Below are 144,179 nucleotides of genomic sequence, written 5' to 3' on the forward strand. Positions count from 1 at the left end.
TGTGTGTGTGTGTGCACTTTGTATGTGCCTTTTGTGTTACATGCACACTTCATGTAAGGGGAGAGCAGTGCAACAAAAACAACCTAATAAAACTAGGGCTGTTAATAGTTTTAGCATAAATTGGAAAGGAGAATAAAACAGTGAATGACAGTTGTCGGGGATGAGGAATTGAGCATGTTGAGGCCCCCAGAGAGACTTTGAATAACGCTCAGCCATTCTGGCACAGGCATTCAGGTGGCCCATAATCTGCACTGTTTTAATGAAGAGAATATGCTGATAAAATAAAACAACTTTTTGTGCATGTTCGTGTGTGAGAGAGAAAGAGAGAGAGAGTTCATTAACAGAAACAGACTCCACAGAGCCCCAGGACAAGCAACACAATTTGACCCAACCAAATCATGAGAAAACAAAAAGATAATTATATGACACAGTGGAAAGAATGAACAAAAAAACTGAGCAAACTAGAATGCTGTTTGGTTCTAAACAGAGAGTACACAGTGGCAGAAAAACTGACCAATGTGACTGACCCAAAATTAAGGAAAGCTTTGTACCGACTCAGTGAACATAGCCTTGCTATTGAGAAAGGCCGCCGTAGGCAGATATTGACTGTATTAACATTTTACTGGCAGGGACAAATAATGAATTCAGTTCAAGGATTTTGGTGGGAATTCATAGAATGCAGTCATATATACATTTTCTAACGGTATCAGATATTTTTTTAGATGTTGTGTAAAATGAATAATAATGTGCCGTATTTGCATAAATACACTGGGAGAATTTGCATATACAAACACATTAACATAAATAGTGGTCCGGGGCTGGAACCACCAAAAAGTGGCACTGTCTAGGCCTACCTGCACTCACCTGCCTGTCTAGACTGCCTCATTAAAGGTGAACTGCACTCACTGATTCCGCATGAATCAGAGGGGTGCGGGGGGCTGCCAAAATTGACATCCACATCTTCGGCGCCGGGGAACAGTGTGTGAACTGCCTTTGCTCAGGGGCAGAACAACAGATTTTTACCTTGTCAGCTCAGGGATTCCATCCAGCAACCTTTCGGTTATTGGCCCAACGCTCTAAAGCCCAGTCTTCAGTCAGCTCAGCTGTCAACACAATATTCTACAACTGGCTAGTTTTGTCTCGTCTCCCCTTCTGTCTGCTGTTCGAGCTTTAGATTTCAAATCCCAGAACTAGTATCCCTACAGGTGTAGGCTACATGTGGACATTGCACAAACATGGCCAGCTTGAATGTAGATAAGTTTATCAACAACAAAATTGATGGGAGTGTTTGTGTTTCAAAGACAAATTATTTTTTAAAGTAGGCTATCATATTGATTTGCTTATGAAGACAGAAGCCTAAACTTGAACTAGCAAATGAAAATAAGTTGTGTGTAGAGTACAACCACAGATAGAACTAGGACATAAAGATATGTGGTACAATTTCAGCTGTCCCAGAACTAACACGTCATTCTGTTCTATTTCTATGGTCTATTCTAAGGATTTGTCTGTCTAACCACACTGACATGTACAGCTCTCTGTCTTCAAGTCTCCAGTGGGTGGATAAGTCCCTTCCATCTATGTCATATATTACAGGTTATGGACAGGTGCAGTCAGGTGACAGGGGGGGTGAAGTGCATGGCACTCCATCCTGGATATGACAGAGTTTACCTCAACCCATGGGCCCGGCAGGCAGAGATCAATAAATACAGGCAGTTGTAAGATGCAGGAAGATGGCACTCTTCTCATACCACTCTGTAGCTACTGACCAAGAGGAAGCTTTGAATCGGTCAGTAGCCTACAGAGTAATATCAGAAGAGAGCAATTGCTGAACTTATGTACATACAGTGCCTTGCGAAAGTATTCGGCCCCCTTGAACTTTGCGACCTTTTGCCACATTTCAGGCTTCAAACATAAAGATATAAAACTGTATTTTTTTGTGAAGAATCAACAACAAGTGGGACACAATCATGAAGTGGAACGACATTTATTGGATATTTCAAACTTTTTTAACAAATCAAAAACTGAAAAATTGGGCGTGCAAAATTATTATATGGGGCCGTGCATTATCATGCTGAAATGGCGGCGGATGAATGACTGACAATGGATCTCGTCACGGTATCTCTGTGCATTGAAATTGCCATCGATAAAATGCAATTGTGTTTGTTGTTCGTAGCTTAGCCTGGTTCACCAACTACCTCTCAGATAGAGTTCAGTGTGTCAAATCGGAGGGAGTGTTGTCCGGACCTCTGGTAGTCTCTATGGGGGTGCAACAGGGATCAATTCTCAGCCGACTCTTTTCTCTGTATACATCAATGATGTCGCTCTTGCTGCTGGTGATTCTCTGAAACACCTCTACGCAGACGACACCATTCTGTATACTTCTGGCCCTTCTTTGGACATGAATATTCTCATATTCTCAAAAATGTTGTCAACTAACCTCCAGACTTCCAGCTTCAATGTCATACAACTCTCCTTCTGTGGCCTCCAACTGCTCTTAAATGCAAGTAAAACTAAATGCATGCTCTTCAACCAATCGCTGCTGGCATATACCCGCCCGTCCAGCATCACTACTCTGGACGGTTCTGATTTAGAATATGTGGACAACTACAAATACCTACGTGTCTGGTTAGACTGTAAACTCTCCTTCCAGACTCACATTAAGCATCTCCAATCCAAAATTAAATCTAGAATCGGCTTCCTATTTCTCAACAAAGCATCCTTCACTCATGCTGACAAACATACCCTCGTAAAACTGAATATCCTACCAATCCTTGACTTCGGCGATGTCATTTACAAAATAGCCTACAACACTCTACTCAGCAAATTGGATGCAGTATATCACAGTGCCATCTGTTTTGTCATCAAAGCCTCATATACTACCCACCACTGCGACCTGTATGCTCTCATTGGCTGCCCCTCACTACATATTCATAGCCAAACCCACTGGCTCAAAGTCATCTATAAGTCTTTGTTAGGCAAAGCCCCGCCTTATCTCAGCTCACTGGTCACGATAGCAGCACCCACCCATAGCACGCGCTCCAGCAGGTATATTTCACTGGTCACCCACAAAGCCAATTAATCTTTGGCTGCCTTTCCTTCCAGTTCTCTGCTGCCAATGACTGGAACAAATTGCAAAAATCACTGAAGATGGAAACTCATATCTCCCTCACTAACTTTAAGCATTAGCTGTCAGAGCAGCTTACAGATCATTAATGTCAATTTCCCACCCAACTACCTCATCCCCATATTGTTATTTTTTTGTTCTTGCTCCTTTGCACCCAAGTAACTCTACTTGCACATTCATCTCCTGCACATCTATCACTCCAGTGTTTAATTGCTAAATTGTAGTTATTTCGCCACTATGGCCTATTTATTGCCTTACCTCCCTAATCTTACCTCATTTGCACACACTGTATATATACTTTTCTATTGTGTTATTGACTGTACGTTTGTTTATCCCATGTGTAACTCTGTGTTGTTGTTTGTGTCGCACTGCTTTGCTTTATCTTGGCCGCAGTTGTAAATGAGAACTTGTTCTCAACTGGCCTACCTGGTTAAATAAAGGCGGAAAAAACCATACCTTAAACCATAACCCCACCGCCACCATGGGGCACTCTGTTCACAACGTTGACATCAGCAAACCACTCACCCACACGATGCAATACAAGCCATGCATGCCCAGTAGAGTTGAAACCAGGATTCATATATGAAGAGCACACTTCCACAGCCAGTGGCCATCGAAGCTGAGCATTTGCACACTCAAGTCGGTTACAACCCCAAACTGCAGTCAGGTCAAGACCCTGGTGAGGACGACAAGCATGCAGATGAGCTTCCTTGAGACGGTTTCTGACAGTTTGTGCAGAAATTCTTGGGTTGTACAAACCCATAGTTTCATCAGCTGTCCGGGTGGCTGGTTTCAGATGATTCCGCAGGTGAAGAAGCCGCAGGTGAATGGGCTGGCATTGTTACACGTGGTCTGCGGTTGGGAGGCCGGTTGGACGTACTGCCATATTCTCTAAAAAAAAATGTTTTAATCTTTTATTTATTTAACTAGGCAAGTCAGTTAAGAACAAATTCTTATTTTCAATGACGGCCTAGGAACAGTGGGTTAAATGCCTTGTTCAGGGGCAGAATGACAGATTTGTACCTTGTCAGCTCGGGGATTTGATCTTGCAACCTTTCAGTTACTAGTCCAAAGCTCTAATCACTAGTCTACGCTGCCGCCCCCAAATGACATTGAAGGCGGTTTATGGTAAAGAAATGAACATTACATTCTCTGGAAACACCTCTGGTGGACATTTCTGCAGTCAGCATGCCAACCGCACGCTTCCTCAAAACTGGTATTGTGTGACAAAACTACTAATTTTAGAGCGTTTGATAGTTCCTTACAAATATTTCCATGGTCATAACGTCAATGGGAAAAAACAACAGGCACAAGCAAAAGTATGAAAGAGTTGTATGAGTGAAATGAAAGCAATCAATTCAGTGATATTTAAGTGACAAGTGGATTTTGCACCCCTTATACACAGGAAATATAGATGGCTGAAAAAGACAGATCCTCAGTTAGGTGGGGCACCCACATTGCTACTAATGGTAATTGAGAAAGGCAGATAGGGTGTGTATAAAGAGGCAGAGAGTAAGGTGTGTAATATCCATTTCTAATTCTGATTAGTTTGTAGTGAAACTGCTTACTGGCAGTGGAGAGACAGTCAAAAGCACAGCAAGGTTTGGATCAATAGGCCAAATAAATGCTTACAGTGGCACTACTCTGAGTTAAATTCTTAGAGGACAGACGGAACTTTGAATGCCCTCACTCACACACTCCTGCAGACACGCACAGGCACGCACACACACACACACACACACGCACACGCACACGCACACGCACACACACACACACACACACAATAGATAAAGGGAAAGGGGGATACCTAGTCAGTAGTACAACTGAATACATTCAACTGAAATGTGTCTTCTGTATTTAACCCAACCCCTCTGAATCAGATAAGACATGAGTGCGAAGCCTGAAAGGAGCTGACGGGTAAAATAGGACACATGACATGTGCTCTCACACATGACATGTGCTCTCACACATGACATGTGCTCTCACACATGACATGTGCTCTCACACATGACATGTGCTCTCACACATGACATGTGCTCTCACACATGACATGTGCTCTCACACATGACATGTGCTCTCACACATGACATGTGCTCTCACACATTCATACCAAACACACACACACGGTTATCTGAGGATTAAACAAAAGTATCATAGTTACATATATCACATGACAGAGGATGGTCAAAAGCAATGGAAGCAAAAAATACATGCCAGTAAATGTTCATTGCCATGGCAATAGTCCTTGGGGTACTTGGATAGGAAAGTTGGCAGGAGAAGGAGTGAGTGGAGGAGAGAAGGAGGGAGGGAGAAAGAGTGACTTCTTGGCATGCGCTCTCCTCCTGTTGGCTTGTTCCTACCACTCTAGCGCTCTGCCAACCACAGACCCTGCGGCTTTAAGCAGACAAGGTCACTCAAGAGGAAAAATGAACAGCTTCAGAATGTGCCTCTGCTTCATGCTGATAGGTGTTAGGGTGCAGTACTGGCACATGGAGACAGGGGGAGCCACCTCTGTCTAATACAGTGCTAATTTTGGCAGCTATTTTAGATGTAGTCTTTATGATTAAAATACTTTTTAGTGTTAGCCTCATTTTAGTAATTTCATCCTTCTTAGTTTTAGTTGCAATTAGTAGACTAAAACTCTGCACAATTTTATTCTAGATTTAGTCACAGTTGATTAGTCACATGTAGTCAGTGCATTGTTTTCCATTAAATAATTCATATTTACCTTTAACTTCGATCATGTGCACATTAATATAGCCATGTCCAATTAGGCCCACTATCTCCTCATATACAGGTAACTAACAAAGTAAAGGAAACACTTGTGTAAATGACAGATATAAAGTATATTGAAAGTAGGTGCTTCCACACAGGTATGGTTCCTGAGTTAATTAAGCAATTAAAATCCCATCATGCTTATGGTCATGTATACAAATGCCCAGTTTCATATTATTTTGTCTACCATGGCTAGAAGAAGAGATCATATCCTGGTTACGCATTTGGACTAACAGCAGACATATCCATGAACGTGTCCTGTCTTGTTACCTGAAGGTATAAAGAAGAGATCTCAGTGACTTGAAAAAGAGGGGTCACAAAGGAGCATAGGGGGTTTAAAGTCTGTCTGTCTCTGTCTGTGTGTGTGTGTGTGTGTGTGTGTCATTAGATCTCATCCCAAATGAACACCTATGGGAGATTCTGGAGGGGTGCCGAAGACAGTTTTCCACCACCATCAACAAAACACCAAATGATGGAATTTCTCATGGAAGGTTGATGTCGCATCCCTCCAATAAAGTTCCAGACACTTTTAGAATCTATGCCAAGACGCATTGAAACTGTTCTGGTGGCTTGTGGTGGCCCAACGCCTTATTAAGACACTTTATGTTGATGTTTCCTTTATTTTGGCAGTTACCTGTAGCTGGCACATTGCTATTATGGTAGATTTGAACCAAAAACACCCAGAACAAAAATAATTTTTGTATGGGTTGATACATTTTTCAAATCAAGTCTGACATTTTAAAGTTGAAATGACAAACTTTAGAAGCATTTGTAAACCTCAAATACAATGCAAGCTTTAATTTCCTGCGGCGAAGGAACATTTCTCTTGCAAAGGGGTGGTCAAATTAAGATCCTGTATACTGTAGGTCTAACAACCAATTATATGTATTGACAACAACAAACAGCCCAGCAAACTGGGAACATTCCCAGAACATTAGCTAACGTTCCCATTAAGTTCTAGGTAGGGTTTGAGCTAACATAAGGACGAAAACATCCCACAAACTTTAAAATAATGTTTTTGATCACCAAATATTATTTTCAAGAAAATGTTAGAAATTAAATATAATTGGAACGTTCTTTTAACATTCACTAAAATGTTCACAACATCAGTAAAAACTACTACAGAACATCCCATTAAGGTTATCATTATGTTGCCAGGGAATGTAATAACAGTGCTCTGATAATGGTCTTAGAACATACTGGCAACAAAATGTGGGAGCAATAGAAGTGGTTCTGAGGAAACATTACAGGAGCGTTCTGGATGTGTTATCCATAACAACAAGCAGGGGATATTCCTACAATAATCTCATAAAATTATAGTGTGACATTATGACATGATGGCTATAATAAAGTTCACGGAACATTCAATACTTCAGCAATAAAATGTTGGAGATTCCTGGAACATTCAGTTAATCTTGATGGAGATATTACCACTAACACCTATAACAACAAACATTTGTGCTAGACCTTTATAAGGTACATGGAGATTCTAGGATTTGCGTGCACACACACAGCATACAGTATTGGCAGGTTTTAATTGATAAATCAGAGCCATGTTATATTTGGCAACTCGTGAGCGAGCTCTTACAACCCTCCTGGAAAACACCCTCTATTCACCATTTGGTAACACTTTACTTGACACTCAGCGCCATAACACATTAAGACACGGTCATAACCATGTCATAACATCTCACATAACTTGTCATAACCTGTTATAATATGGTCATAACACTGTCATGACACATTTAGACCTGTTGGAACATATATTGCGTTATTTTATGGCTATAATGGAAGTAGTGATGAAAACATTGCTGCAATGTTCTGCTAATATTGATGTGAAATGTAACATTAATATATCAAGTTGACAAACTTCGAATGGCATTTACATTTTCTTACAACATATTTTCTTAGATTAATGTCCAAACATATAGTTTTTTAAAAGAATGACAATGAAGTACATAGATTTTAACCTGCGATTTGCCATCGTCGAGCCTTGTAGGTTATTTAGTCTGCTGCACCACCAGGATCATAATGTTTCTAGTGGATTTCCCTTTGCACTGAAATGGCTATATGTCTTAGTACATACAGTGCGTTGGGAACGTATTCAGACCCCTTGAGTTTTTCCCAAAAATGTTCACATTACAGCCTTATTCTAAAATTGATTCAATTGTTTTTCCCCTAATCAATCTACTGTATACGCAATACCCCATAATGACAAAGCAAAAGCAGGTTTTTAGAAATAGTTGGTAATTTATGAGAAATTCCCCCCTGGAAATATCACATTTATATACATTTGAAGTCGGAAGTTTACATACACTTAGGTTGGAGTCATTAAAACTAGTTTTTTAACCACTCCACAAATTTCTTGTTAACAAACTATAGTTTTGGCAAGTCGGTTAGGACATCTACTTTGTGCATGACACAAGTAATTTTTCCAACAATAGTTTACAGATTTTTTTCACTTATAATTCCCTGAATCACAATTCCAGTGGGTCAGAGGTTTACATACAGTACGTTGACTGTGCCTTTAAACAGCTTGGAAAATTCCAGAAAATTATGTCATGGCTTTAGAAGCTTCTGACAGGCTAATTGACATGATTTGAGTCAAATGGTGGTGTACCTGTGGATGTATTTCAAGGCCTACCTTCAAACTCAGTGCCTCTTTGCTTGACATCATGGGAAAATCAAAAGAAATCAGCCAAGTCTGGTTCATCCTTGGGAGCAATTTACAAATGCCTGAAGGTACCACGTTCATCTGAACAAACAATAGTACACAAGTATAAACACCATGGGACCATACAGCCGTCATACCGCTCAGGAAGGAGATGTGCTCAGTCTCCTAGAGATGAACGTACTTTGGTGCGAAAAGTGCAAATCATTCCCAGAACAACAGCAAAGGACCTTGTGAAGATGCTGGAGGAAACAGGGACAAAAGTATCTATATCCACAGTAAAACAAGTCCTATATTGACATTACCTGAAAGGCTGCTCAGCAAGGAAGAAGCCACTGCTCCAAAACGGCCATAAAAAAGCCAGAATATGTTTTGCAACTGCACATGGGGACAAAGATCATACTTTTTGGAGAAATGTCCTCTGGTCTGATGAAACAAAAATAGAACTCTTTGGCCATAATGACCATTGTTATGTTTGGAGGAAAAAGGGGGAGGCTTGCTAGCTGAAGAACACCATCCCAACCGTGAAGCACGTGGGTGGCAGCATCATGTTGTGGGGTTGCTTTGCTGCAGGAGGGACTGGTGCACTCCACAAAATAGATGGCATCATGAGGTAGGAAAGTGATGTAGCTATATTAAAGCAACATCTCAAGACATCAGTCAGGAAGTTAAAGCTTGATCGCAAATGGGCCTTCCAAATGGACAATGACCCCAAGCATACTTCCAAAGTTGTGGCAAAATGGCTTAAGGACAACAAAGTCAAGGTATTGGAGTGGCCATCACAAAGCCCTGACCTAAATCCTATCGAAAATTTGTGGGCAGAACTGAAAAAGCGTGTGCGAGCAAGGAGGCCTAGAAAACCTGACTCAATTACGCCAGCTCTGTCAGGAGGAATGGGCCAAAATTCACCCAACTTATTGTGGGAAGCTTGTGGAAAGCTACCCGAAACATTTGACCCAAGTTAAACAATTTAAAGGCAATGCTACCAAATACTAATTGAGTGTATGAAAAATTCTGACCCACTGCGAATGTGATGAAAGAAATGAAAGCTGGAAAAAAAATAATTCTCTCTACTATTATTCTGACATTTCACACTCTTAAAATAAGTGATCCTAACTGACCTAAAACAGGGAATTTTTACGAGGATTAAATGTCAGGAAATGCGAAAAACTGAGTTTAAATATATTTGGCTAAGGTGTATGTAAACTTCCGACTTCAACTGAAAGTATTCAGACCCTTTCTTTACTCAGTACTTTGTTGAAGCACCTTTGGCAATGATTACAGCCTCGAGTTTTCTTGGGTATGGCGCTACAAGCGTGGCACACCTATATTTGGTACCTCTGAGGACAGCCCTCTGTCCTCAGAGGTACCACAGCCCCCAAGCCCCCCTCTCCTCAGAAGTACCACAGCCCCCCAGCCCCTCTCCTCTGAGGTACAACAGTCCCCCAGCCCCCTTCTCCTCAGAGTACCACAGCTCCCCTCTCCTCAGAGGTACCACAGCCTAAGAGCCCCTCTCTCCTCAGAGGTACCACAGCCCCCCAGCCCCCCTCTCCTCAGAAGTACAACATCCTCCCAGCCCCGTCCTTAGAGGTACCACAGCCCCCCTCTCCTCAGAGGTACCACAATCCCCCAGCCCCTCTTTCCTCAGAGGTACCACAACCTCCCAGCACCCCTCTCCTCACAGGTACCCCATCCCCCCAGCCCCTCTCTCATCAGAAGTACCACATCCCCCCTCTCCTCAGAGGTAACACAGCCCACCAGCCCCCCTCTCCTCAAAGGTACCACAGCCCCCAGCCACCGTCTCATCTATCAGAGATACCACAGCCACCCTCTCATTTCTCAGAGGTACCACAGCCTCCCTCTCCTCTCTAAGTTGGTACCACAGAGGAAAGCAGGAAAGAAGCCCCCCAGGCAGAGGCTCATGGGAAGGGTAACCCCCTCTCCTTCCTTGATCAGGCAGGGTGAGAAGATGTAACTGTATGTACCACCAGCTGCTAAAATCTGTATCATTCAATGACAGATGCTGTTGATCAGATATAAGGAGAGGAAAATATTTACTCTACACAGCAAATTGGCAAGTGTTACCTAGTGTTCATTTTTCAGTGAAACATTTCTAGTAAAAGAACCCCAGTGTTGGTGTTAATTACCAGTGTTGAGTATGAGAGTAAAACATTTCCATCAAAACCACACTCATCATTATCAGATTTCCCAGCATGCCCTACTGCATTTTTGGGGGGCAATGTTTTAAATATCTATGTTTTTGCATGTACATTGATGAATTAATCTTATGCTAGACAAAGATTTGGGAACATAGATTTTCCCAAACTAATCCAATCAGTCCTAACTCTGGCTGGATTCAAATACAAATGACACATCACTTTGCAAGCCAGCATAATGTTATTTGCAGAGCCGGCCTGATGTACTCGCAGTGCCTGATGTGAGTGACCTGTAAACCAGGAGTTTAGGGTAAAACTTGTCCACCAAAGTAAGGCCTTGATATACAGTATGTAATGTATTGTCAACTAAGGAACTCACTTTTTGACGGCCACAGGACTTTAAAAGGAACACATTTAACAACCATGTCACTGTCACTAACAAATAAAGTTATGGGTGGTAACGCTACAATTCACTTGAAAAGGCAAGGCACCCTGGGAAATAAGCAAATTAGGCTTTACACCAGACAGTGTTAAAACATCAAAAAATGAGTTACTGTAACACTATATGTGTTAATTTCTTAAAGAAAGATGAACAGTATCAGCACTAAGCAAAGCGATAATTGTACACTGACATTTGTGAACCCATATAGACAGTGGAATAGTGTTAAACTTAACACTCTTAGTGTTGATTCAACACTGGAGAATTTGCTGTGTACCATAGACAACGCACACACACACACACCCACCCTGAGTAACAGTAATAGACAGAGGAAATAAGCAGATTGAGGGCCAGGCTGGGTGCAGAGAAGTGTGATGAATGCTAAAACACATCCAGATCTTAAGCCCCCCCCCCACACACAACTGTAATAGACATGATTAAACCTGTAATAACCATGTAATAACATTTATTTAAAAACTATGCAAATCTGTGACCAACTGTGTAGGGCTTGTCCTGAAGTGTTTCCCCAGGGGAAATCAGAGGAGAGAGAGAGAGAGAGAGAGAGAGAGAAAAAAAAAACAGGGGAGGATGAGTCACACACAACTGTCAGAACACCCTTCGAACATTCAACGCACAACACGCAGTAAAGACGTGTGAAGGAGGGAAGTGTGAACAGATCGTAGCATCAGCCTCAACATGGTCATCATCAATAACCTCATCTTCTCTATGCTCAAGGTGGTGCCATCAATAATTCATCCTTACTCAGGTACAGGAACTGCACATGACATAGCTCAAATTAAGGCCAGGAATCTTTCCTGACCATGTGACCTGACCAGGAAAAACTCTTGTCTTCTCAGAACATTATCATATTTCCCAGTGTGCTGACCCAGGGCCAAAACAAACTACCACTTCAAAAAGTCTCTTTCATTAAAAAACATTGTACAAATACTTTTCTTTATATATTTAATAAAACAATGATTCATGTTGTCAAGCCAACATGAGTGTGTTCCTTTGCAATTTCAACATTAAACTTGATGAAAAAAAAACTAACTTTAGTTTTTTCTTTGAAAACAACAAATGAAAAGTGCAATACAAATATACATTTTAAAATAGCACCTTACCTCTGTCAGGTAAAAACATGCAGAGTTTAACATGAATCATTAGGACACACAAAACTATTTTTCCCAGGTAATACAAATATACATTTATATGTACATCACATTGGCAAAATATTATAACATACTGTATAACGTATTGTGCGTGCCTCTTCATACATACAGAACAGCTCTGTTCTTTAGTGGACAGATTTGGAACTCATGAGCTGTACATCCACCAAAGGCAGATCCTGCTTTCTGTGGTAAGGTTGTGTCAATGTTTGGACAACATTGTCTTCCAGTAATACAGTACTGCTGTAATCGCTAGATGTAATTCTGAGAGGGATTAAAACGTTTGGCTGCAGTTAATGTAATATAAATGTACTTGAAATAAATAAGCAAATCAACAATGTGACCTGTGGCAATGAGACAAGATCCATCAAAGCTTTATATATATATTCAAAACCTTGCCAATGTTTATAGTTTTAAATATTAAACAACCATTTGTTGACATTCTTTAGGGTGGAGAGATGGTCATGACATGCCGTTCCTTCTTCAAAGGAATAGCACCTGCAACAAAAGAAAATGTGCCGTTTTTAATAATATATTTGCTTGTGTGTACGTGTGTATGTGCAGCATGAATGTATCTGTATTCAGGATAATGTACAGGTAACTGCCTAAATATAGGAAACACTTGAGTAAATGAGGAATACAAAGTATATGGAAAGCAGGCACGTCCACACAGGTGTGGTCCTTGAGTTAATTAAGCAATCAACATCCCATCATGCTTAGGGTCATGTATAAAAATGGCCAGTTTAAGCATAGGGGAGTGTATCTGTGGGTGTGCGCGCGCGTGTGTGTGTGTCTGTGTGTCACCAGTTCTCAACCCAATTGAACACTTATGGGAGATTCTGTAGAGATTCGTGGTGGCCCAACAACCTATTAAGACACTGCGTTGGTGTTTCCTTTATTTTGCCAGTTAATTGTATGCACGTGTGTGTGTGTGTGTACCTGTGTCCTCCCCGAGGCAGCGCTCCTCACAGGTCTCCTGCTGGAGGAACCGGTTGGCATTGCCCTCACAGCCGCTGTAGATGAAGGGTCGGCAGGCCTGGACCTGGCTGTTAAAGTACCAGCGCAGAGTAAATCTCCCACAGTTGCCCTCCTCCAGGGGCAACACACAAGGATCCACTGGAGCTGGAATATATCACACACACAATGAGGCAGATGGAGAGAGAGAGAGAGAGGGAGAGAGAGAGAGAGAGGCAGAGAGAGAGGCAGAGAGAGAGACAGAGAGAGAGAGGCAGAGAGAGAGGCAGAGAGAGAGACAGAGAGAGAGAGGCAGAGAGAGGGGCAGAGAGAGGGGCAGAGAGAGAGGCAGAGAGAGAGAGAGGCAGATGGAGAGAGAGAGAGAGAGAGAGGCAGATGGAGAGAGAGAGAGAGAGAGAGGCAGAGAGAGAGGCAGAGAGAGAGAGGCAGAGAGAGAGAGGCAGAGAGAGAGAGAGAAAGAGGGAGAGAGAGAAAGAGAGAGAGAGAGGCAGAGAGAGAGAGAGAGAGAAAGAGGGAGAGAGAGAGAAAGAGGGAGAGAGAGAGAGAGAGAGACAAGCGAGAGAAAAATCAAGCTTCAAAAGCTATAGAAAGCTACAGGTGAATGTTAGATGAATGTGATATTAGTATTAATGTTACTGTACAGTTGCTTAACATTCCATCATTATCATGAAATAAGTGATCATACAATTTAAGAGTTTATTTCCAAAATGCTATATCCACAAATGTTTCACATTTATGTTTTTTTATCAGAAATGAATGCTTATGGGTACCTTTATGTGTTCGTAAAATACTACTGTCCTCAGATTTTGAATTCATTTTTTTCTCATGTGTATTGCAATAGATTTAGTTGCAAAACACTATATATCCAATGTTTAGCTTGAATAGAATGCTTGTTTCCCGCATAACAAGGTTATTATATTTTTGCGTTTTTTCAAATTTTGTTTAGTTTCAGTTAGTTTTCAGACCTGATATGCTAGTTTTTATTTAGTTTTGATTGTATAGTTGATTGTATTCCATTTTTATATTATTTAGTTTCAGTTTTAGTGACTAAAAGCATGAGTAGGAGGCTAGGGGGGGCCGTAGTACACAGGGGATGGGTCAGGTCATAGGTTTAAAAGTCCTGAACAGTCATTCTGATAAGTACTTTTTCGCTCATGGCTAACTACCTAGAAGTTTGAAAAGACAGGCTCAGTGGGCGGTGTGCTTAGATTCATGAGCTCACCTTGACTGACAGTTCTTTGAAACGCTTATGTCACGCAAATTGGATGTCAAATCATCTCAAGCAAATTTGGTGACACACAAAGCAACTCAAACAACATTCAAATTGCATCAATGATGTAATTTCTTTTTATACATTTTCCGCTTGGCATGTCTCTTGTGATGCAGTTCACAGCGGAACTGACGGATGTGTTGACATGACAACTCCGTCAGAGTTTTGAATGACCCTCCTCCCCTTTTGTTCCATGCTGGCTGGAGATCTAGCTAGCCTGTAACTAGCTAACACCAAACACAGATGAAAGGGAAACATATCAGTACCTTTGCCATATATGAATAGATGAATAGGGTAAACAGATAGTAAAAATATTCAGTTTGTGTGTCTGTCCTATATCTGAGAGATATAAGAAAGACTAATATTTTTTTTTATACCCATATTTAACACCTTTTTTTGGCACTAAACTACTTCCATATACTGTACTTCCATAAAATATTTGAACTTGTACCGGGCTACCGTCACACGAGTCTTATGGGTGTTATAGTGCAAAACAATGTACATGTTCATGAGAGTGTTCACATTAGTTTTGATGCCAAACCGCTCAGACACTACAGTCGTTTTTCTGAGAAGAATTTCTGGATGTCTCCTGGTCTGACAAACATCGCTGTAGCTCGGTCACCTTCTACCGCAGACGCAGAAGGCTGACATTGGTGGATGCAGTGGATTGAGACGCAGCCCATACAAAATAAACTGCTCTCTCTTTGGTGTTTTGATTTGTTATCGACAGCAATGAAAGAAAAACTAATATTCTCAATTGGTTATTTGGGATATTTTTTCTGCGAGTGTGTATGTGTGTGTTTGCGTGTTCTTCAGAACATCAATAACCATCATGCTGGAGAGGCCCATAACATACAAAGATGCCTGGTGGAGTAAGCCCTTGAAACACCCCAGTAGTGGAGAGGAGGAAGTGGGCGGGTTTACCTTCCCCTTTGACCTCTCTCCTGGGCCTCTTTGTTTTCAGAGGGTCAACAGTGACTCTCTCACCTGCCGACACGTAATCATACAACCAACATCAACATTTATCAACAGACATACTGTAATAAGCACCCTAACAACACAAAACAGAAACACTTCAGACACATTAACACAAACAAATACAATCCTAACTTGAGAAACATGCACATAATTGAACAATTCATGTAAATCCCCAATTGTTGGAAATGAGAGATTTGCAGACACCCAGGAACCTGCATGTTGACGGCAAGAGTGTGCAGGGGAAACAGGGTTGGTCTTAGTGTGGGACTGGGTTTAGTACTTGAAGGTTAGTTAAGTGGAGGGTTGGGCTGGGTATGTGAGAGGGATACAAGGTTGAGTTTGTGTGTCAGACTGACCTCAGTGTGTGAGGTTGGATCCAAGGTTAAGGGTGTGCGTGTGTGACGTACCATGGCTCTGATTGGCAGTGGGAGTCAGGTGGATGCTCTGCTCCATGGCCATGGGGTCGTCGTAACTCTCTATAGAGTAGAAGTGTTCGTAGTCGGGGTCGTTGGTGTTCACCACTACACGCAGCTCACGACCTACAACATATCACAGGGCAGGGGCCGCCACATCGGTCACAAACCTAACCCCAGACCCCTGACCACCGCAACTCCTACAGCACAACGCTGGACTTTCACCAAGGGCTCAGTCCACCAAGGAACGGCGATGGCCTTTATTCAGCTGGAATACCCTCACTTACAAACCCCCTAACTTTAAAAATCAGACAAAACACAGAGTTAAAAAGTGTGCAAAACTGTCATAGACAGACATATTATTCCTAATGTTCAGAGACTATTGATGGGAAAACAGTGTTCACAGCATCCCCCTGGGCTGTTTGTTAAGACAGACCAACAGATACATAGAGACAGACGGACAGACCAACAGACACAGACAGACATACAAACAAACAGGCAGACAGACAAGAGGAGTGATGAGGGATAGAAGGACAGTTGGACGGATGGATGGACACACTCACCGTCCTTGCCCTGCTTGCCCTTCCGGGCCAGCTGTTGCTCTGGAGCAGGACGTACCCTGGGGCTGGGCAGGGTTTCTGTCACAACAATACCTGAGAGCCGGGCCGGAACAGGAGACAGGGGGGGGAGGAAGAGGGTCCAGGAACATAAAAACAACAGGACATCCAGGTTGGTCAGTAAAACACAAACATAACAACCAGACACCACCGAAACCCACAGGCAGCCACACACTAACATATAAACACATGAGAACATACACTACAGCCAGTGCTTGAAGTGGACTGAAATAGGTACCGGTACTCATTTTGGGTGCCGGTACTATTTATATTTAGTTGCCGATACTCATCATATTTTACAGCCAATATTCTGTACAGGTCAGTTCTGTACTGGCCAACTTCAAGCACTGAGTAGAACACCTACATGGACCACACCACATGACAACAGAACCAAGACTACATATAGTACGAACACATGTCAGAACCAAAAACACATTGAGTACATACAACTAATAATAAAGCTAATCTAATTGAATAGTTCATGTCAAAGCGAACTACTGCTACTGCACTTAAACCACCTAGTCCACGTGTCAGACTGAGCCCACTCACCTCCACAAGCTGAAAGACAAAGAGAGAAGGGAAGAGAAAATAGAATGTTACTCTCTCTTTCAGTCAACAGCACTGAGAGGTTCTAGATGGACAGAGGATCTGCATAACACTCTGTTAGCACCATTACTTGTTTCACTTGATGATGATGATGAACTGAAGTTCAACTGAGAACACAAGCATGTTAGATTGGGACATTGTGTTTTTGGCAGGTGACTTTAAGACTTACCACAGTGTTGGCTCATCTCTGTGCGGACGTATGCACGAATCTCATCCTCCTGCCACAGAGAGCCAGAGGGGAAGAGGAGGAGAGTAAGGGACAGGCAGAGAGACATGACTACATTATAATGTGTGTGTGTGTTTGTGCATGTGTGTGTGTGGTTGTGTGTGCGTGTGCATGTGTGTGTGGGCAGGTTGGTGGTAGAACCTGCAGATTTGGGCCCTGAGGCCAAGGTGAAGCACTGACCGTCAAGCCTGGCTCTCCTCTGTCTCCCTTGGCTCCATCTAGACCCAACTCCCCCTGCAGCAGAGACATGTATTAGAACACACAGCACACAACTGACATAAAGACACTGTTCTCAGAGCAGTTGGGCAAACTAATAGCTATACAACCCCAAGGTCAGATGTACTACACACTGGGTACCTATCTGGCTCAAACGACCAGAAATAAGCACTGGAAATCAACAACAGCTGTTTTCTTCAGGGGTTAAATTTATAATTTCTTTACAAAACCTTTTCACAAAAACTTGTATTTGACCCTTTTCTACATTTTATGTTGAAGTCCCCAAATGTTCCATATAGTGCATAATGTTTAGTGATAGGCCCCCAGTGTCAGAGCTGTGTCTGTGCTGTGGCCAGTTTGAGGGAGTTATTGGGGGACAGTTGCAGTCTGATACTCTATGAGCAGAAATACCACACAGTAAAGTGGTGACACTCACCTGCCCGCCTCTTTCTCCTGGTATACCTGGGATACCACGTGGACCAATCTTGGCAGGACCAATAGGCCCCCTCTCCCCCTGACAACAACAACAATCACGTTGACCATGTTAAATTTACAACATCATAACTAGGTGGCATCAACAAACAAAGCAAGTGAGTACCTTCTGTCCTTGGAGCCCTTCTGGGCCCTTAGCTCCAGCGGGCCCCTGAGGCCCTGTCAGTCCAGAGGCCCCGTCCACTCCTGTGGGGCCCGGAGGGCCAGGGATACCCGAAGGGCCCTGTAGAGAGGAAGAGGGAGAGGAAGGGAGCCACAGTCAGATACCATTTACAACCAGTTGTTTTCATCAGACTTTATATACAGCAGGGGAGAGTGGGGTAAGTTGAGAATAGTTTTTATATTCAGCATCACTCCGTCAAGGATAATATAGTATTCTTTCTAACAAAGATATCCACATATATTTCAAGATGTTGTGTATCCCTGGAAATAATCAGAATTAATGTAAACATTACAGTTTTGAAAACATTGCTTGCACTTGGCACAACTTATTTCGAGTAAGGTTTTAGTTGATCCGCGGAACAGTTAAGCAGCCCACACATTTCTGTACTAAAATAAATATGACTACTACCTTTTAAAACCATGCCTGTCTTTATTTCCCAAACACAATTGAAAACAATCACAATCGCTTTTTTGTCTTTTAATCATTTTAAGCATCTTTTAACAACAGGCTTAACACCTAAGAAACACTTTGTACTTTTTAAAACATTTTTAACATAGGCCAGGCCCTGTTGTTACCTCATATCCCAGTGATAATGCCTTGCATTACACCTATGAAGAAAATGCCTCAATTTGCATAACTTGCCCCAAGGCAAACATTTTTACGATATTCGCCCACACAACCACAAATATACACTTTCATGCTAGGTTTAGAACCTCATATAGAAGCTTATAGAGACCCTAACTGATGTATTGAACAATCTTAAAATATTTACTTTGGTTTAGATGCAAGCATCATGAAACCTCTAACACAATGAATTCATTTGACTTGGTCAAATCTGTTTACCACTTTTCCCATGTGGTTTATTCCTTCACAGACCCCATGAAATTATGACCTCTTCCTAAATATTTGGTCAAATGAATCATTTTGTGTATGGTTTCCTAGAAACAAGGGTGGATCAACTTACCCCATTGGCTCAACTTACCCAACTCTCCCCTACATCTACAGTCAGTGGTCAGCTTGCGGGTTTGGCTGTGGTCACATTCAGAGTATTTGTGCCGATCTGCACTTCATGAGTGGATTCAATTGTGGTTAAAGACTCACCCTTTCGCCCTTCTCTCCCTGCGTTCCTTTGGGTCCTAGTACTCCATCAATGCCTCGGTCACCCTACAAACACACAGAGATTAAGTAACACAACAACACACAGTTCTCTTGATACACACACGATTAAGTACACACGCACACACAGACACCATACAAAGACAAATACCTTGGGGCCGATCAGTCCCTCCTTGCCAGGGGTTCCAATGGCCCCTGGAGGCCCCAAGTCTCCCTGAAACACACAGGTACAACACCTGGTAACATGTCTACCCTTTGATGATAAGGCTGAAAATACAGTTGTAATACCAAATTCCATTTATCAGACTCAATGGTGTACTGTTTAGAGCCCTTTAAACATTATGTTATAGTGTACTTCATGGGATAATTCTTACCTGTTCACCTTTCCTTCCAGGCAACCCTGACCTCCCATGGATCCCTGAATCTCCCTGAACACACACAGAGCCAGGTCATTAGAAAGACACAGCATGGTGCATCCCCTACTGTTAATCTTATAAAATGTCCTCATTAACAACTAAAGTGAGAGAGGTCATAGTTACAGTGGTTATGAAAGACTTTCATTATAAAACATACCATGCAAATACAATAATGGCTCCTCTGGATAAATAAAGTTGATTCAATTTAACGTCCTGTCACACATTTCTTCCCCTCTAACCTCCTCATCCCTCCTCTTTCTCTCCCACTGTACCTTTTCTCCTTTCGGTCCGTCTGATCCACAAGCCCCCTTTGATCCTCGGTCGCCCTGGAAACGATCAGTTAGTTAGTTAGTCAGAGAGCAAGATGAGGGACCCTGTCAGTCAAAGTGGCACAAACTGCTCCAAACTGCCAATTCAGAATGAAAGAAAACTTATAGATAGATTTTACAATCTTTTCAGCTGCCAAGAAAACCCAGCCTAATGCACACAACCCCTCATTCACCAAGTGACTCATCAATAACAACTTTCAATCAGATGGTTGCCAATAACAACAAGCTGGTCAGAACCGGTCTGTGTTGGGTGGGGGTCAACATGGGCTTGTCACAGTGACCAGCAGAACTGAGTTGGACCATGTTTGATCATGAACAGACCACTGGTTCAGTCTTAAAAGACTTAAAGCAGTCCATCCAGGATTTCACATAAATTTTTTTGTGATATTTGCAGGAAAAAAATATAACAATGTTATGATTTTGACAAATGTATTGCAAAAATGAGCTGACGAGGGAAATAGTTTGTTGATGTGTGGCTTGATTGAACCATATCATGCAGTAAATGTGTGTGATTGGTTGAAAACACAAGCCCTGTTTTTGTACTGTGGTGATGGGTCATTTTTTTGCAAAAATATTGCAATGATTTGACTGCTTTATGCACAAATAGTGCAATGACCGGTCATATCCGCAAGCCTTCGCATAATATGCAGGATATTGTTGATTTAGCAAAAAAAATTGTGATCGCTGAATCCTGGATGGATTAAAGGATGAGTAACTGGGTGAATTGTGGAGAATAATAGCAAGTGACAGATAAGAGGAAATTGAGGGGGTTTGATAGCATGGTGAGACTGAGTGGGCTGGCAGATATTGTGCTGTCTGGATTAGTCATTTCTAAACCCAGATTATCATGCTGTGATTATATTGCTGTTAGTGTGGCAAGGTCATGTGAAGAAAACACAGAACACATCTCAAAGTTTTCCTCAGACACACTTTGCCTTTAGGACAGTGATTCACACAGTAGGAAGGTTAGAGGGTTCTGCAATAAGTCTGTCAGAATACCACAGAAACACACAAATTATATTTCCAACAGTCATTAAAGGTATTTATAGAATATATGAGGATGAAAATCAATTTACAGCTGAATTTCAACTAATCCTCTACAACATGACGTCAATTTGGAACCATTGAAGCGTTATGGCCCGGTGGCATCATCTGTGAGGCTGGCAGTCGCTTAGAGGACATCTCAAGGTTGGCACTAAACTTCTTCAAGTGGGGATGCACTCAAAGACAGTTGAAATATGATGACAGGCTGTACACACACACACACACACACACAAACACACGCATGCACACGCACCAACACAAGCACCAGACACATACACACACAGATACATTGTGCTGCACACACACACAAACACACGTGCGTACAAACCTTAATTCCACGCATTCCAGTTATTCCAACGTCTCCCTTATCCCCTCTAAAGCCTGGCATTCCATCCTTTCCTGGTGTACCCTGGGAGAACACACAATCAACCAGAGGCTTTAATCCACCAACAGGAGAGTAAATGGGGAGTTAGTCATTGGGCCAGGAGTTTTTCCTGACCATGTGACCAGACCAGGAAGAACTTTGGATCCTAGTTATAGGCTATAATAGAGTTTTTCTGTTCATGTGGTCAGGAAAAAATACACATTGTTTTCATAACTGAAGGTGAAATGGGAGACTCACTGATTCTCCAGGTACACCAGGCTGTCCCGCCTCTCCCTTCAGACACAAAGACAAACCCATTAAATCGCTGCATTTTTAATGGGTCACCTACAGTATCCAGTCTGAGAAATACATGGCTCATTTTCACAGGGTACACTGTTGTGTGATGATATATTCTCATACGATGGGTGGGAAAACTGTGTGCAAAGTAATCCATAATACACAGAGGACATTATGACATTGATGAATATTGATTGACTATTGATGCTATTGGTTCTGACATAGATGACACAGCAGTTTTGATGAAAGCATTGACACAGATCAGGTCATGAAGTCACCTTCTGTCCTCCTGGACCTCTGGCTCCCTGGAACCCTGTAGAGCCCCTGTCTCCTGGCTCACCCCTCAGACCCTGTGGAGACACACATATGCACGCACACACACAGTTATACACCTGTTATTAATAGCCTGCTCCCAGATCTGTTTATGCTCTTGAAAACTCCAATGGTGTCATTGTCAAGGCCAACCTCACCTGCTCCCCAGCTGGGCCGTCATTGCCTTTCAAGCCTTTCTCCCCCTGCACTCCTTTGGGCCCTCGGTCACCCTGATAAAGAAGAGAACAACAGTTGTAAATGACCATTCTGCACACGCACACACACAGACGCACAGACACACACACATACACAGACGCACACACACACACAGACGCACAGACACAGACGCACACACACACACACGCAGACGCACAGAGAGATTAGTAGTGTCATAGTCAATACTTGGTGCTCTGCAGTATTTTTGTGATCAATTGGTTATTAGATTAGTCAATAATAAGTGTTGTGGGGTATATCGAGTCATTCACCGTCTCTCCTTTATTTCCTTTCTCTCCTGTAGGTCCTCCCACCAGGAGAGTATCACCCTGAAAGGGGACAACATCACTGTTAGGCAGAGCAGTATATGTCGTTTTTTGTAATTATTTTCACAGCTTTTTGATTTGAATGGTTTTTTTTCTCATTGTCTCTCCTTAGCTCTTTTTCTGCGCTTCTCCACATTATTCTACCACGCACGCGCACACAAACAATATTACACATCACACATTAAAATTCATACCTTTTCTCCTTTGCCACCTTGCAGCCCCAATTCACCCTGAAATATATTGAGAGTAGGACTCACTAGTCAGGCATGTCAATTTGATTCACTATTTTACATGAGCAGAATGCTCAGTGGGCAGAGAGATAGAGAGAGAGCATGATGCAAAATACAATAATCTAATAATAATATTCACCTTATCTCCCCTGCCTCCTTTGCCACCTGGAGAGCCCTGGTGAACACACACAGACACACGCGAGCGCAACACACACACACCACACACACAGAGGAATACATTTATCAAGTACAGAACACACACACCACACACACAGAGGAATAACTTTATCAAGTACAGAACACACACACCACACACACACAGAGGAATACATTTATCAAGTACAGAACACACACAGAAATCCCAACATTTGTACTCCAACATGCACATCCTCACCAGCAATCATCACCATTATGGTTGTAATCATCCAGAACTGCAATAAACAGCGCTCTATATCCACACTGACTAGCACTCTCCTGTATGAGGAAGGACTGTACTCTAATAGAAGAGTTGCTGTCTGTTTCTCACCTGAGTTTTAAATGGCACTCTACAATATCCAACCCCCTTTCTAGAGGTTACCAGGCAACTAATGTGAGAGAGGCTGAGTATGTTCTAGATGAGAGCTAGAACATACTCAGCATCTGCCTTTTAGCAGATGCTTTTATACAAAGTGACTTACAATCATACATTTATAAATTTTTTCGTATGGGTGGTCCCGGGAATCGTACACGCTGGCGTTAGCGCCTTGCTCTACCAACTGAGGACCAGGTTTAGTTGTCTCAGCCTAGAACAAAAGCCTTACTCTCAGTAGAACTAATGTACCGGAAGTGAAGAGGGTCAGAGCCTGGCTGGCAGCTTTTAAAAGAGCTATGTAGTACAAGGTCAATATCATTAAATGAAAGTGGAGGATAAAACATATCGTAAGGACAGATGAACTGCATTACTAGTGATATGTTCAGAGAAACAGGATATACCTATGTTCTATGTTTGGAGCGGTAATGGGCATGACAACAATGGATTGCATTGATTCCTACAATCAAGATATACTAGGGATGGAGAGTGAAACGATTGAACTGTATACGCATGATGCTGACGATGATGTTGACGTCTTTTGCTTTCATTAGTTTTCCTTTCGTTTGAGTTATTTGTGCACTGCTTAAGCCACATCGTTTTTACAGTTCTTTTGAGCTCTATCTATGTCCACTTCAGCCTTCGCACATTCTTTCTCTCATTTTCACTCTCTCTATTAAGTCGGATCAATATCGAGGAATGGGCCAATGACCTCTAATAATAAACAAACACAAACAAATAAACACCATGTAGGCGGTAGAATCAAAATTGGTCAGGATGAATTGACATTTGTGACCCGATTCAGGAAACTAGGTGTATGTCGTAAGTCACGACTTCACAGGAGAGCCGTTTGAAAGTAAAAATATTTCTTTATCAAAATGCGTTTTTTGCCAGAAATGCCTTCTCGATCATGTGAACGTTCCTGTGCCTTAATAACAAACTTGTATGCCATCTGTAAATATGAATAAAATTGTTCAATTACGAGCCTTGTTGGTTAAGAAAAAGTGAGCAAACCTTCCCACTAGCCATAATTAGCTGAGAAAATGAGCGGGCTGGACATACCGAGAGAGGAGTTCGGATTGGTCTGCCATATAGAAGGCTTCTGTCTATTTGAGCCGGCCAGTCTGTGTTGGTGATCCTGTCGAACACAGCTTTTTTTTTTTTATGTATCGTGTAGTGGAGCTGCATAGCTAAGTGTTGCTTTCCACTCTCTGGAGGATCAAGTTTTGAAATCAGAGGAATTAGAGTATGATAGGAAGGATATAGGAGGAGATGGAGAAAACACCTGTATCCGGATTACATCTTCAAACTATGTGGCATGGCATCCATGACAGGGAGACGCATCCATCATGCATGATTATGTATACAGGTAAGATAATCTAGAGTTAGCTAGCTACATTTTCATATATTACACATTTCTAATTTTGACAGAAAGTGGTTTCATTTCAAGTGTACTGTTAGCTAGCTAACATTAGCTGGTTGGCTCCCTAGCTGACGTTATTATTCATATCCCAGAGCTGTTTGCTTTGCTAGTTAAAGCCTAATGTTAGCTAGTGACATTGAACCTGGTTGGTTAGCTCCCAGGATATTCATTGTATTCATTTACACATTGTTTCCCTAGCTAGGTTCATTGTTTACCTAGCTAGCTAAATGTCTTAAGCTAAAGTGTACATCACACATTGAATATGGCCGGTGTCAGTAAACATCTGCAAAGAAGCGTAATGAAATTGTTGCCAGCAGATCTGGTTAGGCTGTTTTCATGTTATCTATAGGTAAACAAATCATCGGCCAGAGCACCAAGTGCTCTGATCGCTCTGAGGGCGAAACAAGATGGGTGGGGCTAAAGCTTAAGTTGGTGGTTGAAGATATCCCTCTAGTGGTGTGGGGGCTGTGCTTTGGCAAAGTGGGTGGGGTTATATCCTTCCTGTTTGGCCCTGTCCGGGGGTGTCCTCGGATGGGGCCACAGTGTCTCCTGACCCCTCCTGTCTCAGCCTCCAGTATTTATGCTGCAGTAGTTTATGTGTCGGGGGGCTGGGGTCAGTTTGTTATATCTGGAGTACTTCTCCTGTCCTATTCGGTGTCCTGTGTGAATCTAAGTGTGCGTTCTCTAATTCTCTCCTTCTCTCTTTCTTTCTCTCTCTCGGAGGACCTGAGCCCTAGGACCATGCCCCAGGACTACCTGACATGATGACTCCTTGCTGTCCCCAGTCCACCTGGCCATGCTGCTGTTCCAGTTTCAACTGACCTGAGCCCTAGGACCATGCCCCAGGACTACCTGACATGATGACTCCTTGCTGTCCCCAGTCTACCTGGCCATGCTGCTGCTCCAGTTTCAACTTCCACCTGACTGTGCTGCTGCTCTAGTTTCAACTGTTCTGCCTTATTATTATTCGACCATGCTGGTCATTTATGAACATTGAACATCTTGACCATGTTCTGTTATAATCTCCACCCGGCACAGCCAGAAGAGGACTGGCCACCCCACATAGCCTGGTTCCTCTCTAGGTTTCTTCCTAGGTATTGGCCTTTCTAGGGAGTTTTTCCTAGCCACCGTGCTTCTCCACCTGCATTGCTTGCTGTTTGGGGTTTTAGGCTGGGTTTCTGTACAACACTTTGAGATATCAGCTGATGTACGAAGGGCTATATAAATAAATTTGATTTGATTTGATTTGAATGTGTGTAGACAAAGAAGAGCTCTTCACTAGATACCAACACATTCAAAGGCCAATTTCTCAAAAGTGAGTTTACAAGCTGATCAACTTTCATAGCAGAATTACTTTCCCAGTAAAAAGACAGTGATGTTAACAGTAGGTAAGAGATTTACCGCTAGTCCTCTCTCCCCGTTCTGACCACCACGACCCTCCTCCCCCTGCAAACATAAGACACATAGATCTGTAAATCCCCCCAACACACACACAAATCTTCAATACAACATGTAACTGTCAAAATTATATACAATTGAAATTCAAACTCAAATGGTGATGTGATTTTACCCTGGGTCCTGGGTCTCCTCTCTCGCCTCTCAATCCAGGTACTCCCGCTCCAATCGCTCCCTAAAGAGGGGGATTTATGAGCATCAACATGATATTTGATAATATATTATACAGTATAGAAGACGTGTTTATCTCGTTGTTAACTCACCTTATCCCCTTTGCCTCCAGCAGTGCCTGGTGAACCCTGGTAAGGAAAAAAAACGGTATACTGATCATGAACACTTACATCACAAAAACGCAAACACACATAGTCTTTCCCACTGGGCAAAGACGTCAGTTCAATGTCTAGCTTTGATTTACATTTGGTTGAGTTGTCAACTAACGTGAATTCAACAAAACATTTCACTATGTCATTGGATTTAGTTTAAAAGTTGAGTGAAACAAATATGAAATGCTGTTACATGACTTTTTGCAAATCCAATTAGTTTCCCACATTGTTTCAAAGTCATCGCATTGATTTCTTCAGTGGAAATGACGTGGAAACAATGAAGATTTAACCAGTTTCTGCCTAGTGGGTTCTCTCTCTCTATCCCTCCCTCTCTCTCTCTCTCTCTCTCTCTCTCTCTCTCTCTCTCTCACACACACACTCAATTAAGTCATCATGATGCAATCCAAAGTCCACTCACAGCTAAGCCAGTGGGTCCGGGTGGCCCAGGAGCTCCAGGAGTCCCTGTCTGACCAGTAAAGCCTTGGATACCCTGGAGATGAGACATCATAAACATTCCTCACAGGGCAGGCCTAAGAACACACCAGTCACCCATGTAATAACTATAGTATAGTGGCGATATAGGCCCTCTCACCCTGGGTCCTAGAGGTCCTGGGGGTCCTGGAGTTCCGTTCTCTCCTCTCAGGCCGGCCAGACCAGGGGTCCCTGCTACGCCCTGGGCTCCTGGAGGGCCTGCTGGGCCCGGGAGACCTGTGTCCCCCTAAAACACAAACATACAGGGGTTCACATTCACTGTGGCAATGGTGTAGTTATGGAGATGTTTAGCTCAGGGAAGATGAGATTGAGAAGTCTGCATATGTTAATATGAACATAGCTACATCATTTATGTGATTTACATGTTTATGAGAACATTTAGATGTATTGTCACGTTCAAGATACTAACATTTAACCCTTGAGGTCCCAGCTGACCAGGAGGCCCTGCCAGTCCGATGCCTCTCTCTCCCTGCAACACATTTCCGGTCAGTACTGTCACATGGTTAGCAGCCAGGGAAACACAGACACAGGGAGTCATCTGGTGATGTGTATTACCCTGTCTCCTTTAGGCCCTGCTGGTCCTCTGCCCCCCTGAGAGAGAGACAGTGGATGGAGAAGTTATTAAGAGGGACATCTGTTAGATATGTGAAATATTTGATGTTACAAAATGTCAAAAGGTGACTCACATCTTCTCCAGGCTCCCCATTTTCACCAGCAGCTCCCTATTTCAACGAGACAGACACACACACAATAACTTCCCTAATCACTGTGTCTGTTGAGTAACATTGTGTGTTAAGTGACTTTACTCACCCGGTCCCCTTTGATGCCTGCAGGACCCTTGTCTCCCCTCTCACCCTAAAGGACAACCATTTTCGAAAAATTGCATTTTAAAAATGTATAATTAAGCCATCACTAAACATGTTCTTGTTATAATAATCTGTATAGTATAATGTGTGTAGTAAATGCCTGAATAATAGCTGAAATATGTTGATAATTGGTTCAACCAATGAGACTCACCCGTAGCCCTGGCAGCCCGCTCTCTCCCACTGTCCCAGGTAAGGTCACACCAGGAGGTCCCTGAACCAATTTCAACCAATACACTTCAAATACAAACTCTGTTCCATCCTATTCTATTGCACCTAGTTCCTCACCTTAGTATTGCCATTCTGCTTTATTCTCTTATTATCAAAGGGATAACGCAAGATTTTGGCAATTAAACCCCATGTTCCAGTAGACTTCACATCATTGCGCTAACATTAGTTAGCAATGGCTTGCGAAACTACCTTCAACTTCCTTCAAATTGCATGCAGGGACATAAAATTAGTATCCATGAGTTCATCTGACTCTGGCATTATGGCACTATTCCTTTAAAGCAGGAGTGGGCACACTTTTTGGTTTGAGTGCCACACCGGGATTTCGAAATTCAAAGGATGGCCACACAGATTTCAAATGAAATTCTATTTGTCACATGCGCCGAATACAATAGGTGTAGACCTTACAGTGAAATGCTTACAAGCCCTTAACCAACAATGCAGTTTTAATAAATAAATAAGTGTTAAGAAAGTATTTACTAAATAAACTGAAGTTAAACGATAAATAAAATAAATAAATAATTAAAAGAGCAGCAATAAAATAACAGTAACGAGGATATATACACAGGGTGTACCGGTACAGAGTCAATATGCAGAGACATGGGGGCGGCAGGGTAGCCTAGTGATTAGAGCGTGTGACTAGTAACCGGAAGGTTGTGAGTTTAAACCCCCGAGCTGACATGGTACAATTCTGTCGTTCTGCCCCTGAACAGGCAGAACGACAATGTTCAATGTTCCTAGGCCGTCATTGAAAATAAGAATTTGTTCTTAACTGACTTGCCTGGTTAAATAAAGGTAAAATAAAAAATTCAATAGGTTAGTCGAGGTAATATGTACAAGTAGGTAGAGGTAAAGTGACTATGCACAGATAATAAACAGAGAGTAGCAGCAGCTTAAAAATGGGGTGGTCAATGCAAATAGTCTGGGTAGCCATTTGGTTACCTGTTCAGGAGTCTAGTCTAGTAGTCTAGTAGTACCTTGCGGTCGGAGGCCGAGCAATTTCCGTACCAGTGATGCAACCAGTCACTTCTCGATGTTGCAGCTGTAGAACCTTTTGAGGATCTGAGGACCCATGCCAAATCTTTTTAGTTTCCTGAGGGGGAATAGGCTTTGTCGTGCCCTCTTCACGACTGTCTTGGTGTGTTAGGACCATTCTAGTTTGTTGTTGATGTGGACACCAAGGAACTTGAAGCTCTCAACCTGCTTCACTACAGCCCCTTCGATGAGAATGAGGGCGTGCTCGGTCCTCCTTTTCCTGTAGTCCACAATAATCTCCTTAGTCTTGGTTACGTTGAGGGATAGGTTGTTATTCTGGAACCACCCGGCCAGGTCTCTGACCTTCTCCCTATAGGCTGTCTCGTCGTTGTCTGTGATCAGGCCTACCACTGTTGTGTCGTCAACAAACCTAATGTTGGTGTTGGAGTCGTGCTTGGCCATGCCGTCATGGGTGAACAGGGAGTACAAAAGGGGACTGAGCACGCACCCCTGAGGGGCTCCAGTATTGAGGATCAGCATGGCAGATGTGTTGCTACCTACCCTCACCACCTGGGGGCAGCCCATCAGGAAGTCTAAGATCCAGTTGCAGAGGGAGGTGTTTAGTCCCAGGATCCTTAGCTTAGTGATGCGCTTTGATGGTACTATGGTGTTGAACGCTGAGCTGTAGTCAATGAATAGCATTCTCACGTAGGTGTTCCTTTTGTCTAGGCGGGAAAGGGCAGTGTGGAGCGCAATAGAGATTGCATCATCTGTGGATCTGTTTGGGCGGTATGCAAATTGGAATGGGTCTCGGGTTTCTGGGATAATGGTGCTGATGTGAGCCATTACCAGCCTTTCAAAGCACTTCATGGCTACGGACGTATCTGTAGTCATTTAGGCAAGTTGCCTTTGTGTTCTTGGGCACAGGGACTATGGTGGTCTGCTTGAAACATGTTGGCATTACAGACTCAATCAGGGACATGTTGAAAATGTCAGTGAAGACACCTGCCAGTTGGTCAGCACATGCCCGGAGCCCACGTCCTGGTAATCCGTCTGGCTCCACAGCCTTGTGAATGTTGACCTGTTTAAAGATCTTACTCACGTCAACTACGGAGAGCGTGATCACACAGATGATGCTCTCATGCATGCCTCAGTGTTGCTTGCCTCGAAGTGAGCATAGAAGTGATTTAACTCGTCTGGTATGCTTGTGTCACTGGGCAGCTCGCGGCTGTGCCTCCCTTTGTAGTCGGTAATAGTTTGCAAGCCCTGCCACATAGAGTCCCGTTAGAGTCCCGCACCTTGAAAGCGGCAGCTCTACCCTTTAGCTCTACCCTTTAGCTCAGTGCGAATGTTGCCTGTAAACCATGGCTTCTGGTTGGGGTATGTACGTACAGTCACTGTGGGGACGACGTCCTCGATGCACTTTACTGATAAAGCCAGTGACTGATGTGGTGTACTCCTGAATGCCATCGGAGGAATCCCGGAACATGTTCCAGTCTCTGATAGCAAAACAGTCCTGTGGTTCAGCATCTGCTTCACCTGACCACTTTTTTTATAGACCGAGTCACTGGTGCTTCCTGCTTTAATTTTTGCTTGTAAGCAGGAATCAGGCAGATAGAATTGTGGCTAGATTTACCAAATGGAGGGTGAGGGAGAGCTTTGTACGCATCTCTGTGTATGGAGTACAGGTGATCTAGAATTGTTTTCCCTCTGGTTTCACATTTAACATGTTGATTGAAATTAGGTAGAACTAATTTCAGTTTCCCTGCATTAAAGTCTCCGGGCACTAGGAGCACCGCCTCTGGGCGGTCATACAGCTGACTGAGTGCGGTCTTAGTGCCAGCATCCGTCTGTGGTGGTAAATAAGCTGCCACAAAAAGTATAGCTGAAGGCAAATAGTGTGGTCTGCATTTTATCACAAGATACTCTACCTCAGACGAGCAAAATCTAGAGACTTCCTTAGATTTCGTGCACCCAACTGTTGTTTACAAATGTGCACAGACCACTCCCCCTCGTCTTACCGGAGTGTGCTGTTCTATCTTGCCGGTGCAGCGTATATATAGCTGAATATCCATGTCATCATTCAGCCACGATTCCATGAAACATAAGATTTTACTGTTTTTGATGTCCCGTTGGTAGGATATTTGTGATCATACCTCGTCTAATTTATTGTCCAATGATTGCAGGTTGGTAAGTAATATTGACGGTAACGGCAGCTTTCCCACTCTCCTTCTGCGGATCCTCACGAGGCATCCCGCTCTGTGTCCTCTGTACCTGCGTCTCTTCCTCTTGCAAATAACTGGGATGTTGGCCTTGTCGGGGGTTCTTCCAGCGCCATTTTCTCAGAAATGTTTACAATACATCTGTTTGTTGGCCTATGATGCAGTTTAATTCAGTATTGTGATTCACTGATTCCGAGTTATATCTATTGTGTCTCCATACACCAGTTAGACATGGTCAGGTTAGTCACGATGACTGGATGTTACCACGACTGGAAGAGTAAACAATCACTCACCTGTGCTCCTTTCATACCAGGGGGTCCTGCTACAGCCTGTGATGGGGATATGTAGGGAGAACATGACGTGAAGCTCACATATCTGGATTAGGTTGTTTGCAAATGCACTGAAGATGGACAGCAATAGTAAACGATTGAGGAAACTCCTACCCACTATGTTATGCAAAGTATCACTTTTTTATTGTGCTACTGCTTTGGCCTTTTGACCTTCATTAGAGCATCAGACCATGAATGGGAGTTTTAATTTGGTTTTCACACAAACTAGAGAAAGAGTTTAACAGATGTGCCGTCTATAAGTACAGTACATCTCGTCCCTTCAAAAGCTCTTATTTCTCAAGAACCGTAGTACATCCTGCTAAAGCTTCCGGGGGAATGATGTGAATGTATGTGTGTGTATATATGTGTATGTGTGTCTATATGTGTGCATCCGTGCTCATATGCTTGAGCATTGGCGTGTCCTTGTTTGTGTATTTGTACATGTGCCTCTGCCCTCCTATTCATGCCAATGATTTCCTCGTCTTTGAAATGGAGAGACGTTGGATAAAGAGGATGTGAGTCATGGCCATTTACAGTAAATACAAGAGGGAATCATGTGCAGATAGAGCTTTTGATTAAAGCACTCAAGAGTCCAAAACATGTTCTACAATATTGGACTGTTGGCTTTCATAGTTTTCGATATCGCAGAGCAGCTCAAGCTATTTCTCCAACTGTCACCACAATCAAATGAATAGGCACTGAGTACAAGGAGCCACGTTGGTTAGAAATTTAGGGGAGGTGCTAGGTCAGGCATAGAAATATGTGTTATAGATTTGTCACTCTCATTGAAAGCAAGTTTAAGAAGCGGTAGATCTGTTCCATGTGCTCTATGTCTATTCTTCCCGTTCTTCAGTTTAGTTTCTGCGCCTTTTACTTTCAGCTTCAAACAACTGAAAATATAATATTTTGGGTTATGGAAAATATATTTCACAGCCGTTTAGATGGTACAATGATTCTCTATACTATACTTGTATGTTTGGCCACATAAACTGACATTACGTGAATTTTAGCAACCGGGAAGTGGCGGAGCAATTTCTACATTGTGAGGTTGAATTGAGTACAGCTCAATTCAACCTCACGTCACTTCCCTGATCCCCTCTCACCCCGCTGACTCACCTTTCCTGGGGGGCCACTGTCCCCCTGCTCCCCCTTCAACCCCGCGGACCCCATTGGTCCAGCGATACCCTGTAATAAAGATCCAACACAGCACTCTAAAAAAACTTTTCAAAGACAAATCCACACTAAACCTGATGCCATCCTAACACATCCTAGACACACAGTAGGATGTAGCGAGACAGATACCATACACAGTACACACCTGTTTCCCTGGCAACCCTGGTGTTCCCTCTTTTCCAGGTATCCCGTCTCTTCCTGGGACCCCTGGCTTGCCCCCCTCCCCCTGTGGAGAGACACACTTAATGTCACCACCAGAACTGATGTTTGTGTGAATGGCTTGCTGTGTGTTAACCATGGCGATGATAGAGGTGTGTGTTTGTTGGCTCTACAGTACAGTATGTGAGTCCCATGGAGCTGCTGTACTCACTGTCTGCCCTGGTAGACCCGGAGGCCCAGATGGACCCTGGAAAGAGACGGTATCATTACAATACATTAAACAACATTAAACACACATTATTGTGTCAATTGCATTTTTAATTACAGTAAGCTTAAAGGTAAAGGTGTGAGCATACGAGGAATCCCCAGTCCAATGGGAATGTACTACAACACCAGTTTAGCCAGTAAAACTATACAGTATGAGAGTTGGTTTATAGATGATTGATGCTGTGCCCTACCACAGCTCCAGGAGGCCCTGCAGGTCCACGCACTCCCATGTTGCCTTCGGGACCAGGAAGTCCCTGTGGAACAGGAGGGTCAATTCAAATAGATTATTATGAAGCTCTGTGACTTTCACTGTGAAAAGTGGGTGAGTAGTTCTAAAAACACTGAGGCAATAAACATCTTATAGGAAAACATATAAGGCCAGTTTCTCAGACACAGATTAAGCCTAGTCCTGGACTAAAAAGCTCTCTCAATGGACAATCTATATTGATAACACTTTCTAGACTTGGACTAGCCTAAATCTCTGCCTGTGCCACGGATCCCTCGGAACTGTCATTATGCACACCTGGTCCCTATTCCCTGATGAGTAATTGTGTAAGTGTGCCCTTGGTTCACCATTGTCTTGTCAATTATTGTTCCGATGTCCGTTGGTCGTGTGAGTACCTGTGCTATGTTGTTTTGGCTTTCGTACCACGTGTATTGTGCAGATGATTACGGGTCTCGTCCCGTGTGATAATCATTGTGCGCTTGTGTTATTTATTCAAGGTACTCCTCGCTCTTTTGTTTGGGTTTCAACCTTGTGTTTTGTATAGTGTTTGTTTGGTCTTCGTCCCCTTGCCTTTACACGGCATGCTGTGATTTGGGTAAATAAAAACCCCTATTAGACATTCCTGCGCCTGTCTCCCGACCATTTATGCCATCATGACAACCTGGGAAACTGGCCCATAATATACAACACAATATTTATCATATAAAGTTCTCACCTGAACGCCAACCCCAGGCACTCCTTGATTACCCTGTCATAGATCAAAACACATTCTCAGAACAACAAATACAACACTTAAATGGATCATTCCAGTGCTGTAATACTAAGCTACTGTAGGCCAAAAAATATCAACACTACTAAATGCATCAGCAATACTCCCACAGAGCTAGAACTAAGAATGAATGATACTGTAGGTCTATGACGGAAGAAGTTCTCACCTTTACACCTGACGGACCTGGAGGTCCATTGGTACCGATCGGACCCTACAATTACAAAAGAGATAGCATCAGTATAAGTGCAGCTCTGTGTGTGTGTGTGCACACGCGCATGTCGGATATTAAAATATCATACTTACAGTTGGCCCTCTAATTCCAGGTTCTCCAGGGTTTCCCTGCAAACAAGAGATAAGATCATGCTGGATTAACATGCCCAAGACATAACACACACAGAGAACACATGCATGATACGACACACAAACACATACACAGCAAATTCTCCAGTGATAAATCAACACTGAAAGTGTTAAATTAACACACGGCTTAGTGTAAAGCCTTAAAGTGCCTTGCCTTTCTGGTGAATTGTAGAGTTATCACTCATGACTGCATTTGTTAGTGACAGAGACATGGTTGTTGCAGAATTATTATTTTGTCCTGTTGCCTTCACCAAGTGAGATCCTAAGCAAATATGTCATCATTAAAATTAAATTACTCAACAGAATAGTGCTCAATAAGGCCTTATTTTGAGGGCTTTGTTTACCCTAATATAGTGGCCTGAAACCCATGGTTTTCAGGCATGCAAGTCACATTATGCTGGCTTGCAAAGTGAAGTGTAATTCCTATTGGAATCCAGCCAGAGTGGGGATATCCAACAATTTGAATTTGTATTCACCCCGCCCTAACCTGCATTCAGAAAGAATGCCTGTTGGGAAGTCTAACATATTGGACTACCTAAACCATCTAAACTGGAAAAACCATTTCAGTAACGGGTGCAATAAGTCCAAGTAACAGATTGGATTACTTTAGATTTGTTTATATTTCAGTAGCATAAGATTAATTAATTGATGCAAAAACATAGATATTGAAACAAACCATTCTTAAAAGCAACCTGCAATAGAGCTTGCTAGGAAATATGATAATGATGGGTGTGGTTTATTTTACACCAATGAGTGTTAATTTACCAATTGAGTCAACACTAGAAATGTTACACTGAAAAATCAACACTAGGTAACACTGGCCAATTTGCTGTGCATACACACAGCATACTGTACATACTTACATACATGTAGGCTTTGTACAGACATACTTGCCTAGTTAAATAAAGGTTAAAAATAAAAAATAAATAAGAAAAGACATACATTTCATACGTGAACATCAAAGAAAAAGTGTTCACACACAAACAAATACACAACTGCATACACACACAATATACAAAGACACACGCATGGTATACAATGTACAAACAGTGCTTTGGGAGGACTGAGAAGCAGACAACAGAGCATGTGAAGCCACAAGCACAGAAAGCTAGCACACAATGCACAGAGAGCTATGACACTAAGCAAATGCATCTGTTACAATTCTGACAGGGCAGGTAATCCATCTCAGTATTCACAACCCTATTGTGTCCAATTGATCTTGGTTAGTGTATGTGACATATGTGTTACAAATGTGTGGTGTTTAATACATAAAACATTCCAGCCATCAGTGATACTCTGGGAACAGGTGGTCCAGATTAATATTTCATGAGTTTCCTATCAAAGCCAAACTCTAGTCTCAGACCCCTGGGAGATGGGCCCTAATTCAAATGAAAGAAAATTAAAGTGGAGACATGAATGCAGAGGATGGCGCGGTGGAAGACTCTGTGACTGTGTGTGCATGTTGATACTGATGATACTAGCGTCCCCTGACAATATTCCCCTCTCTCCAAACCCCTCTTCTGCAGTGTGGTGGAAACTGATACCGTCACAGCATCCTTGGGTCGTGCTTGTACCGCTCCACCTGACTCATGTACCCCCCCAGCCCCCATTTCCCTGTTCACAAGCATGCCAGCCAGCAGCACAGAACCTACCGGTCTGCCCAGCACTCCAGGGAACCCAGGCAGGCCCTAGAGTCAGAGAGGGAGGAGAGGAAGGAGAGGGGGAGAAGAAGAAGGGAAAGAGTAGGATAGTAGGACACAAGGGTAATTGGAAGTGTTGAAAAGAGAGGGAGGGACAGAAAGGGTGTAAAATATATCAAAATTAGACAGATTGATGGGGGGAGGTAAGAAGAAAGAGGGAGGAGTTGTTAGAAGCAGAGTTGCAAAAGGTTACAGTCTAAAGGTTCTACGTAGCCTCAGCCCAAAGGAAAACAGATACATCAGCGGCCTAGCACTGGCAGCCAATCCACAGGCTTTCCTACGCAGGGCCAGCCCTAAAGGAGGCTGTATGGCTGGGTTACTGTTACTCACTGAGCGGCCTTGAGGACCAGCTGGCCCTTGTGGACCCTGCTTCGAAACATTGTGGGATGAAACAAGAAGCGTGAGTTATCTTATCATCTCTCCACCTCCACACCTTCAAATCTATTTATCTTTCTCCTTCTACCCATCTCTATCCTCCTCATGTTATGACTACTAGGGCTCTGAGTTCTTACAGACCAGGAGAAACTCTGGGCCCTAGTTAGTCATGGTTGATCACACAACATCAACATCAATGCTTCAGTTACTCACCTACTGTATGGTTGGACATGTTATGATCACTGGAACTCAAACACAACATTATCTGCTTAACTATATACTGTAGTGCAGCCATTCTACTGAAGACCTGAAAACTGTGTAACTCCAGTTTGTCCTTTGATGTCTGGGATCTGTCTCCTGGAAGCTGTCTCTTTGAAAACAGATGAGTGCACAGTATGCATAATGCATCCATGCAGTCACATCTAAATGGCATAATATATCAACAAAGAAGCACCACAGTATATCACTGTATAATTGTATGGTTATTGATATCAATCAAAATAAAAGCCTGACAGACCGACTTTATCTGAAAATGTATTAGGTAGCCTAGCTACAGTAACCTTATCATATGATTACAATATTATCACCATTTTAATCTTTCCTTCAACCCCACCCCTCCTCCTCTCACCGGCTTCCCATCCTGTCCCGGTTTGCCAGGTTCTCCTGCTGTCCCCTGAAATGATCAAAACACAACCTGGTTACTACTAGCTACCACAACAACACTGTCTTCACAACCTCCTCCGCACCATAATCACACAATGATGAGGGTAATACAACCTGGTATCAGTTAGTGCCAACTGTTAACCCATATGGTTAGAGCCAGTCACATCTCACAGCGTAGCACGGAGGTGTCAAAGTCCTTTTCACCAAGGGGTGCACAATGAATGCATGTTTGACACCTTAGTTGTAGATGAGGGATAGCCACTTATTGTAAAGCACACAGTCACCTGAAAACCATCGCGTCCCTGTTCTCCAGATGGACCCCGATCACCTTTATCTCCACGGAGCCCTGCAATACCCTGTAACACACACACACACACACACACACACACACACACACACACACACACACACACACACACACACACACACACACAGCTTATTAAACACAGGGACTCACATCAGGCTGCATGATGAAGTACTGCAATATTAAGAGTGAGGTGTTCTGACCCTGTCGCCTTTGGATCCCTGTGGCCCTGAGGCACCAGGCTCTCCCTTTGGCCCTGTGACCCCAGGGAGGCCCCTTGCTCCGGGGAGTCCAGATTCACCCGCTACTGCAGCAGCACCCTTAAACACACACACACACACACACACACACACCAATAAACACACTGCACCCAGTAACCTCTGGGTGAACTATGATATGTTTACTGTAATGACGACTTATTAGAAAAGTAGTCTGTATGGGTCACCTTTGGTCCAGGAGGGCCCACTGAGCCACCTAGCCCGTTTTTCCCCTGGAGATGAGAACAATCATGTTCTGGTCAACATCCATACAGTATATACAGTATATTAAATGATGATTATTGTGGTGATGAATATACTCACAGCCTCTCCTTTGTCACCCTTCTCTCCTCTCTCCCCCTGGAAGTCAAAGTGGCATCACATGACACATCTCTAATCCACATGATCTTCCTCTCTTTTTTATTTTTTATTTCCTCCTTTCATATTCCTCTCCCTCTCTCTCTCCTTAAACCACTCCTTCCTCCTCCTCACCTTATCTCCAGGTCGTCCAGCCTCTCCCAGTTCTCCGGCTCTCCCTGGTACTCCAGGTATTCCAGGTTTTCCTGGCTCTCCAGCCTGTCCCGTGGGTCCTACTGGGCCCTTCTCTCCAATGGCCCTCCCTGTGGGTCCTGTGGCCCCTACAGGCCCCCGTTCCCCCTGCTCTCCCTTCACACCCCTCTCCCCAGACAGCCCGCGGGCACCCTGACATGGAAATGAGTAAAGACATTACTTACACATACTGTCCTAGAAATCATTGTTTTCAAAATCCATGCAGTCATACAGAGAATCACTTTTAGAGTAAGCGGAGAGTTATGCATTACATAATCGGTCAAATAAACACACTAACACCATGTTTTAGTTCACTCTAATACAACATTTGCGTGGGGTCTTGATATAGTCTCTTTGTTCCCCACACTGCCCCCAAATTGGAGACCGCTCACTCACATCTATCCCTGCTGGTCCTCTCTGCCCGGCCTCTCCCTTGTCTCCTCTCTGGCCCTTCTCAGCCTTCTCCAGCACACTCTTGCCTGGCACATTCCTGTTATCCACAAGCACCTTCAGGTCCTGCATCTACAGACAGGACAGTACAGGGACAGAAAGGTCGTATTCATCAGGCACCAAACTAAAGGAAGCAAACTGAAACAGGAGGGGCCTACTTGGACTTTGTATCAAGTTGAAGTAAAGGTTTCAACACTTTGATACAGTGTGTCCTAATGAATAGAACCCAGGCTTGGTAAACGGGAAGGAGACTCATATTCAGCACAGCTATGCCTTAATGTCACATCGTTGCAAACATTTAATATCCACTTACCTCAATGCCAAGGTTAGAGAGGGCCTTCTGCACATCCTGATGGGAGAGAGGCACAAACAGTGTCAAGGAGGAGTGAATACAGTACATGGTCATGCCTTTATCAGTCACATGCTGGGGTTATTCTCCTTTCTTGAATGCGTATTTTCTTACCACTGCTGTTCCAGGCCTGCCCGGTTGCCCGTCCTCTCCTGGGTCACCCTGTCAATAACATCTCACATCAGTAATACTAAAGATGCACTAACACATACACCCATACACACACTCAGGAAACAGCATGTGTGCACATTCATATTTCAGACACACACACACACTTACCCTTTCACCTTTACTGCCCACTGCTCCTCTCTCCCCCTGAAATACAAGAGTGAATGGGTCAGAGATCAGACCGAAGGACAGATGGATGGAGAGAGCTAGAGCAGACTGACTGACCATAGAAATAAATAATAGTAAATGATCTCTATGGAAATGCCTTACTCTAGCTCCTGCGGTCCCTGGGATTCCAGGCACACCCTGAGAGACAGAGAGAGATGGGCATCAGAAACAGAGTGCATTAGAAATGTACTTAAGACAAGCACACAGTACTGCTACATCAGGCTATGCTATACTGCTATACTGCACGGCTCATATCCAACATAGTAACTTACTGGGCTTCCTGGAGGCCCCTGAGGGCCAGGGATAGATGGTGTTGGAGCTCCCTTCGCATAGACCACCTGAGAGAGAAGAGAGGGGAGAGAGATAAATGTATAATCAGAGCACCAAGTGACACATACACACATTCTAGGAAGCAGAGGCATATGACTGTTCTGTACCTGTCCTGGAGGTCCGATGGTGCCAGGGACCCCTTGGGGCCCAGATAGACCAGTTGGCCCTGCAGGCCCGCCAAGGCCCCGGTCCCCCTTCAGCCCATCACGGCCCTGAAACACACACACACACACACACACACTTGACAACTTCAGACCAGCACGGACACTCTATTCTATTCCTAAGGGGTCTGGCCTGAACTAGAAAGGAGGCAGATGTCCTAGATCATTTCTATGAATTTGGACATGAAACCAAAGCCTTGACATTCTATGCCCGTGCGGATCCCCTCTCAGAAGGGGCTGGCCCTCAAAGGCAGAGCTTGATCATTACCCACCGTTGCATTTATACAGCTGCTGCTTAGAGCGCTATTGATTCCACCGTGAAGGTAGGGTGTGATAGAAATATCAATGTCACAGGAGAGTACGCTTAATAAAAACACACTAGGAGGAGGATTGATGGCGAGAAAGAAACGGAACAGGGATAATCGAGAGATGCTCAGGAGCCGAGGAGAGCAGGATCGATGAAGACGGAGGCAAAGAGGGAGCGAGAGGAAGAGAGAGACAGCAGGGAAGGAAAGAAAGGACATTGTACAAACATAGAAAGAGAGCGAGAGGGGAGAGATAAAGATACAGGGTAACAAGTTACTAACGTCTCTTCCAGAAACCCCAGCCTCTCCTTTGTCACCCTGTGAGGTAGAGAAACATAATTTTCATTACACAACTAAAGACAACAGTGACACTGCAAAGACACTCACATTAACTCCAAATGATCATAAACAGCACAGCAATGGGAGGAAACCGTGATGTTTACAGGTCAGTGGACCATAGACCATGAATAAAGTTATGTGAATGTTGCCGTAACCAACACGGACCTTTCTGCCATCTTCCCCTGGTACGCCATCCTCACCCTGCGAAAAACAACACAATAACAAACTTACAACACTGAAATGCGCATTTATAAAAGCTCACTGTGCTGTTGTATCAAGCAAAGCCTCTCAGTTAGATAGATAATGTTTTGCAGAGGCTTTAGTTGATCATCCTATTTCCTCCTCACTTAACATTACAACAGATGGGTAGCTCCCCAAATGGCTCCTTAACCCTACATAATGCATTCATTTTGACCAGAGCCCTATATTCATGGTCAAAAGTAGTGCACTATATAGGGAATAGGGTGCCATTTGGAATGAACCCACAGTCAGCACAGCCACTCAGGTAGAATAAAAGCATCAGAGTCACATTTGATCAGTGCACTTTAACCTGAGGATGTGACAAACATGTTTAATGGTAATTACACAGACAGAGACACATAGGACTAACTGGTGACTATAAAACTCATAATGAATAGCACTGAATCGCATGCAATTGTTTTCATTCAGTTTGTTATTAATCAGAGGTTTGATGTAGTTTGGTAATGCCCTGCAGGATGTCAGGTCGGACTGATCCCTCACCATTTTCCCAGCAGCACCTGGTTTTCCATCTTCTCCTGCTTTGCCCTGAAACACAACAATTAGGCTTATGAGACATCAATGAGACACGTGCTTTGGAAAGTGGAGCTTTGTGTGTGTGTGTGTGTATGTGTGTGTGTGTGTGTGTGTGTGGGTGCATCGTGCATGTATGTGTTTTTGTTTGTGTGGTTGACAGTGTTGGCAAACTCACAGGTGTGCCTGGATTTCCAGCGGGCCCAATAGGTCCTGGGAGGCCCTGTACACCTCTTAGTCCTGGCAGCCCCTGGTGTGACAGACAGACAGATTGGAGGGGTGAGGGCTGAAACCACACAGCAACACAGTGCCCTCTAGTGTTCAAACACAGTAAGTGACGACTAGAATAAAAAATAAATATTTTGGACAAACCCACATCACGACAAGAGAGACAACACAACATAAAGAGAGACCTAAGACAACAACACATGACAAAAACACAGTAGCAACACAACATAGCAGCAGAACATGTTAGCAGCTCAAAACATGGTACAAACATTATTGGGCACAAACAATATCACAAAGGGAAAGAAGTCTGAGACAACAATACAACACGTGAAGCAGCCACAACTGTCAGTAAGTGTCCATGATTGAGTCTTTGAATGAAGAGATGGAGATAAATAAGCATCAACCAGTGGGTCTTGCGACGGGTATACAGAGATGACCAGTTAACAGAGGAGTATAGAGTGCAATGATGTGACCTATATGGAGCATTGGTGGCAAATCTGATGGCCCAATGGTAAAGAACATCTAGCCGCTCAAGAGCACCCTTACCTGCTGATCTTTAAATTATGTCTCTGTAATCTAGCATGGGTAGGATGGTCCTCTGAATCAGGGTTAGTTTGGCAGCTGGGGTGAAAGACGACCAATTACGATAGAGGAAACCAAGTCTAGATTTAACGTTAGCCTGCAGCTGTGATATGTGCTGAGACAAAGAGTGTACCGTCTAGCCATACTCCCAAGTACTTGTATGAAGTGACTACCTCAAGCTCTAAACCTTCAGAGGTAGTAATCACACTGGTGGGGAGGGGCATTATTCTTACCAAACCACATGACCTTTGTTTTGGAGGTGTTCAGAAAAAGGTTAAGGGCAGAGAAAGCTTGTTGGGCACTAACAAAGCTTTGTTGGAGAGCATTTAAGAACACAATCTGTGAAGGGGCCAGCTGAGTATAAGAATGAATATAAATGGATGAGAGAGCTTCCTACTGCCTGAGCTATGTTGTTGATGTAAATTGAGAAGAGCGTATAGCCTAGGATCGAGTCTTGGGGTACTCCCTTGGTGACATACTCCTTAGCCGGCCCACAAGAATGGAATGGTCTACTGTATCAAAGGCTTTGGCCAAGTCAATAAAAACATTAAAAACATTGTGAACATTAATTAGAATCAAGGACAATTGGTGACATCATTTAGGACCTTTAAGGTTCCAGTGAACCAGATGTTTTTTAGGGGTTATTTAACACCTCAGAGTCAGTAACTGCCTGCAGGGAGAAACTTTGTAGTGGGACAGGGGAAAAAGAGTGAGGAGCATTAGGGATAGTTCCGTATTAGAAGGGGTGGGAGATGAGGAAATGTTAGACGGGCAATGAGGCATGGCTGAGTCAAATAGGAATCCAGACATAATGAAGTGGCGATTAAAGAGCTCAGCCATGTGCTCCTTGTCAGTAACAACCACATCATCAACATTAAGGGACATGGGCAGATGTGAGGAGGAGGGTTAATTCTCCAGGTCTTTAACTGTTTTCCAGAACTTCTTGGGGTTAGGCCCACAGAGAGAGAACTGCTCCTTAAAGTAACTAACTTTGGCCTTCTGGATAGCCTGAGTGCATTTATTTGTCATTTGCCTGAACAAGAGCCAGTCTGCCAAATGAAATTCTTGAGGTGGAGTTACTCTGCCAGATCACGGTCGAACCTGAGCCTGAACCTGTTTTTAATTATAATTTTCTTTATGGGGCATGTTTGTTAACAATACCACTGAAAATACCAAAAAAGAAAGACCAAGCCTCTTCGACAGAGGTGATTCTATACCAATTTACAGAGGTCATGAAGGCTTGCTCTTTAAAGTTTTTTTTAGCAAGCGTCAATGACAAGTCAGGACAGGTTGTTTCATTGAGCAGCCATTACGAACACAGGCTGTAAAACAGTGATCACTGAGGTCAATACAGAAAACACCAGACTGATACCTATCAGGATTATTTGTGAGGATAACACCAAGGAGAGTAGCTATTTCTAGGTGTTTGGAGTCATACCTTGTGGGATTGGTAATAATCCAAGAAAGATTTAGGGAGTCCCATTGCTTTAGGACTTGGCCAGGTGCTTTAAGCATATCCCAGTTTAGGTCACCTAGCAGGACACATTCAGACTTAGTGTAAGGGGCCAGGAGAGATCTTAGGGCAGGTAGGGTACAGGCCGGTGCTGATGGTTAATGCTTAAAAACAGCAAATCAAATTGATTGTAGACAGACTTGGTGGAGACAACCGAACACTGAAGGTGATCCTTGGTAAAGATTGCCACTCCACCTCCTTTGAAGATCTGTCTTGTCAAAAAAGGATATAACCAGAAAAGTTAACATCAGTGTTGAAAACACTCTTTCTTAACCACGTTTCAGTAATGACCAACACATCTGGACTGGAGCTGTGAACCCACACTTTAAATTGATCCATTTTAGGTAATAAGCTTGAAGTGTCAATTTGCAGAAAACCCAGACTTTTACGAGAGCAGAAATCAGTGAAACAGATATCAGAGAACAAGTCTGAATTGGGGCTAGCAACAGTAGATGGGCTAGGGTGTATATGCACATTTCCAGATATCATCAGCAGTAAAACAATCAGGGCATGGCAGAGGACTGGGAGAACTCTGCAGTGTTGATTGTTTATGACATTTGGATGTGCATCAGATGGCAACAAGATAATATTGTACAGCAATTTCATCAGATAACATGAATACAAAGCCGGCGAGAGGTAGTTAGAATACGATGGGAGGCCAAGATTCTGTGTAACCAATAGAGTCAGAGTCCAGAGCTTGGGAACAAACATAGTCTGTCACACCATTGGATGAATAAGCAAGTTCATAGTCAATAAAGCACTGTTGATTGTAGCCTATAGAATGTTGTCTCACTCCTTTTTAATGGCTGTTCGAAGTTGCTAGTTATTGGCGGGAACTGGAACATGCTGTCGTACACGTCGATCCAGAGCATCCCAAACATGTGCAGCCATGGAAGAACTGGGATATTTTCAGTTTCCAGGAATCGTGTACAGATCCTTGCGCCATGGGGGTGTGCATTATCATGCTGAAACATGAGGTGATGGCAGCGGATGAATGGCCCGACAATGGGCCTCAGGATCTTGTCAAGGAGCATTCAAATTGCCATCGATAAAATGCAATTGTGTTCGTTGTCTGTAGTTTATGCCTGCCCATACCATAACCTCACCACCACGGGGCACTCTGTTCACAACACTGACATCAGCAAACAGCTCACCCACACAACGCCATACACGCTGTCTGCTATCTGCTCGGTACAGTTGAAAGCGGGATTCATCCATTCCTACAGGGTGCCAGTGGCCATCGAAGGTGAGCATTGGCCCACTGAAGTCGGGTTACGATGCCGAACTGCAGTCAGGTCAAGACCCTGGTGAGGACGATGGTGAGTTTCCCTGAAATGGTTTCTGACAGTCTGTGCAGAAATTATTTGTTTGTGCAAACTCACAGTTTCATCTGCTGTCTGGGTGGCTGGTCTCAGACGGTCCTGCAGGTGAAGAAGCCGGATGTGGAGGTCCTGGGCTGGCATGGTTACACATAGTCTGCGGTTGTGAGGCCGGTTGGATGTACTGCCAAATTCTCAAAAATGATGTTGGAGGCGGCTTATGGTAGAGAAATTAACATCAACTTATCTGGCAACAGCTCTGGTGGACATTCCAGAGGTCAGCAGACACAATTCTTCAAAACTTGAGACATCAGTAGCATTGTGTTGTGTGACAAAACTGCACATTTTAGGGTGGCCTTTTATTGTCTCCAGCACAAGGTGCACCTGTGCAATGATCATGCTGTTTAATCAGCTTCTTGATATGCCACACCAGTCAGGTAGATGGATTACTTTGGCAATGGAGAAATGCTCACTAACAGGGATGTAAACAAATTTGTGCACAACATTTAAGAGAAATACGCTTTTTGAGCTTATAGAACATTTCTGGGTTCTTTTATTTCAGCTCATGAAACATGGGACCAACACTTTACATGTTGCATTTATATTTTTGTTCCACGTACATTGACATTTTAGTAATTTGGCAGATGCGATACTATCCTGAAGCTGAAAGCAAGAGGCAAAGCAAGAGGGTCGCCCAAAATCTGTCCGCGCAGATTAAGTAGATTTGTTCTGCTTAACGCTATAAGCAAGTGAGGTGTTTTTGTCTGGAGGGCAATGTGAAAGTGACTAATTTGTTTAAGATGAAAGTGAATTGCTATTTTGATAGCTGAGGATTATTTGATTTCATAATGCTTTGGTTGTTACGAGTGTATTGATAAGTTTTCTACAAAAGATCATCAGAATGTTCCCACCTGATCTCGCCTCCTCCCACCTGCCTTTCACCTTTGCAGACATGTATTTCCATTGTTAAAGCGGCCAGTGGACCATCAATATAATAGATCATCTTTGCATGAAGTCCTTTCTCATTTCTTAATGGGACCTCTCCAAGGTTCAGATAAGACAAATGGTAACAGCTCCACTCACTGACTTTAACAGATGAATGAATGTACCAGAGAGCCACACAAGCCAGCAGAAGCGCAGCCCTCTGGGACTGGGGTTGTGCACCCCGAGTCTAGGGGTTGATTCTGGCCTGGAGAACAGTGGTACTCACATCTCTTCCTGGATCCCCTAGTTTCCCTGGGTCTCCCTGTAACACCAAGGGAAAATAATTGAGAGACAACTAAAGACAGTAATGTTTATGTCATGTTCACAGTACCCTGAGAATCTACAGCTGTTGTAATGTCTGTATGACAGAGACAGAGGTACTGACCCTCAGGCCGGCCGCTCCTGGTGCCCCTGGTTTGCCATCCAGACCGTTGCGTCCATCCAGCCCAGACGCACCTCTCTCTCCCTACAGAGAGGAGCACACATGATGCATAGAGTATGATCAGATTAAGGGCTGCACAGTGGTTGTATTGGACCTGGGGACATTTTGCACAAGAGGATAAAACTCTACTACTACTGTGGAAAGGCAATTCAGTGCTCCAGCGTCGTTACTCAGAGTTAGTTCAATGTTTGAAAATTACTACGGTGAGGTATTTTTTAGGATGCAGAGCATGTGTGTATACAGTAATAAGTTGCATGTCTCAGGCTATGGTGATGTTGTGAGCAGGCCCCACTGAGCTTCATCCCACTGGGAATCTGCAGACTGGTAAACAGGATCCGGTGGAATGAAGGACAGCGCAACCTGCCAATCACCAGCCAGTTTGGAGAACCATATCCTATCAGGATTTGTCAATTAGAAAATCTGCCTGTGTGAGAATGTGAGAAGTCACTGTAGCATGTGTTGTTCAGACCTTCTCTCCTGGGCCTCCTCTCTCTCCTGTGTCACCCTGGAGAAGAAAAAAAAGAGCCATGAGTGAAATAGAGAGAGGGGAGGAGAGTGGCATAGAGTGATTAGACAGACAGACAAACATAGGAGATAGACATACAGGCAGACAGAAAGACAGACACACTTGACAGAAAAACAGACAGACACACATGACAGACAGACAGTGACTTACTCTCGACCCTGGAGGTCCACGCTGTCCCTCGAGACCCTACACAGACAAACAGAGCAGGTGAGACAGAGAGAAGACACAGGGTAAGAATTACACACACTACAGCACACAGACAGGCAGACAGACAGCCATCACAGGTCAGTATACTCAGTAACCGCCGAAGCTTAGGTTTCTCAAGAAACTAGATTTGGAAGGATAGCCCCGTAAGACTCTGCTTAAAGTTTAGAGGTAGTTTAGAGGCAGTGACCCATCAAGGGTACTTGATGGTACTCCATTGAAAACGTGTCATCCTACAAATACCTAGGTATATGGTTGGATGACAAGGTTTCTTTAAACCCAATTAGAAATTGGGTTTTTATTTTTCGTAATAAGGCTTGCTTCCCCCTTATAGCTAGAAAGGAGCCGAGTGGCGCAGCGGTCTAAGGCACTGTATCTCAGCGCTACAGACCCTGGTTTGATTCAAGGCTGTACCACAACCGACCGTGGTTGGGAGTCCCATAGGGCGGCGTAAAATTGGCCCAGCGTCGTCCGGGTTTGGCCGTCATTGTAAATAATAATTTGTTCTTATCTGACTTACCTAGTTAAATAAAAGGTGAAAATAAATTTAAAAAGCTTGTTCAGGCCACTTTTCTCTCTGTAATTGACTATGGTGACTTGTTGTATATGCATGCAGCCTCAACAGTCTTACAGAGACTGGACTCTTTATCATGCATCCTTGCTCTTTACTACAAATGCCAAGTCACTCACCCACCATTGCACCTTTTACCAAATGGTGAGTTGGACCTCACGTTATATGGCAGTAAGCTAAATTTGTATGTGTTCATCTACAGAATGTGTTCATCTACAAAGCCCTTTTGAGTAAACTTCCTCTTCACCTCTGTAGTCTGGTCACCATACCCGGTCTGCTAGGTGGTTGCTACTTAAAGTCCTCAGGACATTTACAGTATTAGGCAAGACTGGCTTCTCGTCTTGTGCATGGAATAGTCTACAATCTATGCTTCATCTAGATACGTTAGCGCCACTGAATTCATTTAAAATGTTGATGAGAGACTGTTACAGAGGAGTTTTTTTTAGGCTGGATCATGTTGTTGTATGTTTTAATTCTGTAATGTATTGATTGTTGCTGCCTTCTTGACCAGGTCTCCCTTGAAAAAGAGACTCTGGGTCTCAATGGGCTTTTCCTGGTTAAATAAAGGTTAGATAAGAGACAGAGACAGCAGTCTTACTCACCCGGAGCCCCGCAGCCCCTGAGGACCCTGCCTCGCCCTTCTGACCTTTGCCCCCATGCTCTCCCGGGTCACCAGCATCTCCCTAGACACAGGAAGTGACGTCAGACACTGGGAGGTTAGGTGTACTGAGAGAGAGAGCTGTGCTGTATACATACAAAGATGTGTTCGTACAATGTTAGAAGTAAGTAAGGGACATCTACATACCTTTTCTCCTCTTTCTCCTTTAAGCTTTTGCTCTGTATCGCCCTGTAGAAGTTAGAGACAGAGAGATGTAGGTAGCTATGTGGTTCTGATTGCTCACTCAGTTAGTACGGTGCTTGTAATACTATTTCTTTGGTATGATTCTCACAAGGGCCATATTTGTTGACTGAAAGTCACATTTAGCCTCTGCTAAATGAACATATTGTTAAAGAGTTATAATCTTATCAGGACTCACCACCTTCCCTGGAGGTCCTGGGCGGCCTTGAGCTCCCTATTGTGTCATAAACAACATACAGTTTTGTTACTTTGAGCAGATTGGAACTAATCTATCAGATTAGATAACAAACAGCATAACCTCTGACCTCAACTCCTTTCTCTCCTCTTGGTCCGATAGGTCCTGGGCTGCCCTGTGGATGACAAACCATACACATCACACCACACACACACAAACTGTCACTACAGACAGACACCAACTGCTACTGTATTACTCACAGTAACCAACACAAATACTGACACATATAGAGTATCAGATGAATCTGGCAGAAGAGTGTCACATTAATTATTGACTGATTCAGGGGTGTACAGAAGTGTCACGTCACAAACATGTGTCTCACATGTCTTCCATGCTCTCAATAACTATTACACAGAAGACACAGACAGTATATCAGCTCAATCTGTCAGAGGAGTGTCATATTGTCACATAAACATGTGTCTCACATTACGTCCATGCTCTCCAGGGTCTCCCAGGTCTCCCTTCTCTCCTGCTCGTCCAGGCTGACCCGCAAGGCCCTGAGGACGGGGGATAAAACCCACACAGATTATGCTTAGTTACCATGGTAGTCCTAAAAACATCTTAGAAAATAAAGGAAAAGCTGCACACTGATGGCTCAGATGCAAAACTGCATTTAATCAACGACAGCTAAGCGGTCTTCATCAGGGTTTCATCTGTCCTGACAACATCCACTTCATATCATGTTGGTCATGGTTCATCAAATCAAATTTTATTGGCCACATACACATGTTTAGCAGATGTTATTGTGAGTGTGGCGAAATGCTTGTGCTTCTTGTTCCGACAGTGCAACAATATCTAACAAGTAATATCTAACAATTTCACAACAAATACCTAATACACACAAATCTAAGTAAAGGAATGGAATAAGAATTTATAAATATATGGATAAGCAATTTCACTGAGTGATCACTAATGTTGGTCATGATCAATCACCATATACAGTACAGCATGACGATTCTGAAAAGAGGGCATAAAGAGAGTTTTTTAAATGTTTTATAGTGCCCCCTCTCATTGAAGCCATGGAAATTCAAGGCCGACTGCGGTACTGCTGGCATTGTAAGCAGAAAACAGGATCCCCCATTATAGTGAATGGAAAAATGGCAATCTTCATGGTCAATCTTTGTGTAAATCTACACTGAACAAAAATATAAACCAACATGTAAAGTGTTGGTCCCATGTTTCATGAGCTGAAATAAAATATCACAGACATTTTTCATACGCACAAAAAGCTAATTTCTCTCAAATGTTAATGAGCATTTCTTCTTTGCCAAGATAACCCATCCACCTGTCATGTCAAGAAGCTGATTAAACAGCATGATCATTACACAGGTTCACCTTGTGCTGGGGACAATAAAAGGCCACTCTTAAAAGTGCAGTTTAGTCACACAACACAATGCCACAGATGTCTCAAGTTTTAAGAGAGAGTGCAATTGGCATGCTGACTGCAGGAATGTCCACCAGAGCTGTTGCCAGAGAATTGAATGTTAATTTCTCTACCATAAGCCAACTCCAACGTCATTTTAGAGAATTTGGCAGTATGTCCAAATGGCCTCAACCGGAGACCACGTGTATGGCATTGTGTGGGCGAGCGGTTTGCTGATGTCAACATTGTGAACAGAGTGCCCCATGGTGGTGGCGAGGTTATGGTATGGGCAGGCATAAACTACGGACAATGAACACAATTGCATTTCATCAATGGCAATTTGAATGCATAGAGATACCATGACGAGATCCTTTTAAATGGTATCTATGACCAAAAAATCATATCTGTATTCCCAGTCATGTGAAATCCATAGATTAGGGCCAAATTAATTTATTCAATTGACTGATTTCCTTATATGAACTGTAACTCAGTAAAATCTTTGAAATTGTTACATGTTGCATTTATATATTTTTTGAAAATTATGCATGGTACAAAAAATGATATGTCCTTGAACCAAATCTTTTAAAATCACACACAGAAAAAGATAAGGATAATTTAGTTGCCAATGGCATCCTGCAGTACACAGGTCGGCCTTCAACAATGAGAGGCGGCAGCACTGAGCTGGCCTGCAACGTCCATTCCAGGAGTAGCTCAAACGGTGCATGTTATGTCTCCTTAACCGACTTAATTTGGCTTCAATATGCTATTGGAATGAATGGTGTCATGTGATCAATGGCTTTGTTCATTCATTTACACCATGTATGTGACACAGACATGTGACTACTCACCCTTAGTCCTCTCTCCCCTGCTTTCCCTGGGAGTCCAGACTCCCCCTGGTGGAGAGAGCGAGAACAGACAGAAAATTAGAGAGACCGATGGAGGAGAGGAAGATGGGAAGGAGGAAGTGAGGAGACATAGAAACAGATACATGCTATACTATTGTCTGATATTGTCTCTAGACTCCACCAATCCCCTGTCAGATGAGCAGAGGGTCTGAGGCGTGACTGAATCATGTGACAATAATACACATCTCTCACTCACCAATATTAATAAAGAGAATGGGTGCCAGAGAGAGAGAAGTGGCATTCAAACATGGAACACTTTGAATGGAACTGATAGAACCAGATAAGGCAATAAGGGAGTGACAGAGAGAGACAGAGAGATAGAGACAGAAACAGATCGCAAGAGCGAGCGAGCGAGCGAATTTTGGAACTTTTATGAGTAAAATGTTTACAGTAAATGTATTAATTGTTTATTTCACATTTGTTTATTACCTATTTCACTTTAAAAAATCCAATGCCAATAAAGACCTTAAATTGAATTGAATTGAAAGAGAGAGAGAGAGAAAAAGAGATATCATGGTTTGTCACAGGACAAATGATATATAGAGAGCTGGAAGGAGAGAATGTTTCTTACGGGAGTGCCTTCGTCACCCTTGTCTCCTTTGGCTCCCTGCAAAACACAGTGATCCATAATTTAGTCCCATCATAGGGGGAGAACACCACACTGACACAGTCAAAATACATCAAACTTTTAAAACTGAACCCCACAACATCACATAGGGCAAAGGTAACTATTCAGACCCCTTCCCCTTTTCCACATTTTGTTGCGTTACATCCGTATTATAAAATTGATTAAATACAATTTTTACTCATCAATCTACACACAATACCCCATAATGACAACGTGAAAACAAGTTTAGAACACTCCTTAGCACATTACAAAAAAAAAAAAAACTGAAATAATTTATTTACATAAGTATTCAGACCCTTTGATATGACACTCGAAATTGAGCTCAGGCGCATCCTGTTTTCAATTGATCATCCTTGATATGTTTCTCCAACTTGATTTGAGTCCAGCTGTGGTAAATTCAATTTATTGGACATGATTTGGAAAGGCACATACCTGTCTATATAAGGTCCTACAGTTGACAATGCATGTCAGAGCAAAAACCAAGTCATGAGGTTGAAGGAATTGTCCGTAGAGCTCCAAGACAGGATTGTGACGAGACACAGATCTGGCGAAGGGTACCAAAAAATGTCTGCAACCTTGAAGGTCCCCAAGAACACAGTCATTCTTAAACGGAAGAAGTTTTGAACCACCAAGACTCTTCCTGGAGCTGGCCACCCGGCTAAACTGAGCAATTGGGAGAGCAGGGCCTTGGTCAGGGAGGTGATCAAGAACCTGATGGTCACTCTGACAGAGCTCCTGAGTTCCTCTGTGGAGATGGGATAACCTCCCAGAAGGACAACCATCTCTGCAGCACTCCACCAATCAGGCCTTTATGGTAGAGTGATCTAGAAGAGCTCCCTTCGGTCTCAACGTAGACTTTGATCTGAAGCCATTCTTGTGATTATTGCGACTTTGCCATTGTAATTGTTTGTAAGCTTGTGTAGTCAAATTAATTGATGAGCGTATGCTATCCATTTGTTGTTTGTATGCTGTCCTTTGTATGCCATTTTAATATTTGATAATTAACCAATGATATTAGGCCACTCTTGGCCATGATTACAGACACCTGTGTCTTTTGCCACTACATAAACGAGTCATCCCGCAGTGTTTGTGATTATACCCTGATGAAGACAGCTTGGCTGTCGAAACGTTGGTAATTAAATGATTGCATCTGAGCTCCAAGAGTGTGCGGCTCTCTTTTATCTTTATGGTAAAGTGGCCAGACAGAAGCCACCCCTCAGTAAAAGGCACATGACAGCTTGGAGTTTGCCAAAAGGGACCTGAAGGACTCTTAGACCATGAGAAACAAGATTCTCTGGTCTGATGAAACCAAGATTGAACTAATCGGCCTGAATGCCAAGCGTCACATCTGGATGAAACCTGGCACCATCTCTAAGGTGAAGCATGGTGGTGGCAGCATCATGCTGTGGGGATGTTTTTCAGCGGTAGGGACTGGGAGACTAGTCTGGATAGAGGGAAAGATGAACTGAGCAAATCCTTGATGAAGAGCGCTCAGGACCTCAGACTGAGAAAAAAAGGTTCACCTACCAACAGGACAACGACCCTAAACACACAGCCAAGACAACGCAGGAGTGGCTTTGGGACAAGTAATGGAATGTCCTTGAGTGGCCCAGCCAGAGCCCAGACTTGAACCCGATTGAACATCTCTGGAGAGACCTAAAAATAGCTGTCCAGCGACGCTCCCCATCCAACCTGACAGAGCTTGAGAGGATCTGCAGAGAAGAATGGGAGAAACTCCCCAAATACAGGTGTGCCAAGCTTGTAGTGTCATACCCAAGAAGACTAGAGGCTGTAATCGCTGCCAAAGGTGCTTCAACAAAGTACTGAGTTAAGGGTCTGAATACTTAGGTAAATGTGATATTTCCGTTTTTTATTTGTCATAGATTTGCACACATTTCTAAGAAACAGTTTTTGCTTTGACATTATGGGGTATTGTGTGTAGATCGATGAGGGGAAAAAAGATTTAATACAATACTTTAGAATAAGGTTGTAACGTAACAAAATGTGGGGGAAAAGTCAAGGGGGTTTGAATAATTCCCGAATGCCCTGTATACAGAAAAGAGATTGCGGTAGACATGAAATAGACTTAGTAGTAGTAGTATTGTTTAGTTATTATTCCAAAGAGTAGTTGTAGTAATAGTCATTAGTGGTGATGTACCTCTAGTGTCATCAGGGTATGAGGGGGAGAGAGATAGAAAGAAAGCCTTATATGACTGGTTAGGTTATCGTTATATCATAACAACACTTACACAACAAAGAGGTCCGATTTAGACACACTGTATTAGTACAGTTATTAGTTGCACTGGAATGGCAGTATGACATTCATTCCCTTTGTGGTACAGTCTTGAATAACATTCTAATAGTTTAATTGTCACCAACCCATTCCTAGTCAATCACCAAACATTTCTGTGAAAAACCCAATGATAAAGCCTTGCGTTCCTATTTTTTTTATTTGTATCACGCTGTTGGTGGTAGATGCACTTGATTCAGCAGCCCTAGCATCAGGAAGGCAAATGTTCCCATTTTGAACCATTTCATGTAGAACTTTGCCTACCTTGTCAGGCCCAGAGGGAAATTCAAGTGCACTTATAGGCCTACCACTGGCCAATCAGATAGCTCAGATCACTGTGTCTGTACAGTTTCCTCGCACTATAGACTGTAAAAAGAAGCCTCGAACAGATTTGAAAACTTTTAAAACCATGACTAGAGAGAGACTCAATGAATACAGCAAAGAGCTGCTGAGTTTATGAGTAAGTTTATGTTTCATTTTTTATTCAGCACTGCCAACACTTTGTTCGAAGCAAAAAAAATGTTGCCTGCATTACAGTTGGCTATATCGGTCCATTAATACAGGACTAGTAAAGGCCCAGTGCACCACTTTGTTTGCCCGCACTACAGTCAGCTATATCGGTCCGTTAATACAGGACTAGTAAAGGCCCAGTGCACTACTTTTGTAAGAATAAAAAAATATATATACAAAAATGTACATTCTTACTTTTCACTAAAGCACCTTATACCACCCACCACTGCGACTTGTATGCTCTAGTCGGCTGGCCCTCGCTACATATTCGTCGCCAGACCCACTGGCTCCAGGTCATCTACAAGTCCATGCTAGGTAAAGCTCCGCCTTATCTCAGCTCACTGGTCACGATGGCAACACCCATCCGTAGCACGCGCTCCAGCAGGTGTATCTCACTGATCATCCCTAAAGCCAACACCTCATTTGGCCGCCTTTCGTTCCAGTACTCTGCTGCCTGTGACTGGAACGAATTGCAAAAATCGCTGAAGTTGGAGACTTTTATCTCCCTCACCAACTTCAAACATCAGCTATCTGAGCAGCTAACCGATCGCTGCAGCTGTACATAGTCTATTGGTAAATAGCCCACCCTTTTTCACCTACCTTATCCCCATACTGTTTTTATTTATTTACTTTTCTGCTCTTTTGCACACCAATATCTCTACCTGTACATGACCATCTGATCATTCATCACTCCAGTGTTAATCTGCAAAATTGTAATTATTTGCCTACCTCCTCATGCCTTTTGCACACATTGTATATAGACTCCCCCTTTGTTTTCTACTGTGTTATTGACTTGTTAATTGTTTACTCCATGTGTAACTCTTTGTTGTCTGCTCACACTGCTATGCTTTATCTTGGCCAGGTCGCAGTTGCAAATGAGAACTTGTTCTCAACTAGCCTACCTGGTTAAATAAAGGTGAAATAAATAAATAAATAAAAAATTTAAAAAAGGGCCTGCTGCAGCAACCTCAGCATCCCTACTTCCTGTGGCTATGTTTAAGTTGTTATTATTGGCAGCTTGCGTCTTTTTTTATATCAAGGAATATTTCACTTTCTCTGGCCATAGGAGTAACAACATGAATTGGTGCATGAAGCAGAAATAATGCAGTGTGACTTAAGTTTTGCCATGAGCTAAAAGTCTGTCCCTTTTCTCATGGAGGAAGGGAGAGAGCCGGGATGGTGAGTCGGGTGAGAGGCAGCCTCACCGCTGTTCCCTCCCTCCCCTCAGACTGACCATCAGATGCAGGGCATCAGTCCAGCAAAAAAGCTATTTATTATGCTCACTCAGCTGTGCCTCACAAGTAATACAACAAACAATCTATTACCAGTGTGATCATATACCTACAATTTTGAAATATAATGTCAAAATGGTCTGAGAAGAACAACATTGGCAGTGCAATTCAAGCGTAGCCAAAATGCAGTAATAATATACAGTCGTGGCCAAAAGTTTTGAGAAAGGGACAAATATTAATTTTCACAAAGTTTTCTGCTTCAGTGTCTTTAGATATTTTTGTCAGATGTTACTATGGAATACTGAAGTATAATTACAATAATTACAATTTATGAATTTGATGCAAAGAGTCAATATTTGCAGTGTTGACACTTCTTTTTCAAGACCTCTGCAATCCGCCCTGGCATGCTGTCAATTAACTTCTGGGCCACATCCTGACTGATGGCAGCCCATTCTTGCATAATCAATGCTTGCAGTTTGTTAGAATTTGTGGATTTTTGTTTGTCTACCCTCCTCTTGAGGATTGACCAAAAATTCTCAATGGGATTAAAGTTCTTGGGAGTTTCCTGGCCATGGACCCAAAATATCAATGTTTTGTTCCCCGAGCCACTTAGTTATCACTTTTGCCTTATGGCAAGGTGCTCCATCATGCTCGAAAAGGCATTGTTCGTCACCAAACTGTTCCTGGATGGTTGGGAGAAGTCAGCTGGTCCTTTTGTGGCAGGGCTGAAATGCAGTGCAAATGTTTTTTTGCAATTCAGTTCATTTGCATGGCAACGAGGGACTTTGAAATTAATTGCAATTCATCTGATCACTCTTCATACCATTCTGGAGTAAATGCAAATTGCCATCATACAAACTGAGGCAGCAGACTTTGTGAAAATTTATATTTGTGTCATTCTCAAAACTTTTGGCCACGACTGTATTGGTTCTGTAGCCTACTGCACGAACCTCATCACTGCAGAACTGTTTTTAATTGGTTAATGTTGCATAGGCTTACATTTTTGAAGTCATGTTTTTAAAGAAATCTGAGCGGTAGATCTCGGGTTGCATTTCGGCTCACAAAGTGATTCTGGCTCAGAAAAGGTTGGTGACTACTGCTCTAGGTTGATTGAACTGGAGAAATAAAAGTGTAGATGTAAAAAGGTAATGGGCCCAGTAGTGAAGAAGCAGAGTTTGAGAAAATACAATAGGTATAACATAATAGTAGTATAGTTATAACAGAGTAGTAGTATTAGAGTGATAACAGGGCGTTAGCGCAGTAAGTGACTACTATTGAAACAGGGATGATTTGCATTGGGTGCGTGATAGTATAACATGCAGGGGTTTGGCAGAGGTGAAAAGCTCCAGGGTCGAATGGCTAGTGTCTCAGACCTCTTTCCCTGGGATGCCATTCTTTCCTGCGGGTCCGGCTCGTCCTGTCTCCCCTCTCTCTCCTGGTTCACCTGAATCTCCCTACAAAACCAATAAGAACACATCAGCTGGACACGACACAGTAATTTTACTATAAGAAAGCTAAGAATTACTTACAAGAATGTACAAGTTACTTTATGAGAAAGCAACACTGATGCAACAGAAATACTAAATAGAAGTTCAAATAAAAAAAGACAAAAGCCAGTCAAGACAAGTGTCTCACCTTGATCCCCAGTCTTCCAGCTAAGCCAGAGAGTCCCTAAAGGGGAAAGAACATGTTTAGGTGTTTACAGACTGTCAGTCTGAGTATGTAGGACATGACCTACATGCTGAGCACCTTTCAGCAGCTACACAGGGAAGCTCAATGAATGATACATATGTTTTACAATATACCTTTGGGGGCTTTCTGCAGAGACAGTACCAGTCAAAAGTTGGGACACACCTACTCATTCAAGGGTTTTTCTTTATTTGGACTATTTTCTATATTGTAGAATAACCGTGAAGACATCAAAACTATGTTAAACAAATCAGAAAGACAGATTTTTACCTCGGGGATTCGATCTAGCAAACTTTCGGTTACTAGACCAACACTCTAACCACTAGGCTACCTACCACCCCTTCATAAGGTAGTCACCGAGAATGCATTTAAATTAACAGGTGTGCCTTGTTAAAAATGTATTTGTGGAATTTCTTTCTTTCTTAATGATTTTAAGCCAATCAGTTGTGTTGTGACAAGGTGTCACGACTCCGACCGAAGGACACTCCCCTTCCCGTTCGGGTGGCGCTCGGCGGTCGTCGTCGCCGGCCTACTAGCTGCTACTGATTATTTCCTCCCCCTCCTTATGTGTTGATTGTGTGCACCTGTTTTGAGTTAGGTAGTAAGGCTTTATTAGTCAGCCGGCCCGCAGGGTTCCTTGTGCGGGATTAATTATTGTGATCATCTGTTTGGTGTACTTGTGTGCACGTCTATGGGTTTTGTGTTTTCCCATTTTGTGGGTTTTCCCTGGACAGTTTAAGTCCCCCTGTTTGGGGCATTTGTTTGTTCAGTACGCCCTGTGTTTTTGTGAGGGTTGGCCTATGTTCAGCGTTTTCTCAGTGCATTAAAATAGCACTCCCCTGAACTCTCTGCTTCCTGCGCCTGACTCCTCACCCACTACACTCAGACCGTTACACAAGGTAGGGGTGGTATACAGAAGATAGCCCTATTTGGTAAAAGACCAAGTCCATATTATGACAAGAACAGCTCAAATAAGCAAAGAGAAACGGCAGTCCATTATTACTTCAAGACATGAAGGTCAGTCAATCCAGAAAATGTAAAGAACTTTTAAAGTTTCTACAAGTGCAGTAAAAACGCAGTATCAAGCGCTATGATGAAACTGGCATTCAGGAGGACTGCCACAGGAAAGGAAGACCTAGAGTTACCTCTGCTGCAAAGGATATGTTCATTAGAGTTACCAGCCTCAGAAATTGCAGCCCAAAAAAATGCTTCACAGAGTTCAAGTAACAGACACATCTCAACATCAACTGTTCAGAGGAGACTGCATGAATCAGGCATTCATGGTCAAATTGCTGAAAAGAAACCACTACTAAAGGACACCAATAAGAATACAAGACTTGCTTGGGCCAAGAAACACGAGCAATGGACATTAGACTGGTGGAAATCTGTCCTTTGGTCTGAGTCCAAATCTGAGATTTTTGGTTACAACCGCCATGTCTTTGTGAGACACAGAGTAGGTGAACGGATGATCTTCACATGTGTGGTTCCCACCGTGAAGCATGGAGGAGGAGGTGTGATGGTGTGTGGGTGCTTTGCTGGTGACACTGTCAGTGATTTATTTAGAATTCAAGGCACACTTAACCAGCATGGCTACCACAGCATTCTGCAGCGATGCACCATCCCATCTGGTTGCGCTTAGTGGGACTATCATTTGTTTTTTAACAGGACAATGACGCAATACACCTCCAGGCTGTGTAAGGGCTATTTGACCAAGGACAGTGATGAAGTGCTGCATCAGATGACCTGGCATCCACAATCATCTGACCTCAACCCAATTGAGATAGTTTGGGTTGAGCTGGACCACAGAGTGACAGAAAAGCAGCCAACAAGTGTTCAGCATATGTGGGAACTCCTTCAAGAATGTTGGAAACGCATTCCAGGTGAAGCTGGTTGAGAATGCCAAGAGTGTGCAAAGCTTTCATCAAGACAACGGGTGGCTACTTTGAAGAATCTCAAATATAAAATATATTTGATTTTGTTTAACACGTTTTTGGTTACTACATGATTCCATATCTTATTTCATAGTTTTGATGTCTTCAATATTATTCTACAATATAGAAAACAATAAAGAAAAAAATGTATATCAAGGAGATTTGTAGCTTAGATAAAGAAAGCTTCCTCTGAACTCACCCGATCCCCCTGCTCCCCTTTAGATCCAGCCTGGCCAGGAGAGCCAGTACCTGGGGAACCCTGGAAGAATGAAAGAGGAGAGAAATTAGAGAATGAGAGACAGTGAGTAACAGAAAGACAGATGAACAGCATAAAACACTGATACCAGCTTGCATAGAGAACATAATTAAATCCCCTGTACACACACACATGCCGAGCACAAACACACACCACCGAAGGGCATGGAGTGCCTGTTTCATGCAGCGCACCATCATGTAACCTGTGGGTACCAACTCACTTTTTCACCTTTCTGGGCTGGATCGCCCTTCTGGCCCCTGGGCCCCTCTGGACCTGGCAGACCCGGCTCACCCTGAGGAAAGAGAGGAGAGGGGGAAGAGAGAATGAGTCTATGGAGAAAGTGTTGTAACTGTGTCCAGTACATCAACATATCAACCATTAATATGGAGATGGGAAGTATGAGGAAGTAAAAGTGAGAAACTTGCCTGTTCACCTTTCTTCCCACCTAATCCTGGCCCCTGGATGTGTAGAAATATACAAAAGGAGGAAATATCATTACATTGACCAATACTGATCTCTGCATTTACTGTAGAGAAGTACTTCCATAAAAATCCATAAAAATAAAACATATCGGTCCATCTAATTATGAGGCATCAAAATAAACCATGTATGAGGTGACTCACACTCCGGCCAGGTTCTCCTTTAGCGCCCTCACTGCCCTGGAGACAGACAGGTTAGGGTGTTTTTATCTGATGTTCATCTATGTTTATTTGATGTCATTGTTCTGATTACATTACATAGTTCACTCATTTTAATTTTGTGGAGATTCAATTTAAATGATCAGAGTCAGTCAGACTGTATTAGCCTCACCTTCTCTCCTGGTAATCCACTGGTGCCAGGGAAACCCTGTGAGCAAGTCAACACACACTTACTCACACACTCACGCATTGTAATAAAATATCACAAATATCTAAAGACTCTGCATGCATCATCAAATCCTATAACTGAACAACATCAATCAATAGTGGTGGGTCACGATGTGAAGATGACTCAAATCATGTAGAGGTACAGTAAGACATGGTTACTCACCCTCAGGCCTGGAGCCCCTGTAGAGCCTGGCTGTCCACTCTCCCCCTGAAACACACAGCGCCACACTGTGGTCAGAACAACACACTGCATGACAACCCTCAGCAGGCATTTCCGATACCTGTGACCTTCATGCTAATACAAATGGATTCGGTTCAGTGTAGGAGTAAAAGTGAGCGAGCAAGGATAAGGATAAATACTAGTGAACACATGAAAACGGAAAACAAATGTGAAACTCCTATACTGTAGCTGTACAATATCTAGCGTCATGGTCATGAACAAGGTCACAGTGAAAAGAGGCATAACCAAATGCATGGTACTGTACTCACCCTCTCCGCTGCCAAGCCAGCAAGTCCTCTCTCCCCCTGGAAAGGCAACACAGTCAGTTACAACCCACAGCAGACAAAACAGTTTAACAGCCACAGTCTAACTGGGTTAGAGGGGCTGTATCCATACTCACCCTGTCACCTTGTGATCCAGGCTCACCTGGCTGGCCCCGGTCCCCCTGAGAAGATAGAGAGAGCAGGGTCATCCATCCACCCAAACCCACCCAACCACCCAAATATACATTATATCATACATTCCCAAACATGGAGATTTGATTCAATGTTTTGCATTGTCTAACCTTGAGTCCAATGCTCCCAGCAGGCCCACGGGGACCCTAAAACACACAAACGTGTTGGAATATGTTGTACAGGACTTGAGTATGTCCTTCATTTTACAGTAAAAAGATATCTATGTACACATGTATGTACTGTACAAAAGTATGTGGACACCCTTTCAAATTAGTGGATTTGGCTATTTCAGTCACACCCGTTGCTGACAAGTGTATAAAATCGAGCACACAGCCATATGATCTCCATAGACAAGCAGTGGCAGTAGAATGGCCTTACTGAAGAAATAGCTCAGTGACTCTCAACGTGGCACCGTCATAGCATGCCACCTTTCCAACAAGTCAATTAGTCAAATGTCTGCCCTGCTAGAGCTGCCCCAGTCAACTGTAAGTGCTGTTATTGTGAAGTGGAAACGTCTAGAAGCAACAACGTCTCAGCCGCGAAGTGGTAGGACACACAAGCTCACAGAACGGGACCGGCGAGTGCTGAAGCACGTAGAGCGTAAAAATCGTCTGTCATTGGTTGCAACCCTCACTACCGAGTTCCAAACTGCCTCTGGAAGCAACATCAGCACAATAAATGTTCGTCGGGAGCTTCATGAAATGTGTTCCCATGGCCGAGCAGCTGCACACAAGCCTAAGATCACCATGTGAAATGCAAAGGGTCGGCTGGAGTGGCTCACTGCCATTGGACTCTGGAGCACTTAAAAAGCGTTCTCTGGAGTGATGAATCACACTTCACCATCTGGCAGTCCGTTTGGGGTTTGGCGGATGCCAGGAGAACGCTACCTGCATAGTGCCAACTGTACAGTTTGGTGGAGTCGGAATAATGGTCTGGCGCTGTTTTTCAGGGTTTGGGCAAGGCCCCTTAGCTCCAGTGAAGAGAAATCTTTACGCTACAGCATACAGTGACATTCTAGTTGAGTCTGTGCTTCCAACATTGTGGCAACAGTTTGGGAAAGGACCTTTCCGGTAACAAAATGTGGAAAAAGTCAAGGGGTCTGAATACTTCCCGAATGCACTGTATGTAAATGTGTATCCTACCCGATCACCAGGCTCTCCTGCCTTCCCAGCCAGTCCTGGCAACCCCTCTGCACTCTCCCCCTGAAACATAAAAAACACTCAGTATACACGCATATACTGTACACACACAGGCGCACACACACAGGCACACACAGTACCAACCTTGTCTCCTTTGGCTCCTTGTTGTCCTGTAGATCCTCTGAGACCCTGAGCTCCTGGGTTTCCATTAGACCCCTGAACACAACAAGATATGGTAAATAAGTCAGTTATGGTAACACATCAAACCATAGATGTGTACAGTATAATTATCACCCCAGAGATCTGCAGGATACAAATGTAGGCACATATACAAAAAGACACACGCCGAGCTTACCGGTGATCCCTTCTCCCCCTTCACAGCCAAGCCACTGCCCACTCCTGGAGGTCCCTGTCAGCAGGACAAACAGACACACAGACAGAGAGAGACAGATAACAGAGAGGTCACAATCATTATGCCCCATCATTCCTCCAGAGATGTATGCAATGAATCTACAAGACAAGCTAGGGATAGCCCTGTACGACTCACCCTCTCTCCGGTGCTGCCCTTGTCTCCCTGAAAGGAGAGAGGGAGAGGAAGAGAGCGAGAGAGAGAGAGAGAGGGATAGAGAGAGAGAAAGAGCGAGAGAGAGATAGAAATTATTAGTGATTGAGCTTTGTAGTTTCGCAGACTCTACATCCCAGTATAGGAATACATTTGAATTCTAGACACGCACACGTGCGCCAACACACACCCACAGAAACACGCACACAATGCCAGTCTACTGCACTATGACAAAACATCAAGGCCTCTCTAAGTCTAAAGATGCTGGTTGTCAAGGAAACTGATGGAAGGGCATGATCAGGTGGAAGATGAAAACATAAAGAGGATGGTGACAGATATACTCAAAGGCAGAGAATGAAAATAACCTAGAAATCTAAAATGTATTCCCACATTATCATATCACAACCATACTGTTGGGGGGTTACTCTTAGGGTGAAGATATATTTTGTAAAAGATATATGAACATCCCTCACAGCACTTTCAAGTTAGAACCATCTGAGAACTTTTGAAAAGGGGGCATGTTTTTGGGAGAAACTTGAATTGAACTTGAACTGATAAGGTGCCTGTTAGTGGTGCGCAGGTCAGATGTTTGTTCACCGCCCACCCGCCCGCAATTGCTAATACCATATCAGCAACCGCCCGACTATATGTGATCAAGTGAAATCTGAGGCCCTATAATTAGATACATGTAGCTTCTCTTCTGTCATTACGTTGCCCTAGAAGACTAAATAAACCCTTGCCCAACAGAATAATTTAATAGATCGATAGAATAAATGCTTCAATCTAGTTGACATCGGTACAATTTTCTCTGTCATCTTTAGCAGAAAAAAAGATGTTTAGGAACTTGGGAGAAAATACAATAAAGCAACCAAAAAAAACCTGAAAGGTTTCCTACGCAAAATGTCCAATTACATCAGTTTGACCAGTTGTAAGGGAAAAGAAAGCTGTGAAAACGACCCAACATGTTTCTGATAAGATTTCAGTTTGGCATACTTTATGTGGTTGAAATACTATCAGCTTTTATGATAAAGACAGCACCTCTACAGATGCTATCTAACTGAGCATTGCATGTTCTCGAGATGCAGAAGAAAAAATATATATATTTCTCCACTCCTGTTCCCAAGTACAAAACACAATATTTAATGACCCTAAACCCATCCGCCTTGCAGATATAACTGCGGGCACTGCGGGTTATGAGTCAACCCCCGCATCACTAGTGCCTGTGAAACGAGGAACAACTCTTTCACCTCAATGTGGCCATGTCAAATCAAATCAAATGTTATTTGTCACATGCTTTGTAAACAACAGGTGTACACTAACAGTGCAATGCTTAATTATGCCTCCTTATCCAACAATGTTAAAGATAAAGAATAAAATAAAAATGTGACATGAGGAATAAATAGATGGATTAGCTGACAACATCAGGGAACCGATGCAAGCGCTTTAATGGGGCAGAAGTCTGTACGTGTTGTGATTCTGGATGTCCAGCTAGCAACCGACAATGACAAGAAACTGCCATGTGGGGAATCGTAAGTGACTCGTTCCATCTAGTTTCATTTTGATCTTGATACCATGTCTTGTTTTGAGGTGGTTTGACTGATTTCATGTCAATGTTATGGCAAAAATTCACGAGTGAGCTAACCAACAACTGTAGTGATGTATTTGAGGGACAACAAGTGCTTATTGTGCAAATGTATTTATGTTTTCAATAAACATTGTATACAAAATATAGTTTACATGTTGTCAACCATCTAAGCCAGGGGTAGGCAACCCTGGTCCTGGAGTGCTGCAGGTACTTCATGTTTTTGATTTAACTGACCTAGAAGACCAGGTGTGTTGAATTTAGGCAATCACTGAACTGATAAATTAGCTCAGTTGTTCATGTGTGGTGCATAGTTGGAACAACATCCTACAGTACCAGAGGCACTCCAGAAACAGGGTTGCCTACCCCTTGACCCAGTTTGTTTTGCCCCATAGTTGCACAAACGTCAGTTTTGTTGCTGAACAACCAACCCATCTATACACAATAACATGCCTATATACAGGGAGTACCTGTCAATGTGCATGGTGCGTGGTAACTACATACATATTTTTAGTTTTTAACTAGGTAAGTCAGTTAAGAACAAATTCTTATTTACAACAATAGCCTAGGAACAGTGGGTTGACTGCCTTGTTCAGGGGCAGAACAACAGATTTTTACCTTGTCAGCTCAGAGATTCGATCTAGCAACCTTCCAGTTACTAGTCCAACGCGCTAACCACTTGGCTACCTACCACCCCACATATAGGTAGGGTTAAAGTGACTAGGCAAGAGGATAGATAATAAAGAGTAGCAGCAGCGTATGTGGTGAGTGTGAAAGTGTGTGTGTGTATGAGTGTTTGGCATCAGTATGCATGTGTGCACATGTTATGTGTGTGTGAGCGTATGTAGTGTGTGTGTGTTGGGCTGTCAGTGTAAACATGTGTGAGTGTGTGGGTAGAGTCCAGTGTGTGTCAGTGTCAGTGCAAGAGAGCAAAAAAGGGTCCATACAGGTAGTCTGGGTATTTAGCTATTTAGCGGTCTTGTTCAGCAGCCTTAATATGGCTTGGGGGTAACCACTGTTCAGGGTCCTGTTGATTCCAGACTTGGTGCACTGGTACCGCTTGCCGTGCGGTACCAGTAGAGAAATGTTTTTGGGCCTTCCACCACCTGGTATAGACGTCCTGGATGGCAGGGAGCTCGGACCCAGTGATGTACTGAGCCATACTCACCACCCTCTGTAGCGCCTTGCGGTTGGGTGCTTTGCAGATGACTTACTAAGCAGTGATGCAGCCAGTCAAGATGCTCTCAATGGTGCAGCTGTAGAACTTTTTGAGGATCTGACAGCCCATGCCAAATCTTTTCAGCCTCCTGAAGGGGAAGAGGTGCTGTCGTGCCCTCTTCACAATTGTGTGGGTGTGTGTGGACAATGTTAATTCCTTAGTGATGTGAACACTGAGGAACCTGAAGCTCTCGACCTGCTCCACTACAGCAGCCCCATTGATGTGGATGGGGGCATGCTCGCTCCTCCATTTCCTGTAGTCCACGAAAGGCCCTTACAGGTTACAGGCTGCTGGTACCCCTCTGCTGGTACTCATCTCTTTCTCCCCCCCATGTGTTCTGTTACTAGTTACTGTGTCAAGGGCCAGACCTGACCAGGGTAACTGACCTTAATGGAGAGGCCGGGGGTGCCTGGTATCCCTGGGCGACCATCCTGTCCAGGGGTCCCTGCAGGTCCCACAAAGCCCTTGGCCCCGTCATTCCCTGGACGCCCTAGGGTACCCTAGGTAACAGAGAGAACGTCATTCATCGTCATTCAGAATTAATTAAACTGAAGAGAATATGACTTACCATCACACGTGTCTGACTGTGTGTGTGTGTGTGTGTCTCTCACTTGTATTCCTGGGATCCCTGGTTCCCCTTTCCTCCCGGGCAGACCTCCTCCTGAAACAGCTGACCCTGGCTCACCCTGGAACAACACCAGAGAAACAGCTTTGTGAACAACCAACACACACACAGCAGATGGGATTACCTACAATAGTTCACAGAGGATAAAGAGATGTGCTGTACTCACCCTGTCGCCCCTGTCACCCTTTGTCCCTGGTGTTCCTGTAACCCCAGGATCACCCTGCCACAGAGAAAACATCAAACTTCATAATACAACAACACACACGTAAAGACAAGATACAGTATAAACAGATCCCATTGGCGTTGCTGAGGAACACTCACAGGATCTCCTCTGACACCCGGTAGCCCCTGTGAACCCTGAAAAAGACAAAAGAGCAAAATATAAATAGCAAAACATAAAACAATATTTTGTTAAACCACATCTTCAGCAGGTTGGACCAATTCAGTGGCAATGTGGTTAGAGTGCCACCCTGAGATTGAAAGTTTGGGGGTTTGATAACTCCAAAAATGGGACCAGATGCCTCTCTGCTTGGCACTCAGCATTAAGGAGATGGATTGGGGCTAAGGCCCTGCGACAGCCTAGTGTCCTCTCCAGGGGATATACCTGTAAATCAAGCTGCCTGCCCCTATGGGCCACTCAGAAAAGGCTTACATACTTACAGCAGGTTGACCATCAACTACTTACAGTATAAGAGCATCAGGATAAAAGACCTATGTTATTGGCAAGTTGATTTACACATTGTGATTGCCCCTGGCAGTAACTGTGGCCCCTGACTACTCACCGGCACACCTCCAGGGCCTGGGGTCCCTGGTCGCCCTGGCAACCCTGGATTCCCATCCAGACCAGGAAAACCCTGGAGAATAAACAACAGTAAATACAGCAGTACAGATCTAGGATCTTAATTTGAGCCAGTTTGCTACAGCGGGAAAATGATCCCACAGCAGGAAAATAATCCTACAGGAAATGTGGATTATAATGAACATACATGTTTGAAGAGGTTGATACATTTTTAGTTGGGGTAAATCAAATCTGACATTTTAAAGTGGAAATTACAAACTTTAGAAGCCTTTTTAAACCTCGGATACACTGCAAGTTTGCGTATCCTCAGCAACATTCTTAGCAATAAGAGTGATCAAATTAAGATCCTACATCTGTTCACTACATCACTACAGCAGTACACTACAACAGTACAAGTGTTGAGTATAAGTGTTAATGTGTACTCACCCTCTCCCCCTTCTCCCCTCTGACCCCCACTGAGGGGTCCTCACTTCGGCCAGGCTGACCCTGTCGCCCCTCAGGCCCTCTGGGGCCCTCCCTGCCAGGCAAACCATCACGACCCTGGAAATCACACACACACACACACACACACACACACACACACACACAATCTCAGTGGGTGATACGTGAATGCTAATGTTTGAGCTATCAGTATTAGATCAGTAATCAGTGGTGAAAGACTCACAGGCTCTCCTTTGCGTCCGTCAGCACCGTCTCTTCCACTCTCTCCCTGTAACAGAGTAACTGATCAGGACATCTGACACAACTACTGACCATAGAGCTTCCAAGACAACATACAGTAACAGAAAATTGTATTAAAACAATTCAATTGTTACCTTTCCTCCTCGCTCCCCCCGGTCACCCTATAGAGTAAAATGGACAGATATGAGAGATAGCAGGGCAAAGAGGGATGAAAAAGAGAGCACACAGAAGTTGAAAGGTGTGGTGAGAGTGTAATGATGGCTATGTGTGTGTGTGGATGGATGAGGTAAAGTACAGTAACTCACCCGAGGACACTGTACGGTACACTGCTCTGTCACTGGCCCCTGATATAGAAAACAGTAACATACACACTGAGACACAGAGCACTCCACCATATTGTTGTCACTGAGTCCCTGGAAATGATTCACTGACTGACCGGGAGAGGTTACATTGACAGCAAAATCATGGGATCTACAGCATTGTCTGACTTCTAATCTCTCTCTCTCACCTCCCCTCCCCACCAACTTTTCCCCTCTTATCTCACCACTCCCTCTGGTATCCTGGCGACGCCACACAGCAGGTCAGCCAGGTCGGTGTGCAGGGTGCCCAGCTGGGTGGCATCACGGGCATATAGAAGGTTCTGGGTGCTGCCATCTGTCACTGCCTGGCGCAGCTCCTCAGAGTCCGCCCTACCTATACCCACCGCCAGCACCGTCACTCCTGATACACACACACACACACAAAATATTGGGCATGTTTCTATTTATTGTTCAAAATGTTAGTTTTAAAACAGTGTGTGACAAGGGACTGTAGGTTAAAATTGACTGTAGAAAATTCCATTAGTAGAGATGTGCAGTTGCTGTATATGTGCTTGTGTGTTTAACGCTCTCAACACAGTCTGTGTGAGGCTACCTGAGGCTTTGACAACACTGGCTGGGACAGTGATGTTGTCGGAGGATTTTTCATCTGCAATGATCACCACAGCACCAGGGACTCTGGGTCTACGACCAGCTGTGGGGCTGAGAAGGAACTGTCTGGTGAACGTCATTGCCTGGCCTGCAGGGGGAGATATACATTTAAATATCACCATAGAGATGTATAGAGATCTCAACTTTGTATCTGTGCCATTATGGTATCTGTGACAGCATTGGAATCGCCACTGAGGTTATCTCTATTTTAAAGTAGTACGTTTACTTCTTCTTTTGATGTTTGAAAAAAGTGTATTGCTAATATTGGTGTTTTACTGCCACCTGCAGTGCTGGAGTCTTGAACCAAATGTTATGTGTCATTCATTTAGTGGCCACTAGATGGCAGTGATATAGCTTAAAACCATTTACAAACTAGGCAAACCAATTTGAAGAAGGCAATGCTCTGAGCATTGGCTGATCGCTCCCAACCTATAGAAATCCCCACCAAGTGAACACTAAAATGGCAGAAGCCCTCAATGGCAATGTCCATGCAAAAACAGGTTATTTGAAGTAAGGATCTCTATACCTCTCAATGTTACATATACACATGCACAGGCATCCACACTCACACACAAACTCACACACGCACACAAGTATGTACAAAACACACACACCTATAGCATTCCCTGGGCCATCCTCAAAAGGCGTGGACAGGATCTCCTGTAGCAGCGTCTCACTGTTGCTATGGCGATTTAGCAGGAACCAGACCTTGGGTCGGGCGCTGTACACTACAATCCCCAGCTGGAGGATACAGAAAGAACATGCCACAGAATCACACAGAAGAAAACTAGCAGCCAACACACACATATCACAGACGTCTGTATGTGTACAGTACCTGTGAGTCCCGTTCTCCAATGGTGGTGAGGGAGCCAGCAGCGCTGGTCAGGAGGGAGAGCAGAGAATCAGCCAGGCTGGCCCGGTCCCTGGAAGCTGGAACCAGGAATACCACGTCGAGACGACCACCCACACACACTGAGGACAGAGACACAGTGAGAGAGGAGGGGTTGGAACATAATGGGCCGGTATGAGGACTAAGGAGAAGGGATGGAATGGAGTGACTGGTTAAAAAGGAGTGATATCAGTCTTACCAGTGCGTTCGTCCACTGAGATCTCAGGGCCCACCTCCCTCTGGAAGTTGGGCTGCAGGGTGAAGCGGTATCTCAGGCCCAGACGTAGCCCTGTCACCCTGTAGGAGCTGGATGACCCAGGCAGCGTGGTGGATTGACCCGGACCAGTATCTGGTTAGAGACCAAACACACACAGGCACCCACACAGACAAGTACGTACAAGTACATACACACACAATCACACACAAACAACGATTAGCGATCAACCTTTCATTGTGGAACATAGTCAATAAACTACCAAATGTGACCCCATTATGCAGTGTTTTTGTCTCACCTCTCTCCTCTTTCCAGCGCAGGATATATCCTGTGGCACCAGTCAGTGGAACCCAGCCTAACAACACAGAATTCTGGGTAACCTCTGCCACACGCAGACCTGTTACAGGCTGTAGGGGAGCTAAAGGGAGGAGAGGAGGAGTGAGTGATCAGTTAAGAGAGAGACAACCGTATGTGAGTGACTTCAGTAATCGTGTGATAGAGAACATTAAGTGGTAGTGACTATACAACAGTTAGAACCTATAGCCATAACCACAAAAACCTTGGGCTTTTATAAGGTTTGATCTTAGTCTAGTCACATGGCCAGGAAAACTCCAGTCCATAACTATAGTGAATGAAAGGAGAGGAGATGGTGTGGGCAGAGAAGTGTACCTGTGGAGGCTGTGATAGTGACAGCTTGACTCTCTCTGTCCCTGAAGATGGCAGCCAGCCTCATTGTGTAGCTCACACCAGGCCGCAGACCATCCAGGTCAAACGAGGTCGCATCTCGACCTATCAGACGGCTCGATTCAGCCTCACCTGAATGGAACCAGTAGAGAATATTAGAAAACGTAAATAAATATTAAATTGCAAACATTTGTTTGGATGAGCATTTTATGTACGTGTATGTGTATGTGTGTGTGTGTGTGTGTGTGTTTACCCAGGGCTGATCTCCAGTAGATGCGGTACCCTGTGACCCCAGCCATTCCTCTCCAGACCAGACGCAGCACCCTTGGGGTAGCCTCCAGCACCCTGACCCCCTCCACACGGTCCACAGCAACAGGTTCCCCAGCTACACACACACACACACACACACACACACACACACACACACACACACACACACACACACACACACACACACACACACACACACACACACACACACAGAATACAGTACAGAGCAGTACGCTTTCCAGTGAATTCAGGAAGTACACTGACATTCCAATTATCTTCAGTGCTTTTCAATGAGGACCATTTGGAATAGGAATTTAGTTTACTTTCTGATTTGACTGTAATTTACCCCAACCTTGCTACATAGTAATTCTGTAAAGTTGTATCTTCCAATGTTTTCTTATCCATTCTAATCAAACAGAGGTACAATGTAACTGCACAGTCTCTTTTCTTTAAGACTGTAGTGTAACTCACGTGTCGTGACTCTGACAGAGACTGGGGATCCCTCTCTGTTCTGAACCAGGGCCATGACCTGCACCTCATACTGAGCCCCTGGGTCCAGCTGCTCCAGGTCCACCGCTGTGAGGTCACCACCTACCAGCTGGCTCCTCTCCTGCCCACCTATACCAAGACAGAAGGCGTGGTAGTGAGTGGTCTGGCACAAAATGGCTGCCATGTTTTATTAATACACAGCAAATTCTCCACTGTTAAATCAACAGTGACAGTGTGACATTTAACACTGGTCCAGTGTCTATACGGAGTGTTAAATTAACAAACGGCTTAGGTTCAAGCCTTATTTACATATTTCCCAGAGTGCCTTGCCTTTCGAGTGAAGTGTAAAATTAATACCTACGACTGTATTTGTTAGTGACAAAGACATATATCCATCCATTTTCAGGCAATCCTAGTGAGATCCTAAGTGAATATGTTGTCATTATTTAACTCAATACAAAGCGTATGTCATAAAGCCTTAGACTCTTATGGGTTAACTAGAACAACCTTTCAGTAACGGATGCAACGTCTAAGTAACAGAAAAATGTATACTATTTATATTTGAGTAACACAAGGTGAATTAGTCAATCAATGCACATACAAAAACAGAAATTGAAAACAGCAATTCTAAAAATCCACCTGCATTAGAGGATGCTGGTAAATATGATAATGATGGGTGTGGTTTTGGTTTAACACTGGTTATTAACACCAACAGTGGGGTTATTTTACAACAATGAGTGTTAATTTAACATCTGAATCAACACTAGAAGTGTTACACAGAAAACTCAACACGAGGTAACACTGGCCAATTTTCTGTTCGTGAGTATATATATATATATTTATGTTATGTGTGGCTGGTGTGAATAGAGGTAATTCCTATATTATAATGAGCTATGTATAGTACAATATTTAATAATGAAACATCATGGCAATATCATTCACATTTCAAAGGAGTAAAGCTAATCGAATCTCTCACCGTCAATTCGCTTCCAAGCCACACGATAGGCTGTCGCTCCCTGCACGCCCACCCATGTTACTCTGACGACCTCACCGCGGGACTCTTGGGCTTTGAGTGAAGTCACTGTTCCCACCACCAACTGGTCTGACTCTTGAGGACAGAGAAGTGGAAGAGATCAGTCACCAATTTACAAGCACTGTTCTATAGGATAGCACTCATTTAATTAATTCAATCCATTTTTAAATGTACTAAGTGAGGGCTAAGTGAAGCTGTTACCATATTGTTGACAGTTAACCAACTCATTCAAATCTACTATGGGTTATCAAGAAGAGAAGGGGTTAGGGGTCAATTTGGTAATGGAGTGATAGAGTACCTGTTCTGGTGTTCAGGGAGGTGGGGTATCCTTCCCGAGACCCAATCAGTGAGGATACTGAGACCCGGTAGGAGGAGTCTTCCTGAAGGCTGTCGATGGTGAAGGAAGTGACATCAGCGGCCACCGTGCGGGAGGACTCCACTCCTGTAGACAGATGGGGTCAGGCCATAAAGAATGATAGAGAAAGCATCCTTCAGCAAAAAAAGAAATCTCCTCTCACTGTCAACTGCGTTTATTTTCAGCAAACTTGACATGTGTAAATATTTGTATGAACATAACAACATTCAATAACTGAGACAAACTGAACAAGTTCCACAGACATGTGACTAACAGAAATGGAATAATGTGTCCCTGAAAAAAGGGGGGTGGGGGGGTCAAAAGTAACAGTCAGTATCTGGTGTGGCCACTAGCTGCATTAAGTACTGCAGTGCATCTCCTCCTCATGGACTGCACCAGATTTGCCAGTTCTTCCTGTGAGATGTAACCCCATTCTTCTACCAAGGCACCTGCAAGTTCCCAGACATTTCTAAGGAGAATGGCCCTAGCCCTCACCCTCCAATCCAACAGGTCCCAGACGTGCTCAATGGGATTGAGATCCGGGCTCTTCGTTGGCCATGGCAGAACACTGACATTCCTGTCTTCCAGGAAATCACGCACAGAACGAGCAGTATGGCTGGTGGCATTGTCATGCTGGAGGGTCATGTCAGGATGAGCCTGCAGGAAGGGTACCACATGCGGGAGGAGGATGTCTTTCCTGTAACGCACAGCATTGAGATTGCCTGCAATGACAACAAGCTCGGTCCGATGATACTGTGACACACCGCCCCAGACCATGACGGACCCTCTACCTCCAAATCGATCTCGCTCCAGAGTATAGGCCTCGGTGTAACGCTCATTCCTTCGACGATAAACGCAAATCCGACCATCAAACCTGGTGAGACAAAACCGTGACTCGTCAGTGAAGAGCACTTTTTGCCAGTCCTGTCAGGTCCAGCGACGGTGGGTTTGTGCCCATAGGCGACATTGTTGCTGGTGATGTCTGGTGAGGACCTGCCTTACAACAGGCCTACAAGCCCTCAGTCCAGCCTCTCTCAGCCTATTGCGGACAGTCTGAGAACTGATGGAGGAATTGTGCGTTCCTGGTGTAACTCGAGCAGTTGTTGTTGCCATCCTGTACCTGTCCCGGAGGTGTGATGTTCGGATGTACCGATCCTGTGCAGGTGTTGTTACACATGGTCTGCCACTGCGAGGACGATCAGCTGTCCATCCTGTCTCCCTGTAGCGCTGTCTTAGGCATCTCACAGTACGGACATTGCAATTTATTGCTCTGGCCACATCTGCAGTCCTCATGCCTCCTTGCAGCATGCCTAAGGCACGTTCACGCAGATGAGCAGGGACCCTGGGAATCTTTCTTTTGGTGTTTTTCAGAGTCAGTAGAAAGGCCTCTTTAGTGTCCTAAGTTTTCATAACTGTGACCTTAATTGCCTACCGTCTGTAATCTGTTAGTGTCTTAATGACCGTTCCACAGGTGCATGTTCATTAATTGTTTATGGTTCATTGAACAAGCATGGGAAACAGTATTTAAACCCTTTACAATGAAGATTTGGATTTTTACGAATTATCTTTAAAAGACAGGGTCCTGAAAAAGGGACGTTTCTTTTTTTGCTGAGTTTAGTTCCAATTATGCGGTCTGGGAGCGCACAGGTAGCGCCATTGAGGCAATCTCCATTTTGAAGTAGTAAATGTTTTTTTTTACAATTGGCTGATCACTCCTGATGACCTGCTTGAATATGACTCCAACAGGGATATCAGCCAATAAAGTTGTAAGCCACACACAGTTGACTACATTAAAATGGTGTAAGCCCTCAATGGCTCTGGCCATGCTAAAACAGCCTTTTGGCCACTAGAGGCCTCTATCATTCTCTATGGGTCAGGCAACGAGGTGAACGCTACTGGGGATTGCTATTACTGTATTACTAGACTAGAGTAACTACTAGTCAATCCCAATACAATGTGTTCTTTGAGCCTTAATGCGCTTTGAGACCTAAGGTAAGGATCCTTAGAAATGTAATTTATACGTCAGATAACACCTATCTCACTTATCCTATTCACGCCTACCATTTCCACTGCGCCAGGTAATCTTGTAGCCAGTTGCCCTGGAGACTGGTGACCATGTGATGCGTATCCTCTGAGAGGTGACATCAATGATACGCAGGCCGCTAACCGTGCTTGAGCCGTTGTTGCCATTGGTCCTGGCCGAGAGGGTGACCACCTCTCCGATACGTTGACCAATCACAGCCGCCACGCCCAGGACCACAGCTGTGTCTGGCTGCAGCCCCTCCACTGTGTAGGACGAGGCCTCTGGCCCCAGAACACGGGACTGCTCCGCATCTAGGAGAGATACACAATGTTAAAGACACACACTGGGACACTGCTCTATATAAAAGAGAAGGTGAGAGAAAGTAACACATACATAGAAAATAGGGACTGCTGCTATAATTATGTTATCACAACATTGTATTTCTGAGGACTAGTTTATCACAAAATCATTCCAAGCATAATTCAGCTGACACTTACTGTTGCCTTGTCTCCAAGTGACCCTGTACCCTGTTGCCCCGGAAACCCCTGTCCAGGCGATTCGGAGTCGCCGACCATTGGTGTTTGTCACACGCAGGTTTGTCACTCTCTCCAATGCTTGTTCTGAAATCACACATCAATAAGAACATTGCGGTTCAGTGCACCACCAAACTATTTCCCATGCTCAATATCAAACTTACATTTCCCATTCCAAAAATTTTGCCATTTCGTGCCTACTAAACACAGCCCTCTTCTTTTATCTCTGTCTGTGCTTGCTACAGCTCACCTCCCCTCAGTATCACTATTCACCACCTATTCACATTGACAATCAGCTGGCAGCCATTCATCACACAGCCACAGCAAAGCACTGTTTACCAAACTGGCAAACACCCTACAGCCCTGAGCCAAGATCTGCATGCATTCAATCCATCCACATCCTCTCTCTCACAGGCTGGAGCATGCACTAGCATACAATCAGTGTGTGTGTGTGTGTGTGTGTGTGTGTCTCACCTGATTTGATGTAGACAGTGACTGGGTCCCCCTCGCTGTCTCCCACCACAGCTGTCACGCTGACCCCATAAGACACGCCCTCTGTCAGACCCCTAAGGTCAAGGGTCGTCTGGCTTCCAGGGATACTGCGGGTTTCCTCTGTTTGCGCTGTAAGTACAGTGTTAAAACATATGTGAGATCCGTCTAAAGTAGTGCACTATATAGGGAGAGAATAGAGCGTCATTTGAGATGTGCCCTTACCTTCAGTGTTGACCATGAGGATACGGTACTGCGTTGCCCCGGCTACCCCTGTCCATCCCAGTCGCACAGTGCTGCCCAGGTACTCTACCACTCGCAGGTTGGACACCCTCCCCACCGGCTGTTCCACTGTACACATGGGGGGGGGGAGTCAGTAAAATGGTAAAACAAATAACATACAAATAATAAGTGAAATATAGAAGTAAATATAAAATACAAAGGGGCTAAAACAAAGCGGGTCGCGCCTGCCCTTATCTCTGACCTGTGGGAGAGGTGGAGACGGGGGTGGCCTCTTCTCGTCCCTCATACAGGGTGAACAAGGTGATGACATACTCAGTGCTGGGCTGCAGCCCTGACAGATCATAAATAGTGGTGTTCCTGGAGAATGACTGACTCTGCATTCTGCCACCTGAGGAGAGAGAGACTACAGTAAGGCAGTTTGACGTTGACAGTCAGTCAGCGAGGGTACATCTATGTTTGTGTGCGTGGATCGGTGTACTCAATGTTGAGGGGTTCGAAAGTACATGAAACTTTCGCTTGTATGTGTGAGTGTACGTGTGTGTGTGTCCTTACGTGTGTATGCAAGCATGAGTGTGTGTGTGTGTGTGTCTGACCTTCCCCCTGCCTCCACTCCAGGCGGTATCCCCTGGCAGACTGGATTAAGTTCCAGGTGAGGCGGATGGAGGAGGGCCCGGTGGTGGCTGCCCTCAGCACCTGCTGCTCCAGACGCTCTGCATGGGGGTAACAGAGACACAACCCAACCATGGGTCTTATCAACTGATATATCATGGTATGCCAGAACCTCTTAAAAACCCATTCAGGGTGATGGGGTCAAATTGGGGTCATGATAGGGGCTGCACCAAATGTTTGATGTATTATAATAATTGACTATGCTTATGTTGTATTAATAGAAGGGAGGGGGGCTATGGGACCCCTCCTCCTCCCCATTTATAGGGTCCTAGACTACTGATTAACAATATACAGTATATATTAATTTTAAGTTTTTTAAATTGTTCCACAGTCTTTACTAAGTCTCTGCATATTATAAAGAAATGGTCTGAGAAATGTGTTAATTATTGCATGGGGTCTGTGAGAAAGCACTTCAAAGATAAACATAGAGCCCTGCAGGGGAGTAAAATAGATCAGAGGCTAGTCAGACATACTTCTATAAATCAACTTGGGGGAGTGGACATTTACTGCTGATGCTTTAGAAAACACTGGAACTATTGTTTCTCTCTTGTAGGTTTATATAGCTGTGTATGCATGGGCTTGGTCGGATGAGTAGCAGGTAATGACGTATGCAGTAACATCACTAGGGCTGGACTTCGGGCTTAATAAAATAACTTGGGACTTTTCCTATGGGACAGAACTCAGGAGAGACATCAGTTGTATGTGTGATGTTTGATCTTTGACTTCTGTCTACAGCTGTATTTTGATTAAAATTGTTATGATTTATAAGTGCACATTTTGAGTGTTCCTTATTTGATAAGTAAATAAAACAGAGCACAGAAAAACGGAACCAAAAAGGGGATATTTAAGCAATAAGGCACAAGGGGGTGTGGTATATGGCCAATATACCACAGCTAAGGGCTGTTCTTACCGCAAACGCCCAAGGTGCCTTGCTATTATAAACTGGTTACCAACGTATTTAGAAAAGTAAAATGAAATGTTTCGTAATACCCGTGCTATAGCTGATATACCACGGCTTTCAGCCAATCAGCATTCAGGGCTCGAACCACCCAGTTTATAATCAGCTATTAGAGGGGATTTCAATTCATAATGCATCTTAGTTGGACTGCCGGTACACTTATTTAGAACAACTCTTAGCTACACAAACATTGTGTGTTTCCCCTTCCATTTGAGATCAAAGATCCCAGAGAGGAGCATTAGGAGGCATTCTGTATTAAATAACTACAGTACGCTACCCCCTCCCTGATTATAATCCAGACCAATAAACATGATGATGACTCAGCTTTAACTCAAACAAATCCCTGTTAAGTGAAGACATCCCTCAAAAATGTGTCATACACAGGAAGTTGTATGTGTGTGTGTTTGTGTGTGTTTTCTGCACAGTATGCATGTGTGCAACAGATTTAACTTCCAAAAAAGGATCAACTGTAAATATTTAGTAAGCAGAATAATATAATTATCTCTCTTCCTCTATTTCCTCTATTTTCTACTGCCTCTATTATCCTCCTTTACACTATGGTCTGTTGGACGCAGCAGAAATAGTCTTTCATAAAGGCATTCTTTCATTGGCTAAGATGAACCACAAGTGGAAGTTACTGGGACAAAGACAGAGGAAAATAGAGTGAGAGGAAAATAGAACGAGAGGAAAATAGAACGAGAGGAAAATAGAATGAGAGCGAGAGAGGAGAGGGAAATCTGTTTGTGTTTCAGTGATCTCTCCAAATTTGCTTAACTTTGTAAAGTGCTTAGGAAGTTACTGAATTGTGTGTGTGTGTGTTGTGTATGCGTGTTGTGTGTGTGTGTATGCGTGTCTGCCATGCATACATGGGTGTGTGTGTAGCTCTATACCTATCTTGAACCTGGTGGTAGCACCAGGACCCTCTGTGTTGCCTTCGTAGAGAGCGATGACAGTGACAATGTACTCAGTGTCTGGCTGCAGGTTCAACAGGGTGTGAGTCTCACTGTCACCAGCCACCTCCACAGATTCCACATCACGACCTGGGAGAGACACAGAGGCAGGGGGAGAGGAGAGAGGGATGGGGGGAGAGGAGACAGGAGAGATGGGTGGGGGAAGAGGAGAGGAGGGTGGGGTGGGGGGAAAGGAGAGGAGAGAGGGGTGGGGGGAAGGAGAGAGGGGTGGGGGGAAGGGGAGTGGGGAGAGGAGAGGCGGTGGGGTGAGAGGAGAGATGGGTGGGTGGGTGGGGAGAGGAGAGGAGAGGAGAGAGGGGGGAGAGAGGAGAGAGGGGTGGGGAGAATAAGAGAGGGGAGAGGAGAGGGAGTGGGGGAGGGAGAGAGAGGAGAGACGGGGGAGAGGAGAGAGGGGTGTGGGGAGAGGAGAGAGGGCAGAGAGGAGAGATGGGGAGAGAGGAGAGATGGGGGAGAGGAGAGAGGGGGAGATGAGAGATGGGTGGGGGAGAGGAGAGCAGAGGAGAGAAGATAGAGGAAGGTATGGAGGGGTGAAAGAAAAGGACAGTTGTTGTGCACATATAAATTGTGTCACTGACTGCTCACTATTCAAAGTATAAACAGCCTTGCTGATTCTCTCATAAATTCCATTCTGTGTCACTATACATTTCTGAAGAACAACCTCTCTGTGTAAATATACATGTTAATAAGGTAAGTCTATATTGATTGGTGCATGGGTATACTGGCACATAATCTGCTGTCAAATGTCACTGTCTCTCTCCTTACCGGTGAATGGTCCCCAGACCAGTCTGTAGGCCCTGGCTCCACCCACTCCTCTCCACAACACCCGGACACTACGCTCTGACACAGTATCCACTGACAGCTGCTGGGCCGCTTCTAGACGCACTGCAAGACAGACATAACACGCACACACAAACACACACAAAAATAGTTGTAAACACAGTGCACATACTGAAATAGGGCACAGAAGAACAATATATGAGAGCTTCAGACTTTTTATGTTTACTGCAGCGCAAATAGTCACCACCAGCTGGAAGTATGACTTTCTAACAATTTGAAAGAATAGTGTCAGAGAAAGACGTGCAATGCTCCCTATCTGGCGATGACAACCATTCTGATCACTGTTACCTTTCCACCTATGGTTCAAATAAAGTCATGAGACCATGAGGCCAATCGGTATAGTTTACATGGCATGAAATCCATCCATCCAAAAACAGTTCCAAATGATTTCCTCTTAATGTAGCCTTCACATGACTGCCACAAGGCACTGTGCTTGCTGTGAACTTCTGTAGAACTTCTGTTCTCCTCTTCCATTCACAAACAAAGGCTCATAAAAATGGCTCAAACTGTGTTTGACCAGATACAATGCTATTTCACAGGAAACAAATTGACAACAGAATTTCAGCATGCTTATAGGGAAGGACACTCAACAAGCACAGCACACAGCACACACAAATGACTGATGATTGGCTGAGAGAAATTGATCATAAAATGATTGTGGGGACTGTCTTGTTAGACAGTGCAGCTTTTGACATTATCTGCTGCTGGAAAAACATATGTGTTATGGCTTTACACCCCCTGCTATTATGTGGATAAAGAGTTACCTGTCTAACAGAACACAGAGGGTGTTCTTTAATGGAAACCTCTCAAATATAATCCAGTTAGAATCTGTTGTAGCTGTTTAGGCCACTTGTTTTTTTCAATGTTTACTAATGACATGACACTGACTTTAAATAAAGCTAGTGTGTCTAAGTATGCGGATGACTCAACACTATACACATCAGCTACCACAGCGACTGAAATGACTGCAACACTCAACAAAGAGCTGCTGTTAGTTTCAGAGTGGGTGGCAAGGAATAAGTTAGCCCTATATATTTCTAAAACTAAAAGCATTGTACTTGGAACAAAACACTCACTAAACCCTAAACCTCAACTAAATCTATAATGTGGAAACTGAGAAAGTTGAGATGACTAAACTGCTTGGAGTAACCATAGATTGTAAACTGTCATGGTCAAAAATGATTGATACAACAGTAGCTAAGATGGGGAGAAGTCTGTTTATAATAAAGCGATGCTCTGCCTTCTTAACAACACTATCAGCAAGGCAAGTCCTACAGGCCCTAGTTTTGTCGCACCTTGACCACTGTTCAGTTGTGTCGTCAGGTGCCACAAAAAGGACTTAGGAAAATTGCAATTGGCTCAGAACAGGGCAGCACGGCTGGCCCTTGGATGTACACAGAGAGCTAATATTAATAATATGCATGTCAATCTCTCCTGGCTCACAGTGGAGGAGAGACTGACTTCATCACTACTTTTATTTATGAGAGGTATTGACATGTTGAATGCACTGAGCTGTCTGTCTAAACTACTGGCACACGGCTCGGACACCCATGCATACCCCACAAGACATGCCACAAGAGGTCTCTTCACAGTCCCCAAGTCCAGAACAGACTATGGGAGGTGCACAGTACTACATAGAGCCATGACTACATGGAACGTTATTCCACATCAAGTAACTGACGCGAGCCGTAAAATTATATTTACAAAATAAGATTAAAAAAACACCTTATGGAACAGCGGGGACTGTGAAGCAACACAAACATTGGCACAGACACACACACACACGATAACATACGCACTATACATACACATGGATTTAGTACTATAGATATGTGGTAGTGGTGGAGTAGGGGCCTGAGGGCACACAGTGTGTTGTGAAATCTGTGAATGTATTGTAATGTTTTAAAAATGGTATAAACTGCCTTAATTTTGCTGGACCCCAGAAAGAGTAGGGATCCATAACAATGGGGATCCATAACAAATACAAATACACCAATGTGAAGTTCATGTTAAACAGAAGATGATATGATGCATCATGTAGTACTGACTGAGGGTAATGGGAAAGAGGGTGTGGTGTACTTACATGTCCGTGAGTTGAGGGTGGCGGGGGAGGCAGAGTTTCGGGGGAACAGCGGGTAGAGGGTGAGGACGTACTCTGTGTCGGGCAGTAGCCTCTCCAGGGTGAAAGAAGTAGAGTCTGCAGCCAGAGACTGCTCCAATAGCTTGGCCTTAGGCTGACCTGTCAATCAATCACAGCCAGCCATTCACAAGGGTTAGAGCATGCAACAGGCAAGTAAATACACAGCTGACTATACACATATTTAAATGCACATGCTTGTACTTGTAGTGTATGTGTATAATATGAGGAAGATCGAGAGCAGTCTGGAGAACTGTTTGTGTGTGTGTGTGTGTGTGTGTGTGTGTGTGTGTGTGTGTGTGTGTGTGTGTGTGTGTGTGTGTGTGTGTGTGTGTGTGTGTGTGTGTGTGTGTGTGTATGTGTGAGTGTGTGCCTGGCTGCCTGTCTGTCTAACCTGCAGTCTGAGGCAACCCCAGCCCCACCCAGCTCCACATGCACTTTCAGGCTGTTGCCAAGGCAATGCGCCAGCCTGAGAGGAATGTGTTGCCTGTCGAAATGGGCACAGATCTTCATCCTACCACAGACAAGGCATACATGGGGTGTGTGTGTGTGTGTGTGTGTGTGTGTGTGTGTGTGTGTGTGTGTGTGTGTGTGTGTGTGTGTGTGTGTGTGTGTGTGTGTGTGTGTGTGTGTGTGTGTGTGTGTGTGTGTGTGTGTTGTGCAGAGATTGGCAGTATTTCTGTTAGTGAGAGGAAAATACATATTTCAATTACCTTTGAGTATTTTGTCATATGTATGTCATTGGCCTAAACTACAATCCATATATTTTGTAACAAGATACTTTCAAGACCTATAATTTATATTTTTGAAATACAAAATACTTATTCTAAATCATTTTTTATAACAGTGACCCCCTTTCACCCTGCATTAGTATCAGAAGTCTGATGACACTATGGTGTGATAAATTACCAAAATGTAAATATGAACACTTCCAAAGCATGCTTGGTCATTTAGCAGACACTCTTATCCAGAGCGACTTACAGTCAGTGCATACTGCATTCAACTAAAGTAGATAAGCAACCACATATCACAGTCATAGCAAGTGGAATGTGTTTTGTTACCATTACTGAGAATGTTGTTTAAGTCCTTGCAAATGTATTTTGTATTTAGAAAATACAAAATACCTGTATTTTAGTTTGATACATTGGTCTTTAGAGTATCTTGTATTTGTAACAAGACATAACAAAATGTATCTTTTGCCCATCTCTGTGGGTGTGGGTGTACTGGGCGCATGAATTAGGGCCTGCAGTTGCTTGCTCCTACTCAAAGAATGGCTCCCCCATGTGAAAACTAGGTGAATTACAACAGTACTAGGCTGCATTCAAAACAAATCTCCCGCCTTATTGCATCCCATTTCCCCGTAACGGTGAGTTTTGATGGGGTTAAGAATTAACATAAAATCAGGAGAAAGGACCAGACTTGAATGCAACAATTTGACTAGTTGCCCTCAACGCAGCTACTTACTAACAAACACCAACTGCTACTAACTGCCAATCAGCTTCCACGCCTGTTGCAACGTTTTAACTAGTTGACGGGACCGCAGCTCCTCAACATCATCAGCTGCAACTCATTGCTAATCAGCCTCCACACCTGTCCTCACTCTCCGTAATCACCACTGCCACCCTACTTAAACCTCACCAAACTAAGATTCCTCCTCTGTATTGTGCAGTGCATGTCGCTTTCTACGTCACTGTGTGGTACTAGCCGTCGCTTAGGTTCTTCCTGGGGGGGGGGGGTTGCCATCACCACAACAGCCTAACTACCATGGCGTGATGATGTCTACCAGCCTTAGGCTTCATCCAGCCCATTCTCATCCCCTCCTGAATCCTTCTTGCATCCATTCAAATTTTTCCATAAATATTCTAAACCCATTTCAATGTCTGCTCCTTTAACTCGTAAAACCAGAGTCGGTGCCTCCTCTTGACAACGCTTTGCTTGAAATGTTCATAAACTAGTGAAGAGCTCAACTTTTTCTGGCGCCAGCATGGTTCTCGCCACTCACAATCCCCCAAACATTTCTCTGCATGCCCTTGTTGAAAATGAATGAGGGCAGAAATTCTCCTGCTGAATTCCTTGTTGGTAAATACCCTACGTAACATGGTGGAGACTCGCGCTTGAGCCGTTTAACACACCGGCTTCAAACGGCTATAAAAACTGTAAAAACATGTATTTTATATTGAAAATATATTTCACAGCGATTTAGATGGTACAAAGGAATGATTTCCTTCACTATTCAGTGATTGTTTTCTGAAATTGAGCGAACAGTAGAATTTTCGCAACCAGGAAATGACAGAGCGATGTTTACACTGTAATTTAGTGGAAACGGGCAGTCACAAATTCGAAACAGATTTCTCTTTTTGACAACAGAAGCCCTTTGTTGTAAAATAGAAATTCTGCATTTTAGAATGCGATTTTGCAAATGTCCAAATATTTTTTTGGGGGGGGAAATATTATGAAACACTATCATTCCACTATTACTGCAGATATATTATGGAAATTGTGTGTAGCACCCTTAAAGAATACACACTGACCTAATTTAAAACAAACACACAAGAGTGCCAATCTGTCCTCCTAAACGTTCTCCATGTGAGACTGGTACTCCTGCCACACCCTGACTCAGGGATGGAGCTGCCACGCTGAGTTATGTTGTGTGCGTATGGTGGTAGTTCCTCTGGGGCACGTCACACCACGCACCTCAACACACCCCATAAATAGATCTATCTGACATAACACACCCTTTCCCTGTATAGAATTGCAGCCACATTCAATCCCTACTACACACCTGAAGTTTCCCTATGTCTCTCCTGCATAGTTTTTAACGTCTCTGTAAAAGTGTATGTGATATTTGTGGTAATGATTGGGTAATACAACTCTTCGTTGCCAGGCAGGGAGCGACAGAGGGCGGTATAAGGTGAGACGTCGTACCCCACCATAGTACTGCATACTACCCTGCTGTCCTTAAAACTACACACAGATTTACACTTCTCAACTTGCCACATGTAGGTTTTTATCCCCATCCCTCCCTCTCTCCCCCCTTTCTGTGTCTGTTACACTCTCACCTGCAAAGAAAAGATGTAAGGAGTTTAGTGTTTTGTAACATGAAAGCATGTATTTCTCCTTCATCTGTGAACAATCAATCAAATGTATGTTATAAAGCCATGTTACCATCAGCAGTTGTCACAAAGAATGAGAGTATGCTTGACTGAGCAGTAGTCGGAGTATAGGTGTGTGAGTGTGAGGATGAGCATGAGTGTGTGTGTTTGTACATGCGTGCACGTGTCTCACCTCGAGGACCATAGGTGAGTCGGTAGCCCTGGAACTGTGAGGTGGGAGCGTCCCAGGTCAGCGAGAGGGAGAAGAAACCAGCCTGGACCAGACGAAGACCGGACACCCCCGGTAGGGAGTCTGAGAAACAAGGGGTGGAGAGGGAGGGATGAGAGGCAGATGAGACATACTTGTGTTCTACGAGGATGGTTTGGCTTCACATTGGAGAGTGACACATTGAGGAGAAACGGGAGAGAACTTGTTAGTGCCTAAAGAAAGAGATGTGGAGAGAGGAGATGATATGACATTTCATTGAGAGGTAAGAAAGACTGTGTTGGTATGGTATCCAGAACTCATCTAAAATATACATAGGTTGAAAGTAAAGATAAAGCTCCATTCATAAAGTGGTCTTGCTTCTTCCTGTCATCCCCATATCCTCCACTTCCACACCCGTCTGTCAAACGGAATTGAAATGCATTGACATTTTACTCTCTCCTTCTCTCCTCCAGGCTTCCACCCCCCCTTCCCCTCTGCATCTTTCCGTGTGTACTCACTGATTTGTGCATTGGTTTCTAATTATCTCAGCTTCTCCCCTCCCCTCCCCTCCCCCCTCCCTCCCTCTGCTGCCTCTGTCCCACCCTCTCTGTGAACTCACTGGTTCTTGTCTTGGCGGACACAGGCTCTCCCACACTGTTGGGATACTGGGCAATGACCGTCACCAGGTAGTCTGTCCCTGACTTCAGCTCTCTAGCCACGAAGCTCCTCTGACTTGCAGACACCGTCTCCTGCAGGGGGGAGAAGGAGGGCTTAGAACATGAGACAGAGGTGCTCTGTTCTGCTCCCCTGAGGGGCTGCAGCGTCATCTGAATTGAAGAGACTGGTTTCTACCTGAAAAACTAGGCGTGTGTGCACTTTCTAGCCAAACAGGATCACAAAGAAAAGAAAAGCAGCAGGATTTCAGAACTTGAGGATTGCACTTGTGCACCCCTGACATATACATATATGTAAGCTGACATACAAAGCTACTGCTGTAAATGGGTCTTCAATGTAATAACATAGCAACAGGTTTTGTCAAAGCCTTTGACTGGGGTAAATGTTTCCTTTAATCTATGTCATTCCTCATTATGGTCATGAGTAAGGTTTCAAAGGGAGGGTATACTACTGGAACCATTCTAAGTTTACCAGTAAACTACCAGAATTTTGGTAACTTTAAAGGATTTTATGTATTTATCACAAGACATCTAGTGGCCCTTTTGGGTGCTTCAGATTATCAAAAGTGTAATTACCTCTGGCTCTCTGTGTGGCCTCATCACATCAAATATATAAAATATTAAAATAAGATGATTTAAAAAAGAAAAGAATGACAAAGCTGTAAAACATTATACTAAATATAAACCATCAACTTAGTGAATACCATTGGTGTTCAATCTGAGGGATTCAGTATGAAATCTATTTATTTATTATACTACTGTATGTCAATATCTCTTTGTTGTTGTAAATGTTTTGGCACCAAACTTGTGGCAGTTGTGAAAAAAGTCAAAGTTGGAAGAGTTGCAGAGTTAATTACAAATAATGCAATTGTTGATTAGATGCTTTTTTTATTAATTAGGCAATTTTCTCATGAGCCATATGGTCTATCCACTAGAAACTCATGAACCATATGGTCTATCCTCTAGAAACTCATGAACCATATGGTCTATCCTCTAGAATATCATGAACCATATGGTCTATCCACTAGAAACTAATTGACCATATGGTCTATCCACTAGAAACTCATGAACCATATGGTCTATCCTCTAGAAACTCATGAACCATAGGGTCTATCCACTAGAAACTCATGAACCATATGGTCTATCCTCTAGAAACTCATGAACCATATGGTCTATCCACTAGAAACTCATGAACCATATGGTCTATCCACTAGAAACTCATGAACCATATGGTCTATCCTCTAGAAACTCATGAACCATAGGGTCTATCCACTAGAAACTCATGAACCATATGGTCTATCCTCTAGAAACTCATGAACCATATGGTCTATCCACTAGAAACTCATGAACCATATGGTCTATCCACTAGAAACTCATGAACCATATGGTCTATCCTCTAGAAACTCATGAACCATATGGTCTATCCTCTGGAAACTCATGAACCATATGGGCTATCCTCTAGAAACTCATGAACCATATGGTCTATCCTCTAGAAACTCATGAACCATATGGTCTATCCACTAGAAACTCATTGACCATATGGTCTATCCTCTAGAAACTCATGAACCATATGGTCTATCCTCTAGAAACTCATGAACCATATGGGCTATCCTCTAGAAACTCGTGAACCATATGGTCTATCCACTAGAAACTCATGAACCATATGGTCTATCCTCTAGAAACTCATGAACCATATGGTCTATCCTCTAGAATATCATGAACCATATGGTCTATCCACTAGAAACTCATGAGCCATATGGTCTATCCACTAGAAACTCATGAACCATATGGTCTATCCTCTAGAAACTCATGAACCATAGGGTCTATCCACTAGAAACTCATGAACCATATGGTCTATCCTCTAGAAACTCATGAACCATATGGTCTATCCACTAGAAACTCATGAACCATATGGTCTATCCACTAGAAACTCATGAACCATATGGTCTATCCTCTAGAAACTCATGAACCATAGGGTCTATCCACTAGAAACTCATGAACCATATGGTCTATCCTCTAGAAACTCATGAACCATATGGTCTATCCACTAGAAACTCATGAACCATATGGTCTATCCACTAGAAACTCATGAACCATATGGTCTATCCTCTAGAAACTCATGAACCATATGGTCTATCCTCTGGAAACTCATGAACCATATGGGCTATCCTCTAGAAACTCATGAACCATATGGTCTATCCTCTAGAAACTCATGAACCATATGGTCTATCCACTAGAAACTCATTGACCATATGGTCTATCCTCTAGAAACTCATGAACCATATGGTCTATCCTCTAGAAACTCATGAACCATATGGGCTATCCTCTAGAAACTCGTGAACCATATGGTCTATCCACTAGAAACTCACGAACCATATGGTCTATCCACTAGAAACTCATGAACCATATGGTCTGTCCACTAGAAACTCATGGACCATATGGTCTGTCCACTAGAAACTCATGAGCCATATGGTCTATCCACTAGAAACTCATGAACCATATGGTCTATCCTCTAGAAACTCATGAACCATATGGTCTATCCTCTAGAATATCATGAACCATATGGTCTATCCACTAGAAACTAATTGACCATATGGTCTATCCACTAGAAACTCATTGACCATATGGTCTATCCACTAGAAACTCATTGACCATATGGTCTATCCACTAGAAACTCATTGACCATATGTTATATCCACTAGAAACTCATTGACCATATGGTCTATCCACTAGAAACTCATTGACCATATGGTCTATCCTCTAGAAACTCATGAACCATATGGGCTATCCTCTAGAAACCCATGAACCATATGGTCTATCCTCTAGAAACTCATGAACCATATGGTCTATCCACTAGAAACTCATGAACCATATGGTCTATCCACTAGAAACTCATTGACCATATGGTCTATCCACTAGAAACTCATTGACCATATGGTCTATCCACTAGAAACTCACTGACCATATGGTCTATCCACTAGAAACTCATGAACCATATGGTCTATCCTCTAGAAACTCATGAACCATATGGTCTATCCACTAGAAACTCATGAACCATATGGTCTATCCTCTAGAAACTCATGAACCATATGGTCTATCCACTAGAAACTCATGAACCATATGGTCTATCCACTAGAAACTCATGAACCATATGGTCTATCCTCTAGAAACTCATGAACCATATGGTGTATCCACTAGAAACTCATGAACCATATAGTCTATCCACTAGAAACTCATGAACCATATGGAAACAGATACAGTATAACAAATGAATGCTATATATGAATTTTAAAAAAGGTAATTATTGTATAAATGACCAACATTACCAGAGATTACCTGTTAATTACCAGAATTACAGAGGATTCTGGTAACTTTGGTAAATTACCAGTAGCTTTGCAACCCTAGTCATGATTGCCAAAACACACAACAAGTCACAGAGGTGGAATTTCACTCTTTTCCTGCCAATGTTTAATCTGCACAGACACAGAAATTCAATTAAACTCCAGATCCACCCATTGAAACATGTTCCTACTCAACCCAATCCCTCTCTCTCTGCCTGTCTGCCATGTAATCAGGCTCCCTGGCTGCACCCACTCCCAGAACTGCAATGAGCCATTAGAATCTGGGTCACATCTACAGTATGAGCTGCTGCCCATCCCCTGAGTCAGGAATGAACACCACACCCCCCACCACCCAACCAGCAATGCCCACCTGACGCAGCTCCGCTGTGATTGGCTGGCCAAGGCCAGAGAGGGGCGTGTACTGCACCACATAGCCAGTCACAGGCCCCCCTGCGGGAGTCCACCGGAACCTGAGCGAATCAGAGGTCTGGCTTGAGAACTGGAGGTTAGAGGGACCGGAGAAGGCATCTGCAAAAAAAAAGAGAGAAAGAGAGAGGTAGAGTGGAGGAGAGGTAAGACAATGAAAGGGAGATAAATATAGAGAGGGGATGTTTATAGTGTAATAGACTGTAATGTATTGTACTGAGCTGTGTGTGTTTACCATCGCTAGCGTACACTCCACCAGAGCTGGAACAAACACGCGGGCCCACCAGGGAGAGCAGTGTGTTAAGCAACTTAAAGTCCCCCACAAAGAATGTGTAGTCTCTCTGAGGAGGAGTGGCTATCAGAGCCAACTCAGTCTGGTCTGCACTCTTTATACCTGACAGAGACAAAAACAACCAGTTAAATACTGTACACACCCAAACTATCAAGATATACAGCCTGAGGCTTGTGGTCGGGTTTAATGAGTCAATTTGGCATTTGGCAGACGGTGTCGGAACATCAGGTCTTGGACCAACAGGTTCTACCTCCAGGCCATAAGACTGCGGAACAGTTAAACCTAGCTATATACCTGCACAGACCTTCTATTCGCCTACTTCTAGTGCTTTTCTATATTTCTTGTTAATATTTTGATTTTGTCATCTGACTTTGATATTTTCATATTGATATTTCTACTAGACTGTTGAGGAGCGCCTGCTAGTAAGCATTTCACTGTACTGTTTACGCCTGCTGTATCCTGTGCATGTGACAAATAAACTTTGATTTGAATGTCTTCCCAAACCTACCCACTGCAAACATCTCCACTCCCAGACTCCGTAGCTTCTGAGCTGGGTCACTTACACTGTCTTGAGACTTCCCATCTGTGATCAGTATACAGACCTGCATATATATGAGAGAGAGAGAGAGAGAGAGAGAGAGAGAGAGAGAGAGAGAGAGAGAGAGAGAGAGAGAGAGAGAGAGAGAGAGAGAGAGAGAGAGAGAGAGAGAGAGAGAGAGAGAGAGAGAGAGAGAGAGAGAGAGAGAGAGAGAGAGAGAGAGAGAGAGAGAGAGAGAGAGAGAGAGAGAGAGAGAGAGAGAGAGAGAGAGAGAGAGAGAGAGAGAGAGAGAGAGAGAAATTTGTCATGGTCTGTCACAGGACAAAATATAGTCTGTCTTTCAGCACACTCTATCCCCCCTCAAACCTTTGAGACGTTCCGGATGGAAGTGGGGTTGAAGAAGTTGTCAGCGACAAATTTGAGGCCAGCACCGGTGCGAGTGTTGCCTCCCTTATAGTTGAGGTTCTCCACAGCGCTGACCAGCTCTGTGCCATTCAGGTATGTGGTGAAGGTGAACTCCACTCTGAACGGGACAAAACACACAACAATAAACAACTTAATTACCTGGGAAAAACCATACACTATTATTATGGCAGTAAGAAAGAAAGAGAGGAAGAGACAAGAATGGAGAGTCAAGTGTTATAGATAGATATTGTCACTAGAAACAAACATAACAGACAAAACTCTCAGTGTCTGACCTTGAGGTGTCGCTGTACTGCACAGCGCCGAAGCGGATCCCTGATTGGCCCACGGAGCTGGTGAAGGGCTTGACGATACCGGCCATGAAGCCCTTGACCTGCAGGAAGTTGGCCCTGCCGATACTGGACGAGCCATCTATCAGGAACACTATGTCTGCTGGTCCAACATTATTACACCTGCCTGAGGAGAGGTGCATTAGTGAGTCTCTGTATCTTAGCTCTGAGAGTCGTGGGCTAGAGTAGGCTAGTATGCTGATGCAAGTAGAGAGAATTAGTGCAGAGGCATAGTATGACAGAATAGATAGCTGTTTTACTGTAGGCAGAGGGGTCAATTTACCTTGGGCTTCAGCCTGGTGCACTGAGGACAGCAGGAACGCCAGGGGGAAAACCCAGCACCACATCTTCATAACCTGCACACAGGCGCACACAACCGTTACAAAATACACATTCACATGCACATCTACACTGTAGACACACATCTACACTGAGTTGTAAAATATACACATAAACACAGCCTGAGTGTGGTCTGCCTCACAGCTGTCCCACAGTGTATCCTCAATAAGTCAGTGAGGCCTCTCTGAGGGTCACAGAGTTGAGGGACACATCACTCTACAGTCTGCCTTGCATCCCCCTCACTTCCCTACAAGGACCTCACCATGTCACAGGTCAATGGAGCTAACTAACTAACACTCTCGGTAAAGAAAGACTACTCACATTGAACACCAATATCACAACAACAAAAAACTCCTGGCCTTAGTCAGGGGGAAAAGGATACAAGTTATTATTTATTTTGGAAGTTTTTGGGAAAAGGAGAGAAGTTAACCAAGCTATTAAGCACAGGCCTCAGACTATTAGCTAGTGATCACTGTTCAGAGCCATCTCTTATTTATCATGCAATACCTTGCCTCATGCAATACCTTGCCTCATCCAATGGTTTAGGATCTGGCAATAGGGTCTGTTTCTTTCCGCGACATGGCTGTTCAAAAACAGGCAAGGTGATGCACAACAGAAGTAGGGGTGGGCATTTGAAATGATTTCACTATTCAAATAATATAATGATTAGTCTAAAAATAAATAACTACAATTCCCTACTCTATTGCCCAATCAGAATAATGCAAAATGCCACAACAGGGTGCTATTCCAGTAGTATTTGGCTAACAGTAGCTTAGGCCAACATCAACAGATATTCAGTCTGATATTCACCATCATAGAACTAATTCAGTTTTTTTTTTAAATTGTTTTCTGTTGAGTGTTTAGCATTGATTTGTGTCAGGTCTTCTGGACCCTCTGTTGGTGTGCGCCTATAGGTTAATTCCTATTTGAAGAGGTGAAAATAGCATACCGCTGTTAGGTCTGACCGGAGGGCTAAATGCTCTATGATAGTAAAATGCCTTTTCATGTAAAACCCATCCCATAACCCATGATAGAAAATGAGCTTCAACATTAAAACAATCAGTTATCAACATCCTCAGAACTGTAGGTTACACTTACAGTGCACAATGGACGGTCAAAGACATGTGACATCTGAAGCAGAGTAGCTTAATGTGCCGTATAAACACTACATTCTAAAGTTTGCTGTTTTATTCAATTAAGCATTTAAAATGTCATGGTATATCGTTCTGTGTAACAATATAACATGGACAATTTCATTTAAACAAAGCTTTTTCGTTATTAAAAATGTGCCTTAAAAAATATATCCACAAATGGATAGCCTACTCTCATAAGTGTTTAAACACTAACGTCTGTTCGGAAATCCGGATTTTCGATTAACCATGACCATCCCCAGAGATCTACCATAGTGACATCTGCTGGTCAATAAATAGCAACGTGTGAATACAAGACGGAAGCTATTTATTTGTTGATTAAAACTCCATGGAGCAGCGGTAAGCCATTATCTGAAGTAGCCTAGAATCAGTTGGAATACCAGGTTCGCATCTTACATCATGCATCCCTTTTTCGCCTTCTAGTTTAATATTTTTCAAAAAACAGAATCTATAGCATTATTTAGGATGCTTATTAAGACAGAAGCTTATACTATACTAAATAAAACAAATGATTTGAACAACAGTGCAGAAAGTGTGGTTTCACATTAAAAAAAATCTAAATAGTGTGTATTTTTAATGGGATTCACCCTCACGTCCCTGAATATTCCATAGTTCCCTACTCTGCTAAACTACCGGTCAGGTGAAACAGTTTGTACAAAATCCTAACTAGATTTGTAAGTACAGTGTCCAGTAGGGGTCGGTGTTTGAAAGCAGCTTGGAATCGAAAGAAAGCACCGGAACCACGGCAAAATCATTGGGATCTCGCATTTTCCAACACACGGTTTGAAAAAGCATGTGATCAAACTAAGCTTCGGAAGTCATTACTTCTGATAAAGTGATACACACATCGGCACACTGCTTCGAAGATAGTTGCTTAGCGATTTCGAGACATGCCTCGGAGCTCCGGTATCAAATGTAACATCACTAGAATCCAGCCAGAGTGAGGATATCCAACATGTTTTGTTATTTTTTATATAACCCACAAACTGCATTCAGAATGACTGCCAGACTGGGACAACTACGAAATGAAACGACCTAAACTGGAACAACCATTTCAGTAACAGGTGCAAAAGTCCAAGTAACAGATTGGATTAGTTTAGAAAGATGTATGTTATTAATATTTGAATAGCATGAGATTAATTGTAAAAATCAATAGATTAGGCTAGGAAATATGACAATGATGGGCGTGGTTTTGGTTTAACACTGGTAATTAACACCAGCACTGGGGTTATTTTACACCAACAAATGTTAATTTAACACTCACATAGTTAATTTAACCCCTGAATCTACACTAGAAATGTTACACTGAAAACTCAACACTAGGTAATACTGGCCAATTTGCAGTGCAGATTTTGGCGAGAGTGAAACCTCTCACTTCGCAATCCTTCAACAGAAGAACGACTACAGATAACAACCAGACGCTACTTTGGTACAAGTCGTACCAACAGGGACCACTTCAAACCTGCCATGGGTTAAGAGAGGAAAAAAGCCATGTTCTGTTCTGATACCATAACAAACGTAGACCTTCATAATCATAACTACTGTAGGCTATACAGATTCCAAACCTTTGAATAAAATACAGTTGAAGTCGGAAGTTTACATACACTTAGGTTGGAGTCAATAAAACTCGTTTTTCAACCACTCCACAAATCTCTTGTTAACAAACAATAGTTATGGCAAGTCGGTTAGGAGATCTACTTTGTGCATGACACAAGTAATTTTCCTACAATTGTTTATAGAGAGATTATTTCACTTATTATTCACTGTATCACAATTCCAGTGGGTCAGAAGTTTACATACAGTAAGTTGACTGTGCCTTTAAACAGCATGGAAAATTCCAGAACATGATGTCATGGCTTTAGAAGCTTCTGATAGGCTAATTGACATCATTTGAGTCATTTGGAGGTGTACCTGTGGATGTATTTCAAGGCCTACCTTCAAACTCAGTGTCTCTTTGCTTGACATCATGGGAAAATCAAAAGAAATCAGCCAAAACCTCAGGAAAAAAATTGGAGACCTCCACAAGTCTGGTTCATCCTTGGGAGAAATTTCCAAATGCCTGAAGGTACATTAATCTGTTCAAACAATAGTATGCAAGTATAAACACCATGGGACCACGCAGCCATCATACCGCTCAGGAAGGAGAAGCGTTCTGTCTTCTAGAGATGAACGTACTTTGGTGCGAAAAGTGCAAATCAATTCCAGAACAACAGCAAAGGACCTTGTGAAGATGCTGAAGGAAACAGGTTCAAAAGTATCTGTATCCACAGTAAAAACGAGTCCTATATCGACATAACCCGAAAGGCCGCTCAGCAAGGAAGAAGCCACTGCTCCAAAACCGCCATAAAAAAAGTCAGACTACGGTTTGCAACTGCACATGGGGACAAAGATCGTACTTTTTGGAGAAATGTCCTCTGGTCTGATGAAACAAAAATAGAAATGTTTGGCCATAATGACCATTGTTATGTTTGGAGGGAAAAGAGGCTTGCAAGCTGAAGAACACCATCCCAACCGTGAAGCACAGGGGTGGCAGCATCATGTTGTGGGTGTGCTTTGCTGCAGGAGGGACTGGTGCACTTCACAAAATACATACCATCATGAGAAAGGAAAAGTACGTGGATATATTGAAGCAACATCTCAAGACATCAGTCAGGAAGTTAAAGCTTGGTCGCAAATGGGTCTTCCAAATGGACAATGACCCCAAGCATACTTCCAAAGCTGTGGCAGAATGGCTTAAGGACAACAAAGTCAAGGTCTTGGAGTGGCCATCACAAAGCCCTGACCTCAATCCTATAGACAATTTGTGGGCAGAATTGAAAAAGCGTGTGCGAGCAAGGAGGCCTACAAACCTGACTCAGTTACACCAGCTCTGTCAGGAGGAATGGGCCAAAATTCACCCAATTTATTGTGGGAAGCTTGTGGAAGGCTAACCGAAACGTTTGACCCAAGTTAAACAATTTAAAGGCAATGCTACCAAATACGAATTAAGTGTATGTAAACTTCTGACCCACTGGGAATGTGATGAATGAAATAAAAGCTGAAATAAATCATTCTCTCTACTATTATTCTGACATTTCACATTCTTAAAATAAAGTGGTGATCCTAACTGACCTATGACAGGGATTTTTTTAAACTGAGTTTAAATGTATTTGGCTAAGGTGTACGTAAAATTCCGACTTCAACTGTATGTTTATATGTAGGTATGACAGAGTAACAGAGGCAGAGAGGACGGAGTATATGTATTGGTCTGTAAAGTGAATCAAAATCCCAGCATCTGTAAGCATTTACAGTAGCATAGCATGTCACACTAATGAACTAACCCTAGCCCATAGAGCAGACAATGTCAAGCTGTTCTCACACATGAAAGAGGTCATGTTGGGACTCACCAATTAACACGCAAATAAACTGCCAGACTCACTAACAACTACATTAGACTGGAGACCTTTAGAAGCTGACACTGCATTACTTTGTGTAGTCTACAATATGTCCATAAAGACACACACACACGCATGCACATACACAACACACATACACACATGCACGCACACATACATATTGGGTACACACACACATATACAGCCCGCGGCTTGTGGTTGGGATGAATGAGTCAATGTCCGACTCATGCTATCAGTCACTAAACAGAGACAAGCACACCTGCCTTCAGCAAGGGTCGAATCTATTTAGAGTTGCGATTTGAGTATCTAACACAAAGCTCACTCTGTTTGTGAAGGGGTAAATGTTTGTCCTGGTACTGGTATGCAGAACTCGTGCTGAACTTCTTGTATCTCAACAATCGACAGCAGGACAAATTTAGAAACATACACAATCTTAGATCCTTTAGGTGACTAAGTCGCTTTGGATAAAAGCATCTGCTAAATGGCACATATTATATTATTATTATTATTATTATTGCTACGTGTCAGTGCACAGTTCATTAAAAAGTCCATAATATATTTATTTTTCATAGGATAGGGGAGCAGATTAAAAAAACAACCCTTTTAGATAATTATCTGAAGGCAGAAACTCATGAGTCTGAAATGTTTGTTCCCCTTGAATAATTTAAAAACCACATAACCGCCATTTCCTGAACTTTTCTCGTAAGCAACCGACATACATATTTAATTCCAAATGTAGTGTCCCTTTCCCCTCTAAAACCCTAGACAAATCGAGATCCTCTATATAGGTTCCTCACCTATAAAATGGAATTACTCACAATTGCACAATAACAGAAACCAAATCCACCCTCTTACATTTCATGTTATTTTTAACATTTTATGTGGAATCCATAAAGTTACAGTTCATTTATGGTCAAATTAAATCAAATCAAATTGTATTTGTCACATGCGCCAAATACAACAGGTGTAGACCTTACAGTGAAATGCTTACTTACAAGCCCTTAATTAACCAACAATGCTTTAAGAAGTTAAGAAGAAAAAAAGTATTAAGTAAAAAATAGATAAGTAAAAAATAGAAAATAAAAAGTTACAAAAAATTAAACAGCAGCAGTAAAATAACAATAGCGAGGCTATATACAGGGGGTACCGGTACAGAGTCAATGTGCAGGGAGCACCGGTTAGTCGAGGTAATTGAGGTAATATATACATGAAGGTAGAGTTAAGGAAACCAGATTGTGAGAACACAGTCTGACTTTTTAAGATCTTAAATTTACAACTGAAACACTATATGTCGATGACAGTTAGATATAAAAACAACACCAGTTGAAAACTATATGATCAGTTGTAGCATGGTAAACATTCCCGTGGTCTCTCTTGTCTTCTCTCTCCCCTCTTCGTTTTTTAAACGTTTTTTATTTTACCTTTATTTAACCAGGTAGGCAAGGTGAGAACAAGTTCTCATTTACAATTGCGACCTGGCCAAGATAAAGCAAAGCAGTTCGACACATACAACAACAGAGTTACACATGGAGTAAAACAAACACACAGTCAATAAATAATACAGTAGAAAAATAAGTCTATATACAATGTGAGAAAATTAGGTGAGATAAGGGAGGTAAAGGCAAAAAAGGCCATGGTGGCGAAGTAAATACAATATAACAAGTAAAAAGATAATAATAATAAAAATGTATATGCCAGCTTCTCTCTTCCTTTGGCTCTCCATCCTTTCTGACTCTCTCGCTCACATTTTTTTTACCTTCTGAGACAGCACCTGTCCTTCTGGTATTCATCAATGTAACATAGCTATTAAAAGCTTTTTACCACCATCATTTATTACCACATGGTGTGATCCAAGGACACCCCCAAAAGAGTCCATACTTATGCTACGTTCACGATGAAGTGGAAAGGTGGTATTTACCACATACGACTGGGAAAAATCCACTTGAACGCCCTTCCAACTTGTAACTACTAGTGGGAAAATCATCAATCATCCCTGAACTCCGACTTCTCCCACAACTGACCTCTGACGTCACCTACTAAAGAAATGACCTCGATAACAGCATTTTCTGCAGTTAAATGTAACAAAACATTATTTATAAAAAGCTATCAATTAATATGTGTGGCGGCTTAGGAAAACGCTAAACTTTTAATTCTTTATATCTCTGAAAACTACCAACTGTCCCAAATCCAGATTTTTTTTAAATCACTGAGATAGCTTTATCAGAACCCGAGTTATGAGCTTGTAAAGTTGACTTCAGCCAAAATGTTTAAACTGAGAAAATGGCAATGAAAGATTCCTTTAAGTTTATTTCTAATTCCATTGAGACAAATGAGAGAAAAACACCAACACTCAGCATGCTTGTTTCAAAAGAGATTGTCACTATACTTATTATTTTTAAAACAGCAACTGCTGGTATTATTTGCATTAAATAATCAAATTGTTATACGTATGAGATGATCAACGAAGGGGCTATGAGTTAATGAAAAATGAAAAATAATGAACGACATGGAAGGTGTTTCCAAGACACCCTAGTGGAGTGGAACTGACCTTCAATGGAGTTACATTATTTTCCAGAGAATGCATAGAGCCCTGAGTTGATTATCCCTTTTATACTGTACCATGGCTATAATTTAACACATTTGCCACTAGAAATGGTTATTTGACAGTAGAACTGTATTCAACAATCACCAATAAATTAGCTAGCAAATTAGTAGTTGCCTTGATAACCAAACAAACAGACTTGCTACAGTAGTTTAGCTAACCAAACCATCAGTCCTAGCTTGCTATTATGAAAATCGAATTCAACAATGCCAATAATGTTTTTAATACAACTTTTCATTCAAAAGCAGCTCAAACAGAACATGTCAGAACCGTCAACAACAAATTCTTAAAAAGAAAAACAGTAGAGAAAGACCTGTTTGATTTGGCTATATACAACACTGGAAGGCATGAAAGATGGCAAAAATAATGATCATTTAAATTCAGCTTGCAGGAATGGATACTGGAACGAGTTGCCCATGTTTCTCCTGGTCATGGAGACAATCTCATCTGCTGAGAGATTAGATTCATTTGTCATTTAGGAAAAGTAAAAACAATACAAATACTCACAATAAATATAACTGTGGAGAGGCAAGGAAAATAGTATAGTAATAGTGAGAAAAAGCCAATAAAGTGACTGAGTAGTTTTGTGTGTTGACTGATACCTGGTTTTGTTGAAGGCCCGGATGACAATGTGAAAGGATTTATTTCATATTGATAATAATGAATTTGACTCTCTATGACAAACATACAAACAAAGAGATCTCTAAAACATTCAGACAAAAACTACCAGGTCATAATTCTTACCTTAGCTGAATGCTCAATGGTGACAGCCACCTCAGATCCAGCTCTGGCCACCAGAACCATGAGCCGGTCCATTCCCTTCACCATCTTACCCTGGGGGGGGGGGACATGTTTCAGTGCTTTATCAGTCTTATTTATTTGGGTCCACAATAAAGTAAATTGTCATGGAGACAACTGTTTTAAAACAAAGTGGCTCTATTCCTGTTCAAACCTTTGTGTGTCTCTAATCTGTATCTCGCTTTCAATGAATTAACATGAACTTGTTAGCTAGCTAACTTGTTGTGTGGGATATAGGGATGAAAAATACCATGGCACTGAAAATAGTGAGTAAAACGTTTAGGCTAATGTTAGCTATACCAGCATGTCTTCAAACCTGTCTTCAGTGGTATTCACTCCAACAACATTGGCCATAGCTTACCTTAAACAAATACAAAGTAGATGCAGGTAGTGAAGGCCTGATAGTTTATAAAGTCTAGGTAATGCATTGTGTACTTACAGTAACTAACTAGCTAGCTAATTAACTAGCGTAACATACCTTGCTCGTCAGTGAAGATGCTTTCTCATCTCTCCACTCATGATGAGGTGACAGACGATTGTAAAATAATCCTTGATTACCGGTAATTCAGCGCATACTGGCAGCTTTGCTCAAAGTAATGACAACTAACTATGTAAATCAAACAACAAGCAATGTCGCTATTTTTCGGAAAAGTCAGCTGTCAGCTGATTACAACTAGAAAATGGGAAGATGGCGTACGTGTGCTACGATGACAGGAACCCAATCCCAATTACACCCCTTCTTACCTGGGCACTCATTCACACCCCCTCAAATATTAAAAGCAGTGGATTGTTGTACCTGTGTTGGTAGATAATTCATCTACACCTATCCAATGCTTTTACATCTTGAGGGGAGTAAAGGTGATTGACCAGGGCTAGCAAGAAATTGAATACGGCTCAAAATGACAGAAAAATGATAGCAAGATTACAACAAGTTTTAGGATACTGCAATACTGTTAATATATTTGGATCACTTTTCATGTCATTTTGGCCAGCTAATAGGCCTACCCACTGATCAAGCAACACCGGAAGAAAGTGCGGACCTCTTTTATGAACATTTGGCTTTTGCTCCAGGTCTACGGCTACTTGTAGACAAAATGAAAATCTGACCCACTTGTATTGATAACTACATTGATTGTAAATTACAACTTTATACTACTACATTACTAACTAGCTAGCTAATTATTCTGTGTCTAAATCAGCTGATTCCATTCATCTGTAGCATGTTAGGCTATCTTGAATGGACCAAGTCAGCTGTGACACTCTGGGAAGTTTGAGATGTAAAAAAAACTTGGAAATTAACCATTTTCCTTAAGTAATCATACAATATTGTTATATTACAATAAAGTAAAGGATTTAAAGTATCCAAAACAACCAAAATCGCAAATTCCACAGAAACGGAATTTCATTGCGTTTGGCTTTTTCCCCAGCAAAAACTCAATGCGACATCTGACGGGTTCTTGTAGGAACTGTAGGAACTATGTAGGAACTATAATTTATTTACAAGCATGATAGCTGTACTTTTAGTTTATGTTTGATGCAGATTGTTGGCCATTAGCTAACCTGCATTTCTAAATGAGTTCAAAGCACGTGAATGCATCCAACTGGTATTTATGACTTCACAACTGGTAATTACCACCTTCCCACATGGTTATGAACGCAGCATTAGCACATTCCGGGAGCAGCTTTCACACCTGTGTATGACCACACCCACTGTAACCCACCTGGGGTATGAAGCATAGCACTGAGGTCATAAGGTCATCCCTTTGGTAACAATGACACTGCTGCCCTGGGGTGACCTAATAGACCACTGACTGATTGAGCTGTGTTCCTTACATAGTCATTGATGGAGAGGCGGGGTGTGTGTGTGTGTGTGTGTGTGTGTGTGTGTGTGTGTGTGTGTGTGTGTGTGTGTGTGTGTGTGTGTGTGTGTGTGTGTGTGAGAGAGAGAGGGGCAGGGGAAAGAGAATGAGAGGGTCTGAGTGAGAGATAGAAGGAAATGAACAAGAAAGGGAAAGAGTAGCTAAGGGCAAAAGGAAGAGATGGAAGGAAAGTACTTTCTCCCAAGAGAGCAGCTGTGAAATCGCAGTGTTACAGTTGGTGAGAGATGCCATTCGCCTGGAGTGACAGAGAGGACTGTTGTGTAACAGCAAGGTTCCCTTGGCGTGACATCAACAAAGGGACAGAGGGGGACAGAGGGGAGGGGGACAGGGGGGGAAAATGTCGTAGTCAATTATCACACTATTTTACTCACCGGTGAGATGTCGTGTAGGCCTAAGTGTTCTGTACAGTCTACTGTACACTGGGTAACACAGCATTTGTCCGATTTTATAATGGGAGTCACGTTAAAAAGGAACTCTACTGTATAGTCCTACAGTACATGCCTGAAGTCAAGAAAAGGACAGACAACCCAGTCAGTGACCTCCATGGTAATGCCCCATTAAAGTGCATATGGGAACTCTGAAATGTCCGACTTGCTAACTGGTTGTAGTTAAACACGTGCCGCGTTCAACGAATTACCAAGTCGGAAATGTATGAGTTTCCTAGTTCCGACTATCAGGGAACGCACTACAGCATCAAGCTCGGTCATGTCCACGGTCTCTTATCAGCCAAACTAAACAAAGAGACTCCATTTTGATCAATTGTCTTTGAGAAGTCCATAACCCTGTTTGCACAAGCTCCCAACATGCCCCTGGGGATTACAAGATGTAGCAGATGAAATGTCAGGGACATCATGAACTTGTCTCCAAACATGAAGACTTTTCACTGTAAGAAATGTTTAGGTTTCTTTAAGCTCTGCAAGTTTCCCTGCCTCTGGTGCATCTTCACCTGGCTCGCTGTGAGAACATCTATAAGAAAGTCATGAGTCACTTTCGCCACATAGACACAGAGAAAGGAGAGAGAAGCCGAGGCAAACATACAAAGAGACTCTTTCCTGTCTAGATTATAGCCTTTGTCCTGTTCATTTTCCATGAGACATTAATGACCACTTAAGAGTCAGCTATCTAACACTAAACCCACACAAGAGTCAGATCATTTCCATACTACCATGTCTAGACCTCCCCAACCTTTATAAATACCTTACACTACCTCAGGTTTACTTCATTTCTATTCTGAAACTCTCTGAAGACAATAGAGAATCAGCTCCCTGACAACATCAATATGGACTAACACAGCAAACAGACAGTAACCAACAGCAGTCTTCCCTTCCACAGATGACACACTTGGTAACTGTCCAGGTCTCTACACAACACAGCCCAGGAAAGTGGCACGCCATGAGCAGCAAACAAACCATGGATCAGGAGTAGCAGAATGAATGGATGAAAAAGAAGGATAGAGGGGTGAAAGTGAAGTCTGAGAGGAAGGGAGAGACAGGAAAGTGATTATTGAGAGAAGGTGAGGAGGAAATAAAGACAATTCAGAGAAGGGGGGACTATGCAGTCTTAGTCGCTGTGGCACTGGGAGGTTAAAAAAAAACAGCAAAAGGCAGAAACCCACAGCAAAGACAGAAGTTTCCCAGGGAATGGAACACACGATTGAAACCATTGATACAGATGACCGCTTAATTCATAACAGCTCACAGAAAGGGATGGAATGAGACAGACAGACAGACGGACGGAAAGACAGACAGACAGACAGACAGACAGGAAAATAGAGAACATAGCAGGGAGAAAGAGAGTGAGAAAAAACGAAAGAGAGAAAAAACAGAGGGAGAGGAGGGGCTTTGCACAGCAAATTAAAGTTGTCTCATTGGGATCTGGTCGCAATATTTGTCATGGTAGCACGCCAGTGACAGATAATAGCAGGGGAAACAACAGGATGTTGGCAGAGTTGTTCTCAGATGGGCCAGTGTGGCTCAACCCGGGCAGGCAGGTGTGGGGTGGGATGTGGTGGCTGATGCTGAGGCTTCCTCTGACATTGTTAAACCGCTGCCAGGGACAGGGTGGTGGTGGTAACTAACTGGTGCTTTCTGACTCATCACATTTCCCCCATGCTAGTCTCTTTGATGTGGTGGAATGAAACAGCGTAGGAATCTTAGCTGTTTTTGATATACTCCAAACTTCCTGCAAAATCCTGACAACAATTTCAGTCACGACATAAAGTACATGGATATTGCAGATAGTTTGGAGTATAAGCTACAACAGCTAAGATTCCTGCACTGTTCCATTTCAGCACATCAAAGAGAATAGCATGGGGAAAATGAGACCACCTGAGAACAACTATCTGCCAGCATATAGGCCTGGCTGTAGTTTTCCTTACTATTACTTAAATAGGGTGGGGTGGGCCTGCTGCATTGTCCCCAGCCTGATATCAAATGGCTACAATTTATTTCAAAATAACATTTTAATGGACCTTTGGAAATAAACCTCTTGAAATAAACACCAGTGGCACCAGTTCCCAACATGGGTAGACACGTAAGGGGCCCAGCTCTTCAGTGTGAAATATCTTATTTTTAAGACTTTTACACAAAGTGTGAAATATCTAATGTCGCCAAGCAGACAAAGTCAACGCTTATGTCATCACCTGAGTCAAACACCGCACCTACTCTATATTCACAGTAACTGTATGCCACAGAATACGATACCAATGTAGAAAGAACATAGGCTGATACTTGATCAAAGACATCCTGTTCTTTTAAATTAACAGGAGGGTCGTTCCACGAAATGAGTTGGTGGGATTTAATAAAAAAATGTAACTTAATTTTAACATTCAAAGCTGGTTTTATGCAACAGGGATGGGCAATTGAATGCAAACTTCACCCCCCAAAAATGTAGTAGTTCAAACATTTCTAGCCTGTCTATACATGGTAACAGGGTTGACGTGTTATGCTCGACCCATTTAGTTTTCCATTAAAAAACACCAGAAAATTGCCAAAAAGAGTAGAACCAGCTCATCTGCTTTTACACTATGATGATTTGACTATTAGAGATTCAATGTTTCTTCGTTTTGTTATGTTTTTAAAAAGGAACAGTTTCACCAAATTAAAACAATAGTTCAGTTCAAGTAAAAGGGGTGACCCTAAAATGAGGGACAGTTTGAATCACATTAAATAAATAACTTCGAAATGACTTCGTCAAAGCAACAAAATACCTAGGGCTTTACAATGAAACTTGAAGAAATGTTGGGGTTAAGTGGGTTAAAATCTTCAGAGATGTCACAGAGAGTGCACAGAGGGGCAGAAAATCTGAATTTCGGCCCTTTAGCATGTCTTTATTCATATAAAAAAAAATTATTAATTGAATTGTCCATGTGATCTATATTAAAGGGCAACTGAAAATGGCGCCGGAGGAGATCGTTTTACGGTCTCCTAACCAATCTCCTAACCAATTGTCCTATTATGTGGGGTTTTTTCGCGATATTTGTAAATGATTTTGTACATAATGTTTCTGCAATCACATCTTATGGAAGAAAAGAGCTTCTGGATATCAGGACAGTGATCACTCACCTCGGATTAGACAAAGATTTCTTCTTCAACAACAACAACAACAGCAGCAAGCAGGACTCACACGATATTCTCCAAACACCCAACAGGGCAGACATCCCAATTATTCGCAAAAGGAAGCGACGCAGAGGAAGAAGAGCCGGATGCCTCATCTGGACACGCAGAAGACAACTAGGAAAGCTGCCGTTACCATCAATATTACTCGCCAACGTGCAATCATTAGACAATAAACTAGACGAGGTAAGATCACGAATATCCTACCAACGGGACATCAAAAACGGTAATATACTATGCTTCACGGAATTGTGGCTGAATGACGACATGGATATTCAGCTAGCGGGTGTAACGATTTTCGTTGGTCCTTTGGAGGACCAAAGTGCAGTGTGGTACATATCCATAATACTTTGAATCAAGAATGAATACACAAACAAAAACGATAAACAAACAGTTCTGACAGGTGCAACAAACGCTAACCAGAAAATAACTACCCACAACTCATAGTGGGAAAAAAGGCAACCTAAGTATGGTTCTCAATTAGACAATGATTGACAGCTGCCTCTGATTGGGAACCATACCAGGCCAAAACCAGAAATACAAAACCTAAAACAAAAACATAGAATGCCCACCCCAACTCACGCCCTGACCAAACTAAAATAGAGACATACAAAAGGAACTAAGGTCAGGACGTGACATTACCCCCCCCCCAAAGGTGTGGACTCCGGCCGCAAAACCTAAACCCATAGGGCAGGGTCTGGGTGGGCATCTGTCCGCGGTGGCGGCTCTGGCATGGGACGTGGACCCCACTCCACCATAGTCTTGGCCCACTTAAGTGGCGGCTTTGGAGCGGCGACCCTCGTCGCCGACCTCGGACTGGGGACCCTTGCAGCGGGCCCCGGACTGAAGACCCTCGTAGAGGGGGCCTCTGGAATGAGGGGCGGCGCCTCTGGACTGAGGGGCTGCGATTCTGGCAGCTCCGGAGTGAAGGGTGACTATGGCAGCTCCGGAGTAAAGGGCGACTCTGGCAGCTCTGGAGTGAAGGGCGGTTCTGACAGCTCCCGACTGACGGGTGGCTCTGGCAGCTCCCGACTGACTGGCGGCTCTGGCAGCTCCCGACTGACGGGCGGCTCTGGCAGCTCCCGACTGACGGGCGGCTCTGGCAGCTCCAGACAGGAGGGCGGCTCTGGCAGCTCCGGACAGGAGGGAGACTCTGGCATCTCCGGACAGGAGGGAGAACCTGGAGGGAGGAGACAGAGAGACAGCCTGGTGCGTGGGGCTGCCACAGGACCCACCAGGCTGGGGAGACCTACAGGAGGTCTGTTGAGTGGAGGAGGCACCGGATAGACCGGGCTGTGGGGGAGCACTGGAACTCTGGTGCGCAGCCTTGGCATCACTCCTCCAGACTGGATGACCACTTTAGCTCGGACCCTCCAGAGTGCAGGCACAGGTTGAACCGGGCTGTGGGTGAGCACTGGAGATTTAGTGCATACCACTCGCACCTCTCCCTTGGGCTCAATGCCCACATTCGCCTGGCACGGGCGGAGCGCAGGCATAGGGTGAACTGCACCCTCCCAGCGCCCCGCAGACACAGCACGCAACGCCGGCGCAGGATACCCTGGGCCGAAATGGCGTACCGGAGACCAGACACGCTGAGCCGGCACAATACGTCCTGGCTGGATGCCCAATCTCGCATGGCACTTGCGGGGGGCTGGCCTATAGCGCACCGGGCTATGAGCGCATACCGGAGATACCGTGCTCTTGACCGCATAACACGGTGCGTGACCAGTACTGCGCTTCTTCCGGTAAGCACGGGGAGTTGGCTCAGGTCTATCGCCTGACTACGACAATCTCCCTGTGTGCCCTCCCACCAAAAAATTGGGGGCTGCCTCTCGTGCCTGTTGCGCTGCCTTACCTCATATCGCTGCCGCTCAGCTCTCGCTGCCTCCAGATCTTCTTTGGGGCGGCGATATTCCCCAGCCTGTGCCCAGGGTCCCTTGCCTTCCAGTATCTCCTCCCAAGTCCAGGAGTCCAGAACCCTCTGCTCCTGGTTACCACGCTGCTTGGTCCTTTTTTGGTGGTGGTGTAACGATTTTCATTGGTGGAAGGAAAGGAGGACCAAAGTGCAGTGTGGTACGTATCCATAATACTTTGAATCAAGAATGAAAACACGAACAAAAACAACAAAACGAACAGTTCTGACAGGTGCAACAAACACTAACCAGAAAATAACTACCCACTCCTCATAGTGGGAAAACAGGCTACCTAAGTATGGTTCTCAACCAGAGACAACAATTGACAGCTGCCTCTGATTGGGAACCATACCAGGCCAAAACCAGAAATACAAAACCTAGAACAAAAACCTAGAATGCTCACCCCAACTCACGCTCTGACCAAACTAAAATAGAGACATACAAAAGGAACTAAGGTCAGGACGTGACAGCGGGATACACGCTGCACCGTCAGGATAGAACAGCACCCTCCGGTAAGATGGGGGGGGGGGGGGGGGGGGGGGGGGGGGGGGGGGGGGGGGGGGCAGTCTGTGCATATTTTTAAACAACAGCTGGTGCACGAAATCTAAGGAAGTCTCTAGATTTTGCTCGCCTGAAGTAGAGTATATTGCGATAAACTGCAGGCCACACTACTTGCCTAGTGAGTTCTCAGCTATACTTTTCATGGCTGTTAATTTACCACCACAGACAGATGCTGGCACTAAGACCGCATTCAGTCAGCTGTATAAGGAAATAAGCAAACAGGAAACCATTCACCCAGAGGCGGAGCTCCTAGTGGCCGGAGACTTTAATGCAGGGAAACTTAAATCAGTTCTACCAAATCTCTATCAACATGTCAAATGTGCAACCAGAGGGAAAAAACATCTAGATCACCTGTACTCCACACACAGAGACGCGTACAAAGCTCTCCCTCGCCCTCCATTTGGTAAATCCGACCACAACTCTATCCTCCTGATTCCTGCTTACAAGCAAAAACTAAAGCAGGAAGCATCAGTGACTCTGTCTATAAAAACATGGTCAGATGAAGCAGATGCTAAACTACAGGTCTGCTTTGCTATCACAGACTGGAACATGTTCCGGGATTCTTCCGATGATATTGAGGAATACACCACCTCAGTCACTGGCTTTATCAATAAGTGCATTGAGGACGTCGTCCCCACAGTGACTGTACGTACATACCCCATACCGGTAAAGGGTAGAGCAGCCGCTTTCAAGTTGCGGGACTCTAACCCGGAAGTTTACAAGAAATCCCGCTATGCCCTGCGACGAACCATCAAACAGGCAAACATGTCCCTGATTGAGTCTGTAATACCAACATGCTTCAAGCAGACCACCATAGTCCCTGTGCCCAAGAACACAAAGGTAACCTGCCTAAATGACTACAGACCCGTAGCACTCACGTCCGTAGCCATGAAGTGCTTTGAAAGGCTGGTAATGGCTCACATCAACACCATTATCCCAGAAACCCTAGACCCACTCCAATTTGCATACCGCCCAAACAGATACACAGATGATGCAATCTCTATTGCACTCCCCCCTATACAAAAGGAACACCTACGTGAGAATGCTGTTCATTGACTACAGCTCAGCGTTCTACACCATAGTACCCTCAAAGCTCATCACCAAGCTAAGGATCCTGGGACTAAACACCTCCCTCTGCAACTGGATCCTGGACTTCCTGACAGGCTGCCCCCAGGTGATGAGGGTAGGTAGCAACACATCTGCCACGCTGATCCTCAACACTGGAGCTCCCCAGGGGTGTGTGCTCAGTCCCCTCCTCTACTCCCTGTTCACCCGCGACTGCATGGCAAGGCACGACTCCAACACTATCATTAAGTTTGCTGACGACACAACAGTGGTAGGCCTGATCACCGACAACGACATGACAGCCTATAGGGAGGAGGTCATAGACCTGACCGGGTGGTGCCAGAATAACAACCTATCCCTCAACGTAACCAAGACATCAACAACAAACTAGATTGGTCCAAACACACCAAGACAGTTGTGAAGAGGGCACGACAAAGCCTATTCCCCCTCAGGAAACTAAATAGATTTGGCATGGGTCCTGAGATCCTCAAAAGGTTCTACAGCTGCAACACCGAGAGCATCCTGACCGGTTGCATCACTGCCTGGTACGGCAATTGCATCACTGCCTGGTACGGCAATATTGGTGTATATTTTCTACTCAAAGGTAGACTCTGCGATATGACGTTGATGCAGAAAGTATACAGCATAGTGGGTCAATTTCCGCAACAACTAATAGCGTTAAAGCGCAAGGCTCAACTTCGCCACTGTTTTGGTTCTCTGGCTACCACACTGTAACAGTGTGAAGCGAACCAGTGCACATACGCAGATACTGTGTGTGAGAGCGAAATCTTGCATTTCGCTCATCTCAATACCTACAGTGCTGCTCGTGGCAACATAATGTCACTGAGTCTACATTGAAAATATCAAAGGGACTAATTTTGTGAAATAACCCATGACCCAATGCCTGCTTTTAGAAGGTTCTTCTCTAAGAGTTCAGGCCAGGTGCATAAAAACCTATTCACTTACTCTCTCCGTGTTTCAACTCAGCTTTTTTCTTCTTCGGATTATAAAATCTAATGAACCAGGTGATTTCAGCATTCTGATGCTGGATGCTGAGGTAATGAGATATGCTTACCCCGAAGGCTACAATTTGAGTGTGTCAGAGACTGTGAAGCAATAGAAGTAGCCTACACTGTAAAACCATGAAACATGTGACACGTTTATAACCTAAACGTCAGTGTTTAAAACTTAAACTTTAGGCATTTAGATTTGCCAATAAGTGTTGCAAGATTGCAATAATTTCCAATAAGAATGCAAGATTAAACATGATAGTCAGCTTTTTCCAGTCAGTTTCCAACCAGGAAAATACCTTTATCTCCCAAGTGTTCAGATTTTAAACACCAGTGTTTAATTTCCCATCATCCCGTTTAGAGTGCATTTAATCATTAGAAACTTGCCTTTACGGCTTTACACCCTACAGTGTTAAAACAACACCCCCAGTGTTTAGTGTTGAACCTAACCACCTTGTGCTGAATAAATATATGAGTGTGTTTAAAAGTGTTACAGCAATCTAAACACTTATGTGTTTTCATTTACATTCTAAATGCCCTGATGCATTCAAAAAGTGTTACAGACAGGTTTTTAGTTATGTTTTCAGATCCTCAACACTAGGTTTGACAGTGTAGTCTGACTGTATCAAAAACCTGATTTCAAAACAATTAGCCAGCATTTTGCACACCAGGAAGAATAGTTGCTGCCTCGGCAAAAGCTAATGGGATCCAAATAAATTTGAATTTAAAAAAATTATATGAAATAAAAAATGTACAATTTAAATCATTTGACAAGTAAACAGCAAATCAGTTGTCTGGTCTTGTTCAAGTGCTTTTGCCTCAGGGAGACTGGTGATTTGTGGTTGATTGATTGACATAGGCATATATTTCTGTGTTTAAACACCACCAGGCTAGAGCAGACATGAGTAAACCAAATAAGCATGCACCATAGAAAAGGTAGCACATTTATTAAGTGAGTAAGAACCGCGCGTAATGCATGTCCCGAACCTCTCAGCCGCAGCATCCGAGCTCACAACGGACCGCAACGACCTCACCTGGCAACCTTCCAAGTCCTCACTCACCTTTCCACTTGTTGCATAATAATCCACCCGTCTCCCCGTTCTTCCTCCACGTCTACTGCGAGTTAGTAAATTAATAGGCAAACTGTATATTCACTCTGTCACTCCAGTCCGTTGTCAGATAGCCTCCTCTGCTGCACAAAGTTTACGAAGCGTCCCGTGGCGCATGCCAGGTCCCACGAAAAGATAGTCAGTGTCGTGTTTAGTTTAGCTGTAACACAGGCAGATTGGATGGCTCAAATTGGGCAGAAACTGCAGTACTGGGAGGACAGATTTGTTCGGATGCTTGAACGAGAGTCCTGAGCAATTCCCTCGTTTTCCTTTTTTTTTGTCTCACTTTTCTCGCTCCCTCACAGTCCGGAGCTGGGGTTCGCACGCTCTACCCGCCCTCATCAGCAGCAGCCAATGGCGCGAAGACCTCGTGCGTTGATGAAATATTTGCCTCTATACCAAACCCTTTACATTGGAATAAGAGATACAGTAACAGTCAAACGTTTGGACACACCTACTCATTCAAGGGTTTTTCTTTATTTTGACTATTTTCTACATTGTAGAATAATAGTGAAGACATCAAAACTATGAAATAACCAGAGGCGATTTTAGCATGTAAATCTTAGTGGGGCATAAAATGCCAGCAAAGCCACTACACAGCACAACACTAAACAATACATTAATTGCACTGTAACGGTAACAAACGGTGCCCACAAACTGTTAGGGTCTACATAAAACTGTCCCAACAGCAGAGTCCCAACAGCAGTCCCAACATTTTACCACTGCTACTGTACACCTGGCTATCAGCAGAGCCTTGTCTGACAGCAAAACAGTTAATTCAGCCTCCTTTACTGCCTTTAAAAAAATAATCTACGGACAATTGAGATTTCTTCAGCACTTTTGAAATGTACAGCGACAGAATTCAGAACGTGGGTCATTCTTACAGTGTTCTCCCTGTACACCAAGTCAGAACCGTAGGATAAATAAAGGGGATTGAAAGCGCAGACAATGAAAGCGCTTACAATATTCAATGATTATATTTATCTAAAACAAGTTATAGGCTACATGTGCACTACCAAGTCAGAACAGTAGGTGAAATTAAGAGGGGGAAATAGACAAAATGATTAGGGTGAGGCACATTGGCTGCTAACAGCTTACTACACTTAGTATGACTTTCTTAGCTACAGTATACATACAGTACCAGTCAAAAGTTTGGACACACCTACTCATTCAAGGGTTTTTCTTTATTTTTACTATTTTCTATATTGTAGAATAATAGTGAAGACATCAAAACTATGTTAAACAAATCAAAATATATTTTATATTTGAGATTCTTCTTGACGACAGCTTTGCAAACCCTTGGCATTCTCTCAACCAGCTCCATGAGGTAGTCACCTGGAATCCATTTCAATTAACAGGTGTGCCTTGTTAAAAGTTAATTTGTGGAAATTCTTTCGTTCTTGAGCCAATTAGTTGTGTTGTGACAAGGTAGGGGTGGTATACAGAAGATAGGGTGGCGCACAATTGGCCCAGCGTCGTCCGGGTTAGGGTTTGGCCGGGGTAGGCCGTCATTATAAATAAGAATCCGTTCCTAACTGACTTGCATAGTTAAATAAAGGTTAAATAAAAATTGAAAAAATTGCCCTATTTGGTAAAAGACCAAGTCCATATTATGGCAAGAACAGCTCAAATAGGCTAAAAGAAATGACTTACTTTAAGACATGAAGGTCAGTCAGTTTATTATTTTATTTACCCCTTTTTCCTCCACAATTGGTAGTAGTTACAGTCTTGTCTCACTGCAACTCCTGTACAGACTCAGGAGAGGTGAAGGTTGAGAGCCATGCGTCCTCTGAAACACAACCCAACCTAGCCACAATGCACATACAATCCAAAGCCAGCCACACCAATGTGTCAGAGGAAACACTGTGGGCCTGGCGACCTGGTCAGTGCACACTGCCCACCACAGGGGTCACTGGTTTATCCCACTAGGATATCCCTGCCAGCCAAGCTCTCCCTAACAACACTGGGCCAATTGTGCATCGCCCCATGGACCTCCCGGTCACAGCCGGCTGCGACAGAGCCTGGGCTCAAACCCAGAATCTCTGGTGGCATAGCTAGCACTGCGATGCAGTGCCTTAGACCACTGCGCCACCGGGAGGCCCTCTTTGAAAGCTTCTTCAAGTGCAGTTGCAAAAACCATCAAGCGCTATGATGAAACTGGCTCTCGTGAGGACCTCCACAGGAAAAGAAGACCCAGAGTTAGAGTTACCAGCCTCAAAAATTGCAGCCAAAATAAATGCTTCACAGAGTTCAAGTAACAGACACATCTCAATGTCAACTGTTCAGAGGAGACTGTGAATCAGGCCAAATCATTTTGCTGTAAAGAAACCACTACTAAAGGACACCAATAAGAAGAAGAGACTTGATTGAGCCAAGAAACACGAGCAATGGACATTAGACCGGTGGAAATCTGTCCTTTGGTCTGATGAGTCCAAATTGGAGATCTTTGATTCCAACCGCAGTGTGAGACACAGAGTAGGTAGTAGTAGTAGTAGTAGTCTTTGTGAGATGCAGAGTAGGTGAACAGATGATCTCCGCATGTGTGGTTCCCACCGTGAAGCATGGATGAGGTGTGATGGTGATGGTGGTGGCGTGGGGGTGCTTTGCTGGTGACACTGTCAGTGATTTATTTAGAATTCAAGGCACACTTAACCAGCATGGCTACCACAGCATTCTGCAGCGATACGCCATCCCATCTGGTTTGGGCTTAGTGGGACTATCATTTGTTTTTCAACAGGACAATGACCCAACACACCTCCAGGCTGTGTAAGGGCTATTTGACCAAGAAAGGGAGTGATGGAGTGCTGCATCAGATGACCTGGCCTCCACAATCACCCAAGTTGTCTTGAACTCACTAAAGTCAGATTTCACAGTTCCGAGTTAAGTTGTTTTGAGTGTGACAGAAATCCTGATGGATTGACAGCATGGCCAATGTTGAATGTTTATCATTTTAAGCTTGGAAATAGACCCTTAAACCAGAATTGGGACCACACACACACACACACACACACACACACACTCCACTGAGTAGCAGGCTAGTGATTGCTTTTCAATACTTGCAGTTAGCCACTGATTCCTTCCAAATCACTCATTGTTTGAATTAGCGATTTCTAACTTGATGTGTAATGTTTCTGTCCAATGGCCGATGAGCACCGATACATTTGTCTATAATTTCTCTTCATTATTTCTCTTCATATGACAAAGATTAAAAACGATTCGCCAGTAGATTGTCGACTTGATTCATCATGATGACTGATAGCTAAGATTTTGAAAGTATGTGTCCAATCAAAGCCAATCAAAGCTACTGTAGATATAATGTGATTTGAAGTTATTATATCTGTGGTCAATGACCTTGAGCCTTCTTGGATGGGCACTTCTGATGTAACTCTATGGCAGCACCCAAGGGGCTTGAATTTTCGAGCTCTAATCTTAGATTTGGCAGTGACGTAGTGTCCCCATGAGTGACAGAACACTCAGCCAATCATGTCGCAAATAGAGAACATTACCAACCCTTACGCTCCGTATTTTCCGCTGGCTGCCCCACCACCACAGAAAGCACTGATCTAGGTTGAAACACCTGCATTTTGGATTTGCTTTACTCAAGAAAGCAAAAAAGAGAGTATATTTGTATGGAGGCTTTATTAACTCAATTGTTTTTTTATCTATTTTTTACATTGTTGGTAAACTGATATGTTTATTTTGTTTTTTTATTTCATCTTTATTTAACCAGGTAGGCAAGTTGAGAACAAGTTCTCATTTACAATTGCGACCTGGCCAAGATAAAGCAAAGCAGTTCGACACATACATACAGCTTCTGCGCTCCGGCGATTGGCGGCTCTGTCCCTGGCAGCCTCCTCTTAGGGGACTAGTGTCAGCCACACCACGTTGTAGCGGTGCGTCACTCCTGGGTTCATTATGGACATCTTGCTCAGGTGGGAGATGGTGGTTTTGGTTATGGTCTTTGGTCCTTCCACCACGCATCTGGTTCGCATGGTATCTGGTCTGGTCACTACTTCTGTTGGTCTGCGCCTGGTGATTGCTGGTCAGCTGGTCCTGTTCTGGTCGGTGGTGGCCATTGGAGGGCAGATAGGAAAAAAGAAAGGCAGGGGAGGAGAGCTGCAGGCCAAGGGTAGAGGAAATAAGGCTAGCCTCACAAGCACTTTACTCACCTCAAGGCCTGCAGTCTGTCGTCTCTTCCTCAGGCAGCCGGTCCGCTTCTGTTTCTGGATGGTCCGTGGAGTCAGGTTTCGGTCCGATGGAACAGAGAGACAGCGTCAGCAGTGGTCAAGCCACTGGTACCGTTGCTGCCATCTGGTCTGTCCAAAGAAAAGGTTAGTGAGAGAAGGTAGAGAGAGAGAGAGGGACACAACCCCAGAAAATATCCACCATGCAGGGTTGTGTTTAATGAAGAGAAACCAGAGTCAAAAAGGGATTCAGAATGACTGTCGGGTTGGGAAGACTGAGATATGAGACTACCTAAACTATCTAAACTGGAACATCCATTTCAGTAATGCGGTGCCATAAGTCAAAGTAACAGATTGGATTTGTTTAGAATAATTTATAATTCAGTAACATAAGGTGAATTAATCGATGCAGAAACATAGATATTGAAACAAATAATTCAAAAGATCTACCTTCAATAGAGTATGCTCGGAAATATGATAATGATGGGTGTGGTTTTGGTTTAACACTGGTTATTAACACCAACACAGGGGTTAATTTACACCAATGGGTGTTAATTTAACACGTACAGAGTTCATTTAACATTTGAATTAACACTAGAAATGTTACACTGAAAAATCAACACAGCCAATTTGCTGTGTATTAGCAGGCCAATAATACAGCCCAGCGTAGCTTGTTCGGAAGGGAAGAAAACATTTCATAGAGGCGGGTGCATGGGAGGAGGAAGAAGAAGATTATAAAACAGTAGATCATTGCCTGTCTATCTGTTTTGTTTTCATGACTGTGCAGTAAGAACTTGGTAGGTGTATTCTTACTAGTGCTTAGTATGTTTTGGGTGGGGTTGACATGGGTCAAAGTAGCGTGAGTTCTCAGTTGACAGAAGTGCACGTTTAAACATATCAGTGAGGGGGTAAAAAATGCCATTACTGTCTTGACATGCTGTATAGATTTACAGTGCCTTCTATTTTTGACCCTGGTTTAAAATATATACAAGGTATACTATAGGTGTGTGTGGGTGTGTATGCGTGTGTGTGTGTCAGTAAAGAAGGGGAAACTGTGCTAGGCAGATGTGAAGCTCTGACTCTCTTGAAGCAGTCAACAAATCTAAAACCACAACCAAAACACATTCCAGTCCAGGACTCTCTGCATGTTCTACTGATGCTTCTGCTTTAAGTTGTGGTGGGAAGAGGAGACAGGAACAAGGGAATTGACTGGGTATACTGTGGTTAGCCCTCTGCCTCCCTAAACCCTACCAGTCATATAGTCACTGACCCAAGTCATGCTTCTTTATGCATATTTATACAACGGGTGGCTTTAATCCTAAATGCTGATTGGTTAAAACCACATTCTAGTCTGTGTCTATTCTACAAGTTATCACTGGCTAAATCTATGACGTTAGAATGCCTACTTACTCTGTTCCATCTGACTGCGCAATCCACTGTCTCATCAGCCCAGCCAAGCAATTTATAAACTTGAACTACACTATAAAAATGTAACAAAGATCAAATTAAACGTGCAGCTAGTTTGCAGTGTTTCCAGCTTCAGTTTGAAGTGATTGTGTTAGCTGTGTTGTTGGCTAGCTCCCCTGAACAACAGTGTCCTGACAAGAGAGCACATGTTGTATGCAAGGTGAAATCGCGCCTCATTAGCTCATAAATGTCACTAGAAAACAGCTTAAACAAGTGCAAATGCAGCTACTGTTGTTAGTTGGTAATCCATTGTACAAAGGTGATAATGCCCTCGAAGCCGGTGTTGGGAGGATATATTGACATGGTTTGCCAGCCCTCAACTTCTTCTCGGGCCTAACAACACTCGTGCGAATATATTCTCCAAACCCCGGCTTCTAAGGTGTTCTAATGCTCTACAACAAAGCTTTCTTAGTGTCCAACAAGCTTTCTTTACCCGTAACCTTGTTCTAAACACCTCCAAAACAAAGATAATGTGGTTTGGTAAGAAGAATGCCCCACTGCCCACAGATGTTATTATACCTCTGAGGGTTTAGAGCTTGAGGTGTCACCTCATATAAGTACTTGGGAGTATGGCTAGATGGTGCACTGTCCTTCTCTCAGCACATATCACAGCTGTAGGCTAACGTTAAATCTAGACTTGGTTTCCTCTATCCTAATTGCTCCTCTTTCACCCCAGCTGCCAAACTAACCTTGATTCAGATGACCATCCTACCCATGCTAGATTACGGAGACATCATTTATAGATCGGCAGGTAAGGGTACTCTCGAGCTGCTTGACGTTCTTTACCATTCGGCCATCAGATTTGCCACCAATGCTCATTATAGGCCCCTTCACTGCACTTTATACTCCTCTGTAAACTGGTCATCTCTGTATACCCGTCGCAAGACCCACTGGTTGATGCTTATTTATAAAATCCTCTTATGCCTCACTCCCTCCTATCTGAGAAATCTACTGCAGCCCTCATCCTCCCCATACAACACCCGTTCTGCCAGTCACATTCTGTTAAAGGTCCCCAAAGCACACACTTCCCTGGTCGCTCCTCTTTTCAGTTCGCTGCAGCTAGCGACTGGAACGAGCTGCAACAAACACTCAAACTGAACAGTTTTATCTCAATCTCTTCATTCAAATAATTAATCATGGACACTCTTACTGGCAGTTGTGGCTGCTTTGTGTGATGTATTGTTTTCTCTACCTTCTTGACCTTTGTGCTGTTGAATATGCCTAATAATGTTTGTACCATGTTATGTGCTGCTACCATGTTGTGTTGGTACCATGTTGTTGTTATGTTGTGTTGCTACCATGCTGTGTTGTCATGTGTTACTGCTTTGCTATTTTGTTGTGTTAGGTCTCTTTGTATGTAGTGTTGTGTTGTCTCTCTTGTTGTGATGTGTGTTTTGTCCTGTATTTATTTATTTATTTTAATCCCAGGCCTCCGTCCCCGCAGGAGGCCTTTTGGTAGACTGTCATTGTAAATAAGAATTTGTTCTTAACTGACTTGCCTAGTTAAATAAAGGTTAAATAAAAACATTTAAAACAATTATCCTTTAAGTAAAGGACGTCACACTGCATGCTTAGTGAGTACCACTTCCTCCAGATTCGGCTTACACCGAGGCTTGAGACCAGGACCTCAGCTTTGCTAGCACACGTGATCGCCCTCCAGAAGTGTCTTACCAGTTGGTGCTACCAAAAAGTTAACAATTCGAGAGTGTAAGGCAGATGTTAGGGAAGATGGTGAAAATGGGTCACAGAACCTGTGTACAATATATGGCCCAGCTTTGTGGTTTAGCATTCCTGACCATTTAGTCAATTAATTGTTCTTATGTGATGGGCAACTTGATGTGTCAGTACATTGTGTACTTCTAGGACAATAATAGAGCAATAGAAAGGGGCTTATTGTCATGGTTTTTCCTCTATTTACCAACATCCTCTGACCGAGGATGTGTGAAGAAGACAGGAGGACAGATCAGGCAGGATGTGTGAAGAAGACAGGAGGACAGATCAGGAAGGATGTATGAAGAAGACAGGAGGACAGATCAGGCAGGATGTGTGAAGAAGACAGGAGGACAGATCAGGAAGGATGTATGAAGAAGACAGGAGGACAGATCAGGAAGGATGTATGAAGAAGACAGGAGGACAGATCAGGCAGGATGTGTGAAGAAGACAGGAGGACAGATCAGGAAGGATGTATGAAGAAGACAGGAGGACAGATCAGGAAGGATGTATGAAGAAGACAGGAGGACAGATCAGGAAGGATGTATGAAGAAGACAGGAGGACAGATCAGGCAGGATGTGTGAAGAAGACAGGAGGACAGATCAGGAAGGATGTATGAAGAAGACAGGAGGACAGATCAGGCAGGATGTGTGAAGAAGACAGGAGGACAGATCAGGCAGGATGTATGAAGAAGACAGGAGGACAGATCAGGCAGGATGTATGAAGAAGACAGGAGGACAGATCAGGCAGGATGTGTTTATTTTTATTTATTTATTTTATTTTACCTTTATTTAACCAGGTAGGCAAGTTGAGAACAAGTTCTCATTTACAATTGCGATAAAGCAAAGCAGTTCGACAGATACAACGACACAGAGTTACACATGGAGTAAAACAAACATACAGTCAATAATACAGTATAAACAAGTCTATATACAATGTGAGCAAATGAGGTGAGAAGGGAGGTAAAGGCAAAAAAGGCCATGGTGGCAAAGTAAATACAATATAGCAAGTAAAACACTGGAATGGTAGTTTTGCAATGGAAGAATGTGCAAAGTAGAAATAAAAATAATGGGGTGCAAAGGAGCAAAATAAATAAATAAATAAAAATTAAATACAGTTGGGAAAGAGGTAGTTGTTTGGGCTAAATTATAGGTGGGCTATGTACAGGTGCAGTAATCTGTGAGCTGCTCTGACAGTTGGTGCTTAAAGCTAGTGAGGGAGATAAGTGTTTCCAGTTTCAGAGATTTTTGTAGTTCGTTCCAGTCATTGGCAGCAGAGAACTGGAAGGAGAGGCGGCCAAAGAAAGAATTGGTTTTGGGGGTGACTAGAGAGATATACCTGCTGGAGCGTGTGCTACAGGTGGGAGATGCTATGGTGACCAGCGAGCTGAGATAAGGGGGGACTTTACCTAGCAGGGTCTTGTAGATGACATGGAGCCAGTGGGTTTGGCGACGAGTATGAAGCGAGGGCCAGCCAACGAGAGCGTACAGGTCGCAATGGTGGGTAGTATATGGGGCTTTGGTGACAAAACGGATTGCACTGTGATAGACTGCATCCAATTTGTTGAGTAGGGTATTGGAGGCTATTTTGTAAATGACATCGCCAAAGTCGAGGATTGGTAGGATGGTCAGTTTTACAAGGGTATGTTTGGCAGCATGAGTGAAGGATGCTTTGTTGCGAAATAGGAAGCCAATTCTAGATTTAACTTTGGATTGGAGATGTTTGATATGGGTCTGGAAGGAGAGTTTACAGTCTAACCAGACACCTAAGTATTTGTAGTTGTCCACGTATTCTAAGTCAGAGCCGTCCAGAGTAGTGATGTTGGACAGGCGGGTAGGTGCAGGTAGCGATCGGTTGAAGAGCATGCATTTAGTTTTACTTGTATTTAAGAGCAAGCAGCAAGAGCGACCTCATTGATGTATACAGAGAAGAGAGTCGGTCCAAGAATTGAACCCTGTGGCACCCCCATAGAGACTGCCAGAGGTCCGGACAGCAGACCCTCCGATTTGACACACTGAACTCTATCAGAGAAGTAGTTGGTGAACCAGGCGAGGCAATCATTTGAGAAACCAAGGCTGTCGAGTCTGCCGATGAGGATGTGGTGATTGACAGAGTCGAAAGCCTTGGCCAGATCAATGAATACGGCTGCAGAGTAATGTTTCTTATCGATGGCGGTTAAGATATCGTTTAGGACCTTGAGCGTGGCTGAGGTGCACCCATGACCGGCTCTGAAACCAGATTGCATAGCAGAGAAGGTATGGTGAGATTCGAAATGGTCGGTAATCTGTTTGTTGACTTGGCTGTCGAAGACCTTAGAAAGGCACGGTAGGATAGATATAGGTCTGTAGCAGTTTGGGTCAAGAGTGTCCCCCCCTTTGAAGAGGGGGATGACCGCAGCTGCTTTCCAATCTTTGGGAATCTCAGACGACATGAAAGAGAGGTTGAACAGGCTAGTAATAGGGGTGGCAACAATTTCGGCAGATCATTTTAGAAAGAAAGGGTCCAGATTGTCTAGCCCGGCTGATTTGTAGGGGTCCAGATTTTGCAGCTCTTTCAGAACATCAGCTGAATGGATTTGGGAGAAGGAGAAATGGGGAAGGCTTGGGCGAGTTGCTGTTGGGGGTGCAGTGCTGTTGTCCGGGGTAGGAGTAGCCAGGTGGAAAGCATGGCCAGCTGTAGAAAAATGCTTATTGAAATTCTCAATTATGGTGGATTTATCAGTGGTGACAGTGTTTCCTATCTTCAGTGCTGTTGGCAGTTGGGAGGAGGTGTTCTTATGAGAAGTGTGAAGAAGACAGGAGGACAGATCAGGCAGGATGTGTGAAGAAGACAGGAGGACAGATCAGGCAGGATGTATGAAGAAGACAGGAGGACAGATCAGGCAGGATGTGTGAAGAAGACAGGAGGACAGATCAGGCAGGATGTATGAAGAAGACAGGAGGACAGATCAGGCAGGATGTGTGAAGAAGACAGGAGGACAGATCAGGCAGGATGTATGAAGAAGACAGGAGGACAGATCAGGCAGGATGTGTGAAGAAGACAGGAGGACAGATCAGGCAGGATGTGTGAAGAAGACAGGAGGACAGATCAGGCAGGATGTGTGAAGAAGACAGGAGGACAGATCAGGCAGGATGTGTGAAGAAGACAGGAGGACAGATCAGGCAGGATGTATGAAGAAGACAGGAGGACAGATCAGGCAGGATGTGTGAAGAAGACAGGAGGACAGATCAGGCAGGATGTGTGAAGAAGACAGGAGGACAGATCAGGCAGGATGTGTGAAGAAGACAGGAGGACAGATCAGGCAGGATGTGTGAAGAAGACAGGAGGACAGATCAGGCAGGATGTGTGAAGAAGACAGGAGGACAGATCAGGCAGGATGTGTGAAGAAGACAGGAGGACAGATCAGGCAGGATGTGTGAAGAAGACAGGAGGACAGATCAGGCAGGATGTATGAAGAAGACAGGAGGACAGATCAGGCAGGATGTGTGAAGAAGACAGGAGGACAGATCAGGCAGGATGTATGAAGAAGACAGGAGGACAGATCAGGCAGGATGTGTGAAGAAGACAGGAGGACAGATCAGGCAGGATGTGTGAAGAAGACAGGAGGACAGATCAGGCAGGATGTGTGAAGAAGACAGGAGGACAGATCAGGCAGGATATATGAAGAAGACAGGAGGACAGATCAGGCAGGATGGATACAAAATAGAGAATGTTTAGAAGGAATCGAAAAAGAGGCAACAGAATACAATACTACTGTACCTGATGACTGACAACAAAAGAGTGCTATATAAAGGGTAGGTAATCAAGGGAGTACTGAAGTCCAGGTGTGACTAATGATAATGAGATGCAGGTGTGCATAATGATGGTTGTCAGGTGTGTGTAAAGATGGGTTGCCAGGACTGGTGTTTAGTAGACTGGTCATGTCAAGCGCAGGAGAGGTAGTGAACGTGACAAAGCGTAATATGTGTGTGTTCGATACTGCATGCCAGCTGTTGACCAAATAACAGACAGAAAAGTAGGGTTGGTTACCTTTGACTAAGGGAGGCCATTTTGAATACATTTACGCCATGCAGCCGAGTCACTGCTCCATGGGGGATAGGGGGAATAGATAGAGTGCGGTGCTCCCAGTTGCAATGCAGATGTTCTGAGTGTGGTGTGTCACGTTGTAAATCATCCCTTGCAAAAGCCATAATCTGGAGGCATGATGTCATCCTTCTCTGTAGTTCCTTATGGATCCAGGAGGTTTAGGGGCCCGATACCAGTTCCCCATCCGAGGGAATTTGGGAGGGAGTAGGGCAGGGGAGAGAGTATTGCTGGGAGAGGGTGCTTAGAGAGAATAGAATATATAGAATATAACTTAATTGTCCATCGAGGATGGAATAATTCCTTTGACAATATCTTACAAAATAGGATTCACAGGGAGGAGGATGCCGACTCTCTAGGAATAAGGATCTGAAGCACTGTCCAGAACAGAGTCATCAATTGCCTATAGTCCTTGATCAAAGGCATGAGAAAGGAAGAAAGGATGTGATGTGAAGTTTGAAGAAGAGTTTGATGTTCTCAGAAAAAACATTCTAGTGGTTTTGTCACCTGTAGTCTAATAACTGCAATTCATTCTGTTCATTCTGTGTACTGTGGAGGCATTGTTAGGTACTTGCAAAAAACATAAACAGGTGAAATTGTTAAATTTACCACTTACCTCTCTCTTTCTATCACAACCAAGTAGAACACTGAGATTCTGGTGGATCCCTTTGTGCTCCTCCAGGTGGAGAGAGGAAAGCAGTGCGACAGAGAGTTGGTCTCATTCATTTGTGATCTCTTTGTACTTTCACTTCTTCCTGTCCTCCCTCTCTTTGACAGATGTCTCTCTTCTCCCTCTTTTTCTTTCACTGTTTACACATGGGTTACGCTTACATACCTGTCTCAGGTGGATATCAAGGTGTAAGAGTACACATGGCGGTAGAGTGAGGATAGGTTAACAAAACAGGTAGTCCTTTTTACTCTGAAAACTTTATTACAGACCATTTTCCCTTTCCCCTCTATAAACAAACCATTGTGTGAGCGATCGTGTGTGTTGTGTGTCAATGTGTACGTGTATGAGTGCATACTGTTGACAGGGAGCAAATCCTACTGACACAGTGTTTCAAATGACTCCCCAGCTCAGAAATATCTCCTGAACCCCATAATCAGTTTAGTCCTGATCTTGACTGTCTGCCTGAGGGAATCTCTGACACTGGGAGGTATTATGATCTTAAAAGGATAGTATTCTTGGTCTCTGCTGAGGTAGTAGGGGAGTAGGTAGAAGGGGAAGAAGCAAAGTTTTTCTGGACGACCTCAAGAGAAGAGTTCCTGAAACCATCGCCTGCAGCTCTCTCTCCAAATACTACCTGTCCAGGTGACTAACGATGCATTGACCCCTCCAGTCTTTCCTCCAGCTCTGAGTGCCTGGTAAGGCAAGGAGAGAGAGAGAGAGAGAGAGAGAGAGAGAGAGAGAGAGAGAGAGAGAGAGAGAGAGAGAGAGAGAGAGAGCGAGAGAGAGAGAGAGCGAGCGAGAGAGAGAGAGAGAGAGAGAGAGAGAGGGGTGGGAGAAAGGGGGTGTACAACAGTATGAAAGGGAATGGTTGGGTATGGCACAGTCAACATGCTATGGAGCCATGTACCTAGATGACTCCCTCTTCTTTACAACATGGAGAGTACACCTGGAACACCATCCCACTGGGCACAGGTGTCAGTTCAACATCTAGTTTTGATTTAGATTTGGTGGAGCTGTCAACTAGCATGAATTCAATGTGGAATCAACAACAAATACCACAATTTCAGATTTAGAGTAGGAAATGCCCTTATGTTTTTCCCCCCCCCCCCTTTTCATGGTATCCAATTGGTAGCAGTCTTGTCTCATCACTGCAACTCCAGTACAGACTCGGGAGAGGCAAAGGTCGAGAGCCGTGGGTCCTCTAAAACACAACCCAAACAAGCCGCACTGCTTCTTGACACAATGCCCACTTAACCCGGAAGCCAGCAGCACCAATGTGTCGGAGAAAACACTGTACACCTGGCAACCGTGTCAGCATGCACTGCTCCCGGCCCACCACAGGAGTCGCTAGTGCGCAATGGGACAAGGACATCCCTGCCAGCCAAACCCTCCCCTAACCCGGACGACGCAGGGCCAATTGTGCACCGCCCCATGGGTCTCCCGGTCACGGCCTGCTGCAACTGAGCCTGGAATCAAACCCAGAATCTCTAGTGGCACAGCTAGCACTGCACTGCAGTGCCTTAGACCATTGCGTCACTCGGGAGGCCACTGCTTTTTGCAAATCCAATCAGTTTTCCATGTAGATTCAACATCAACAAGCATTTCGTTACCCCCGCAATAACATCTGCTAAAAAAAATGTGTCACCAATAACATTTGATTTGATCACATAGATTTCTTGGGTTGAAATGACGTGGAAACAATGTTGATTCAATCAGTTTTTCCCAGTGGGATACCACCAACACAAACTGTATGTGACATGGCCACCTGGCTACTCTCTTGCATAAATTCCTCTGAATATGTAGGAGGCAGCAAATACAGTAGATACTGTATGATGATTTGTCAACATTACACATATTAGCACATACACTGGCAATCAACAAGTATAGCTCTTAAGTTTCTCTAAGCCACTGTACTCTCTTTGCAGTCTTCCTCTCTCCCATTTCAGGAGGGGCACAAGGTGATGGTGTTGATCTGGTGATCAGGTGCTATTATGGATTGTATAAATGAAGCAATTACCAATGCTTTTATCTTGCTGCCTATTACTCTATCCTTTACCCCACATATTGTACATATACGATCCAGATTACACAGTGAGCAAAATTACATATTTTAGATGGTTGGTGCTCACTGGATAGGCCTGGATAGGCCTAGAACAACACGTGTCATGGAGCTGATCGTGCCTTAATTCTAACAAAAGAAAACATACCACTGATTAAAAGTCTTGATTAAAATATGTTTATTAATCACAGTAGGCCTAATGGTTCTCCACCTTATAATGATTGTTATTTATCTGTGAAAACAGCAGAAATTTGTTTGAGTTTGTGGTTTGCCATGCCAAATCATTTGTGGGCCAAAAATGTTGTTTGTGTCTCCACGCTAGGCAGATGGTGCATTCAAGACAACTGGGAAGATGAAAAAACTAGGTCTAATCATGACGTCGATGATCTTCAGGTCGGCAATTTAGAAACATGCCAGATGCCGTTTTCAAAACAACTAATAACTGGGAACTCGAAATTCTCAGACTTCCGGATTCAGTGCGTTCGAAGACAACTTGTTATTCGGGGAAAAACGAGCTCAGACTGGTATGTTCTTTTGAATTGTCAAACAACTCGGAATTCCATGTTGGAGCTCATTTTTTCAGGAGTTCCCAGTCATGAATGCACTGAAGTCGGAGGTCAGAGATTTCAGAGTTCCCAGTTGTTTTAAATGTGGCACAAAGGTGCTGTCCCACGTCATGCACGATTGAGCCTGGATCTTGAGCTGTAGAGTCATTCATTTGCTCCTATTTGTTATTTTGTAGATGTTGTAAAGACGTTTGACACCTATTTATTTTTCACTTGCAAATAAAAGCCATCACGTTGGGGAGAAAAGCTGATATTCCTTGTCTCCTGTTGTTACATCCACCACAACGGCTTACCTCACAACATGGTAGGCTACAACCTTTTTAAATTTTCTCTACACAGACTAAAAGGATGATGTGAAAATTTGATGCTGGTCTTTGTGAAAAAGCTTCATTATGTGCTTCCTTCCCCTGCTGGTTGTGTTTACCTAACCAGATGCACTGGTCCTGCCCAGCCACATCCATTCCAACCGTTAATCTGGAAACAGTTACTATCCAATCCGGTACCAGTTTATCTGGAAACAGTAAGCATCTGCTGATTTGGAAACAGTGAGTAGGCCTACTGTATCTGCTTAGAGCTGGTATGGAAAAGCAGTGAGTATGCAGTACCAGCTGATCTGAAGTCAATAAGAAGCTGGTACCAGGGTTTGGTAATATGTCTGCAGATTCTGATCCAGACAATGGGTAGGCTTTTTCTTTTGATGATTCACCAGCTTGGCTTTCCAGCTTTATATTTCCTCAGTAAATATATATTTGAGCTGAGATTGTGTAGTTGGAAACAGAGCATGAGTCTCTTTGAAGAAATTGATGTATAGTTGGGCTATGAACATAATGTCCCAATTAGGGACAGTTCGCAATTTACTGGGGGAGATGGGTGGTCCAAAATAGGGGAAGGTTGCCACTTAGTTTTTTGCTTTGGGAGGGTTGTGTGTTTTTCTTTTTTTCACACAGAAGAGAGTAATTTGTTTTTCACTGGTTTACTTTTTATGTTTTGCAGGTTTTACTATATACAGTACATTCGGAAAAGTATTCAGAACCCTTGACTTTTTCCACATTTTGTTACGTTACAGACTTATTCTAAAATGTAGTAAATTGTTTTTTTTTCTCCTCGTTAATCTACACACAATACCATTATGACAAAGAAAACACTTGTTTTTAGAAATTGTTAGCAAAATTATAAAGAAAATATCCCAAAAATATCACATTTACATAATTATTCTGTCCCTTTCTTGAAGCACCTTTGGCAGTGATTACAGCCTCGAGTCTTCTTGGGGATGACGCTACAAGCTTTGCATACCTGTACTTGGGTAGTTTCTCCCATTCTTCCCTGCAGATCCTCTCAAGCTCTGTTAGGTTGGATGGGGAGCTTCGCTACACAGCTATTTTCAGGTCTCTTCAGAGACGTTAGATCGGGTTCAAGTCCGGACTCTGGCTGGGCCACTCAAGGACATTCAGAGATTTGTCCCAAAGCAAGTCCTGCGTTGTGTGCGTAGGGTCGTTGTCCTGGTTGGTGGATGGTGAACCTTCGCCCCAGTCTGAGGTCCTGAGCGCTCTGGAGCAGGTTTTCATACTTTGCTCCGTTCATCTGTCCCTCGATCCTGACTATTCTCTCAGTCCCTTCTGCTGAAAAACATCACCACAGCATGATGCTGCCACCACAATGCTTCACCGTAGGGATGGTGCCAGGTTTCCTCCAGACATGATGCTTGGCATTTGGGCCAAAGAGTTCAATCTTGGTTTCATCAGACCAGAGAATCTTGTTTCTCATGGTCTGGCAAAATCCAAGTGGGCTGAGGAGTGGCTTCCATCTGGCCACTCTACCATAAAGGCCTGATTGGTGGAGTGCTGCAGAGATGGTTGTCCTTCTGGAAGATTCTCCCATCTCCACAGAGTAACTCTAGAACTCTGTCAGAGTGACTATTGGATTCTTGGTCACCTCCCTGAACAAGGCCCTTCTCCCCCAGATTGCTCAGTTTGGCCGGGCAGCCAGCTGTAGGAAGAGTCTTGGAGGTTCGAAACTTCTTCCATTTAAGAATGATGGAGGCCACTGTGTTCTTCGGGACCTTTTGGTACCCTTCCCCAGATCTGTGCCTCAACACAATCGTGTCTCAGAGCCTACGAACAATTCCTTCAACCTCATGGCTTGTTTTTTTGCTCTGACATGCACTGTCAACTGTGGGACCTTATATAGACAAGTGTGTGCCTTTCCAAATCATGTCCAGTCAATTGAATTTACCACAGGTCAACCAATTAAGTTGTAGAGACATCTCAATTATGATCAATGGAAACAGGATGCACCTGAGTCAATTTTGAGTCTCATAGCAAAGGGTCTGAATACATGTGTAAAGAAGGTATTTCTGATTTTTATGTTTAATAAATTTGCAAAAATTCTACAAGCCTGTTTTTGCTTTGTCATTCTGGGGGTATTGTGTGTAGACTGATGAGGAAATTTGTTTATTTAATACATTTTAGGATAATGTAACGTAACATCATGTGGAAAACGTCAAGGGGTCTGAAACTTTTTTTATTTTATTTTTTAAAGGGGTGGATCAGCTAAATATTGCGGAAAGAATATTGGTTCCATCAATGTAATTGTCTGCATCATTTCCAATCCCCCATATATATTTTTTGTAAATATATATATCCATACATGCATGCATACATATACACACATATACATACACATACCTATATAGACATACATACTTTTTTAAAGAATATACCTTTATTATTATTCCCCGCAAACCCTACCGCCGATCCCCCAATTGGAGTAAACTAATAAACGCTTCTGCTTTTACCTTCAATTTATACATCTTATACACATTTTACAGACACAGTCTATTTTACAATAGTTATTTTTTGTTTGTTTTTAGTCCTTCCTCTATTTCTGATGTCCAGTTTGATTTCTATTTGTATCTGTGCTATTTCACAAACGTTCTGAACATATATACATTTTACAGACCACGTATGTTTGACATGTTTTATCTTGCTATTAGTCCAACCCTTCAGCTCCATTCAACCTCTCCCATCTATCACTCAACATCATCCATTTTGGATTTCTATTTGCCATATATTTGTCAACTGTGCTGTGATGCTTCACAAACAAATTGAACCTTGAAACTTAACGAAGGCACTGTACATTTAAATAAACATTTGAAATACATTCCGTAATATATGTAATATAAATCCTCCCTGTCTCTGTGTTAATCTCTGCACGCTCAACCCAACACCCCATGGTTTACCACAGTGTCACGCCCTGACCTTGGAGATCCTTTTTATGTCTCTATTTTGGTTTGGTCAGGGCGTGAGTTGGGGTGAGCATTTCTACGTTTCTATCTCTATGTTTTGGCAGGGTATGGTTCTCAATCAGGGACAGCTGTCTATCGTTGTCTCTGATTGGGAACCATACTTAGGTACCCTTTTTCCCACCTGTGTTTGTGGGAAGTAGACTTTCTTTATGGAACTTAGCCTTAAGCTTCACGGTTTTGTTTTGTAGTGTGTGTTGTTTTGTTCGGCGTCTTTTTCTTAATTAAAGAACATGGACGCGCCACCACGCTGCACCTTGGTCCGCTCCTTTCATCAGCCGTGACACATAGTATATAAAATGTATTAAATTCTTCTTATTTTTTTAAATGGTAATGTTTGGCCAATTTTAAATATTTCACATTGATCCACAAAAATGGATCAAAAAACATATTTGAAATGTTCCTGTGGACTTGTTTGACTTTCTGTTATCTTCAATACTGAGCTAAACATCAGGAGCCAATGATAGGGTGTGTCAATAAGTCAATAAGTCAATAAGAGGATACATTGACAACATCTGAGGGTAGAACCAGCACATACTGTACAGTGCATTCGGAAAGTATTCAGACCCCTTCCCTTTTTCCACATGTGTTACGTTACAGCCTTATTCTAAAATTCCTTTTAAAAACATTTACTCATCAATCTAAAGACAATATCCCATAATGACGTGAAAACAGGTTTCATAAATCTTTGCAAATGTATTACAAATAATAATAAAAAAACGTATTTATTCGGACCCTTTGCTATGAGAATCGAATTTGAGCTCAGTTGCATCCTGTTTCCATTGATCATCCTTGAGATGTTTCTACAATTTGATTGGAATCCACCTGTGATAAATTCAATTAATTGGACATGATGTAGAAAGGTACACCTGTCTATATAAGGTCCCACAGTTGCCAGTTCATGTTAGAGCAAAAACCAAGCCTTGAGGTCGAAAGAATTGTCTGTAGAGATCTGGAGAAGGGTACCAAAACATTTATGCAGAGTTGAAGGTCCCCAAGAACACAGTGGCCTCCATTATTCTTAAATGGAAGAAGTTTGGAACCACCAAGACTCTTCCTAGAGCTGGCCACCCGGCCAAACTGAGCAATCGGGAGAGAAGGGCCTTAGTCAGGGAGGCGACCAAGATCCGGATGGTCACACTGACAGAGCTCCAGAGTTCCTCTGTGGAGATGGGAGAACCTTCCAGAAGGACAACCATCTCTGCAGCACTCCACCAATCAGGACTTCATGGTAGAGTGGTCAGGTGGAAACCGCTCCTCAGTAAAAGGCACATGACAGCCTGCTTGGAGTTTACCAAAAGGCAATTAAGGACTCTGACCATGAGAAACAAGATTCTCTGGATTGAACTCATTAGCCTGAATGCCAAGCATTATGGTGAAGCATGGTGGTGGCAGCATCATGCTGTGGAATGTTTTTCAGCGGCAGGGACTGGGAGACTAGTCAGGATCGAGGGACAGATGAACAAAGCAAAGTACAGAGAGATCATTGATGAAAACCTGCTCCAGAGCACTCAGGACCTCAGACTGGGGCGAAGAGAAGAATGGGAGAAACTCCCCAAATACAGGTGTGCCAAGCTTGTAGCGTCATACCCAAGAAGACTTGAGGCTGTAATCGCTTCCAAAGGTGCTTCAACAAAGTACTGAGTAAAGGTTCTCAATATTTATATAAATGTAATATTTCAGTTTTACATGTTTATCACATTTGCATAAATTTCCATAAACCATTTATTTCTTTGTCATTATGGTGTATTGTGTGTAGTTTGAGGGGAAACAAACTATTTAATCAATTTTAGAATTAGGCTGTAACTTAACAAAATGTAGAAAAAGTCAAGGGGTCTGAATACTTTCCGAATGCACTGTATGTTCACGGTTCAGGAGGAAAGAGCAAAGTAAGTGCATGTCCATGTGAGGGTTGTTCTTTCTGGTAATGTAGTAGTATCACTTTCGGAGCATATTGAGGAGGTTTGGCCACGCTACATCCATCTCATCCTCCTGTCCGCATCATGGAAACCCAGCATAGCCAAGACTCAGCAACACCCAGGCAGTAATGTCCTTTTGTGTATCCTGCGGTCTTCCACTCCAATATTTTCCAGTCATCTTTATCGTGGAGGTACTGTATACCTAATAAAAACAAAATATTGGCTAAGGTACCTTTGTGCCCAATTTGCTACAAACTCATCCTCACCTGTGTCTGCCCAAAATTAGTGTGCCAAATTGGATCTGCAACTTTGGGTGTGATAGAAAATATCAAGAAGTGGGGGAGATCCAAGCCCATATTGATTTTCCTCTCTAATTTAGCAGGGGGCAGAGCCAAATACAACATTTCATCAGGGACAGACGACAATAAATCAGCCACAGAAACTGGGCCCTATCTCACAACAGTATGTGTGTCCCCTTCAACCTAGAAAAACACTTCATATCATCATTATAGAGTTCCATCTCTGTTCCTTTTCACCCTACAGCCCTCTCAGAGACATCCCCTTACACCTTTTCTCCTTAACATGATCCATCTGGGGCCCAGGTTTGATGTTGATTTCATTGGCCTAATGACTCATCAGGAGATTAGATACAGGCCCTCTGACATGCAGACACAACATCCTATTGGGTAAAAGTATCACAAGGGCTCATCACCTCCCTCCCCTAGTCCCAGAGTCTAGTCATCACAACATATTTCCCAGGGGCAGTTAGCCCCATGATGCAACTGGACTATTACTATAGAAGCCACTGGACCCATGTCCCTCCATAACATCAATTACACATTTTCTGCTGTCTTATTTCCTTCCGCTGTAGGGATTGTATTCCCCAAAAAATGTCATAACCAACATTCCCTGACATGCTGCCTGAAATGTGAAGCATAGACTCCAGGTGGCAGTATAGACTTGCATTGCAGAGTTCAGACAACAGTTAAACATATACTGTACTACTTGAAAATTATACCAGTACAGTCACGTACATTCATGTCCCTTCTTTCCAACTTTACCATTGGTAAAGAAAGATTGTGGTAAAATGTCCAAGTGCAGCTGATGGTGTGGATTCAGTGCCTTCAGAAAGTATTCAGACGCCTTGACTTTGTCCACATTTTGTAACCTTACAGACTTATTCTAAAATTAATTAAATTGTTTATTTCCCTCATCAATCTACACACAATAACCCACAATGACAAAGAAAAAAAGGTTTTTAGTAATTGTAGCAAATGTATAAAATAAAAAAAATGGAAATATAACATTTACATTAGTATTCAGACCCTTTACTCAGTACTTTGTTGAAGCGCCATTGGCAGTGATTACAGCCTTGAATCTTCTTGGGTATGACGCTACAAGCTTTGCACACATGTTTTTGGGGAGTTTCTCCCATTTCTCCCAAGCCACTCCTGCGTTGTCTTGGCTGTTTGCTTAGGTTCGTTGTCCTGTTGGAAGGTGAACCTTCACCCCAGTCTGAGGTCCTGAGTGCTCTGGAGCATGTTTTCATCAAGGCTCTCTCTGTACTTTGCTCCATTCATCTTTCCCTCGATCCTGACTAGTCTCCAAGTCCCTGCCGCTGAAAAACATCCCCACAGCATGATACTGCCACCACCATGCTTCACCGTAGGGATGGTGCCAGGTTTGCTCCAGATGTGACACTTGGCATTCAGGCCAAAAAGTTCAATCTTGGTTTCATCAGACCAGAGAATCTTGTTTCTCATAGTCTGAGAGTCCTTTAGGTGCCTTTTGGCAAACTCCAAGTGGGCTATCATGTTCTTTTTTGGGCTCCCGAGTGGTGCAGTGGTCTAAGGCACTCCATCTCAGTGCAAGAGGTGTTGCTATAGTACCTGGTTCAAATCCAGACTGTTTTCCTGGGTGGCCAGCTCTTGGAAGGGTCTTGGTGGTTCCAAACTTCATCCATTTTCCCATTGCATGAGCCACATCAGTGTTCTTGGGGACCTTCAGTGCTGCAGACATGTTGGTACCCTTCCCCAGATCTGTGCCTCAACACAATCCTGTCTAGGTGCTCAACGGACAACTCCTTTGACCTCATGGCTTTGTTTTGGGTCTGACGTGCACTGTCAACTATGGGACCTTTTATAGACAGTTGTGTGCCTTTTCAAATCATGTCCAATCAATTGAATTTACCACGGGTGGACTCCAATCAAGTTGTAGAAACATCTCAATGATGATCAATGGAAACAGGATGAACCTGAGCTCAATTTCGAATCTCATAGCAAAGGGTCTAAATACTTATGAATATAAGGTATTTTGTTTTTGTTTTTTTTCTGAATACTTTCCGAATGTACTGTATTTTCTCGTAGATACACTCTAAAAAGTAATCTTGCCTTCTAGTTGTTTCAGCTAATATATGAAAGCCCCAAAAAACATTTAAAAAATGCTAATTGCTCATTGAAAAGAAAAAGATTTGTTGAGTCAACAAAAGAGTTTCTTATCCTGCTGCCTTAAAAAGTCCAGTCCAATCTGGATTCTGTATTGCGTTGTCATCTAAAGTTACTTCAACCTAGTAAAGTAAGTAAAACTAACACATTTTAATTTAATGACTTGTTGAGGGATCTTGATAGTTTTAGTCAAATCAATGTGCTTCAACTGATTTTTTGTGTTGTGTTTACAAATAATATTTTATGATAATGAAAATATGATAGTTCACGATAAATAAGTACTGTATTACTGTTTTTGCAATTACAGTTATTCTTATAGGATACTTCAGATGCGCTTATGGCACACACTGTTACAAGGCAATTGCCTCTCTCTGCTCCTGGAGAAGCAGAATACTGAAGCATGTGTTGATGACAGTTATACAGTATCTATCAGAGGCCCAGGCGTTTAGCATAGATGGCAAAGCTCTCATTTCAGGACTGCAACGTTGTAAGACTGCGCCCTCCACGGCAGTTGATATACACTGAATGTACAAAACATTAAGAACAAATTCCTAATATTAAGATGCACCAAAGGTGCACAGTTGTGTGAAGCTGATTGGATGTCCTTTGGGTGGAGGACCATTCTTGATACACATGGGAAAATGCTGAGTGTGAAAAAACCCAACAGCGTTGCAGTTCTTGACATAAACCGGTGCCCCTGGCACCTATTACCATACCCTGTTCAAAGGTACATAAAGATTTGGTCTTGCCCATTCACCCTCTCAAAGACATTTTCAAAGACATATTTCTATCTACATGCTTTTGTTTCAAGTTCAGGTTTCAAGTTTTTTTAGTGGTATGTATGGGATACACATGGTATACACCTTCTAACTAAATGTTTACTTGTAGTTTCCTCCTCGACAATGCAACAACAATAAGAAATGATAAAAAATAAGAATTCGAACATCAAGTAAATGGCTCAGTATAATAGAATAAACATTTTAGCATGAGTTTACTCTGCCATCTTCAACAGTCTCCAATCTTCTGCCATCTATTGTTGTTCAAAATAAAAACAGCTAGCTTATCAGTTCAGTTGGTCAAAGAACTGACTTAACAGTCTTTCACTGCCGTGGATAAGTATATATATATATACAGTGCCTTGCGAAAGTATTCGGCCCCCTTGAACTTTGCGACCTTTTGCCACATTTCAGGCTTCAAACATAAAGATATAAAACTGTATTTTTTTGTGAAGAATCAACAACAAGTGGGACACAGTCATGAAGTGGAACGACATTTATTGGATATTTCAAACTTTTTTAACAAATTAAAACTGAAAAATTGGGCGTGCAAAATTATTCAGCCCCTTTACTTTCAGTGCAGCAAACTCTCTCCAGAAGTTCAGTGAGGATCTCTGAATGATCCAATGTTGACCTAAATGACTAATGATGATAAATACAATCCACCTGTGTGTAATCAAGTCTCCGTATAAATGCACCTGCACTGTGATAGTCTCAGAGGTCCGTTAAAAGCGCAGAGAGCCTCATGAAGAACAAGGAACACACCAGGCAGGTCCGAGATACTGTTGTGAAGAAGTTTAAAGCCGGATTTGGATACAAAAAGATCTCCCAAGCTTTAAACATCCCAAGGAGCACTGTGCAAGCGATAATATTGAAATGGAAGGAGTATCAGACCACTGCAAATCTACCAAGACCTGGCCGTCCCTCTAAACTTTCAGCTCATACAAGGAGAAGACTGATCAGAGATGCAGCCAAGAGGCCCATGATCACTCTGGATGAACTGCAGAGATCTACAGCTGAGGTGGGAGACTCTGTCCATAGGACAACAATCAGTCGTATATTGCACAAATCTGGCCTTTATGGAAGAGTGGCAAGAAGAAAGCCATTTCTTAAAGATATCCATAAAAAGTGTTGTTTAAAGTTTGCCACAAGCCACCAGGGAGACACACCAAACATGTGGAAGAAGGTGCTCTGGTCAGATGAAACCAAAATTGAACTTTTTGGCAACAATGCAAAACGTTATGTTTGGCATAAAAGCAACACAGCTCTGAACCCTGAACACACCATCCCCACTGTCAAACATGGTGGTGGCAGCATCATGGTTTGGGCCTGCTTTTCTTCAGCAGGGACAGGGAAGATGGTTCAAATTGATGGGAAGATGGATGGAGCCAAATACAGGACCATTCTGGAAGAAAACCTGATGGAGTCTGCAAAAGACCTGAGACTGGGACGGAGATTTGTCTTCCAACAAGACAATGATCCAAAACATAAAGCAAAATCTACAATGGAATGGTTCAAAAATAAACATATCCAGGTGTTAGAATGGCCAAGTCAAAGTCCAGACCTGAATCCAATCGAGAATCTGTGGAAAGAACTGAAAACTGCTGTTCACAAATGCTCTCCATCCAACCTCACTGAGCTCGAGCTGTTTTGCAAGGAGGAATGGGAAAAAATGTCAGTCTCTCGATGTGCAAAACTGATAGAGACATACCCCAAGCGACTTACAGCTGTAATCGCAGCAAAAGGTGGCGCTACAAAGTATTAACTTAAGGGGGCTGAATAATTTTGCACGCCCAATTTTTCAGTTTTTGATTTGTTAAAAAAGTTTGAAATATCCAATAAAGGTCGTTCCACTTCATGATTGTGTCCCACTTGTTGTTGATTCTTCACAAAAAAATACAGTTTTATATCTTTATGTTTGAAGCCTGAAATGTGGCAAAAGGTCGCAAAGTTCAAGGGGGCCGAATACTTTCGCAAGGCACTGTGTATATATATATATATATATATAAAATCAAAACTTAATTAGCTAGGTAACACAATAAAAAGTTGATCTAAAAAGCTTCTGTCAAAAACACCTAAAACTATTAAAATATGTACAATATTTACAGAGCTCTCTGACTAGGTGAGCTCATGGCGCCATGGCAACCACACATGTTTTCCCCCATTGCATGAGCCACATCAATTAACGTCATTTGAATTAACATTCTACATTACCATGGAAGTTATTGCATAGCAATACCAGGCAGCTATTGCGAGTGTACCAATGAGTTTACCAGTCAAATTGTCAGTGTTAGAGGTTCCAAGTCCGTTCTATTAATTCTATGCATTTTGGAAGGAGTTGCCTAGGCAACTGAAGACTCGTTTGCTAGTTTCTTGTTTCAGCAAGAAGTAACAAAGTTACATCACATTGTTAAGAGTCCATGTTACAGCAGAAACCGACTCAGCTGCACGAATGCACGGCCTTCTTCAGTCAGCTGTTCGTTCAATTTCATTTATTTGTATTGTTTTAAAAAAAACGGTTATAACGGTTATTTTATTTTCATGACGCTCTTCATCCTTAACCATCGGTTACATGGTCATACGATAATTGTGCCATCCCTACTCAGTCAAGTCAATAATTGTCTGATTATCTGACTGCACCAACGTAAAAAAAATAGCAGTGCTCATGGACACTTGACACAAAGTGTGTATAAATGCTCTGGGGATTTAAACTTGCAACCAATTGGTCATGAGTTCATCAATGTTTCTGCAGTGCCACCATACATATTTATTACCAAGAACATCCACACGCTCTAAAGAAGAAGGATACAGTTAGGGCACGGAGTTGTTCCCTGGGGTACAAAAAGGCCAAATGTAAAGATAATGTACCTTCAGAGGTAAACATATAAACTCACAGGGTACTGCTTGGTACCTTTTAAATTATATGTGCAGATAATCTGGTATAATGGTCAATTTCTACACAATATTTTGAATATAAGGCACAATCCTTACTGTGTTTTAAAATATAGGAGGGCAACATTAGCATTTTGGGGCGGGGGCTATTAGCATATTTGGGGCATGGTAAAAAACAAATTGTGCCAACTGTTAGTGGAAGTATGGTACCAGTTTAAGTGGTTTTATCGATATCTAATGAAGGTTGAGTCCTTATTTTGTGCTCTTCCAATTCTGTGCTCTTTATAAGAGCTGGTGGCAATATAGTGCTGCACTGTTAAGAGGTTACAGTGTATTTTACAGAAACATAATGGCAGCTGGTATTGTACCTTATATTCAAAGTATTTGGTAGAAAAATTACATCTGCAGATGTACCCTAAAAGGTACCTTATGTGAACCTTTAACCTTTTTGGGAACCAGGGAACAACACTGTACCCTCATTTTTGAGTGTGTGGATATTTGTTCTCAGTAATTAGTGTGGCACTGTAGAAACATCAATGCACTCCCAACCAAGAAATGTAAAGTTTAAATCCCCAGAGCAGAGTTCTCCAACCCTGCTCCTGGAGCGCTACCCTCTGTAGGTTTTCACTCCAACCCAAGTTGTAACTTACCTGATTCATCTTATCAACCAACTAAATATTAGGTCAGGTGTGCTAGATTAAGGTTGGAGCTAAAACCTACAGGATGGCAGCTATCCAGGAATTGAGTTGGAGAGCCTTGCCGTAGACCATATATGCACACTTTACGTCAAGTGTCCCTGAGCTCTCCTATATTTAAGTTGGTATTTATTGACTTGATTCTGGGAAACCTTTAGCGAAATCCAGAAATGTATTCTTGCCAATAAATCTGTGACCAATCTCTGTCTTACCCACAGACCTCGTGGAGTAGAAGGACATTCAGGTAGCTGGCAACCAAGAGGTTGGGAGTATATAGCTGTACAAATTCAGCAGTTTGTTTATTTTCACTGAAGCCGGTAGTGTACTGTAAAATTACAGGACATTTTTAACAGTGAATCCAAATGTGTTAGTTCCACTTTACTAGGTTGACGTAACTTTAGAGGAAGTTAACCCAGCACAAACTCCGGAATGGACTTGACTTAAAAATTTAGGGCAGCAGGGTAACACACTTTTAAAAAAAGTTGACTCAATAAATATATATATATATTTTACAGTGTAGTCCCTCCCTCTTCTGTAGTCAGACCCTCTCAGAGACCTCAGTAGCATGGAGGTGGTCAATTGTCCACATGCTGTATCTAGCTTTAGTTTTAACCAGGGTTTGTTTTTTGGGTTAAATGCCAAATAGGTCAAATGAGATATAACAAATATAAACAGAAAGTCTCTATAAAATTGTGAGCCTCGCATTACAGTATTTTACTGGTAGTCAGTTCCAAGCTGACCAAAACCAAATTGGTCAAATTTTGCTTGTGAGGCCTGGGGTCATCATGGGTTGTAAATGAGTTCAATTCTAAGACCTTCACTTTCTTCAGGTGACAGGTTGTTGTCCTCATATACAGATCTGGTCAGGCCAAAGTCCTTTAGCCTTTACCTCTTAAACCCTCTGATCTGTCTTCTTCCTGAAAGGTCAATGTGTTTTTCTCTCGTTGTCTAACCTCAGCCCTGTTTAACATTGGCCTTGCTTGTCATTCAGGATGATCCTGGGCTTATCAAAATGACAACAGGGCTCAATGCAATCAAACCTGCATTACAGTGTAAACACAGTAGTATACAAATGTACCCTTTTTCCTGTCAAAACATGAAATCACAGAATTGTTTTGTAGACTCCTCTCACAGGTAGATGCGTCCAGTTCTCATAATAAGACGCGTGTGTGTGTTTGTGTGGACAGTTCTGTACAAAGTTCTGTAAAAGCTTCTGTATAGTACTGTACACTGCCCTCGCTTTGAACACGAGTATAGGCTACCATGTCCCTGGTGTACTGAAACAGTTAAGTATGAGGATGAGAGGGTTATCCTACCCTCTTACGAGAAAGCCATTGCAGTATGAGCCCAATAGCACAGGTATCTGAAATCATTCAATTGAGCAGTTCATGTCAGCTCCACCCTTCTGCAGTCTTGTCATTGTTGTCCTCTCCATGTCTGGACCTGTCGGCTCCGTGACGCCACAGAATGTGGAGCAATAAAAGGGTAAGGCCTGGTTTAGGGGAAACCATGTGACTGGTTTACACACACGGGTCATTATGACATTCAGTCTGGGCTTTAGTGTCTTTTTCATTCATTGGTGGGAGCATCCAAATGTCTTTTCTTCTGGTATTATTTGTACCATGCACCTGCGTAGGGTTGTTATCCTATTTTTCTATTCATCATCTGGATACTGTGAATCTACATGGGGCATCCACTAAGCTGTGAGCTGAGCCATTACTGAACACCTATAGGAAGATGGGGGATTCAGAGGAGGAGGGCATTATGTCCTTCTTTCTATAGGACTAATACACTCGGGCCAGGATAGAGGTGTTTGGTTTTCCTCCTTTTACAGAATGATTCTGCAGTGAATAGAGTACAACAATACAATACAAGACTGTACTAGAAGAAGGCTAGAGGATGCCTCTTAAAAAGCATGATGGCTTAGCTTTTCTCAACAGCCCACTTCACACAGCAATCCCCTCACCTCTTTGTCACTAAGAACACACGCACACACAATGGCAGTGCTATTGATGTAGTGTTCCCTCACTGTCTCCTTTTGGTGAAGCTGAGAAATGGAGGGAGGAAAGGATATTGTTAGATGACAAAGTGAGAGACAGGGTGAGTGATCCTATTACAGAGGGTTCAGGGGTTCTTCTCCAAAAGGTCTACCATGAGGACTGTGGAGCCCTGGCTACCTGCTTACCTGCTATCTGAGTGATAGGGATTTGGAGAGAGGGAGAGGGGCCATGTTACCTGAGTGGCAGGCACAGTGAAGCAACCCTGGGGTAGTGTGGGGGTAGTTGTCAACACTTCAGTCCTTTGTGAATGCACATACAGTATGACCGTACAGTATATTTCCAGCTCCTCACGACAACAATAGAGATCGGTTTGTAATGGCCCCACTGAAAGTATCATGCCACATGGTCTGTTGAGAAGAGAAGGGGTTTGTGCACCGATCTTAAACTGTATTACAAATGGCATTCATTACTTTTGCTTTGAGGATGAATCCTTCGAAGTATGAATTTGTAAACACAGATTTTTGGAGACCTTACTATAGGATTTAGTTGTGGAGTTCTCTCCAACATATTTTGGAAGGAGGAAAGCTGGGAGATGAATTCTCTTAGCCCTCAGCCAGATTACACCTTTTCCCCTCGCCTCTGGGTTTCCAGTGCTGAGTATAACAGTATAATCCTGCCTCAATGTGTGTTTATTCACATACTAATCCACTGGCATTTAATGACAGAGGACTGGTGCTGTTTCTGTGGAAACCTCTCTTCTCTCCTCCTCTGTCTGTCTGTCTGTCTGTCTGTCTGTCTGTCTGTCTGTCTGTCTGTCTGTCTGTCTGTCTGTCTGTCTGTCTGTCTGTCTGTCTGTCTGTCTGTCTGTCTGTCTGTCTGTCTGTCTGTCTGTCTGTCTGTCTGTCTGTCTGTCTGTCTGTCTGTCTGTCTGTCTGTCTGTCTGTCTGTCTGTCTGTCTGTCTGTCTGTCTGTCTGTCTGTCTGTCTGTCTGTCTGTCTGTCTGTCTGTCTGTCTGTCTGTCTGTCTGTGTCTGACTGACAGACTGAGCCTGGGCTCTTACTTCTGGCTGCCTGCCTCGTGTGTGTGCACACATTAGCGTCTTATTGTCTGTCAAGTTTTCAACTGGAATGAGAAATAATTATAACAGCACTTTACTTGTCATTGATGGGGTATTTGCATACAGTACACTATTTGCATATACTGTATGTGTGTATTTTTGTATGTATTATGGATCCCAATTAGCTGCTGCCCAGGTACTCTTCCTGGGGTCCAGCAACATTAGGGCAGTTATTCAATTGAAAAACATTACAATAAATTCACAACAGATTTGACAACATATTAAGTGTGTGCCCTCAGGCCTCTACTCTACTACTACTTATCTATAACACAAAATATATGTGTGTGTAAGTGTGTGTATGGTGTATATGTTATAATGTGTTTGTATGCACGTGTCTATGTTTGTGTTGCTTCACAGTCCCCGCTGTTCCTGTATGGTGTATTTTTTTAACTTGATGTGGAATAGAGTTCCATGTAGTCATGGCTCTATGTAGTACTGTGCGCCCACATAGTCTGTTCTGGACTTGGGGACTGTGAAGAGACCTCTGGTGGCATGTCTTGTAGGTTATGCATGGGTGTCCGAGCTGTGTGCCAGTAGTTTAGACAGACAGCTTCAACATGTCAATACCTCTCACAAATGTAAGAGGTGATGAAGTCAATCTCTCCTCCACTTTGAGCCAGGAGAGATTGACATGCATATTATTAATACAGGCTCTCTGTGTACATCCAAGGGCCAGCCGTGCTGCCCTGTTCTGAGCCAATTGCAATTTTCCTAAGTCCATCTTGTGGCACCTGACCACAAGACTGAACAGTAGTCAAGGTACGACAAAGCAAGGGCCTGTAGGACCTGCCTTGTTGATAGTGTTGTTAAGAAGGTAGAGCAGGGCTTCACTATAGACAGACTTCCCATCCTAGCTACTGTTGTATCAATATGTTTTGACCATGACAGTTTACGATCCAGGGTTTCTCCAAGCAGTTTAGGCTCCTCAGCTTGCTCAATTTCCACATTATTCAGTACAAGATTTAGTTGAGGTTTAGGGTTTAGTGAATGATTTGTCCCACATACAATGCTTTTAGTTTTTGAAATATATATGACCTTCTTATTCCTTGCCACCCATTCTGAAACTACTGTAATTGCAGCTCTTTGTTAAGTGTTACAGTCATTTCAGTTGCTGTGGTAGCTGACGTGTATAGTGTTGAGTCATCCGCATACATAGACAGCACTAGCTTTACTCAAAGCCAGTGGCATGTCGTTAGTAAAGATTGAAAATAGTAAGGCGCCTAGACAGCTGCCCTGGGGAATTCCTGATTCTACCTGGATTTTGTTGGAGAGGCTTCCGTTAAAGAACCCCCTCTGTGTTCTGTTAGACAGGTAACTCTTTATCCACAATATAGCAGGGGGTGTAAAGCCATAACACATACGTTTTTCCAGCAGCAGACTATGATAATGTCAAATGCCGCACTGAAGTCTAACAAAACAGTCCCCACAGTTTTTTATCATCAATTTCTCTCAGCCAATCATCAGTAATTTGTGTAAGTGCTGTGCTTGTTGAATGTCCTTCCCTATATGCATGCTGAAAGTCTGTTGTCAATTTGTTGACTATAAAAGAGCATTGTATCCGGTCAAGCACAATTTTTTCCAAAAGTTTACTAAGGGTTGGTAACAGGCTGATTGGTTGGCTATTTGAGCCTGTTAAGGGGGCTTTGCTATTCTTAGGTAGGGGAATAACTTTTGCCTCCCTCCAGGCCTGAGGGCACATACCTTCTGGTTGGCTTAAATTGAAGATATGGCAAATAGGAGTGGCAATATCGTCCACTATTATCCCCAGTCATTGGCTTGTCATTATTGATAGACAACAATAATTTGTGTCTAAATGTGAGAGAGAGCACAAATTAACAAACCATTTTCAGAGTACTGACTGTGTGTGCATTCTTGTGCCGTGTGCCTCTCACGTGCTGACACATCCTTGAGACGCCTTCTATGCGTCACAGTTTCAGTCAGTGTGTCTGAGCTTGTCTGAGGCTCACCATCTCCTGCATCCACCTAACCTCTCTCTCTCTCTCTCTCTCTCTCTCTCTCTCTCTCTCTCTCTCTCTCTCTCTCTCCCACCCCCTCTCTTTTCTGAGACTCTTACTCCTTGTGTTTAAACATCTTCTGTTTGCTTGAGTACGGTCTTTCACCAGAACCCCAGGCCTGACCCTGATACTCACAGTCCAACACTCCCAGCCACACAACCAAAGCATACAGTCAAACATACTGTTTGTCCAGACGGCATGTTGACAGAACCCTGCACAGGAGGCTCTAACACAGTCTCTGAACCACTGAACCAGTCACTGTTGTAAGCAATGCTCAGCTTTTCACCTCCCACCAAAACAAACTCTTCTGAATGCTAAAAATTGCCCTATCACTGAAAAAATGTTTTGTATAATATCAGCATATATATTTTGCTCACCATCTTTATGGAATGTCTGGCTACACACCTGGTGGTGAGCCCTGCAGCCAGATGTTTGAAGGCTGCGTAAGTCTTGGATCTCTGTCCAGTGTTAGCAGTGGGGTCAGGGGAGTGAGTGCTGGTGAGGGAGAAATAGAGAGAGGCAGATCATAACTTCCCTCTCACCTGACTCTGCGCTCTCCGGTGCTGTAAACTTTTAAACCCATAAAGGGTGTGCCTTGGTCTCTGCATGGCATGTGTGTGTGTGTGCACGTGCACTGACACTTGGCTGGTGCTGGCTGCGTCTGTATGGCATTGGGCCCCAGTGCTGGGGGCTGTCTGTGGGTCTGACCCCTGGGCCTGGCACCCATCACACACAGGAAACGGGCCCTAGAGCTGATCTGCACATTAAATAAAGCACACAGGAAGCCACGGCTTAACCGGCTGCCCGCTCGGCTCACTCCCCCATCCTCCACTCCTCTCCTCTTCCAGAGAGCCAGAGCCATGGCCAGCGCATCAAACATCTCTGCAAAACAGCCCACTTGCTCCTGCAAGATGACACCCATCCCCACATGGACACCCAGACACTCTCTGGAGGCTGGTATTCACTCTGGCTTTGGCAAGGCAGGGGTCAGGCTTGTGCACCCATCCTTTAGACACCCAGTCTGGAGCAGGAACCTCTCCCCAGCACCCACCATACATGCTTTAGTTACTTTGCCACATAAAATTATGGTACACACTTGAGGGTAAACACTCATTGAGACATGTACCCTACATAAGGCCCACTCGCCCATTACTTTCTCTCTTTCTCGCTCTCTCTTAGCTCATCCCAGAACCCTGATTAAGCTCACAGAGACTAGATCCTGAAGTCTCTGCCTGTTTATGTTGGATTAATGACTGTAATTATTTAACAGTGCTGTTTTTAGCTGACTCTGATGCCAGGGGAAATTGCCTTTTTAGTCCCATGTATTCACTCTCCATAAAACAGGATCCATGTTGTGAGAACTTTGACTATATTAATAGTAAAATCAAATCAAATTTTATGAGTCACATGCGCTGAATACAACAGTGAAATGCTTACTTACGAGTCCCTAACCAACAATGCAGTTTCAAATGCGGACCAGAATAACAGATAAAAGTAACAAGCAATTAAAGAGCAGCAGTACAACAACAATAGCAAGACTATATACAGGGGGGGTACCGGTACAGAGTCAATGTGCGGGGGCACCAGTTAGTTGAGGTAGTATGTCCACGTAGGTAGAGTTATTGAAGTGACTATGTATAGATGACAACAACAGAGAGTAGCAGCAGTGTAAAGAGGGGGGGGGGGCA

At 43.3% G+C, this 144,179-nt stretch overlaps 1 protein-coding gene across 5 annotated transcripts; it reads right to left on the reverse strand.

The window, feature by feature from the left end:
* Positions 1-12,116: 12,116 nt before the first annotated feature.
* Positions 12,117-110,921, reverse strand: LOC109873286 (collagen alpha-1(VII) chain). 5 transcript variants are annotated; one of them, XM_031822583.1, is made up of 121 exons: positions 110,545-110,920; positions 91,439-91,511; positions 91,102-91,282; positions 90,770-90,926; positions 90,374-90,467; positions 89,809-89,967; positions 89,518-89,675; positions 85,752-85,881; positions 85,118-85,237; positions 81,779-81,934; positions 79,621-79,740; positions 78,778-78,927; positions 76,854-76,970; positions 76,502-76,648; positions 76,243-76,368; positions 76,003-76,149; positions 75,493-75,615; positions 75,034-75,306; positions 72,916-73,059; positions 72,561-72,692; positions 71,567-71,713; positions 71,079-71,210; positions 70,811-70,957; positions 70,440-70,559; positions 70,127-70,276; positions 69,874-70,010; positions 69,653-69,779; positions 68,983-69,126; positions 68,615-68,790; positions 68,376-68,414; positions 68,205-68,231; positions 68,054-68,098; positions 67,816-67,929; positions 67,373-67,444; positions 66,912-66,947; positions 66,757-66,810; positions 66,577-66,651; positions 66,352-66,465; positions 63,150-63,176; positions 62,958-63,011; positions 62,747-62,818; positions 62,606-62,665; positions 61,574-61,609; positions 61,409-61,453; positions 61,278-61,313; positions 60,952-60,996; positions 60,733-60,768; positions 60,546-60,581; positions 60,348-60,380; positions 60,143-60,214; positions 59,866-59,925; positions 57,682-57,717; positions 57,420-57,500; positions 51,958-51,993; positions 51,330-51,374; positions 49,544-49,615; positions 49,189-49,233; positions 49,062-49,097; positions 48,830-48,871; positions 48,627-48,707; positions 47,400-47,435; positions 47,193-47,228; positions 46,667-46,747; positions 46,508-46,543; positions 41,834-41,905; positions 41,626-41,670; positions 41,050-41,085; positions 40,828-40,863; positions 40,187-40,291; positions 40,022-40,087; positions 39,852-39,887; positions 39,693-39,728; positions 39,528-39,575; positions 39,378-39,413; positions 39,011-39,136; positions 38,558-38,767; positions 38,390-38,425; positions 38,254-38,298; positions 38,012-38,128; positions 37,789-37,860; positions 37,470-37,514; positions 36,419-36,454; positions 34,710-34,745; positions 34,573-34,617; positions 34,353-34,385; positions 33,603-33,665; positions 33,356-33,391; positions 33,131-33,211; positions 32,929-32,997; positions 31,777-31,812; positions 28,213-28,272; positions 28,006-28,050; positions 27,882-27,917; positions 27,751-27,786; positions 27,605-27,664; positions 27,296-27,421; positions 27,122-27,193; positions 26,644-26,679; positions 26,496-26,555; positions 26,327-26,371; positions 23,074-23,109; positions 22,899-22,934; positions 22,651-22,707; positions 22,324-22,395; positions 22,132-22,203; positions 21,815-21,850; positions 21,521-21,601; positions 20,092-20,145; positions 19,778-19,831; positions 19,555-19,617; positions 19,389-19,451; positions 18,231-18,347; positions 18,069-18,146; positions 17,597-17,650; positions 17,360-17,408; positions 17,134-17,142; positions 16,531-16,620; positions 15,962-16,093; positions 15,501-15,563; positions 13,271-13,453; positions 12,117-12,829 (listed from the first exon to the last, which is right to left on the reverse strand). In XM_031822583.1, the coding sequence occupies exons 2-121, from the start codon at positions 91,506-91,508 to the stop codon at positions 12,777-12,779; spliced, it is 9,465 nt and encodes a 3,154-aa protein (XP_031678443.1). In that variant the 5' UTR covers positions 91,509-91,511; positions 110,545-110,920; the 3' UTR covers positions 12,117-12,776. The 5 variants fall into 5 exon arrangements, with proteins under 5 accessions (XP_031678443.1, XP_031678441.1, XP_031678450.1 ...); XM_031822581.1 differs by lacking the exon at positions 36,419-36,454 and adding an exon at positions 36,797-36,832; XM_031822590.1 differs by lacking the exons at positions 16,531-16,620; positions 36,419-36,454 and adding an exon at positions 36,797-36,832.
* Between the last annotated feature and the right edge of the window lie 33,258 nt (positions 110,922-144,179).

This window comes from Oncorhynchus kisutch, linkage group LG1, assembly GCF_002021735.2.
Source record: "Oncorhynchus kisutch isolate 150728-3 linkage group LG1, Okis_V2, whole genome shotgun sequence".
In the NCBI taxonomy this organism is placed as follows: Eukaryota; Metazoa; Chordata; class Actinopteri; order Salmoniformes; family Salmonidae; genus Oncorhynchus; species Oncorhynchus kisutch.

Bases quoted from the DNA above. Each gene is read 5' to 3' on its own strand.
- LOC109873286 (XM_031822583.1), bottom strand. From the start codon at position 91,508: ATGAAGATGTGGTGCTGGGTTTTCCCCCTGGCGTTCCTGCTGTCCTCA. The intron at 79,741-81,778 runs GTAAGTACACCA...TCTGTCTTGCAG, and splicing joins CACCCTCAACTCACGGACAT to TGCGTCTAGAAGCGGCCCAG. The intron at 76,649-76,853 runs GTCAGACACACA...CTCTCTCCTCAG, and splicing joins GGAGTGGAGGCAGGGGGAAG to GTGGCAGAATGCAGAGTCAG.